The 144,179-nt window shown below is 35.8% G+C and overlaps 1 protein-coding gene and 1 long non-coding RNA gene across 3 annotated transcripts; one reads left to right on the plus strand and one right to left on the minus strand.

The window, feature by feature from the left end:
* Window positions 1-2,068: 2,068 nt before the first annotated feature.
* On the minus strand, window positions 2,069-117,442 carry LOC140747151 (neuroligin-4, Y-linked). Of its 2 annotated transcripts, none has more exons than XM_073079425.1 (11): window positions 117,228-117,442; window positions 39,464-40,120; window positions 38,631-38,848; window positions 37,529-37,678; window positions 24,138-24,338; window positions 21,696-22,188; window positions 18,597-18,681; window positions 11,960-12,154; window positions 10,535-10,686; window positions 8,488-8,606; window positions 2,069-3,191 (listed from the first exon to the last, which is right to left on the minus strand). In XM_073079425.1, the coding sequence occupies exons 2-11, from the start codon at window positions 40,039-40,041 to the stop codon at window positions 2,227-2,229; spliced, it is 3,156 nt and encodes a 1,051-aa protein (XP_072935526.1). In that variant the 5' UTR covers window positions 40,042-40,120; window positions 117,228-117,442; the 3' UTR covers window positions 2,069-2,226. The 2 variants fall into 2 exon arrangements, with proteins under 2 accessions (XP_072935526.1, XP_072935525.1); XM_073079424.1 differs by having other exon boundaries at window positions 18,591-18,681.
* Window positions 60,506-62,187, plus strand: LOC140747150 (uncharacterized). The gene is made up of 2 exons (XR_012102852.1): window positions 60,506-61,944; window positions 62,156-62,187. It is a non-coding gene; the product is annotated as an uncharacterized LOC140747150 (long non-coding RNA).
* Window positions 117,443-144,179: the final 26,737 nt, after the last annotated feature.

Here is a 144,179-nt window from a genome sequence, read left to right on the forward strand (position 1 = left end):
CCAGGAGATATTTTCCAAATAAACACAAAACAGGTTTTGATTAATTTAATTCTGTGACACGTCAACAAATAATGTCAAAAACAAGCGGTTAAGACAAAAACATCGACACTGATAAAGGATGTCACAGTCATCACTACAAAGTCTTGTGTTTACAAAAGAGAATGTAACTAAATAGACTCCTAATGCAAGATACACGTTTATTCCTTACTAACGTAAATTAGTGATCGAAAAAACTTTTTTAAATAGTCATTCTTAAAAAGAGTGGAGTATGTAAAAGCGTGTCCATTACGTAAACTACCACAATAACTTGTGTAAGGGTATAATTAATATGACTCCCGAATAGTTTTTAATCATATGAGTGACTGTGAAATGTGATCCAGGATCTGTAGCGTTTTAGACGAAGGTGTATGAGCGTTTGTGTTTGCGCGTGTATTATATTCGGAGTCTAATCGATTACACCGTCAGTGTAAACCGTCGTATTACTATGTAGTACGAAGAGTTGATTGAGTGACACTTTAGGGCCGTTATATATTACTAACATTTAACATAGAGGGCTCATGTAACATAATGATGCCGTTAAACCTAATCTAGCGAGAGAAGAGTTTGAAGTTTCGGGGCGATTACGTAACATAATGTGAATAGTCGGATTTTTAGACCATAAGTCGATTTGTTAAGGGTTGAATGTTTATTTAGTAAAAGGAAAATATTCTGCTAATAAATTTTTAATGAATGATTATGAAGATGGCTAAAGTTTTACAAAACATTTAATTCATTCGTATTGCGACATGCGTATTTCTGAAAACTTTCTTGATCATCCCCATATTTTAAGTAGGTGTTAATCTCGGTGTTAACGTAATTCCTTCTTTTTTTTTATAATATGAGAGTAGCAGACGAGCATGCAGTCCACCTGATGGTAAGTGGCTACTGCCGCCCATGGACATCTGTAATCAACCCCAGATAGGAGTAGATATTCCTACCTGAGGTCGGCCACAGATGCGCCGCTACCCCTGAGGACTAAGCTGGAACGCCTCGGAAAAGTCTATCTCCCTTACCACACCCTTCAAACCGGAAGACAGCAGCGCCTGCACAACACTGCTATTATTAGGTAGAAATAGGTGTGGCGGTGGTGCCGCCGGAGTCGAACCACAAAGGGTTCTACCACCTTCAAACCACCTTCTAGTCTTCGGTACTCACAAATTAAAAAACATTTTATTTTTGTAATAAAGAAATATTATTTATTAATGGTAAGTGGGCGCTGCCGCCTATAGACACCAGTAATCAAACCCAGATAAGATTATATTTCTACCTAAGTTTGATCACACATGCGTTGATAACCCTGAGGATTAATTTGGAACGCCTCGAAAAGTATTAATTAAATACGTATACACATGCTTCAAAACGAAACCCAGCAGCGCTACACTGCTGTTATTACGCAGAGAAGAATGAGGCAGTGGTACCGCTGTAAACTACAATAGTTTTAAAAACAAAAAAACAACAATCTTCGTTCCTAAAAAAAATGTACTTATCTGTTTTCGTAACTAATTGTTAAAATATTGTTGTAATTCAATTTGTAATAATAACAAATTACGTACGCACTTCTTAAAATTAAGGTTTCTACGAAAAATCACACACGTCGCCTTACAATAACACCATCATTATAATTCTCCTCGCATAATCTTGATGAGTCTTTTTGTTTGTATTTCGTGTTAATCAAATCTTCTAGATTGCTCCGGACTTACTGAAGTATCTTAATAACGGGCTCATTCCACTTGTTACTGGGTCGAAGGTCTTAAGTATCAAGTAAGTACGTACTTTACGTGCCCAGAATAATGAGCAAAGAAGGTAATGACGTTATGAAATTAATCGGGCTTGCAGATGTACAGTAGGCTGAAACATTTCTAATTGCCACACCTCTACCCATGACTGCGGTGAAACTATTACTTTTTAATTTTGAAATTAAGAAAGCAGAGATTCTTAAGTAACCCATGTAGTAAATAGAATAATAAAGAATTAAAAAAAATAGGGAGTATTAGGTATCCTATAAAGAGCATAATTAAAACAACTGAAATACAATTGATTGTTTAATCGATAATCGTAGTACAGCGATTGAGAGAATCGATAACGGTTCCGTCTAAAACGTCCAACATGCCCATAATTATTTACACAACACTATGAGTCACATCACTAAGTCACGTAGTCTTATTCCCACGTCGGGGACTCACTATGTCACACCCTCATTTCATCAATAGCCGCTTGCGGGAGGTTCGAAGGGTGCAAAGATTTCCCTCTACGCAATGTCGCGTGAGGAACTCTTGTTTCTTCCCTCCCCCCAGGAGAAGCATTCTGGCCGTTAGCAGGAAACTTCTGCCTCACATCCTGTATTGGTGGGGAGCTGGTGTACTGATTCATATTCTTGGGCATCGTCGCATACCCAGCTACTTGAGGATAACTCACATTTGGCAGCCTAAAGCTGCTGTTCCGACTGCCCAATTTACTAGGCAGCATCATGTTATCTATACTCAAGGTCGGGCTAGGAGATTTCGTACCATCGAGCGGCCCTTTGAAGTTCAAGCTCCCTAGATTCTGCTCCGCCATCATTTTCTTCCGATTCTGTCTCTCAACATCCACAACCAAACTCGGCGCTAAGTTCGGATCGATGTGATAATGCGAGTGCTTACCGGAGATCGTTTCGAAATGTTTCTCGTTGAAGCGCGGTTGCTTGCCGCGGGATCTAGTCTTATCTCGCTGATAATACACCCCGGCGAATATTAGAACGTTGAGGATGAGTAGGGAGCATCCTATCGCTATTGTGACACTCAGCGCAGTTGAATAAGCGGCGTACCCCGCCGCTTCCAAGCTCGCTAAAGTACTATCGGTGGCGTTCAAAGTTTGCAAATCTCTTCCGCTTGGAATGATTGTCACGCAAGTTGCTAAGATAGTGTCGACCGTTGTTAGCGCTGTATCAGTATAAACCGATCCGTTGCTTCGTCTCAGTTGCTCATTTTCGACGCTTCGGGATAAAGGATCGGGGCGTACAATACCTTCGTAAAGGTCTTGTTCGTTGTGGTTCTTGAAGAGGTTGTGGCGAGCGGCGACGTCTTCCATGCCAGCTCTGTGCAGCTCTGGAACGAGGCGTAGCCACACTGACAGCTGATGGGCTCGGAAGTGATTCTTCAGACGCGGTTTTAAACCTGCAACAAACAAAAATTAATTAAATAAATTTGCACTCCGATACTAAATATCGCGCCATAGACACAGTATTTAAAATCTTAGTTTGGGTGTTTGTTAATACATAACATAAATATTAATTCATGATAAACATATCTCTGCTTGGGCAAGGATTCAATGAACCTTCTCGTCGCAAACCAGTCGTCGCGATATTTTTATACTAAACAAAACAATATTCCGAACGAAATATTCTGTACTGTTGGTTCACAAATACATATTTCATACGGACAAACTTAAACCAGGAACAAAAATATCTACCACAAACAATATTTCTTTCCAACGAAAACAAAAACTACATTCGAAACATAACATCCATTTGGAAAACATTTTTATAGCATCGCTGATCAAAACAAACCGGGGAACAGACTGGTTGAATTTGTTAAGCTAACGACCTAAAGCTTTGCTTCCAGCTGTCTACCGATTGACTTTACAGAACGCATTCATAACCTCATTCCGTGAACAAAGCGTCACTCTCCGCGCCATTAAACGCGTCCTGTTACACTGCTAACCAGTCGACACGGCGCACTGACCTACTTCGACACACTTCTCAGCTGAATACTGTTTGTGACAAAAGGATTTGACATACCAAACGGATGAATGTCCTACGCTCCGGGATGCACTTTTTGACTGTTTAGTATATTCTGAGGTAATTATATACCTACACTTCAGCAAACATTATGTTTGTTTTCGACTGTCACGTATTTCATGGACGCTACGTTTGGTGTTCAGTTCGATATAGTAACTAAAAGTATGTTTTAAGTTTTCACTACTTTTTGTAATACCGCACTGTGCACTCACACTATCGCTAGGAAAATGGCGTACTGAATACAGTTTAAGACGATATTTTATATAAAAAATAATTTAAGAGGCTCCTGCGTTTTTTTTTTGTTTTTCGCATTCATAAAATAATTTAGTGAGCAATGACAATTTAACTTAACATTTTGATCAATATCAATATCAGTCAGTCTACAGTTTTTCAGAATGCGAAGCATTTATTTACGATACCGATTTAATAGGTATCTATCTATTTATCACTACTGCTTAATTACTACTTAACTTGTTACTTTTCACTTCATATAACGAAAGCATTTAAAATAATTCAATATTTTGTAGCTTATTTTCAATTTTTGCACTATTTTCAACTCTTTCATATTATGATCGCTAGTATAGCGTACTGACCTACTTCGACACACTTCTCAGTTGAATACTGTCTATGACAAAACGATTTACCAAACGAATGAATATTCAAAAGCTCGACAACTACTGCGAACAAGCTTCAAGCTTACTGCAAAAATTCCAACTCATTTCCTTTATGTAAAACATTTCTCTTTCTCTCATACAGTCACAAAAGAACGAACATAAATCTCTGCTTCCGATACTGTAAAACGAAAATTATTTAACAGTTTCACATATTTACTAATTAACTAATTAAAAAAGGTAGAGCTTAAAATACGTGAATAAAAATAACGTGAATGTTGATTGATGGTGTATATTTTCAACCGTACAATAATACCCTTCTTAGACATAGGACATAGCACAGACTGATGCAAAAATAAACACCATCATACATACATACATACACAACACGTATTTCGCTCCAAAACATAGATTATTTAAGGTACATCTACTTTACGATGGTCAATCGTTAAGCGGAAGTTATCAGTTTGTAAATATATAAAAGTATAAGGGTAAATTTTAAGAGAGAAACAAATATTATAAACAGCTATTTTAAACTCTTTTCATATTCAACTAAAAGACTTACATTTAAATGAATGGATACAACGCGCATGAACCTACGACCTAAATTCTGCTTCAAATAACTAAAAAGCCAGAACGTATAAATATGTATTTTACCCAAACAATTTTTATACGAGTTCCTATTTGACTTTTTTGTGAATAGATTTGATACTTGAAATTGCAAAAGTATGAATTAAGATATGTTCTGTTCTGAGTACGGGCGCTTATAAATTATCTTTGTGTCAGTTGCATCTATTGTGTATAATCCTAGTGTAAATTAGATAAATGTAAGAAAACTAAAATAGTACAAATTCCATTACCTTCTGGTCTACTGAACTGTTTTGTAGTGAAACTTCGATCACTGCTTGTTTAGCCTCGTTCCGCAATTTAAACGAAATGAGGAGCGTGCAGCCCGTCTGATGAAATGTAGCGACAAGTGCGTTTGTACTGACTACATTGACTGAAGTGTTTATTAATAGTACATTACAATACGAGGACGAAAAATTTTTTTCTGACAAGTGTGAGTTTGCAGGCCGAGCCGCAGGCGAGGACTGCAATCACACGAGTCAGAAAAACATTTTTCGTCCGCGTGTTGTATAAAATTTTATATTACGGGGTCGGTTACGCACGCCGTGATATAAAACAATTTTTTACACTTGTTCTATTTCAACGTTAAATTTTAATAAGACGGACAAAACTAATGCTTAAGTAAAAAATGTTAATTCTAGAGACTTGGCAAATAAACCTTTAAGTAATGAATAATTAACTATTTCAGTCTTAATATTACTTTACATTTTACGGGTTAAGACTTTAAGTAACTCTTCAGTGAAAGGGATACAAATACATGTGCTTTCGTGTTAAAACTTCTTTGTTTTAATATTAATAATTGTATTAACTCTTAAGAATAAAGTAAAGCAATAAAGCTGAACTATACAAGGCTACAACCAACATGAAAGGTCGTTGTACCGAGAACTGTGGAGTTAACTTTTGGCAAATAGAATTCAAAATATAACAGACTATTTTGTAGCTACTTGAAACTTGGACATTCTGTATAGTAGCGCATTTATTCAACTTAGAACTTCTACGAACTTTAGCTCTATTGAACTATTCGCAACGAAACTAGTTCAGTCCCAACGCGCAGTTTAAACAAACGAAATGTGAATGCAGTAGAACTGTTGCAATAATGAGAATGCGTGTTGTTGCGACATTCTGTATTAATGATTTTGTTTTACGAGTTTAAAAAAAACATTTCATTTCAATTATACTGACACTTGACAGAAAGCTACATTTAGTTTTGCATCGCTGCATTAAAATATTTCTCAATTGAACTATTCCGTAACGCAGCTCGTTAACTCTCATTGTTACTTTAGTTAACTTTGCAGTTCAACTGAAACTTTTTAATGAAACTGAAGTAGAAAACAGGCACGCAGAAAGTTTTAATAAATCCTGGAAGCAGAAACGTCCAGAAAAGCCAATAAACCGTAAACGACAGATCTAGTTGAAGTTTCACGAGCGTTATTTAGTTATTTTGTACCAAGTGACTAGTTTTGAAAGTTATTGCAACATAAACTTGGATATGCGATATCAGAGAACATTTATTCAACTTAGAACCTACACTTTAGCTCAATTGAACTATTCGTAGCGGAACTAGTTCGGTCCCCACGCGCAGTTTAAACGAACGGAATGTGAATGCAGTGGAACTGACACAACAAGGAAAACACGTGATAGCTTTGTCGTTTTGTTATGTTTTTGGTGTTGCGATTTTTATGTTCGGTAAAGCTAAAACAAATATGATAAAAGACAATTCCAGTCGCCTTTGGTAATATCAACGTAACATTCATTATAAATAGGAATGGTATTTTTACTTGATACCTACTGTATTATTAGGCGGTATAATAAATGTTTTTAAAAACTATACATCCATCCATGTTCATGCTATCCTAAGGTTGTGATACTAATTATCAGCGTGGCAGATACGTAGTATTATGTATGTAGTATTGTCTCCAATACAGAGTGCAGGACCTGTATCAATAGACGATGTGCAATAATTATTCAGAAGCATACACACTGGACAACCTATGTTTATCTTCATACATCATTGGCAATTGTACATCCCTATGCGTCCCGTACAAACTGCGTGCAGCTAGTTATTTCTGCCCCGTTGACCGTAGCGGAACGAAGCGTGCAGTACAAACGGCCGATGACGGAACTATCGCAAAGCGCAATCCACGGGTTGATAAACTTCAGTTTGCTCGCAATTCGCAATGTGGATTTTGTTTAGATTTTAGCGTGTGTTTAATGGAATAATTGATTATTGAATAGCTGTATAGCGGTGGTCGTTGAATCAACGAACTAGTTAAATCAACCGTTGATTCACTTTCAACGAATCAACGTTAACCCAATAGAAATTAACTAGTTAAATACGTCAACGACGTTGAACGGAACATTTCGTTATTTTCAACGTAAATTGTATTTTGTAACGGTGGTCGTTGAATCAACGAACAAGTTAAATCAACCGTTGATTCACTTTCAACGAATCAACGTTACGTCAACGAATTTAAACAGAACGTTTCGTTATTTTCAACTTACGTTAATTTTTTTTTATATACGAGTAGCAGACGAGATTGATTGTCGGTATAATAGCATAATTTGAACTCCAATTATGTAGAACATATCGAATTATTTCCTAATAAATAATTATAATTATAAATATCAAGAATTAATATTGATATTTAATAACACACACTACGTCCAATTGTTTCTAAAATAACATTTACCGCACTTCAGTAGAGAAGCGTTGATCGTTGCAGCATAGTTAAAAACCGTTTATTATCAATAATAGCAAGTTGAAATTAGTAACACGTTAACTCGTTGACGAAATTAACTAGTTGATCAACTAGTTGACCAACGGAAATTAACGTTGACGTTTCGTTGACGGAAAAAACTTCAACGACCCACCGCTAGAGCTGTACAAGCAATATTACTTAAATCATAATAGGGATCCTTAATACCCGTTAGTAATACCAATTTTAGCCAATTTTAACCGTTTTATGAACATACTCGTATGTACCGTTATGTCGTCAAATTCGTCTAAATTGTGGGTGTAACATAAACTGATTTTTAAAGAAGTTGGATTTTTTATAATGGTTCTCCAATGTTAAAAAATTGTTAACTATTGTAAAGTTTTATTTTTTTCAAATTTCGTACTTTATTGAGCAACAATTGATTATAATTAATAAGGAACATAAGTGCTGAATGTAAATTGTATTCCGTTTGCTATTAAAAATTTTAAGCATAATATAACTTAAAGTGTTTGTGTTTTGCCTCGCCTCTTTCTCCCTTTCTCTCTCTCCCTTTTCTTCGCCTCTTTCCCTGTCATTGCAAGTATGGGTGTCTAATTCTATTAGTAAACAATACATAGTAATCCTTCTCATTCTGAGAGGAGACCTGTGCCCAGCAGTAGAACAGTAAATGGTTGACGATGATGGTGACATTTAATTTATACACTAGCACAATACTAACCGATTTCCAAATATTTTTGATGTGTGGAATCATATTCTTCCCAGTTGATGCCTCGGAACTTGTTTCGTTCCCGGGACGCTGGCAGCAGAGCTTCTTGTCGCGTGTTGTCATTCGGGTCCCTGGAATAGTATTAGCTTAGTCTGGGATTCGAATCCACTGAGGAATCAAGATAGTATCACAAAACATTCATATAAACAAATAAAATTGAAGTGTCGGTACGAAATATCAAAATAACATCTTTTTACAAAATAATAAAAAACAATTATATTTTTTGTTTATCTATGCATGTTGCATATGTATATTGTATGTATATAAATATATACATACAACATACAGGTATACATATTCACATATACATTATCCGAAACATACGTTTCGGATAATTTCTGTTGGCTCATGTTGTAAGGAGTAACTTAAGCTACTTTTATTTTAGAAATAATAATTAGGGATCCGCGTAAAATAGAAACCATCACGTAAACCATCCGCGTAAAAAAGAAGCCAGGATGGAAACCATTGTAATATACAGGGTGAACTTTTCAAATGGCCTTCAGGGCCAAATCCGAAACTATAAGTATTAGCAAAAAAAAGGAGTTACGAGGCCGATTTTGAGAAAAACTAAAACTGCATCATTTTTTTTTATATCTTTTTCTTTCCCCTGGAATTGAACAAGTTAATATTGAAAAAAAAAACACACACACACACACCCTGTATTATTACATCAGCGGATAGTGTCGCTTTTAAAATTTGGCCCTGAAGGCCTATTTGAAAAATTTACCCTGTATAGGTTTCTTATGAATAAGATTTTCTGAAGTTAAAACTCCGAACAAAGCGTCATTTATTGTTCGATTCTTGCATCAAGCACCTGTTTGACTCAAGTTGCTCTTTGATGTGCCATTGTACCTGTTCCTCTTTAAAGCATGTACCTAATGTACTTTGATAGGTTTCACTCAAGATCTGAGACGGTTTTGGATACGTGATTTTTGATTGACGCACTTTGAGGAACTGAAAATCTACAAGTGCTTTGATCAATTTTGGGTTGTGAGTAATGTATAAGTAGAATAATCTAAAATTAGAGTAATTGTATACAATGTTATTAACACATAATGGTAGTACTGGGCTCAAATCAAATTAAATTAAATCTAATTTATTCGAAATAGATTAATATAGAAAATTTCTTGAAAGTCAACAAACTAACCACCATTTCGGAAGGTGTTTCGCTACGGAGAAGAAGCGGCGGAAGAAACTCCATACGTGTGCAAATTTGCATCTTTTATAGAGTAAATTATATAAAATTTTAAACAGTGGTACATATAATTAATTATTGATGTTGGATCTGGAGTTGTCATACCATGCGGATTTTTCATTTAATTATTGATTGACTATAATAAGCTTGATAACTCTACATTTACATTATAATTAGCTCAGGTCTAAAGTGTTAATTGATTGTATTGAATCCTAAATAAATTATTACAGGTTACATAGGCACAAAACATCTTTGGTTGTTTGTACACAACATTAGTACACACAACACATGTCGCACAATAATTGATACTGTTGGCTTATTAATCCGATCAAAGACAGGGATATCACGTATTAACCTCTAATTACAGTTACTCCAATTTGTGAGGCTGGTTGCTTGTGAGTAAACTGTTTGTTTATAGCCTGTTTGTAAATCAATGAAACGCACCACATCTTGTGAGTGTGTCATGTTCAGCATGAATAACGCCGATTATTAATAATCTATCCAATGTTTAGGCTATCAAAGATCGAAATTTGACAGACGACATATCAAATACCACATCTGTTTATACGGATGTACAAAGCTAGGCACAGGTGTGAGGTCGGAAGTAGGATGGGGAACGCTAGTGATTACAGCGCTTTTTCGTGTTTTGAAGTCATTGGAAAATCCTTAATGTCAGTTAGAAAACAATCTAAATAATCTATGCGGTCACATCTCTTTTAGGACAAAATATAAAACTGATTTTTAATGCCATAGTTGAAATGACAAACTGTGCAAAAATTGCCTAAAATTCTCCGTAAGCCTTACCCAGTCTTCGCGAAGTTGGCCAGGAAGAGCATGATGGACTCCGATAAAGCTATCTCGGACTTGGTGTAGTTTTGGGGGAAGTGGCCAAATCCTTCCACCAGGGCTGCTCCGAAGACATACGGCAACTCCTCACCATGGACAGCTCCCATTCTCTTTAGACAATAAAGGTTCGTTTTAAAAAGACAAACCTTTATGTTTCTTAAGTTTACGACATTTAATGTTTAAAACTAGGACTACTTTTGTCATGGAAGTCAAGTACGAGTAATCTAAATTAATTCATTGTCACTCTGGCGAGCGACAAATAATAAATTTTCCGTTTTACAGACCACTATAATAAATACTCCGCCCTGCGGTTCTTCGAAATTGAATTACAAATTTAACATTCAATTCTTTTGTATTAAGCGGTCAACCTAAATGTGATTATTATCAGGAGACATATAGTTTGTCAAAAGACTTCTTGAATGCTCTTGACATCAATGATTTAATGCCCTTAAGGTATTGTCAAAAACAAAAGATAAATGTACGTGGATTCCCAAGGTAGAATAGTGATACCAATAAATATTCCCCAAATAATTCCCAAAATTCCCGGAAACCAAATAAATATCGCGAATTTATTGTGAATCAGGTTAAGCTCCAGAAAAGGATTTACAGTACCGGGAGATTCCCGAAAAAGTGAACGTTTTATCTGGGAGCTTTTATTCCCAAATTGGCAATCGTTCACTGAGGAGGCAGATCTTGCCAAGTGCGATAAAAGTCGGGAAACACTGGCGTCCAGCCAGGGACGCTGTCCCAAAATAAATATAGGAAATTCATTTATTGGTTAAACAAAGGACAAGTTCGATACACAAGTTATCCAATTAGCCAAGTCCAAGAATTAAAGAGATCGTATTTGTCTATGTTAGTAAATGTTTGCTGCCATTACGTTTTTAAATCGTGTGCAGCAATTTAACGACAGTTTTATTCAATTACATACAATTCGAGTATGAGAACTCTTTTTGACGTCGACCTTAAAATCCTTGCGACCCCTTTCTAAGTTGAGAAGCCTCTAGGGACCTGCCATTCTGTTATAGTACAGCAAATTAAACCTCATCATTCATATCAAACATATGTTTTTAAAATACACCTTGTTAAAGAATTTATAGTCTTGAATAATTTGCTGGTTTTCTAGTTCCGTAGTCATTGCTGATGAACGAAAATTAATTTAATAAAACTGTTTTGTGAAATGAACTCATTCTTAATGTAATACATGAAGTGAATTTCTTGCGTAATTTATTGAAAAAAAAGATGTTACAAAAAATTATGTAAGAAATTGCTATGAATAAAACTCCTCATAAATAATAATCAAAGGCCAATGATAAACTCTTTGCTGATATTTCCAGTTCAGTATCATATACTCGTGTACCAAAAAGTAGTAAAAAAACACACCTGTGGATAAAACCCATCTTTAGTTTGATAGTCGAAAACATAGAAGAACGTCTTCGTTGGTCGTCTCGGTCCATCTTCGTCATTTGGCGCTGGTTTCGGACCGCCGCTGAGGAGGTCGCCGCTCTGGACCAGCGGGGCCACGTACTGGGCGTCCGATAACGCTGCAACTGTTGCGTCTCTCGTGTTGATCGGGTTCTGGACCAAAGGAACATTATGTGAGTGTTGGAATTTGTTCGGTAAACGTAGACATATGAACCGAAAACGAAATAAATATAATAATTTACTTCTAAAACACTTCCATGCAACCTGAGCGTATTAAAAGAAACGGCGAAGGAAGCCATCGTGAGGAAACCTGTATACGTGAGATACCACAAAAAAAGTTTTTAAAAACATGTGAAGTCTACAAATTCACAATTGACTAGCGCGGTGGACCATAGTCTAATCCTTCTCTTTCTGAGAAGAGGCTCATACCCGGCAGTAAGATCCATTACTGTGTTGGTGACGATGAAAACACACAAGACTACAAAAATTTGAAGATTAGAGATGTGTTCCTAGGATTTGAATTCTAATGAAGAAAGTGGAACGCTGAAATACATATTATAACCCATCGCTTCTTAACTTTCATAACACTCAAGAATGAGAAGCTTACTCCTAACAACTGTCTAATTAGTATGATTAGTTTAAATTACAATTAGTGCCCAATCCGCTTTAGAATACCTCATTAACTCAATTAAATTTAATTGTAAACTGAATTGCTTGGTAATGGACAAATAAAGGCTTCATTGAGTAGGGATATGGGGATACTGTTAATCAGGCATTAGTACTGATTCGCTGTATACTGTAATAGCATACATGTAGAGTTGGCAAATATTGTAAAAGTGATCGAAAATAAGGCTTCTGAACGTATTAACGACTGCATAATGATAACAAGCAAATATACCGTGGTAATCCTTACTATCTTTACTTATATTATAAATCCGAAAGTAACTCTGAGTGTATGTCTGTCTGTTTGTCTCTTCTTCACGCCTAAACCACTGAACCGATTTTAATGAAATATTGTACAAAGATAGTCTAAAACCAAAGAAAGGACATAGAATAGTTTTTATCCCGGAAATCCCACGAGAGCTAGGGATGGCGATCTAATATCAATTAATAGGAGAATCAATCTTTTGGAACAAAAAGTCGATTCTTTTAATCGATATTAGTAAGGATTGAATCGTAAACTATGCATTTGATCAAGTGATGATCTTTAGCAAAGTTGTTGTCCTTGAGCCCACGAAGGTTTCAGAGTTGGTACGATCAATTTTCGCCAGATGGCGCCACTGTCATTCCAATGAAGGTACGAATTTTCAGTTTTATGTTTGTTTTGTCATATTATTTTCTTTTAAACGTGGGCGAAGCCGCAAAAACTAGTTTGAAATAAGGCCACTCACATCGGGACTCCGTGGTTTCAACCCAAGGCCTTTGTAAATTTAAATGTTCGTTTATCTAAAAAAAATAATTGTCGCTTTTTAACTATACTCGTAAAGCAAAATGAAAAAAAACCTACATATGCGTGTTTTGCTAAAAATGTAAAGGTTGGTATAGCCCTAATTTGCAATTATCCATGACGGTGAAATGACCCAAGCTCAACAGAGGGACAATACTAGGTAGCTAAAGAAGATTTGAATAAAAAACCACTAGCAGTAACCCAGTCTAGGCCAACTGACGCTTATAAACTTTACAGATCAATAATGTTCAACGAGATATGTATAGGGACTGAGTACGTATTTGTCGTCACTAAATTTGAGTCGTCAATTTCGTCATAAATTGAACGTAAACCTGATCGTTCAACTTTGCAACTATACACAAGTCGCAAGCAGCACGTATCCATTACTAAATTTGAATTGTCAATTTAATTCACTCAGCTGGATGTGATCGTAAATGCCCATCGTATTGTACACGAGCCATCCGATACGAATGTCCGATCGGTTATCACCATCAACGTAAATGGGTCAGTTATCTTAAATCTGGGAAAGATTTAAGTGACGTAATGAATGGTTGGTAGCCGGGATTTTTGATAAAAGTTTTTTTCATGGAATCGGAGCAAAAAGGTGGTAAAACCTTTCGGAGTTTGATCGCGGTGGCACCATCACATCCATATCTATATTTTCCTTCTGTATTCTGGCTTGAAGGATGTGGTAAGGTAAAGTCAAGTATGTGGCGGCAATTTAATTGTAAGAATATCTTAGAATCAAGTTAAGAAGACATAATGAATTTCTAACAAGCTTTAGGTAAAGTTCCACTTCTACTTGATGTTGACGTCCGTGGCCGATGGTGACTACATACAAACAGGCGTAGCATATTTGCTACTTCATTTCCATACAAAAAACTTTGAAGAATGAATTATTTTCTAAACAAACATAATTTTAAAATAAAACCTTCAACTCAAATTCATTACGAACCAATCGGACTGACGACAGCATAATTTTGAATTGTAATGTCAGCATACCCAGACAACATACCATCATACTACTTTATAATACTAAATAGATATGAAAACTAAGGTTTAATTCACAACGATTATTGCTACGTTCACAATTCTCATAATTCGCAATGTTCTGGTTTGTGAGGTGTGACCTAGAGATATTAATAATAGTCAACAGTCCAGGAGTCTGCAAAATGTTTGTAATTTTATTGGACTTCTGAGACCAATTACAAATTAGGACTCTATTTTATTGTAGGTCACAGATGTAAAGGAGCGGCGGCGACCACTTAACATCTGTACGCTACGTGCTCGGTCGCTATTTCAATAAAATCAATAATAATTGATGAATTGATAACCTTCAAAGAAGATTCGGGCTTATTTAAATTCGAAGAAAAAATATGCGTATTTAAACCATTGCCCTTTATAAGTACCTGACAGTATGTCGATATTATTTTGCTTTTAAAGGTGCGTTTATAGAATCAATCGAGGAATAACATTTCAAAAAGGGGAAACCTCACTACGTAAATAAATTGCACATGAATCCGAAAAGTAGCTATATCAATTACGTCATGGATTTTTTCAAATTTTAATAAAAATCAGTGTCACTCGTGCTACCAAAACGGTACTTTGTATTATATTAAATTTTTAACCCTATACTTGACAGTGTGCACTTAAATGCACATTCAAATCAGATTTCTTTTTTGGAAAATGCAACATAGAATCTTATTAATAATAACTCAAAGCGACTTAGCAAACCTTTCTTTACGTCAGAAAATGAAATCTATATCTGTCTCGTTCACACATTGTCAGTGGTAAACAAAATAGCGAGACGTCGGTCAGCGCCTGCGCAACGTTCTTTAAGTATCTTATCTTATCTGAATGAAATTAAGTTATATGTATGAAATTTATATAATCTTACTTTCTGCAAGCTTTATGCAATGTTTTGGTGATATTTTTTTTGAGATATAATGTTTTGAATATATAGTAATTCATGACTTTTCTTATGTGTGCATTAAAATGCACACTGCCAACGACATACAATATTACTGTTTGTCAATATTGTGTCTTTAAATGCACACTGCCAACTTTGCTTCTATATACAAGGTAGGGGTAGGGTGAACAAAGTTCAGACAGTGTTTTTTCTTATAATTCATGACTGTAATTCATATTTCCCCGCTTTCACTAAATTCCCAGTCCTTAGCTTGCAATATTTTTTTCATACGACTGGAGGCCGAAAAATTCTAGCTTTGGTGTCTAAATTGCGTAATTAAATCTGATGTAGAATCCAGCAATCTTAGAAAGATGAATTCCAGATGTCTAGGTCTCATCAAGACGTCCCTGAACTCAAGTCCTGTCCAATCAATAGAGTCTTCTGTCAAAAATGTAAACATCTCCAATAATGATGATTCCAGAACATCTGAAATATCAATCCCAGATAAGACCAAATTCCCACTTGAGGTCGGCCATAGATGCGCCACTAGCCCTGAAGACTAAGCTGGAATGCCTCAGAAAAGTATATCTTCTTACCACACCCTTCAAACAAGTGGAATAAAGCCTAATCATATGCTCAAATTTAATACAACATTCTAACGGAAACATGGATGAAGGTCTAAACAGACAAGTCGCGTTATACCATACAAATGTGATAGGCCATCGTTAGTATTGTCTTCACAGATCCTGGACATCTTCGTTCGTAATTCCTGGTGTCTGTTTCGTCATGGGAATAGCGGTAAACAAAAATTATTGCCACTCAAAAAGTTTCGAGTCGCTTTATGTGGGAACTGCGTTTTTTTGGGAGGAGGTCTTCTAATCTCTCAACTAAACTAAAATATCTCAAAACTTGTTGACATGTCATGACTTCCGAGACTTTTATCTTTAGTATTTTCAAAATGTATGATATTTTTTAATTTTTTTAATTATTTTTTAGTTTAGTGAGTACTTGGCGGTGTGCATTTAAAGACACATATTTTTTTCTTGCGAACCTGGCAGTGTGCACTTAAAGACACATACTATATTCTGAAAACTGAAATTCAGAGATTTTTTATTTTATTTTTCCTAATATCCTCATAACCCAATTAACGCAGGGAAGTGGCAAAATTATAATTTTTTTAGGATAAAATTCTCTGCCAAGTATAGGGTTAAGGTGGTTAGCCCACAGCCCTTGTAAAATAATTTAATATTCATAAAAACACACTCAAGAAACGTTATCCTTGTCGCAGACAGGTAAAAAGAGACCCATCCAACAATTCCGTATAAAAGTTACTGTAATTTTGTAAATTGAAAGAGTTTACGCCGAAAACGTAACTATAGTAAGAGGCTTAATAACTTTCCGTCAAACTCCTATGACAGGAGTTTATGGAATATTAAACTAATTGATATCGGCTTAATTGTTTGGGATTACTCAGGGACAGACTGTTGGAACAGTTAAACTCTTTGTCATCTGTCAGCTTAGGATTTAGCAAGGTATAATAAAAGGTCATATAGTACCGCCATTTGTGAATATTTTAACTATTATAACTAATCTAGTCCACCAACTTTTCACGCAGTTGCAAGTTGGATGGGTGACCATTAGTGCTTAAATTTTCTAGGCGCTTCTGAGTTTTCAATCGTTAGAACTAAGCAAACGCAAAACGCAAACGGTTTGAAAGCAACGCCGTTTTATTACCTGTAAAATAAAACTATGTTAAAAAAATGCTTCAGAAACCAGCATCACTATAAACGCACCCACTTTTTTACGTCTTAAGGGCTTCATTTCTTAGTAAGAGATAATTCGGGTTACCTTTAGATTCGGATGGATCGCTGCTCTTCAAATAAGATGAAAAAATAAAGGGATTTCTAGTTTACGATATTGGTTTTTGCTGGCTTAGGCGCACTTTTTTGAGTATGTAAAGATTATATTACACGGTTCATTCCGCTTCAGTTGAACATTCAATAAGAAGGTATAAGTAATATCTATTAGAATACAGAGTGTTTCATTTTTATCAGTTCTCCTAAGAATACATAAGATAAAGAATGTTCATTTAAAATAATATCAACTTCAAGCGAATAGTGTCATGCATAATCATTAATTTTAAAACGTAATTTGCCTTTTAATTCGAAAATCAAGCATTTAATCTGGACATTAATCCCTGCCGAGTAAAAATTTCCAAAGTACAACAACGGATTTCGGAAAATTAATCTCCTAAGGGGCTGAGAAAGAGACGAAAGCTTAATACATATTTTATGTATGTACGTACCTTAAATCACTACAGAAGTCGACTGCTTCTTAAAACACACATGCAAAGCGGTTTTTTTATAGCTGTATCAACTGAGCATGAAGTTACACCATGTTAAATTGCTACTGCCGGACATCTGTCATCAATCCCATATAAGATTACGATCCTACCGGATATCGGCCACACGTTTGTTGCTACTCCCGCGGACTGAGTATGTCTCCCTGACCACACTTCATAACATAGGACTAAGGTTCTTTTCTTAATTTATCCCCTAAGGGGCCACATAGTGTATTAAATATTTACATACACAATTACCCCAACTAATTAATAGTTACAACAAAATGATTCAAAGAGATATTATGACAGGACTTAGTACGACAAAACCTTTACATAACAATTCAAGTTCTCTCTCAATTCAACTCAAACCGCTGAGACTTAAACCTACTTCAGTGAACATGGGTTTCAAGTTTCAAGCTTCAAGAGTTCCGCTTACTGGAGAGTTTCGGTGAGTTGTTTCTTGGACTTGAGTTAGGCAAAAATCTGGCAAGCGCTCAACAACTTGAAAGACATGTAACTACGATATAGGGACAGAATGGACAAGTGGTATAACAAATATGTTATAAAAACTAATACATTATGGGGCCTCCCTACAACCTCCCTACATACCTATTTATGTATGTATTACTAAATAAATAAATGGAGTGCCTATTGTTTCAAAATGTATAGTTGACTTTATTGTGTAGAAGGTGGAGGTTTTTTCATTATTCTTCGCTTAGTTTTATTACTTATACATTACTTAGAAAAACCGGTTCCAGTTACTATTAACAACCAGAAAAATCGCACTAATCCTGTTCGAAAAATTATGCATGTATGCATCTCTTAAATACTTATAATATCTTCATGTTTAGCTAGTATAATATCTTCATGTTTAGCTAGTAATAAAACAAACCTCTACCGTTCTTTCCCAGTCGGTGTATTCATTAACGATGGTGTAGAAGATCTCGCTCAGGTGGTAGGTGTAGGAGTTCCTCACGTAGGTCCTGGAACAAGATGAATAGGTAAATGATAATGGTCATCAACCTCTTACTGCCTCACTGCTGCGCACGGGTCTCCTTTAAGAATGAGGGGGTTGAGGACGTAGTCCATCCCGCTGGCAAAATGTGTTGGTGAACTTCACATACTTTAAGAACTCTTAGATATGTAGTTTTTTTCACGACGTTTTCCTTTACCGTTAAAGCAAGTGAAGTGAAGTGAAATTAATTTCTAGTACAAAACGACAGAAAATCAGAGGAGCGTTTTTCAAATTCAAACCTCATTCTTTATAAATTAATTCATATAGAATACTTTTTCAAAGTCAACAAGTATCACCTTTAGAATTTAAACCTCGGCGCCCTCGATCGTGAGGCCGAGTTTCGGCAACTAGTCTATCACTGCTGTTATCACTAATAATGGTATTCATTGGTAAATCGGTGCTATAAAAATAGTAGTACGTTCCAGTTAATAAGAACTCCGGCTTTTAATCCAATAAGGAACATTATTAAATTACTTTAAGCTGACTGAAGTTATTATGCGGAAAAATCTCCCTAATATTATGCTATTCTTTTCCAATATTTGAAAAACTTCATTATTCCTGAACAATTTCCCGATAAATTCTCTAAAGAATCTACTGTAAAATGAAGGCATTGTTGAAGCTTTTATAAAAATTATACGCATTTCGTAGTCATGTTTTGAAGCTTTGTTTGCCAATTAAATGCATACTGACTTTGTATAACGGTAACGCTTTTGTTATTACTGATAAAAGCTTTGATATGTTAATCCAGGCTTTACTCTGATACTTTTTGTTACGGCATATAAAAGTATCTCAACTCAACACCACTTTAAACATGAAAACGTTTAAAAATCTAAAATTTATCGACGGCTACTCGAATAATTGGCTACAAAAGCTACAAACATTTTTACGTGTCTTCCCACAATCGGGGAATCTGGAGCGTACCTCACTATGTTGCCCCAAACAGATTGGTTGAAGGAGGTATGGACGAACCCGGATCGGATCTTTTCGCACTGCCTTTAAGGCATTGAAAGGGTTTAAAGGTCGCCTCTTAAGGGTTTAGGCCATGGCACACCGCGCCAGCACAGCACAAATTGGTAAACTTCACACACCCATGAGAACATTTTTTTAAATTCACAGGTGTGTGAAGGTTTTTCACGATATTTTACTTCCCGTTTAGGTCTGTCTATTTACGACTAATTACGAAATAGACAGGTACTACGTGTACAACTCTGTAAAGTTAGAGGTGCGTGCTTGGGATTGAAATCTTAGACCCATGTATGAAGGTAAGTGTGTATGGACTAGCCTATTACTGCTACATTGCGTTACTTTGTAGATGAGTGCAGATCTCTTATAGTCGCTATGCGCACGCCTACGATATTAGCCCTGTCAATATAACTTCCTCCGTCAATATAGTCTCTTTAACATAAATATCGCAGCGTCTATCGATATTTATGTTAAAGAGGAGACGCTTCTCAATTTAATATAACCACAAAAATTCCGAACATGTGTTCGCAATAAAATTCCTTGAGATGCGATCGAGATATTACGAGATACAGTAAAACCGCGTTATGCTTGACATTAATACATACAGAGAATAATAAATATTATTACGAAATTGAAGATTAAGTTATGTTTCTATAGTAAAATATCTGATGGTTTCGCATTATTCCATATTATTACTATTATTACTGGATTACGCTATAAGAGATCCCATTAATGGAGTGATACTTAGAAATCGCCATCAGCTTTGGCATCTTCTTTATATAGGAAACATCGCACGCATACAACTCTTATTTTTCTAAGCTATATGTATATATGTATATTATTAGAATTTTATTATAATTTGCTTGAATGGTCAAGTAAAACATCGGAAGACACTCCTATAAAAGCAAATAAAACGACTCTTCTTATTCCTTCAAGCGAAAGTTATAAGCAGTTAGCACTAATGAAAAACGTAAGATGTATCCTGTCTTACAATAAAGTTCTTGACGTTTTGCTTTTGATACTATAGCTTGAAGAATGTCATAGCAGCGAGGGAGCTGATACACAAGTGACAGTACAGCGACCCTGGTGGCCGAAATTCATCGCCCATCCCCAACAGCCGTCAGGGACTGTCACCGACTGTTACCGCTAGTATTCAGAGACCCACGATGATGGTGTCGCTCGTGTATGACGTCCCTATGTGGTCAGTAAGATTACCGTCTTTGAGTGTCGCTGCCTGTTATCAACGAACGTCGCCGATGATCATCGATATGAGCTGTCGCTCGAGTATTAGCTCGTTTGCTACCACACTCATCAATTCACTAGATTACGACTGCATCCTTGTCGTCACTTCAATTCCATAAAAATTTAGACGTGGCTATAGTAATTTTAAATGCAATTCTCAGACTATTATTGTTGAAAATGCTCCGGTCAGTACCTTACTATTTGTACTGCTCTTTCCCGGGCTCAAGTTAAGTGCCCGGCTTACGCGGACAAAGAGTAAGATACTCAGAACTATCTGCGGAATGTCTTTCAGCAATCGTTGTATATACTTTCTTATATTGCAATTTGCGACAATGTTTTACTGACTTCAAAACGTATTAGATTTTCAATGATTTATATAGTCCGCGCCAACCTTCTAGTCCGCTCTGAAGTTGTTGCGAACAGGTGTAGTACAATAGAGATACAATTTGCTATGGCGACGCGACTCAGTTCTATATTCCGAGTGGACTAGAAGTTTGGCGCGGACTATACAGTAATCTACAAAAGTTTAAGTTTTATAAATATAATTTTCAAATAATAATGTGTACTTGGGAATCTTAGTAGTCTAAAAGACAAGTACATCACAAACTTATTCTTACTTCATCATTTAAAATCAATGCCAACGTCCAAGAATCGACCCGAAATATCTCGGCAAGTTCTTTTTCTTCTCTATTAATTGACTCCAACAATGTAACCAATTAAAACAACGGAAAAGCTATTTTTTAATGTTATTTAGCAAATATGGTTAAAAAAACGCACCTTAGCATCCGATCTCGTTTATCCGGTTCAATTCCAGTCTGAACGTCATGCGCTGAGAACTTCCATAGCGCCTCACTTGTCACAACTCCGAAGAGCAAATCGTACTTGTTCTGAAACAGCCGCCTGCCATTATCACTTCTCTTCATATGTACATAGTTTTGATTCATATTGTTCAATGGTCCGAAACTTGGGAAGTCACCAGTCGAGTACGCAGTCAGAAAATCCTTCGCGAAGTCAGTTTTGATGACCACACCGTCCACAGAAGGTCCGAATGCGGTCAAGAAGTTTGGAGGCGATATGTCTATTGCGAGGAGTTCTTCTATGCTGGCGTCTCTTAAACAGTCTACTATGACTTCGTGGTCCTTCGACATGTCTTCTGGTATGCTACAGTTCATATGTTTCGCTAGTTTAAGGGAATAGTAGACAGGATCATCAACTATCGCCCAAGAACTTAGCGCTGATCCGGATAGCAGTATCGATCTATGGAATAACCCTGCGGACAAAAAAAAATTTGGTCAAACTATTCTCTACTTCAAAACATTAACTTAGTTATTAGTGAATATAATGTTCAAAACATTTATTTTACGAATATGTTTTAGATTAGGGTATTATGTAAATGAAATTGTTAGCATAAATTCGTTATTTCTTCTGACTCGATAATTCTGGAAATCACAGCTGATTATTTCGAAGAATTTTATACGATTTTGGTTCAAGCTAACAAAAATATTTATATTACAAAATCATATTTCACACTAATCCTTTATCCCATTGAGAAATTCTATACCCCATTTTTCTATTCAGAAATAAGCAACATTTATGGATTTATTACTATTGCCAAGAGTTCAAGAATAAATGCGAATAATTGTGTCAATTCACATAACTCCGAATATTATATCATCACAGAAAGGTGCCATCGAAATCCACAAGATAAAAGTGTTCGAGATAAATGTAAAAGTGGCTCTGAATTTTTGACATCAGATTTTAGGCCCTTTTTCGGTGTCCACTCGATTACGCTGAACAATGAATTTGTAATGAGATGACCTTCATTTATCTCGACGCTTACATGTAGAAATCATCGTTACGTCTGGGAAAGTTTGAAGTGCGGCACTTGAACGACCGGAGTGCCTTATCTTATAAAATTAAATGGTATCTGAAGGTTTATAAATTTTATGCGAAGGAACAGACACAGGCAGTAACGACTTTGATACAAATAGAGCAAAAGTTGCCGGAACAAAGACTGAAGATAGTAATTTATTAACGACGGTGCTTGTTACAGTGACCGTTACAACTATCAATTTTATCGAGACGAAACTATAAATTACTACATTGTATTAGATACGAGTAGAATTATTCGCCTAGATATTTTTATTTCATTATCCCCTACATTAAAAAGCTATTATCCTAGTCCTATTTTTTTTCTTCACATCGCATTCTAATGCATGTAAAAAGGTAAGAGGAAAATCATTAATCGCCTTTTGCTAGCATCATGTCGATAGCTTAAATTATAAAGAAGGTATGCTATTGTTGTCTTGTTATCTAAAAAAATCTCTAGCTTTGTTAAAGCTTCAATATCATCAAATCTTTGTTCTTGATTTAATTCTAATGAACACGTTAGATACTGAAATAGGTTACTCAGCTCAGCTTTGCTCAGATTTTTCTAAACTGTTGAGAATTTTCAGTCCATCGCAAATTCTTTTCAACGTAGTTTAGCGTTAGCTTCGCCTAACTTTGTTAATTTTGACGCGTTGCTCGCTTCCTTTTGTAAATAAAGCCTTATGACCTGGATTTCGTAATTTTTGGGGGAGAGATGAATAGCGCTCTTCGGTGGCCTTAATTGCCAAAGCCCGTTAAAATGAACGACTCAGCTGATATTTCGACAAAATTTCTGTAACTACCTTCCAATATAATCAAAGAACACTTGAGCTGAATCATCGCTGGAATTAAGAAATAAGCTTGGAAGTGTAAAATAAAAATACTGAAATTTTCCATCATGACTATCAATAATTAAAGCTGACAAATTTTACGTGGTATTGAATTATATGTTATATGTTAATGATAGATACATTTAGTAGTCACAAACTGGTAAGACATAGTGATAAAATCTAAACAGTAAGTTCAGAAATTGCGAGGTAGCTCTATCTAAATATATATAACTCAAAGGTGACTGACTGACATTGTGATCTATCAACGCACAGCCCCAACCACTGGACGGATCGGGCTGAAATTTGGCATGCAGGTAGATGTTATGACGTAGGCATCCGCTAAGAAAGAATTTTGATCAATTCTACCCCCAAGGGGATAAAATAAGGGATGAAAGTTTGTATAAATCTTCTTGGTTAATAATATTACTTCGTAACGCGGGCGAAGCCACGGGCAAGAGCTCGTTATTGGTATATACGAATTGTATTTTTGATTTAGATTTAAATGGGTGTCATTACAAACCTGGCATAACAGTGGGAGATATCATGAGGAAGTTGATGCAAGCGGCTCCTGAACCGTGGCCCATGAGAGTGATGTTGGTTGGATCACCTCCAAACAACGCTATGTTCTGCTGGACCCAATGGAGAGCAGCTATTTGATCCATCAGGCCATAGTTCGCTACTCTCGCTTTAAGGTGTGGCGCTGGGTTTGCGTTGAGGAACCCTGAAAATAAAACTTCCCATCAATATTATTAAGGACAAAATGTTAAAGGACCCCGAAAACAAAGTGTATATACTGTTGCGGAATAAATGAAATTGTGAAAGGAGTTGCATTTGAAACTGAAGTAAATAGTTCTGTGAATAGTAACTAAAATTGTTTAGGGTATCTGGAGCTTACATACTAATTCTACACATAATATTATTATATTAAGGAACAGGGTTCATTAAAGAAAACCCTCGGAGCTCTACATCTACGAGTTTATACACTAATTATTACATGAAAATTTTGTCTTTTCAATGTACCACAACTACTCTAAGGACTTTATTCGAAAACCATTTCCAATTACATTAAATTGTCAATAGGCTTGGCTATACGCCTATCGTTTTGGTTACATAGAGTGTTTCTTCTTCCATCCCGAACTTATTTACACGCGTACAGGGATTTGCGCTTAGGTATCCGAGAATTTATGCCCGGTTCAAATCCATCGGACGTGAGTTATAGGTTTCGGGAACCTATTTTTCCCCGGAGACATTCTGCAGTGGGGAAGGGCTCTCGCCCATCTATTGATACGCCCTAACCATCTTTTAAGGCTGACTAGTTTTTTGTTGGCTTCGAATTCACACAATTGCCTTTCAGGATCTTATTTTGCTTGGTTTTCAGTTACATGAGGATTGTAGATGATACGTACTGGTGCTCTTACAATTTTTACGTCATTTAACATTTCCTTTGCTTATTTAGCTTCTAGTGTTTTTTTTTTACCATTAAATGTACATGCTACAGAGTAATTGTAGACATATTTTAGTATTTTTGTTTTTTACCATGATCCGCTGAAACCAATCATATAACCAATCCCTCGTAATGTTTTTGATATGTGCAATAAAGTCCGTAACGTACAAATGATTAGGATTACAATTGTCAATCGTTATTTAGGTATGAGGTATGACTACAAATTGACTTCGAAGTATTCATTATTCTAAGTATTATTTTAACGTATATATTTGTACAATTAATAGATTTTTTTTTATTTTTATAATCAACAAAACATGAAGAAAAGACAAATAATTAAAGTAAACATAACCTAAAATTTTAAAATAAAATATAAATCATAATAAAATTAAACTTATAAAATAAAAACGTCGTCTAAAACTCTTTCTTTCTCTCTAATTTATTCTAAGTACCTTTTATTCATTGCCAATATAAAAACCTTTATTGGTCATACAATTTTGAACTATTTTTCTTATTTAAAGTCGTTGTCGGTAATAAGTGTTTTTGCATTTTCATTTATTTCCATTTCAAATTGCCAGTGGAATAATAAAATTTAAGTACGAATTTAGCGTCTAAATGATATTATCATATCAACGTCTTAAAAAGGTATTATCTACATAATTCTTTTTGAACAATATTCACGGCACGATTCCAGACATTCATCATTCACTCACTGTCATTATTCATTTTGACGTCAGAAACTTTAAACGAAAATTTATTCAAGAGTAATTTAAGTACTAATGTTCAAAATTGTTTTTATATTTTTATATTCGATGAAACTTGTGTGATATTTAATAATTAATCTTAATCGACATATTGAAGTGATAAATAGTACCAATTTGTGTATGAAAGTTATTAGATAACTTAAAATATTTTCTTGCGTAATATAATTGCGTATGAGTAAGTAAGTGATAAATGAACCAACATAAACATATTCCGATCTTAAAAACAAATTTGTTACATAAAGCCGTCACACTCCACATATACAGGCAAAAGCAAACATGAAATTTAATGCATACGAAATTGAGGTATATTTTGACGAGCGTGTGCCGGCACCAGATGCACTGGAGTATTGTTTCTTCACCGTGCTGTGCATTATACGATGCTTACAACTTTTACATTATTCGATACTTACAATAAGTCACTTTGGATACGTCATGTTTTAAACATAAAGTGGATACTTTTATGGATTTTTTTACCATATTCATTTTAAAAACCTTACACCTGTGGATTTTTTTTATCATTTGATTATAGAACTTCGAGGTAACAGAATCGTCGAATGCCATTTCTAATTTTTGTTTTATATGATCTTAAAAGCTTTTAGACATTTTTGTTACTGTATTAGTAAATGTGGTTCAAATTTTAGACATCTGGATACTGAACCCTAAAAACACAGACGGTCCCAGAGGAAAACAAACAAATACTAAGTAAGATAATGGAGCTAACAAATTGTCATCTTTGAGAAGTCTTAATGAGTTTTGCTGCAACAAGTTTTATTTTTATGTTGAATTCTACGAAACGTTGGGAAGTTAAGCGGAATAGTTTTATATCTCATTGTATATAGTTGAAAGGACATAGTAACTTTAAGTTTTTTGAGTAAGATGTTTGTAGACGATTTTTTTATACTTACCACACTTATTAATACTGTATCTATAAGTGATATAAGTTGCATTAAAGTAGATATTGATTACAAATACCCGTAGTACTGGGTATAGTTACCGTACAAGTAACTGGTAACTGATATTCGTAGAGATTAGCTAGCAAATTGAAATAATAGCATTTTTATCTAATGCTCATTTAATACGTATGTTAAAACAAATGCGAAATAGTTTTCAATTCTTTTCGAACAGAAAATATAAGTACGTGTCGAATTTAATACCCTTAGTATGAGTTTTTATGTGTCTACAAAAATGACTGTTTTTGTATTTGTTTATGTTATTGCCCATACATTTCCAATCAGCGCCCTATACATTTATTGTTTATAGTATAGGAAATACGTAAACATTTGTTTTTGTTTACGTATTTCCTATACAGTTCTGATACAGTCCGCTCCCTAGCGGACTACGTAAACATACTAGGAAATACGTAAACAAAAACAAATCACAGTCATCTTTGTCAAAACGTAAAAACTCATACTAAAGATACAGGACCCACGACTTGAATTCGGTTACAAAGAAACAAACGTCAAGTATGATAATGAGAACGATCAAATTGTCATCCCCGAAGCAAGAATGTTAATGGAATTTGTGGCAGTCCGGACAGTTTTTACTGAATTATGTGACTCTTTTCACAATTTCAACGGAATTTTACATTTATATACGCGTTACAGACTTTTCAGATATGATTTTCAAGCGATTTTTATATAAAAATGTATAGCGTTTTTGAATGCTTTCACAGTAATAATAATTACAGCAAGCAGAAATATGATATTTTAAAAAATGTAAATAAAATAATTGACACTAAAAGATATGTGTGTATTTTTTCGGTAGGTAATGAATAAAATAAAAAAAAAAATGCATTTTTCCTTGCATTTTTGAACAACCTGTAGAACGTATAAGCTTATAATAACAGTTTGTGAATTTATATCAACATATTTTTTCATTTTTTAATTCATATATTTCGCCTAAAATCTATTCTGTTTTATACTTTATACATTGGAATTGCTTACCCTATAAAGTCAGCGATGAAGAAACAAACTAAGTATGGTAATGAACACGATCAAATTGTCATGCCGAGACGTCTTAATGGAGGCGGAACTGCAGAACAGCTTTTATTGAATTGTGAATTTGAATAGAATTGAATAGAATTATTCAAAATTAAGATAAGAGTTGCGGAACTTCGAGGAACGCTGCAACCATTATTATACGAAACTGGACTTATGGGAAGTATTGAAGCAAAAATGTTTCATTTATCACGGGTTTTGAATTTGAAATTAATTGTGAATGTAAATTCATATTCGTAAGTTATTTTTAAGTAAGTGCTCAAGTCTTTTTGTCTGCCTCACATGTTCGCAAAAAAGAGAGACAAAACATACAGCGCCATTTTGTCAATTTAGACATTTAATGTCACGTTACTGACACTATAGTTCTGATACAATCCGCTAGGGGCGCTGATTGTATGGGCAATACGTAAACAAATACCAAAAAAGTCATATTTGTCAAATCGTAAAAACACATGGTAAGGGTACTGGTGACAAATGATTACGTGGACATTTATAATCAACTCCGAGCAGAAGTGGTGTCGGCCAATTAAGCAAACCCCCAAATACTAAGTTGGAACGTGTAGTGGTAAAGACAATACAATAATCAAATATTTTATAATACACTGAAGTACCTTAATACAATCTTCCTTCATTATTCTATTCAAAATACGACAGCATGAGTAATGTAATGGTATGAAACAAGAAAGAAGGAAAATATTTATTCTATAGTTACCATTTTTATTTCGTGTACTTTGTACCTATTTACCAATATACTCGTAATAATGCAAGAATACGAGTAATGTAGTTTTTATTCGTTTTTGTACTTTATTATGCTACATGATACGCCTTCCCCGGATCAATTCACCCTTTCCAATAATACCCTCTAATTGAATCCGGGCGGCGTATAAAATCTCATAGAATCAATTTCTTATCGAATATCATCTGCATTTCAATTTCCCGACGATTTTTATTCGAAACTTTATCATTGGATCTGCGAGATTAACTTTTATTATACCACGGGTTGGTAATAAAAGTTACTTGTGGTTTAGGTTTTGTTATGATTGAAGATGATAGAATTAATCGTAGTTCCGTGGTGGCACGATGTCTCCATCTATTTTTGGTTTATGACGGTATGAACTGTGTTCTGGCATACTGGTGTAAATGGTTATAAGCAGTAATAAACTAGTGGTTGGAAGTCCGTAGTTCAAACTTGAGGCACGCCAATCTAATTTTTCAATTTTTCACTTGCTTTAATGGTGAAGCAAAACATCTTGAGGAACCCTACACACCTTATTGTTCTTCTAAAAAAAATCCCCTAGGTGTATGGGATGGACTATGGCATGGATGGATATGGATGGTATGGACTATGGACTATGGCCTAAAACCTCTTTCACTCTGAGAGGAGACCCGAGCTCAGCAGTGGGACAATAATGGGTCAACGGAGGAGTAATTTATCCATCTCCGGCTACATCTACGTTCTAGCTTTATAAGTCATGATCTTCACTACCTGCGGGAGGCAGTTCTTTTCCTATATCATTCATTCATTACTCATCACAAAAGTCATAACATGCTATTTTCATTACTTATAATGACTTACATTATAAGTAATGAAATGTTATTGTAGATTATGGGTTTTCAAATAAAACTCCAACTTGAATCTTCAGTTCTTTTCTTCTTGTTTTTATTCCGAGGCGTACACACCTTTCCATACAAAAAGGCGAGCTTAAGTACTTATTTTGGGTACCGCAACAGGCGCAGGCTCAGTCAGCAACCGCGTCCTATTGCCGTCCCTTTCTAACATAGCCTGTCTTACTCTTACAATTCTATGCTTACACTCTATTGCTATCCTACTCTTACATATCTATTCTTATTACGTAGGACTTATATCTATTGCAATAAAATGTCTTATTTACATAGTCTTAATTACATACACAAGTTACATTAATCAACATTTACATTTAAATTCTTAGGCCGTTGTCGTCCGTAATATTCTCCCCCCGGCGTAGATTCTTCGAAGCCTCCTCCATCTGAAGGACGGCAAGCTTCGTCGCTGGCCTCTGGAACACACCTCCCTTTGTGCGGACGTCTGCAGACCGGACGATGCCATCAGGTCCCGGGTGAACTCGCTCGACGACTCCTCTCGGCCAGGTATTGCGGGGTAAGGCGTAGTCGACCACAATTACGAGATCGCCTTCCCGCAGTTGTGACGCCTGTGCGTTGGACGGCCCCCGCGGAATGAGCGTAGGCAGGTACTCTCGCAGCCATCGCTGCCAGAACTGGTCCGCCAGTGCCTGCGCCCTTCTCCACGTGCTGCGGTCCGCCTCGGTGCATGGCCCCGTCCGCGGTAGCCCCGTCGATGAGCCGATGAGGAAGTGATTCGGCGTTAGTGCTTCCTCGTCCTCGGGGTCCACGGAGACGTGCGTGAGCGGTCGCGCGTTCACGCTGTACTCGGCCTCGGTGATTAACGTCTGCAGTACCTCTTCTTTTGGCGACTTTTCTTTGAGCGTGGTGCTTAGTGCGGTTTTTACTGAACGCACTAAGCGCTCCCAGGCTCCTCCCATGTGTGGCGCCCCCGGCGGTATGAAACGCCAGTCGGTGTTGTACTGCAGACCGTAGTCCCGTAGTGCTGCGATCCATGCTCCGTATGTATTTCTCAGTTCGACGTCGGCCCCTCTAAAGTTAGTGGCGTTGTCGGAGTATATGACGCGCGGCCAACCCCTTCTGGCGGCCATCCTTCGCAGCGCCATAACAGCTGAGTCCGTAGAGAGCGACTGGACGATCTCTAAATGAATGGCCCTTGTGGTGAGACAGGTAAATAGTGCACACCACCTCTTTTCGTGTCTTCGTCCGATAGTCACCGTTAGGGGCCCGAAATAGTCCACGCCACAATAGGTGAAGGCGCGGTGCCCCGAGTCCAACCTCACTTTAGGTAGGTCTCCTTTCGGTGGTGTCGTCGGAGTCGCCTTGTACACGCGACAGTATTGACACGCTCGTGCTACTTTCTTGACTGTAGGCCTCAAGCGCAGTATGATGAATCGTTGACGGAGCTCGTTGACGACTCGTTCGTTATTCGCGTGTCCCGCCCGGCGATGATAATGCTCGACAAGCAGGTGAGTAAAGGGATGCTGCCCGTCGAGTATTACCGGCTCATTAGAGTGCGTTGTAGAATAGAGCGCACCTATACGGCCTCTTGCGGTTATTAGCCCGTCGTTCAATACTGCGTCGAGCCTTTTAAATTTGCTGTGTCGTTGTAGCGGCTGGTTGTGACTTAACCGCGCTAAGTCTTCGCTGAAGGAGTCCCGCTGCGCGCGTTGAAACCACCGTCGTTCGGCCGCTTCTAAGTGTGACACTTCTAAGTGTAGAGTCTTGTCTCTAGATCGAAGCTTCTCGACGAATAGCTGAGTAAGTGCCGTCGCCCTTATAAGCTTCAGGTAACTGGAGAACCTTCTAATGTCGGGTAATGAGTCGTTGCGGTCCGAGTCCTCTTCTGAGACGGTGTAACACGTCTCCCCGGTCTCTTCACCTTCCCCGTTCTCCGTAGGCCAGTGCTCTTCTGTGGCTCGTAGGAATTGCGGTCCCGTGAACCACCGGTCCCAGCTGTCGATCCCGTCGGTTTGAAGCCTGGTCGCATCGTCGGCTACGTTGAGTGTTGTAGGCACCCATCGCCAATCCTCTGTATGTGTGAGCTCGGCGATCTCAGCTAGGCGATGTGAGACGAACGGCGTGTATTTTTTCGTCTCGTTTCTTATCCACTGAAGGACGGTGCGGGAGTCACTCCAGTATATGACTCGTTTGGGTTTCCAACAGCTGTGCTCCCTGACTATAGTGTTAGCCATTCGTGCCCCGATTAACGCAGCTTGGAGCTCCAGTCTCGGAATGGTTAGTAACTTCAGTGGAGCCACCTTCGCCTTGGCCATTACTTGTATTGTTTCTATGTGATCGCCGTGTGCGATCCTCCAGTAGGCCACCGTAGCGTAGGCTTGCTCGCTTGCGTCGACAAACACGTGTAACTCGATGTGAGTTTCCGGCGTTACGTTGTAGCTATAGCACCGCGGTATTGCTAGTGCTGAGACATCTGGGAGTCGCCTTATCCACTCGTCGAATAGGTTAGCGTCTTCAGATGGCAATTCCTGGTCCCAATCAACCTTCTTGAGCCACAAGCGTTGTAATATCATCTTGCCGACGATCGTATATTGACTGATAAGCCCCAGTGGGTCGTACACCGACATAACCGCGCTTAGGGTTTCGCGTTTAGTCGGTGCTCTCAACCGCAGTCTGACCTCATCGGGAACCCTCTTGATGTCAGTGTTGAAGGTGAGGGTGTCGGAGCTCGGGTCCCAGCGCAGCCCCAATGTCTTTTCCTTCTGGTGTGCTGCTAACTTTACATTCGCGCTTTCAGACTTCTTATCTTCGGGTATGCTAGCTAAAACTCTCTTGCTATTTGAGTTCCATCTTCTTAAGTTGAAGTCCGCTTGTTGATGGATGTAGGTAACTTCGTTCACCATTTTAATAGCCTCCTCTTCAGATGGGAAACTGTCTAGGTAATCGTCCATGTAGTGTCGCTCCTTGACCGCCGTGGCCGCCTCTGGGTATTTACTTTCATAGTCGACGGCGTTGCGGTTTCTTACGCTGTGAGCGAGGTATGGCGAACTGCTGGCTCCGAATATCATGGAGACCATTTTAAATCTTCTCGGAGGGTCCGTAGGCTTGTCCCTCCATAAAAACATCTGTGCCGGTTGGTCCTCGGGTCTGATTTTAACCCTAAGGAACATTTCTTCGATGTCCGCTGTGACGGCGATTCTCTTTTCTCTGAACCCGAACAATATTCTTGTGAGTGAAGCTAGTAGGTCGGGTCCTTCTAGTAGGAAGTCATTGAGACAGACTCCCTTCACCTTAGCCGCCGCGTCGAAGACCATTCTAACTTTTCCCGGCTTGTTGTGATTGGTGACGGCGAAGTGCGGCAGGAACCATTTTACGTTGCTATCCCTTTCGCTGCCGTCGCATTGCACCGCGTAACCCTTTTGTATAAGGTAAGCGATCTGAGCCGCGTATTCCTTTTTAAACGCCGGCTCCTTAGTCATCCTCTTCTCGAGCGTGTGTAGTCTCTTAAGGGCAGACTCGTAGCTATCTGGGAACGTGGGGTTATCTATCTTCCAGGGCAGACCCACTTCGAAGTGGCCGTCCTTTCTTGTGGCGGTCGCTTCGAAAATGTCGTTGGCTCTCTTCTCATGCTTATTAATTTTTTCTTTAGTCGATACGCCAAGCGAGTCCACGTCGAAATGTGACTCGACGAGCTTCTGTAGTTGGACGTCGCTCGCGCAGATGTGAAGTACGGCCGCCTGGTCTTGATAAATCGATTTCCTGGGTACCGACCCGTGCAGTACCCATCCCAACTTCGTTCTCGACGCGGCGGGTTCATTTCTCTTGCCGGCGCGCAGCTGTCGCGATATTATTAGATGCCAGTTGTCGGCACCTATCAATATGCGAGGTCGAGCTTCTCCCTTACTGATGCTATCTTGTACAACTCGCAGGTGCTTGTACCGTTCTAAGTTGTGCGGTACGCGTTGGTGATGTAGCTGTAGTCCTTTTACTGTGCGGGCTGTCACTAAGTAGGCTTCTTGTTCGTGTACCCCTTTGACACGAACCTTGACCGCTTCGCTGTCGATCCTTCTCTGATCGTTAATACCCCTTATGTTCAGAGGTCGATTCGGTCCGCCGTTAGTGAGTTGCTTCGCTAATTCTTCGTCTATTAGCGTCACAGTAGACCCTTCGTCTAGGAGGGCGTACGTATTTACCTCCCCCCGTGGACCGCTGAGTTTCACCTCGCAGGTTTTGAGCAGTACTGATGTAATAGGCGACCTCCTTGTCGTGACGCTCATTACTAGCGCGGCTGCTTCGTCTTCCCTGCCGTCGTCCGGAGTGCTCACTGTAGTCGTAGACTCCGTTACTTTTTCTTTATGTAGTAGCGCGTGATGTTGGTAGGTACATCCGTGGACTCCGCAGGCCTTGGCTTTGCATGTGAACCTGCTGTGCTTCCTTTTCATGCATTTGAAGCACATCTTGTTGTCCTTTGCCCACTTCCATCGCTCGTTGACGTCGAGTGCTTTGAGTTTATCGCACTCAGTAGTGTAGTGTCCCCCAGTTGGACACATGAAGCATTTTCTTTCTTCCGGTTGACTTTCCCCCGCAGTGTATACGCCCTTGGTAGCAACCCGCTTTGGTGCTACTTCTCTTCTGACGGGTACCGGAACGCTTCGCTTCGTTGTGTGGGTGTACCTTATCATAAGGTCCGCTTCGGCCATTAAAAACTCGGAGAGTACTATCATTTCATTATCTTCCATGATGCGTGCTTCGTTATTGGCTGCGTACTCCGCCCATTTGCTTATGAGATGAGGACTCAGTTTGTCCATTACGTCTCGAACGAGTAGCGGGTTTCGTAGGTAGCCTCTTCTATCTATACTTTTTATCGTATAGACAATATTTTGAATCTTCACCGCGAACTCATACAGATCGGTGCTCGCGCTCCCTAATTTCGGGATCTTTTTGAGCTCTTCCATGGCCCGATCTATTATGAATTCCGGTCTTCCATATTTCATCTCTAATGTGCGCATGATGATATCTGGGTTAGATGCGGTGAATAGCTGTGACAGCACGGTTTCTCTCGCTTCCCCTCGCAGGCTGTTTCGCAGTCGAAGGAGATTTTCCGTTGGAGAGAACTTAAAGAGTCTTGTAGAATCTTCCATGGCGGCCTTATACGGTAGCCACTCGGCGACGGCTCCCGTGAATATAGGTAGTTCCGCTGTTTGGCGAGGCAACGGTCTTGAGGCGACTAGTTTTTCTAAGGTGTCGGCTAGCCGTTGAATGCCTTGGAATTTCGCGTTCTCCCCCCGTTGCTTACTAACGGGAGGGCGAACCTCTTCCGGTTCTTCCCTGTATTTCGTCGCCGTTGGTTGTTCCATGCTTCTATCCACCCAGTCTTGTACCCTTTCGTTGCATGAGCTCGCCGCATATTCAGATTCGGCTTCGATTGCAGTCATTTCGGCGGCTAATCTCGATTTGATTAGCTTTTCTTTCATAAGTAGCCGCTTCTCTTCTATAGCCGCGAGTTCTTTCTCCGCTTCGTATTGTGCCATCTTCATACGTGCGTCGATGCTTCGCTTTGAAGTGAGTAACATTTGAAGCGAGCGGTGTGTGCCGGCGACGTAGGTCTCCGCACCGGCGATGTAGGTCTCCGCTCCGGCGATGAAGTTTCACGCCTTGGTGGCGTGCTAGCTGGTCGTGCAGGTGGCCCCATGACGGACGTCCGCGTTGACGTCGCTGGTGCTGTCTCTCTCGCCCCTTCTGGCGGAGAGTGCTCCATCCTTTTTTCTTGGCAATTTCCTGCGACCGTCGACGGCGACTGCGGAGAATCTTCATAAATTCGGTGTAGCGATGGCCCTGGCGCACCCTTAGCGCCCGGGGCTGCTTCTGACTCGCTGTACCCCGATTCGGAGCGAACACGACCCCTTGTGTTCATTGCGATCGGCGTATTCATCTTGAGTCTTCTTTAAATCCGGCTTCTCGAAGGACCAATGTAGATTATGGGTTTTCAAATAAAACTCCAACTTGAATCTTCAGTTCTTTTCTTCTTGTTTTTATTCCGAGGCGTACACACCTTTCCATACAAAAAGGCGAGCTTAAGTACTTATTTTGGGTACCGCAACAGGCGCAGGCTCAGTCAGCAACCGCGTCCTATTGCCGTCCCTTTCTAACATAGCCTGTCTTACTCTTACAATTCTATGCTTACACTCTATTGCTATCCTACTCTTACATATCTATTCTTATTACGTAGGACTTATATCTATTGCAATAAAATGTCTTATTTACATAGTCTTAATTACATACACAAGTTACATTAATCAACATTTACATTTAAATTCTTAGGCCGTTGTCGTCCGTAATAGTTATATTACAACGTAACCTAACCTCACCCAAAGATGGCAGCTTTGATCGGTCAGGATCTTCTCTGCCTACAGTGCGCAGCTCACTTCCTATCATTACTCAGCATTAACATTATTCATTTTGTTTTCATTACTCTTTATAATAATTATCCGTAGCCACTAGATTTATATCCATTTGCAGCTGCAGTTTAATCGAAGTGCATTCACTGTCCACTGCCGATCCAATAGCGTAATTGAATACAAAATGGGATATCGTAAACGAAATGTGACGGTTACTGCTGACTTGTTCTACTGTGAGTATGTATGCGATTGGCGATGCCCTGTTAAATAAAGACTGACTTTATTGTAACAGAAATTGCAAACTTACCTAAAAATTTATATCGTTAAATATTTTTAACATTAGAAGTGACAAAGAGATATTATTCAATACATACCGCTTAAAGTAATTGATTCGACAAACATTATTTACATCGATAAGATTCGATAAACCTTATTTATCTTTTGTAACTCGATTATTTATCACTAGCTGTCTGACAAGTCTCTCTGGTTTACATTGGTTTTTTTTGCACCTGTTTTTGCCGTTTAACAGTTATTCCGTTTCGTTTTGCTACTAGTGTATATTGACGTCATTTGTCGATGTTGACGTTTAATTATTTGAGTTTAAATTCCTTTTTTACATTTTAATTGTTAGGTTTGCTTTAAACCTTAATTTTATTTTAATGACATGGAGTGGAAGCGCACTACGTGCTCTATCCTCTTAAATGTTACAGGACGCGACTAAGGGATAAAAGGGCCCTTAAAGGACATATTAGCAGCATTTTCATGAGAATTATTTATCTTCTGCGTTTACCAAATAATTCAGCCATCGGGTATGGTAAAACCCTTATCTAAAGGCCTATCTCCGACTAAGAACATCGTACCTGATGGCCGTTTATTATCTTTGGTCTCATCACTACATCTAGCGAAGACTTAGACCACTATTGTACCACGCTACTAAAACGCAGATTGGTGTAGATATGATGACTTAAAAGATACAACCCTTTAAAAATAGGACAAACAAATCGGCAGGCATAGTAATAGAGTTTATTTCAATACAAAATCCTTAAGACTGCAACCTTATTTATGTGATTATTTCGTCTCATAAAAATTAACGATTTATTCCGGAATAAAATATTAAAGTCGGCCACATCTATTAAAAGCGGTTCGAATAATTCATATTAATGACTAGAAATTAATTAGAAACATAATATTAGTTAATTAAAGCTCAACGTATAGGTTTAATTACCGAACTTTGAGCGTTTGCTGACTGATTAATTTAATCGCGTTAATTGTAATTCGTGTAGTTATTATTAATACTTTCACGCCTTTACTTCTAAAATCAATTCGAATGTTGTTTGTATTCGAAATTAGAATACGATTTCGAATTACATGTATACTCGTAGAAGAGAAAATTTGGCTATGTGATACTGTTGTTCAAAATACATTATTTTATTATTTGAAGCTAGTTATAGATGTCCAACAAACAAACACCGTAGTGATCACTTACAATCAAAACACACTTTTCCGAAGTGTTCCCACATAGACCTCAGGAGAAGCAACTAGCAACGCATCTGTGGCCGTCCTCACGTAGGAATATAGTTATTTCGGATTAATTACAGATTTTCAAGGACGCCACTTACAATCAGATGGACTGGATGTTAGGTTGCTACTCCTATATTATAAAAATAATACAATAATATATGAGCATCTGATACTAATCATAAAGATACATTAATATAACCACTTACCCAAGACCCCGAGCCTGAAGTTAAGCGTGACGATGATGAGGTCAGTGTAGCTGGCCAGGACGGCTCCATCATAGGGGTTCGCTGCACTGTAAGAATAGCTCTCACCATGGATGTAGACCAACACCGGCAACGCTAGTTTCGTTTCGTCCACTGGAAGAAAATGTTACACTAAAATATAGGGAAATAGAAAAAGATACATTAAACCCTGTATAAATTAATTCTTCACTCACTCTTATCTGAATAATCTAACCCAACATAACCTAAATCTAACGTTATAACCTATCGTTTCACTGCTGAATATTATCTATATATTATATATTATATTATTTAGTGTTATACTTTAGACCATAATTCAACAAGTCGGCCAATTACGTACGTTGGCAAACTCCTTTTGAGAATTTTTGCGTAGATGTAGCCTTTCGTTTCCTATTTAGCCCTTTACAGTTCTCATCTACAGTATATTAAAGCACCGATTCTAGGCTCACTATTTAAACTAGGCGCTTTTTATCATAGGAGTTTGATGTAGACCTCAGTTTTAGCGTCACCCATTTAATAGCAGAATGTTAATTAAACGCTCAATTACAAACCGTCGACACAACATACTAACTAACAGCGTCAGCGAACGCAGGGTTAGACAGCTGTTCAAAATGCCCTGAATACATCACTAATGAGTCGGGAAGTCGCAATTTAAGCTTCACTACTCAAAACAAGCAGTGATAGCCTAGTCGTTGAAACCTCTCAAACGAAGGGTCATAGGTTCTTGTATAAGTCACTCTATATGATTAGGATGATCTGCAAAAACTTTCTAAAGATATCTAGATGCTCGTATGTATTATGAAATTGGGTATGTATTATGAAATTACACTTTCAGTTTTGTAGACAACTTGCGACGCACTGGTGAGCCGATTTGCCAGTCAAAGGGATCCGCGTTTTATGTTTTTCAAAGGGACATCTAAATGATCATCTGGTCTGGTAAATACCTACATTACATATTCATCTTGTATGTTCAAGCGCTGACGTTACAGAATCGTAGTATGAAGCAATAAGTTTAAAAAGATACAATTTAAACAAGCCTGCGAAAATATACTAACAAAATGCTTACTTTGCAACGGAGCGAATATGTTCAAATATAGACAGTCCTCGCTTTGATTCTTAAGATAAGGCATCAGTCTTTTCAAGTATTCTAGTCTGCCTTTAGGCATTTTCTCTAACATGGTCCTTTCGTCTTCCAGGTCTGGTAGCTTCTGCGGGCAGGCTGGACCAGGCCTGTCTGATACCCTCACTCCATCCCAGGGTGATGGCGTTCTCGTGGGACTGAACCTGGAAACAAATTTAGGCCTATTTCTAGGACAAACACCGAATTTATATCTAGTACTTAAAAGTGTGATACTTTGCGCATGAGTTAAGATTCTTGCTGCAAAAATATTAACAATAGACTAAATATTCTGTAGGAAAAATTAATTGAAAATTTTTTTAGCTTTAATGTTTATAATATAAACTACTTTAGAGATAGAAGTTAATTAATCCGATTAAAAATGTAACATACAAGTAAACAATAAATAAGATAACAAAAGAATTAATAGCAAGACAAGGAATCTAATTAAGATAGTACTTAAGAAGACTTGGGCCCTAAAGTAAAAACCTTTTCATTGTTTCAGTCAAGGGTAAGTAGTATTATTTACTTATTACGATCAAAGGCAAGATTTGAACTAATTAATTAAGCTTTCTTTCATGAATTAAGATGAAAATAGTTGTAGTTGAGAAGAGGCTGATTAACAGAGCAAAATTTTTATTAATTAGAATTGTTTTAGTAAATGTAAGTAATTCGTATAGAATTACTAGGAATATCTCTTTTAGTCCCTAAACCTAATTAAAAAAAATGATCATGACATCTTTGTTTCTGAAGATACCAATTAATTAAGTGAAACGTCTTACCTATTAGATCCAACAGGTGGCGTAGCGTACGGAACGCCCAAAAACACCTCAAGCGGACTCAAGTACCTATGCTCATCCATTGCTAGTACAATCCCCTGTAACTTCCCATACTTAGTTTGGACTATCCTACTACTTATTTTAAACTTAACATTAGATTTGGGAATCGGATTTGAGGGATTCAAGTAATATCTCTTATAGTCTCCGTAGTTACTATACGAGTTATCTTCGCTATAAAATTTACCATGCGGTTGTAGAAAATCTTCGCTATTGTAATACGGGTTCTGTTCGAATTGACCTTGGAAATTAGGTGTATTATCACGATCATCGTAATCATCATTAGGTGGATTGCTCTGACTATAATCACGCTTATCAACACTTCTATCAGTATTACGACGATTCATATTTGTAGTGTTCGAATTAACAGATTGTACTAATGAAATTATAATGAGAATTGAATACAAATTGAGATTGGCATCTCTTTGGGCGGTACGTTTAGTTTTTTCACACTTGTGTCTACAATCATTATTCATAGTTTCGATTTCAGTCCGGTTTTTGTGGAACTGTCCGTTCGATAACATATTTCGTCATGTTATCATTTTTGTTTTTGATTCGTAGCTACGGTCACTTTTTGAGTTTTTCAAATTTTCTGATCGCCATCTGTAACAAGGGAAATGGAACGGTTAGTCATAACGTGATATTTCGGAATTACAAAATGTCCAAGTTTTTATCAAATGTTCGCTTTATAATCCTTAAACAATGTACAAGTAATATGTAGTTTCATTAAAAGTAAACAGAGGGAAAACGGAAACGGAATCTCATAGATATATCAGTTCGACTTGAACAGAATCCACTTTAATACAAAACGCGTTGATATCTTCACTTATCGTATTTCACCGCGTCTTTCTCTAAGACCTAGACTCTAGGTAATAGGATATTTCAATCCTTTACGCTATCTACGACACTTAGACAGTCTTTGTAGGCGGATTGTCGAGAAACGAGCGTTTGTCTCACATATATTACCTTCGCTGTGCAAAATGCAGGAGATTCATCGAGATTCTTTCACTGAAGAATCACATAAATTGAATTCGTACATTTGCCAATGGTAATGTAATAAAGTAAATTTGAAACCTTTTGTTCGAATGTATACTTTTTTGTTTTAAAGAGAGCTATCAAGTTTTCTGTGTAGATTAACAAATTTACTTAGTCCGAATTATGATAAAGTTATATTGCATGAGGCCTATACCCGCAAAGGGGCTTTAACTTAATTATTTTATTTCTCGTTTTTTATTACTAAACTTTTATTATATGTATCTAGGTTAGGTTAAAGATAAATAAAAGGCTTATTATTATTATTATTATTATTATATTGCATGAGGCAATATACAGACTTTCTACCCAGAAAGTCCTACTTACAGCTGCTAAGACATTTTAAAAACAAACTTTTGTCGTTGCAATATAATTAAGAACTAAATTATGAAAAATCTAGAACACTTATAAAATATCCAGCTCAAATAAGTCACCTAGCAGTACGCCGTGAAATGTACTTTCAATCTTTGAAAGGTACAATTAAGGTTTTAAACTATTTATAGAATTTCCTCGAACGTTTCTGAAACTCAATCCTCAAAGCGCTCGGAATGAATGAAAGTCAATTTACTGCGAACTAACCACTTCATTCTGGTTAACAAATGCTATAATTAAAATGATTAATTCGAAAAAAATCAAGCATCTTCGGAGTATTATTCAGTTTTGTATTGTTAGAGGAATAGTTCTTCAACTTGGCCTTTTCGAGACTTTTTTTAATATCTTTTACAGCAAGCGACTGAGGTCCAGACGTAATGGGACCACAAAACCGAGGTCATTGTCGCCCATGGACATAATTTTGTCCAAACCCTTAACAGAGTAGCAATTTTATCCACAGACAGTCTAAATTGCGATGTTTCCACAAAACTTAATGACTACTATGTTTTCTTACCACACTCTTAAAACCAGAACACAATAAAACAATTCTATTAATATAAGGCTGAATTATATTTCTAATACTCATTTATAAACCAACCACAAAAATTTACCATCTTAAATACTTTAGTCAAGGCGTTCATTCCATAAATAAAATTAGAAGTAAAGGGTAAAGTATCGGGTTGGCACACCGCCCTTATTTCTGGCACGATAATTGTCTAAAGGGGTGCTCCTGATTAATTTTACTCATTTAATCCACAAATTGAAAGCTTTATCACGTCTAATCTTATACAGGTCGCCCCCTGTTCTTGTTTATTAGATATTCTATACGTATAACAACTAAAAGCATGTAATGCTTATGAAAGTATAATGTCTATGATAACGCAATAGATATTGCTTAAGGAGCACCAGCATAGCGCCACTCTTCCTTTTACCGTAATATTAATTAAATTTAAGAGAGGAGTTATTCAGGTGTATAATATTCAGTTATCAACAGATATGTGCATGTACAAACGCGACTACGCTAGTTTCCAGTAGTAGTGGACATGCTGGTGTTAACGGACGGTAGATGGATTATGCCAGAAGCCAAAGAAAGTATAAGATCAGAATAAAATGTAATAAGATCCTCACTATTAGGAAGAATCACTGATATCTTTTGCGATATTCTTGCGGTTCAGGACGATGAATGGACGTGACATAACCTAGATGACAATGGCCCTAAAAGCACAGAACCGTTACATTTATCGAGCAAAACCTTCCAATTTTCACGTTGGAAAAACATCTCATAATTTCGGCTGCCATATATTTCATACGTCAGCTGGTGCTATTGTGATCTCTTTAAGAGTTGAAATGTGTTACAAATTGCCGTCAACGAATCGCTGACGTTCTTTCATTTTTGTGATGTGGAATTTTTAGCACAATACGTACAATTGTGTCTGGAATTGTTCCAGTTTTCATATATTAATATTCAGAAACATTATACTTTTTGTGTAAATATCAGAATGAGCATGAAGTTTCCTTGGTGTCGAGTTGTCACTGTCCTGTGAAACGCTGTGTGCTAAATCACTATTCATTTCCTTCGTCCTATATCTTCCGTTCTTTTTTTCTATTTAAATACTCCGTCGGAAAAAGAGCGGTGTTAAGTGCGTAAGTTTAATGTATATCTTTTCGTTCGTAAATGGAACAAGCAGATGTTTCTTTTTTACATGATTGCAATATTTCGTCCATAATTAATCTGTTCAGCTGTTTGAAGGTCATAAAATCTTGGTAAATTCGAAATTTAAAATAGGTCTTGAGAACTTTTTTAAATCAATAAAATTGCATAAATTTCAAGATATCATTACTGATCAAAATATCAAAACTAAGGATGGAGCCTCGGGCGGTGATTCAAAATAACATTTTGCAAAATTTTCGTGTACAATTAAATTCATATCTTGTGCGGAAAGCTAACACGCGCACTTCAGAGATAGCTGGGAGCAAACAAAGGTTCAAAGGATTAGATTGTTTGCAAGTACAATGTCACCCGCGCCGTGCACTATATGGGTACGGTAGCTCTTATTTATGTTAAAATGGGATACTCAAGTTTCCTTAATATGTGTTAATAATTATAGTTTAAAAACTAAAAACCACGCTATAATCGCACAAGGAAAATCATTAATTCTGATTCCTGACGATCCTAATGAGGTGAATGGGATAAAATGATTAAAATCGTGTGTTCGAAAATCCGTGTAAATCCGATTAGTTTAATTTTTTTTAAACTAATAATCGCTAAACTAATAATTTAAAATAAAAATCGAAGTAGGTAAAAATTCAAAGATTCCGTTACATCACACATACAGATCAAGCTAATAAAATTGTAGTAATAAAAGACAACTGACTTCCAAAGACTGTTTCTATCAAAGGATTTAAACTGGAAAGAGTATAGACATTACTATTAAAAATATATATAACGAAATGGGACATGACTTTGGCCAATCAAATTCTAATATGATGCTTGGTACAGTATTAGAAAAGAGTAGAGAGAATTATTTTAAAATTTATCGAAATAGAGTCAATATAGAAAATAAAATTTTTAATGACAACGTTCAGCTAGTTTTTAATGTGGACTTTATTTATTTATTTATTTTACAAAATCCACAGCTTTTAGTAGTAAAGATTACATAGCTTATGTTTTAAACTTATAGCCAATTACGGATTTACATTTTTTATGTAAGCACTGTTAAACTACCACAAAGAGGTTTACAATAAAACATTATAAGTGCAAGCGTGCTTGAGTGTGCATGCGTGCGTGTGTGTGTGTTTGCGTTTTTGTGTGTTTATGTGTGTGTGGGTGTGTGTGTCTGTGTGTGTATTAATGTGTGTGTTTTGCAGCTGCTCTTCTAGTTCTATAATTTATAAGTAGATTTTTTATGGCATTAAATGCATACTTGGGTATAAATAACATAAAAGTAGTTTTTTAATACAATTTATGAAACATAAACATGCCTTTTACCATTCCAATATTACATTATTTAAGACACCGAGGCGCAGTAGTTTGAAACGAGACATCCTGTTAAAAATCTGTCGTTTGGACCCATTCTGTAAGATACTCCTGTGTGTTTACAAGCAACGATGTTACTAAATGTATGAAGCATATCCTCGTAGTAATAAACTACCATGCATGTCGCATTATTGAACGACAGATGTAAACGGATATGTATTTTAAACTATGTCTTAGAAAAGTTGTAAACTTGATGTGATAGTGTAGGCTTCAGGTTACAGCCAATTGTGGGGAGAGATCCGTAGTGCCTATACATTCGGTTTGTTTTTGGAAAATAGAGGGACAAAAACAAAATCATTATAAATAAATACAATTTGAACAATCATTTACTTCTGTAGGAAGTAAAACACACGAAAGATAAAAGTGTAAGAAGAGAAATACAATTGAAGCGCATCGAAATAGTGAACCCGGTTGGTATGGTACAGTCACCAAGCGGAGATTTTAGCAGACTTCCCAAAGCAGAGGTTATCTATTTGGCAGTAAATCGAAGATCTTCTTTCTGACTGCATACTCCTGACCCTTGTAAAGATACAGCAAGCTAATATGCCCTTCAGAGATAACGCGAAGTACACGAAGCTCCAACGGATACGATTGTTTCAAAGAACAATGCTAGCCTAACCGCACGTTGTAACGAACTCTACAGATTACACCCATATGTTCATACCTTATTATTGTTAACCCAATCTTCACTGCAAGGTCTTTTATATAATAAAATAAAATATTTTATATATAATGCTACGATGAGGCTGAGATTCATATAATTAGTAAAATTAATATTACCAAACCCGTAGAAACTTCAAAGTAAAGGTACATAAAACACACACACACATCAATATACAAGCTGAAATTTTCAAGTGTGAGTGGATAGTGGTATCCGAAACTACAAGGATTAGCGAAAAATTCTGATATGTATTAAACCCGTTTTTATGGAGATTAATAATGCATCATTACATCTAAGAACAATCCTTAATAATATAAAAAATAATAAATTCATGACAAAATATTTAATTCCTTTATTTAAACAAACGTTGCTCAGTTAAAAATCCTATATAAAAAAGTGACAATTTTCTTTGTAAATGAATTGAAAATGTACAGTCCTAGAGTAACAATTAAAGGAATTTTTATGGACCTTGACATCCATAGATCTCGGTTTTAATAGTTATGTAATCCCCAAACATCGTTTATACCAAACTTGGCTTTTATTATATTGATGTTTTTTTCTGATATGAATAATGAACACAAAACAACATGATTGTAAATTGTGTAGTGCTTTTAACAATCCACTTTCGCGCACTAGTGAAATGAAATAAATGATGATTGCAATTGGGACGAAATATTGTTTTGGATAACGAGGCTATTTCACATTGTGGTATACCTGTATTATATTTAAGGATAGCGTTCGACTAACTACGATAAATAAGTGGATCAAGCCATGAGGCTACATTTAAAACAACTTTGTTGAAACGAAAATGATTAGGATTAATATTTCGTCAACAAGTTAAATAATTTTCAAGAAAAATCTGAATCTGAATCTGAATGATATAAATCTCAAACGTTTCTGTAACGTCATGAAGGACATGTATAGTAGGGTGTCCCGTAATTTTTTTTTTTTTGATTCTCTTAACAGCAGACCACTCAAAAGTTGCGTAAATAAGCGTAGAATATTAAAAAAATAATAAAAAAAAAATAAAACTACATCTTTAGGGCTCTACCGAGCTTCAAAGTTTTGCGAAATTGACATTTTTTGGTGATATTTCGCTGTTCATTATTACTGTTCCTTAACTTAATTTTGAACATTTATTTACTTTATTTTCTATATTGGGTCAATATAAACACGAAGTTTTGATTTGCTTACAATAGCCCATTACCAGCGACTTCGCATTTGTTAGGATTTAATCAGCAAATCCTCATATTTCCACAAGTTTTTTGTTATGACTCGCGAGTGTTTTCTATGTGACAAAAGCAATTGTTATACCATATTTGCTATTTATACTATGTTAGAAACATACTGAGAACTTGATGATCGGCAGCTACCAACTATATAGGAACATCCAACTACATTTGCGTGTCATCTGGAGAGCTCTACCTAACTTTGAAGTTTTATAAATTTTACATTTTTACAGACACGCAATAAACATCTATCAACCGTACAAAATTTAGTTTATAATCAATGACAATAACATAAAATAAAAAAAGTATTTTCTACCCAGAAATTGTGCTTGATTTTACATCATACCTATCAATAATAAAGCCATCTCTATAAGAAGCTATATTTACACTTTAGGAGGCCTCTGTTACCAGTTATACATTTATTTCTCTTCACGCCTCCTCATTTTAAATATGTTAAAGAACCGACGTTTATATAACCTGAAGCTCCGCACAATATTTTGGTATAAACTCTAGTAAAGAACTTTACTTATTGCGGTTTAAATATCCTAGGTTTAGTGCAACTTTAAGCTTATCTAGTCTTTATTATTCTTTTCTATACCAGTAATCGAAAGGAGTCGCTATTATCAAACAACATAGTGAAAAGCATGTTTTTTTCGCATACAAATAAAAACATCTCTTTCGACCATAGAATCGACGATAGAACTCAGATTTTTGGGTTAAAATCAAGAGCAGGTCCGGTGAAATGTTATATGGTTACACATTAGGTTCAAGAAAATATTCCACATGTATTTGAAAACAATTACATAGTTTGTTGCGAATAGTAAATAGTGTTTTACTGCGGCCTATAATTTGCCTGACTTGCCGAAAAATGTAGTTAATGAAGATATAAAGATGACAATTATCCATTTGAATCAACTGGACATTGTACTCTAGACCTGGATAAATGTCCCACTCGAGATGGCTACTTCTGTTAATATAATAGCAACTCATCACTAATGCCATACTTAGATACCATAAGATTTTACATTGCCTATTTATTATATTATACGTCGTTAAAATATACGCCCGATTTTATTTCTTATCTAGAGAAAGACTTCTTCTTTTAACTTTGGATTCTTACTGAAAAAGCTGAGTTCTGTTATTGATTACGTTATCGAAAGAAATTCTTTTTCTGTGCATTATTTGTACATTTTCTAGGAGCCGAAGTAGAACCATATTACATTGTATATACTCTCGATTTTACATAAAAATCCTAGTTCTCTCGTGGATTCAATGGACGAAAGGAATAATTTTGTGACAACATTTTTGTCAGTACATTGTATGATGATAATGACTACATTGGGGAGTTAGTATTGCGAAGAATAATAAAAACGGGATAAAATTAATGTGGTACTAAGCGCAGGATATTAAAATGGCAAAGAATCAACTTCTCTGCTAGATAATATTACATCGAAATAATTGTATGTCTTGAGCGCCAGGTCAAAAAATGGCCGGTTCTTCAACATATTTTTAACAAGGATCTTCAACTCATGTTATGGCTTAAGAGGTCTGATTTTGTTTATATGATATTTTCCCTGTCACATGAAATCTACACAAAGATGTAACAGCCTCACAAAGTATAACTACGACGCAGTTACAATATCGAGCAAAAATACCAAATCTTGGACACAAAAATAAATATCAATTTTAAGTATTTGTTATTAATTATAAGCTCTATATTGTTTTTATCGTTTTATCGTCTTTTTCTATTAATTTTATTACAAAAAAAAACTCCTTAAACGTGATTTTTTTTATTATTCTAGGTGTCTGTTAAAATGGAAAATTTATAAAACTTCAAGGCTCGGTAAAGCCCTCAAGATGACATGCAATTGTATTTTTTTTACTTTATCCGTAATCTGTGTAAAATTACGCAACTTTTGATACCTCTGCTCATAGTCTAGCTCAAAAAAAATTTTTTTTCATACAAGGACGGGACACCCTAATGTATAGTCCCATGAAATTTAAAGAGAGTTACTCATTGAACTAAATAAATAAATAAATAACTCACTCGTGCCCAATTATAGTGGGACTACTAAAAGTGCAACTATGCTTTTAACAGACTATGCATATCAACATTCTTCTAAAACTATTAAATATAATATTGAATAATTTTAGAATTATTGTAATTTGTATGTAATATTGTTCGTTATTTAGTTAAGATTTTTTTGGCAAAGTAAATACAATTGAATTTTTATTTTAATTAATTTATATTTGAGTAGGCGGGGACTTTGCCGTTCACATAGACACTATTTTATATCTAAGCGAAAAAACCTGTCGCTCATCCATCCATTGTACGACATATCAGAATGGTTCGATAGGAAAACTTTACATAAAATGCAAATCGCGAACACAGATGGCGAGCGAATAAAAATTTGCATACTTGTCACGGCATTTATTTATTTTCGGGCTTACAGATACACTACAGATGTTTATTGCGAAATAAAATTCGACATCATTCTTTAAAAAATTTCATCCGCCAATGTGGACACAATAAATGGAGCGGCAATCTGTATTTTCAAAATATTTTATTATTTTGAAGTAAAAATGTGCTTTACAAGGAATCAAATATAAGACGAGTTGTGGAAGAAAAGATAGATCTGCCAATTCATTTAGCTAGCTTGGTGCAGTACTGCATTAAAACCTGTCACTCTTAAGAGAAAACCCGTATCTGATAAACATGAATGTTACACGCAACTTAATGTCCAAAGAATACTACAAACCCTTAGCAAATAGCGAAAGCATTTACTTACTAAGAGTGATTTGTTTGTATTTCTTCGAGTGTCTCTAGAACTATTGAACTGAACAAATTTCCTACACAAATTTATTAATTATATATCAGTAATTTTGTATTTTACTATGCATTTTAATCATATAAACTTTTAATGCGGCATTTTTGAATGATCACTGGTATCATTAACGTTAGTATGAGCGACCGCGGCGTGCCCTCGGGGCCCAAGCGGTCATTTTGCGTATGATCCCACACCGCATGTTAACTTATAAATAAAACATTGTATGGTTTTAATAATAATGTATTCATTATAAGCAGTGATGGCCTCATGGTTGAAATTCAGCCTGACAATCGGGGAGAAGATTCAAAATCCAGACAAGCACATCTTATTTATGAAATAGTCCTTAAAAAAGTCGTGTGGAAGGAAACAAAATTTACCAATTTGCACTAGGCCAGCGCGGTGGATGATGATGGATGATGGCCTATATCCCTATCGCTTCGAGAGAAAACTGAATAATTGTATATGTTTAAGTTTTATTTTTACAAAATCGGGGTAGTAAACGAGCGTAAAATTCACCTAATACTAACTTTTTCTGCCGGCTATGAACATCTGTAATCAACTAAATATAGAACAGAGATTCTACCTAAAACTACCATAGATCCTTAACTGCTCCCATGGATTAAGATGGTTACTGATCACCTCATATGAAATTAAGCCGTTTAGTTGTACGTTTATTGTAATTTACACAAAAGAAGTTCACCTTCTAAAGTTAATACATTTTGTAGGTATATCAGTAGATGAAAATCTATTACTGCGTAAATGGGAACTACTCGTATATACCGCAGTTTGGTCACGTTCACTTTCTGGGGCGACTTCGTTAAGGCGGAAATTTTAAACTTAACGCTACGAATCCGAAACTACTGTTAACATTTATCCGGTTTCCGGCTGACGCTAGAAAAAACAGCGTTATACAATTTTCTACAAAGTTAATGTTAGGTTTTAAAACTAAAAGTGTTGTACAATAAATAATGCGGCGTGATAATTTATTATTGTAGGACTGTTTGTGATGCAACCACAGTAATGATTTCTAGGTCAATATTACGTAAACTATAGTTTGTATAAAACCAATAATGTACCTACATAAATACAGTATTCTACTAGCCATTCTAATTAGTAGAACTGACAAACTTTCAATATTATATATGTGACTGTGTTTACTTCCGAATGTTAGACCACCAATCATCCGGCAATATATCTAATACCTTTAAACGTATCACGTAATACGTGCAGTGCCTATTTTTGAAACCTTTCACAAACATTGCTGTCTTTAATACACTTCGTGCACTCTCATTCATTACACTCTTGCAATGTATACTCAATACGTGCAAAGATCTTAGATAAGGACTATTCGCCCGAAACGGAATACAGAACATCCGTAGCCCCAAATATTGACCGGAGGCTATTCATTCTGGTATACATTGCCAGCTTTGTTTGTGTACAGATTGGTTCTATTTACATCGAACCAGCCATGTATATCTTTCAACTGGATAAGGTCGGAAAGCCTTTTTGATGTACATGTTTACGAACGCTTTCACCATTTCGATCCATTCGGTGACCGAATGGACGTTCTATTTGTATTGCCCCACAACTTTGATGATTGCTAAACTTTCACCGAAATAGGTATTGAGTTTTTGCGATCTTTGATTTCTATCATTCCTGATGCATTTCTGATTGCATGGCACACTAGGCATCGCAAAGCGACACGATAAGAAATATAATCTACATGAGTGTATACTACTTGTATACTTATACTAAACTCAATGTTGTCACCGGTGTATGTTTGGAGTTATTGAGTTGTTCGGAAAGTCATTTCGTTTATTTTTGTGAAAATGAAAGACAATTTTCGTATAATTAATAAATATTTTATAAAATTATTTATTGACCATTTTAGCCCAACACCTTAAGCCATCTTTCTGGTAGGAGCGTGATTCCACGTTCTTAATTTGTTTGGTCGATTCTTGCAAAAACTGTTGCAGGTTATTTTTGACCTCTTTATTTCAAGTAAAGGTTTTGTTGTCAGAAAAATATTGCAGAAATCGGAAAAAATAATAATCTGAAGGCGCCAGATCTGGAGAATATGGTAGGTGTGCTAGAGTAACTTATTTGCTTCAAAAATTGATAATTTTCGTGACGTTTCGGGAGCAGATCATAGACGTCAAAGCGACGACTCAAATTTTTCATCGTGAGAAATCGGGGGACTCATATATCGAACTTCAAGCTTAAATCCAGGCCTTTCATGTGGTCATAAACGGTTTATTTCTATAAATTTAAACTCTGGCCGATCTCACGTATTATTATTGGCCGGTTTGCATTAACTAATACCTTTATCAGCCTTAATCGGCCTACCAGAACGTGGTGCATCTTCGACTTCAAAATTGCCGGATCTAAATTTTGTAAACCAGTTCTGCCACTGGCGTACTGATAACACATCTTCTCCATACCCATTAGTTAATTTTTTTCTGACTTGAACAGTATTTTTACCTTTTCTATAGTAAAAAAGTAAAATATGACGAAAGTGCTGCTTATTGCTCTCCATATTTAAAAGGGCACCCACTAAAAACTATTGCATAAAATCAATTGAACTTATTCATACATAAGCCTTGCTATATCAACTGTAGAAACATATAATGACAATGCGACTTAAGTGTGAAGTTAGCTGTGAAAAAATACAATTAAATCCTCTATCGGGAAAAAACGAAATTACTTTCCGAACAACCCAATATTTTCGATTTTTAGTATTCAAAAAGGTAAATTACCCTATGTAGATACCTTATACCAACAATGTTAAGTGCTACTACGCCTTTTTGTAGTACAAATTGGACTCGGAGGAATCCGTAATCAATACCTAATCACGTTAATTAGATATGTCAGATGGACGCCTGTTTAAAAAAATAAATTGAAATATAAAACATAAGTATACAAATTAAGTCACGATTAAAATAAGCGAAAGTTAATAAACAAAAAAAATAAAAAGGCGGCATTACAAAATATATATAAGGCGGCATCAGGAAAAATGAAAGGAAAAGTTGTCACATATCATCCGATAAAGACAGTTCATAGAATAGATGACACTGAAAACCACGGAGGCACTATTTTTCACGCCCAGAAGATATGATCGAATTGCAAGCACGCAGTCTTACTACGACCTTCTCCAATACGTGTGAGGAATTCCTTTAGCCATACAATGCAAAAGGAACCTTAAGATCCTGAAATCAGAAGACGATTCGAAACAGGGGAAGCGCTAAATGAAATATAAAGATTTCACAATGAAGAATAGATCTTAATACGAAGACGTAGAGAACAGTTTGCGATCGGGAAAGTTCAAAGAAACGGTTGCCAGAGGAACTAAAATTAATGACAAGTTTTCTGTACGTCTTGAGCTCGCATGTTACAAATGAGTGCACCGGAATTCTGATACAAAAGTAGCTTTTATTTCAAGGGAATTGGATCCGTTGTCCCGTGAAACACAATTCAATTAGCGAAGATTTCGTTAGTTGTAAGAACTTTGAAACTAAAACTTATATACTGTTAGTACTGAATAATTTATGTGTTACTAATTAAGTGTCGTAACAGGTGTTCCAAGAAATTTGTGGTTAATTTAATTTTACTATTTTGGCAACGCTTTGTGTAAAAGCCGTACTCTTATACTATTTAAATTGTACTTTACTTAATTTTATTGTTTTGTTATTTATATATATTGTTTTTGTTATTTATATATAAGTTACTTGAACGCAGTAGGTATATATAAACTATAAAATATATATAAACTTAACAATTATTTCAAGTAAATTCTGCCTTTTGCGAAATAAAGATCATAAATATAATAATTCTCAAAAAGATGGTATACAAAGAAATAAGTCAGTACTAATTAATTATTATTAATAATTTATTAAATAGTTTTGAACTGGCACAACACAGTCAGCTGTTACTTATACGTGCGCACACAATTCTTGTCTGAGGCTACTCATTACTTGTAGTTCCTTCATTGCGATACAAGATGGCGCTATTAAGAAAAGTTATAATTGTAGCACAATTATGGAGCTTATTAGATCATATTCGGTGTATTCTGTACGTTATGACACGGACTAATTTGACCAAATCACGTAATCATGACGTGATCATAATTGACCCCAATTGGCCGGCAATTATGCAAATTTGATTTAATATCGTTACTCGATAATCAGGACTATGAGCAAACGTAGGGCGATGAAGGTAAATTTATGACGCCCGTAGCATAGTGGTTACCGTACTGGTTGCGATGTAGAATCTAGATAGTTCCAATTTTGATACAGATAGGGACAAACGGTGCTCAGTATTTCAATCTAAAAGATTGGCATTATAATAGATTTAAGAATAGCCATTAAAATGGTAACGCGAAGAGTGTTACAGTATAGTAAAAATACATTAACAAATCCATATTGAAAAAAAAACCCTCTAATACATTTAAAGACAAACAAAGATTTGAATGAATGAATCAACACTGCGATGCCATAATTATGCTATGTAGGTAGCTACGACGTAGAGCTTGCTACGAGAAACAAGCACCGTAGCCGTAATTGTTCTGTGCATGGAACAGAAAAAACAAGGTTCTGTGCATCTGTGTACAGTCCCAAAAATTTAGGTGTATTTTGAGCTGCCAGATATACATTAAATTTAGGAATGTAGGGTGACTACATTTTTGTGAGTTCTAGGTCTATTTGTGAAGTAATATAAGTAAGAATACCCTGTGATCAGAATGGTTGACTTAAGCCTAAATCCATCTTACTCTGAGGGTGATCAAATATCCTTCTCTGTTACTGCAATAGGTTGATGATAATGTATGTTACTTGTCACAACATTAATGAACAAAGCTGTATTTCAAATCCAATTTAGCTACGGACCGTGCAAATTTCCTGCTTCCCGTCACCCGTGATGTATTATGACTGCAAAAAACAAACGGAATTTAAATAATTGCAGATCTATCTGGCTAACGGCCAACCCAGAGTTGGGATGTGGCCAGAGCTGAACAAATAGCCGACACTAGCCATCGTGATTAACATTGCGCTGAATTTACGCATTATTGGAATGAAAACTGCAACTTTCGACTTTGCCAGCTCAACAAGTATATTTTTATGGAAATACATAAAAAATAAGCGTCTGTGTTGATGGTGGTAAGATCTTCCATAGATATCGTAATGCATATAACTATAGTATAAACCATTATGTTTTGATTTAAGAGACCATAAAGCTTTTGTTTTGGTCCTTATCTCGATACTTGAATGTGGTAGAACCTTTGTGGTTCGAGGAACAGCCACTGCCATACCTGTTTCTGTCTTATAAAAACAAAGTAAAGCAATGTTTTGTCTCGCTTTGAAAGGTGTCTAATGAAGAAATACTTATCCGAAGCGTTTCATTTTTAGGAATAACAACAGCTTTTGCTTACCTCAGATAGGAATCTAGTTATCTGGGGTTAATAACAGATGTTCATGGGCGGACCACTTAACAAGTGGGTTAAGTTCTCTAACAAGTGGCTTGTAATTCCTTTCCCTTCATTACATGAAAGGTCTAGTGAAATAGCTAAACAGCTCAAACATACATTACTTATTCATGACACGCGACTTAAAAACCAAGCCAACTTGTTGAACTAAGCTGACGAAGAACAGCGACAGACTGCATTTTATTATAACCGGCTTATATAGTTCTGAATCAAGCAAGATTTCGTTCAAACTATTACACAGTTAAGAACACATATAGGTAGGTATAATACAACAATTTTACATTTACACAATCATCAAGATTTTTTTTATTTGAAACATTTATGGACGTGAATGTAAATGCGAATAAAGGATAATATAAAACCAGAATTAATTACTAAATAGACCGCAAGAAAGTAAGTTATGAACCGGCTTACTTACATACGAGAAATCTATTTTCCTCAAGTTCTCAAGAGTTGCAACGCTCATTTGATTAACTTTAGATAAAACGTTTCTTCTATTCTGAGTTTTTTACAATCAATCAACAATCACGGGACGGCAGTGACCATTTACTATCAATCTCATCGATAGAACCAAAATCGGTGGTAGTATAAAGAAACAATGAAACAAAAAGCATATCCACATCGGTCGCTATGGTTCCGTGACGCAAGCAACATCCCAAGATATCAGGACTATGAACGCACTCAACCTTTTTCACGCTTCACCGGACCAGTGCACAGAGATAAAGTGTATCCTACTTTCAGACCGTTCATGTTTACACTGTACGACAAGATATCGTAATGCTATTACGATGTGCTTTTACATGGCACGACAATATTTAAACCGACAGCAATTATAAGGTTTCTTCCCTGATTATATTTAATTTTCATAGTCTTTATTATTTAAATTTCGTAGTCTTATGAAAAAATATGAAATGTCTATATTTCATATTTTTTAAGAGCCAAATTTGGGAGCGGGTTAAAATAGAGATATTCGAAGATATACCTAAAGTTGTTATCTATCTCAAACGAGACGTCAAGCTTTCAAGCTGCATCAACATAAGGCGTTACGCTTTGCAAATGTATGTTGTAATAAGCTTTTTAGAATGGAACATGATACCATAGATTCTTATCATTTATTAATGTAAACCTTACGATAAAAAAAATATTAAAATCGGTCCACTAACGGCGGGGTAATTCGTGTACATACATAAAAAAAAAGATACCGGCCGAATTGATAACCACCTCCTTTTTGAAGTCGGTTAAAAAGCGAATGTTGTAATAGAAATATTGTATGTAAAGTTTTAGTAGTATTTAACACAAATCATTCTAAATTGTGATTCGAAGCAAAAAAATATTATAGCTTGTATGAAAAATGTTAAGCCATGATGTAATCAAACATCCGAATGATACATTTTAATGATATACATATAAAAGGCCAGAAATTATATATTACATGCCTTGTGAGTTTGGAAACTTGTACGAGTATTTGTGAGTTTTATTGATAGGTTTGCGAGTGGATTATATTTTTATTCTATGTAAAAAAATCCATGATCTCGCCAACCATCTAAGTTCTACAAATAAAAAATAAATAATATATTTTTTAAATAATCTAGATGTCACTTCATACTGGGTGTTTGTGAAAGTGTATGAATTTGTTATAAAATACGGGTGTTAAGTGTGATTTTTTTCGGTCTATCTACTTCAATAACGCACAGCTAAAACCGATATTGAAAATAAAGTACACAGAAGCTCCATCATGTAGTCTAAACGTGCAATAAAAAAGGGTTTTTCGCAATTCATTCCATTTAGGCTTAATAGAGGTCTATTTGAAAGCTTGCAACTCATAATAACGGTCCTCTAAGCTGTTTTATAAAATAGACGAGATATAACGGTTCTGTCCGTTGCCCTTTGATCTCTCGTAAGATTAAGTATGTCCTATTTCCATTTAGAATGAGGACATTACGTGGGGGCGCCATTAAACGCCCAGCTGGCGTAGGTACGGACTAGAATCTTTAATGTCTGAGCTAAATTCTTCGCCTGACTACTTTTTTTGAAGTTACAAACGGGCTGTTTACCTGATGGTATATAACTAATCTTAGAAATTGGATTGGAGGTGGTGAGGACCGCCATATATGCGTTTTTACTTATACGTTATTTAAATCACAATTGCTTTTAATACGGTTGTTATAAAGTTAAAATCTTATTTTGGATACAATACAATTTAAAAGTGGTAGAACCCTTTGTGGTTTGACTCCGGCAGCACCACCGCCACACCTATTTCTGTCTCATAACAGCAGTGTTAAGCGCTGCTGTATTTCGGTTTGAAGTTTGTGGTAAGGGAGACATACTTTTCCGAGGCATTCCAGCTTAGTCCTCATGTGTAGCGACGCATCTGTAGGTAGGAATACTTAATACTATCTGGGGTCGATTACAGATGTCCATGGACGGCAGTAGCCACTTACCATCAGGTGGACTGCATGCTCGTCTGCTACTCCTATATTATAAAAACAATCAGATGCCAAAGTAGATGATGAGATCCAGATTTCAAAAAAACCCATACACCTACCACTACCACAACCAAAACCATATAGATTAACCTCTTCTTGATTAAGAGTCAAATTATACTAAGACTTCTTTTTTTTATATTTAACCTAACGATAAGACAGACGGGCCACCTGATGGAAAGCAGTCAGCGTCGCCTATGGACATTTGCAACACCAGAGGAGTCAATGCATCGCCGGCTTTGAAGGAGAGCTCTTTTTACACCCCTCTTGAAGAGCCCCATGTCATAGTTCTGAGGGAATACCTCAGGAGGAAGTTCATTCCACATTTTGCACGTACGCGGTAAAAATGACCGTGCTATCATTAGCAATGAGTATAATAGGAATAGCTTAAAAATGTAGCCTTTAATATTAGCCCTACAATTTAGACGATTGCAACGACACCTCATATGTTAACATCCGTCAAGCATGTCGGGCTTCAGAGAATGCTAAAGAATAAGACATACAGTATACATTCAAACATACGCTCTAAAAACTTTACCTCTACAGTTAGGTAAAATATGTGCAAAATCTGCACAGCACACATATTGGTATCTGCACAGCTGAAACGCGAAAGATTGCAAAATAACAAGGTAACACATATTTACAGTGTGTTTTCGAATTTCTTATATTTCTGTACCGTAACATTTCACCTTTACTAACAAGACCAGCACTTCAGCGTAACGCGATTCGCTTTTCCAATACTTCATGCAAATACCACATTTCCGAGAAACAGCTGCAACAACTATTGATACAAAAATGTTATTGGCGAAAAACAGAACTATTCTACTACGCGTCTTGGTATTTGTAATTCAGTTTGGTATGAGACCGGGTGTGTAAATTTCATATTCAAATTCAAATCTTTTTTGATAAAATTATTACAAGATTTTTTCTGACACAGTGAAATTTAGTGAAAATTTTTAGGGTTCCGCAGCCGAAAAGTTAATACGGAACCCTATTATTGAGCCTCAGCTGCCTGTCTTTCTGTCCACCTATCACAGGGCTCAATCTCTTGAGCCTTAATAGAAAGACGTTTGAAAGTTTCACAGAGTGTGTATTGCTTTGGCAACAAATACTAAAAATAAATAAAGGTAAATTTGGTGGTAAGGAATGTAACCAATATGCGAGTTCGGCTCATACTTGGGCAATTATTTGGATTATAATTGTATTCCTCCATGTCATATCGGACGGTTCGCGCAAAAACAATTTTAATTGTACTTATACCAATTAAAACGTGTCAGCGATGGATATAATTGGCTGTTACATGGTAAGAATGTACCTTAACTATAAGTAAAGGTAGTTTCATATAATTACGAATATATCCGCAGTTAATATTATCGCGCCCTCTACTTTATTAATATAACCCGTTGAGTTGTTACTAACGCCTGCTAATTATTAAAATAGCTATAAAATTAATATAAAACATCTTGCATAAAATAATCAACAGAAGAGGCAAAAAGTCCACAAAAAAGGGGAACAGTTTACAATTTAGATGAATCAAACGACACCTCATATGTTAAAATCTGTCAAGCATGCCAGAGAATGAGACATACATACATACGATCGATAAGCATTTTTGTTTTTATATTATAGGAGTAGCAGACGAGCATGCAGTCCACCTAATGGTAAGTGGCTACTGCCGCCCATAGACATCTGTAATCAACCCCAGATAGGATTAGATATTCCTACCTGAGGACAGCCACAGATGCGCCGCTACCCCTGAGGACTAAGCTGGAACGCCTCTGAGAAGTCTGTCTCCCTTACCACACCCTTCAAAACGGAACACAGCAGCGCCTAACACTGCTGTTATAAGGCAGAAATAGGTGTGGCGGTGGTGCCGCCGGAGTCGAACCACAAAGGTCCTACCGCCTTCAAACCTCATTAAACCACATTACCGGAGGGCAATTGGGTAAAAAGAAAAAATAATCCAAAACTATTAATGTCTATCCATGGGAAGTTGTTAGTATATTATTGATTTTCAGTAGAATTACTCCTTGTTTGATTCGACTGTACCGAGGAATTACATGTGATTGCTCAAACGGAAACTTTTGTGTCGCAATATTGATCGGGGCTCTTTGAATATTAGTTTCTACTCGTTATTGACAATGGAAACGTAAGTGGTTCAAGATACGAGGAAATCATATACGCCATTATTATCAATTCTCAGAATCCGCCTAGAACTCTTCGATGTGCACTACTGTGTTTTGTTTCAAAAAGACTGAAGGTGATGTAAAATTAATAATGATATAAATCATCCAAAGAGGAAGGATGTAGAACATTTTGTGGTATGCTTCTCGAAGCGCCGCCGTCACACCAATTCTTCCTAATAACAGCTGTGTTTAGTACGACTGTGTTCCGGTTTCAAGGTTCAAAGAGACATACTAATGCGATGCGTTCCAAATTATTAATCAGAAGACGCATTATGGCCAAGCTCAGATGGGAATTTAATCTTATCTGGCGTTCATTATAGATGTCCATGGGCGACAATAGCCATTTACCATCAGGACTGCACTCGGTTGCTACTTCATATTATAAAAAGGTGAAGTTTTGAAGGTGGTAGAACCCTTTGTGTTACGACTCCGGTGGCACCACCGCTACACCTATTTTTACCCGACTGCCAAGGAAGGGTTATGTTTTTCGCACGTATCTTGTATGTTTGTCTTTCTTTATTTGATCCGATCTAACTAACGGCTGGATGAATTTCAACAGTTAAGGTGTCATTATATATCTCTCAATGACCCGAGTGTCCTTAGATAGGTGTTAGTAAAAAAAATCAAAATGGCGGATTTTTGGCGCGAAATAGTAACACATTTAAAAAAAAAAGTTAACCGAACCTATCGAGTAGGGTATCAAATAATAGGAAATTAAACGGAGATTATAAAAACATATTTGTATATATATTAAACAGTAAGGTGACTGACTGACTGACCAACTAAATGACTTTTTCATTTTTCAGAAATCAACGTACAGCCTAAACCAAGGACTTTACAGTTCTGAAATTTTGCACATAGGTTCTCTATAAAGCGTGAATAAGTACTAAAAAAGGCCTTTTGGAAATTCTACCCTTAAGAGGGTAAAATAGGGGAAAACAGTTTTTTTGAAATCCTTTAATTTTGAAGCAACTACTATAAAATTTTGTATTTGGCTTTATGGATAGGAACAAGGACGCACTTATTAATCCCTCTCCGAAAAATCAACCCCGTAGAGGGTAAAATAAGGGTTAAAAGTTCATTTGAACAATCGTCAATTTTGAAGCAAACACTATGAAATTTTGTATGAGGCTTGTTGGATAAAAATATTGAAATTCTACCTCTAACGATGTAAAATAATGACCGAAACTTTGATTTACTGAAGTTAAATATTTTATAGACCGTAAATGGTGGATTGTTTCGCGAAATAGTAACACGTTTTAAAAAAAGTTAACCAAGCCTATCCAGTAGGGTGTCAAACTAAAGGAAATTAAGAGGAGATTACACATACATTATATAATTAATATATCTTTATATATGTCACTGAACTCATCCTAAACGACTGGACTGATTTTGATGAAGTTTGTTGTGTGTGTTCAAGTGGATTTGAGAATGGTTTAGATTCACAATTTAGTCCGTGCGAAAAGGTTATTTAATTAATTTTTAATTCGTAAGTAGTTGTTGATTTTGGAATGTTTCACATTGGATTCGACAGACTTCGCTACCATCGCAGTTTCAAATATTCTATCTATTTTTCAAACCCGTAATTGATAAGGGTTGTTCACCCTTAACATTTTTTTTTATTTATATAGCAACACAACGTTTTCCGGGTCAGCTAGTCTTATATATAAAATTCTCGTGTTATACCTCCGCCACGATGCGAAGAGAATTCATGTAAACAAACCGATATTAGGGTCATCAAAATTTTGGTACTGTAAAAATTACTATTATCCTTGTTTTCATTTTTAATTCAACAAAAAACTTCACAATTAAATTGTATCCATTATTTCTATACCTTATTACATGCAAAGTACTCTCACAACTTTCATATTGTTGCGTATAGACAAAGATGAATAAAATATCCTTATCAGTAAGTAAGTGAAAACCCTGTAAATAAGCGTATGCCAGGTAATAAGAACTTTTGGTTACGATTTTGAAAAATCGAAACAGTCCATCAAAAAAAAAGAGTACGTAAATTTCTTTACAACCCCACTTTTACTGCTTCATTTTAAATTAGCTGCATAATAATTGCTTTATAATCCGACTATTTAAAAAACACAATTGCGTTTCGTTTTATTTAAAGTAGCAAATAATATTTTTTGAAGTGTAAGCTGACATTTTAATTTATCCACTATTTTCGTAGTATATGATTAAATTATTATTTGAAAATAATTTTATTTATACTAATGTATAATATTTTAAATATAACTTTATAATAATAGTTCATTGTTACAAATACAAAAAAAAACATTTTGTTTACATTGACTGCTTAGCTATAACGAAACGCACTCTCCGAATTTGGTCGTGTTACAATGATGTTTACAACATGGCTGCTTACGATTTCGAGTATTGTGCGTGTTAATATCTCTGTTATCCATTGTTATTTGTTTGTTAAATATTCCTGTTATAGTGTTGTTCTGTTATTTTGTTGAGTTTTTTTTTGTTTCGTTTTGTTTGTTTTGTTGTTCTTGTTATAATGAGTGATTCCCAACCGGGTCCGAGTGGCCTGCAGAAGTTTTCTTCTCCAAAGAAGAAACGAGCGAGGTGTTCACTCAGTTCCTCGGAGAAAACAGTTATATGTAACATTTATAAAACTATCGAAGAAATGTGGCCAAAAGATAGTTTTATATACAGTAAAGATGTCGCAAAAAAAACCTGCAGAAACTGCCGGCGTACATTTGAGTACTGTGTACCGAATAATAAAAGAATATCGAACTCATAAACGAGTTTCGTCACCGACTCCAGCTCCTAAAAAGGGGACAATAATGGACAAATTGGACGATATGACCTTGAGTGGAATTCGTAGGAAGGTGCACATGTTATTCTTTGATAACGATCCACCAACAATTTAAAAAGTTTTAAATTTAGTGAACGAGGACGACAGCTTACCAAGCTTTAAAAGAACTACCTTTCAAAAAGTTTTAAATAAACTAAAGATTAAATATTTGAAACGGTCGAGACGAAGTGTTCTCATTGAAAAGGAAGAAATTGTGCGATGGCGCTTCTATTATCTTCAAAAAATGTTAAGGATGAGAGAACAAAGACGCAAAATTTATTATTTGGATGAGACTTGGGTTAACGAAGGTACATAAACAATTTTAACTTATTTTTTATATAGAATCAATCATTTCTGTATACTTATTGATCTTTATTTAAACAGTAACCATATAGACTATTATTAATAAGTAGAATTTAAATGTCATAATCAATATTTTATCACATCTTTGGCACACACTGTGTATAAAATTATTTATATTAAAATAATTTAAAGCAATAATATATTATTTGTTTTCAGGACATACAAAAAGTAAAATATGGCAAGACCTTTCCATTGAGTCTGCTCGACAAGCCTATCAGGAGGGACTCTCAACTGGCTTGAAAGCTCCATCGGGAAAAGGGAAGCGCTTGATAGTTGTACATATGGGCGGCGAGACCTTTTATAATATATAATATTAATTATTATCATGTTAATTTTGATTGTCAATGTGGAATTAATATTTAGATTAAAATATGGACAACTTCCGGTAGTACTTCAAAACACTTTGTTAGTCATACCAAATAAATTATATGAATTATAATAATATTAAAATATTTATTCTCGTATTTTTAAAACAATATTTTAAATATAATGTTATTTTATTAATAGTTAAATTTATTGTGAATCACATCACTTGTTATAACAAAACAAGTGATGTGAGAGGGTAGTTCTTACGCTGTTTGTCACTCGAGTAGTATTTAAGTCCACGCGCTGGTAGAGCGTGGTACATTCGCATTTAATCAGTCGTGTAAGCCGTTACTCTGCTCGAATTGTAAATAAAAGTGATTCTCATATTAAAGTCGTTTCGTTCAGTTTATTAATAAAGTGCGGTATTGGGATATCGCCGACAGCAGCGGTGGGATGGTCCTACGTGTCCACATGGTCATGATTGAGATCAATGGTGACGTTTATTGGTTCGGGGCAATGGCGCGCACATTTGGCGCGCGTGTTTGGTGATTTTCCTGGGATTGCTTTGAACGAAGCCTTAGGAAGCCATGCCGTTGGTAAAGCGTCTGACAGCCGTTGGATGCTTTGATTATGGCGGGACTGAACGTATGGAGCAGCGTAATTTTGGGGTGGACCCTGGTGTAGTATGACAGTTTATTTCATACGGGCGACAACGTTGCCATTTTGATACTTATAATCACTTGGGTGGTCTATTATTTAAATTTATTTCTATCTTGTAATTTTATAATGTTCACCTAATGTTTGAGTGTTCACAGGATAAGAATTTACTATGGCTGCTTATTAGTGGTATTGCGACAACGCTGGACTTGTGTTGACCGCGAACGTACCGGAAGGTGGCAAATGTTACGGGTCGCTATAAGGCCGGATACATTTAGACTGGTAAAACCAAGATACTTTTTGACTGGTAAAACTAAGGCGGTGAGTTGGTAGGAGCCTTTTCGGTAAGTGACTTTATACTTTAAAAATTGAGTTACTTGACGGTTTGTTAATAATTTGGCTACAAGAATATGACCACTGTTGGGAAAGAATTTACTTACGAATTACGAATTTTAAGATTTTTGCGAGTACTCATTATTTCTTGTGAAAATTTTTTTTTTGAAGTTTGTCGTATTAATGCAATTTTAATAGTCTACACGTTGTTCAATGGTGTCTCTCTGGTGTGTAAAGGCTCAATAGATGTGTTTATGTATATGGGTTCAGCGAAGATACGATACCATAGCGTTCAGTGGCGCTCATGTTTGAATTTAACGGTGTGTTGTATTGACCAAGATGAAAGTGATTTAGGTTAGAACATTTAAATTTTGAGTTTTAATGTCCTTGATGAAACTTCCAGACTTCTGTCATTTTGTTTTCTATATACAAATAGGGTATATTACGGGGTAATTAGTGCTAAGCTGACTAAATTTATTTAAAGTAGTTACAATAATGACTTGAGAACTTGAGTAAGCACTTTGATCGGACTGTACCAGAGGTTGTCGTGTAGCCGTATTATGCGGTGGGCAGGCAGCTATGGCGGAGGTCTAGTTTCAGTAGAAACTATGTGTATTCATGTAAGTGGATTTGCGTTAATAAAAAGTAACAAGAGGTTACTGGGTTATCCATCAATCACATGTAGTGGTTAAATGTCTCTTAATTATTTGATGTATTTGGTCTAAGTAATTTTAGTAATTAGAAGGAATTGGTCAGCTAAGCTCTTAGTTTATAAAAAAAAAAAAAAAAAACAAAAAAAAAAAATATATTATATTAATAATAGTTCGTTGGAATTTATTTTACGCGTTTGAGTTTAATGTTAAGGGACTAATTCTTTTGTTTAAATGGTGTTGTAGAAAATGTTGAATCTTATACAGACAATGCGACCGATCGATTTTGTGTAAAATTTTGTTTAATTAGAAAAGTGATAGTAATGTAAAAGAGGTCGAAATTGAGTACGGTTGTATTGTGCGTTGAGAGATTCATGTGATTTGAAATAAACTATTCATCATTAGTCTTTTAGTTTTAGCGTGGCGAATAACCTTAACACGAGTTAGTCAGGATTGACCGAGCGGAAATTCTAATATTCGCCGTTTGTTTTTCTGTCTTACAGGAACAACACACGAGGACGTTTGACTTATCACGATGGCCATGCCGCGGATGGCCAGTGGAGGGTTGGTTTGAGTGCGCTAAGTATGAGATGGCACTAGCTGGACAGACATAGGGGCGGTTTGTCGATACCTGCTACAAGTGAGTGGTCGGGGTGCGCGTGGTCCTTGGGTGCCACAACGCCACAATTTGGACCGCTGAACCTTCATTTCAATTTTTGTAACAAATTATTTTCTTTAAAAAAAAGAAAAAGATGGAAATTTGCACACGTGGAGCCGTATGGGCACTGGGTAAATGAGAACTTTGAAACAATTTGTAACTACGCTTTATTTATTTCCTTTCCGCATTTCCTTTCCCATAACGCTGGCCGATCACCATGCGTTTCCTTTTCCCGGTCTTGGGGGCTAGATCCCAGGATGGGTGATGCCTATGTTTCCACATTTCCTTTCCCATAACGCTGGCTGATCACCATGCGTTTCCTTTTCCCGGTCTTGGAGGCTAGATCCCAGGATGGGTGATGCCAGATTTGTGTGTTGGCTAGATCCCAGGATGGGTGATGCCCGATGTGTGTTATTGTGTTGTGTTGTGTTGTTGTTGTCTTGTCCGCATTTCCTTTCCCTGACGCTGGCTGGCCACCATGCGTTTCCTTTTCCCGGTCTTGGGGGCTAGATCCCGGGATGGGTGATGCCGGTTATTGTCAGCTTGATCCCAATATGGGTGATGGTTGTTATGGTTGGTTTGATTTGGATCCTGGTAAGGCTTACTGGTACCATATTGCAATACTGTTTATCATATCTCTAATTTAAGTTTACAAAGATTTATGTTCAAACAAATGTTTTATTGTTATTTTTAGTTTAAAATGTTTTTATTATTTTGTTTTCTCTCTATATGTTCAAAGAAATGTTATATTTTTGTTTTACATGTAAAATGTTTTATTGTTATTGATTCTCTTTTTTTAAGTTCACAAAAGAAATTTATTATTATATTTAATCAGTATGACCGTATGGGCGACGAGGCATTTGATAACTATGTTATATTTATTGTGGGTTTATTTTTGTAACACCAGAATTGCGCAGAGAGCGCGCTGAGTCAGTATGGCCGTATGGGCGGCGAGACCTTTTATAATATATAATATTAATTATTATCATGTTAATTTTGATTGTCAATGTGGAATTAATATTTAGATTAAAATATGGACAACTTCCGGTAGTACTTCAAAACACTTTGTTAGTCATACCAAATAAATTATATGAATTATAATAATATTAAAATATTTATTCTCGTATTTTTAAAACAATATTTTAAATATAATGTTATTTTATTAATAGTTAAATTTATTGTGAAGCACATCACTTGTTATAACAAAACAAGTGATGTGAGAGGGTAGTTCTTACGCTGTTTGTCACTCGAGTAGTATTTAAGTCCACGCGCTGGTAGAGCGTGGTACATTCGCATTTAATCAGTCGTGTAAGCCGTTACTCTGCTCGAATTGTAAATAAAAGTGAATAAAAGTGATTCTCATATTAAAGTCGTTTCGTTCAGTTTATTAATAAAGTGCGGTATTGGGATATCGCCGACATACACATTGGTATGTTATCATCCTAATATTGTTAGCTTAAGATCACATAATTTTAGATGTGTGTTATCATGGAATTGAAAAAAGTTTTGTAAAAAAATAAACTCATGCATAGCTAATCAGGTTAACGTAAAAGTATAGTTTCTATGCCATATAGTCAATATATGATCACTAGACTGCTACATGTACTTTTCACATTTTAATATTTATCATTTTTTTATAGGTAACGAGGATGGATTTGTGGAAAATGCAGACTTAATTTTCGAAAGTAAAAAAGGTGAAGGCGACTATCATAGAGAGATGAACTCGAAGGTGTTTGAAGAGTGGTTCTCTAGAACTCTAGAAAAATTAGAACCAAACTCCATAATTGTAATGGACAATGCCCCATATCATTCTCGACGCTTGGAACGAGTTCCTTCTATGAATTGGTTAAAAAAAGACATACAAAGTTGGCTAACAGAAAAAGGTATCTCGTTCCAAGCAGAGATGATAAAAGCACAGCTTATCGACTTGGTAACACCTGAACGGGAAAAATACTCAGCATTTGTATGCGATACAATGGCGAAGCAGCACAACATTGAGGTATTAAGATTACCACCGTACCATTGCGAATTAAATCCTATCGAGTTGATATGGGGCCAAGTAAAAGGCCATGTCGCAGAAAAAAACAAAACATTTAAAATAATTGATTTAAAAAAAATATTAAGTGAAGCAATTAAATCTATAACTTCTGCGGCATGGCAACAATGTGTCAATCATGTAATTAAAGAGGAAAAGAAAATGGCAGAACTTGACGGCATTTCAGATAATGTAATTGACAATTTTATTATTCGAGTGACAGACAGTTCAACAAGTCCATCAAGTTCTGCCAGTGATGAAGAAGATGAATAATTTATTTATGATGGTATTCTTTCCCGTTTGATGTAATTCCCGTTTGACGTAAATTTGATGAATAATAACAACATGTCTGTAATTTTGAACAAGACTCTTACAAACTATAATAATTACAATCTGGAGTTTACTAATATCTGCATTCTCTTTATATATAAAAGTACTAACTGGACTAACCTTCGAAATTTCTTCAGGAGTCTTATTCAAAATCTATAATGGGCGGCCAAAAAACCTTAAGGATTTGTATTTTTACATGATGTATTACATACTTGTAATTTGTGCTATTTAATTTAATCATTTTAACCCGTTCATACATGTAATAATAGCTAAATAAATATGTACAAAACTCCAAGTTTTTATTTTTATTTTTAGTTACTACTAAACCAATTTCAATTTTATTTTCCAATCTACTCTGGGAATAGAGTATTTACTAACTTACAGTCTATTTATTCTCTTAGAGTCCAAATACGAGACGTGTACATATTGCCATGGAGGATATTAAACTACCATTACTCTAAATTACATTATTTTATTCATTCTGATTAAAATAGAATATCACACAGCATTAATATCTAAGAAAATTGTATAAATTCACTTAATACGCATTTAAATGCTGATTTAAAATATATCTTGCGAGATTATTCTCGAAATCTAATTAAACTCAAGGTCAAATATTTATTCACAATATTTAATTCTAACCAGACATTAGGTATAGTGTATAGAATAGGATAGAAAATAACGGAAATTTTCTTTTATTTTACATAATATTATACATTAATAAATTGTGCTAATGAAAAAAGGTTATTGTTATATGCCCGTTATCGGTTGCTAAGCGACGATTGTTGGTAAACATTCTTCTTCCAATTTGGCTGGAGTATAGTTACCGTACTCCTCCGTAACGGCTTCACCGATTTTCACCAAATTTTATATACATATTCAGTAGGTCTGAGAATCGGCCACTATCTATGTTTTTTTACCCCTAAGTGATAAGGGCTGTTTACCCTTAACATTTTTTTTATTTATATGGCAACAAAAAGTTTTCCGAATCAACTAGTACATATATACTTATATATACACTTTGAGATGACTGTCTGACTAAATGAGTGAGTTGCCGTGCCAGAGATCAACGCAAAGGGAAACCGCTGAACTTAAGCGTGCTGGAATTTTACACATAGGTTCTTTATATAGCGTAAATGAGCACTACGAGGATAAAATAGGATAATATTGTCTGAACATCTTTTGGTTTTTAAGCAGACACCTACTATGAAACTTAGTATTTGGCTTTCTGGATAAAAATAATGAAATGCCTATTTCACTGCTTTTGGAAATTCTACTTCAGCCTCTTTGGTGCAGCCGGGTTTTTGATTTTTTAAATTAATGACTTGTTATCTAATAACAGCAGTGCTAGGCGCTGCTGTGTTCCATTTTGAAGAGTGTGCTAACGGAAACAGACTTTGTCGAGGCGTTACAGCTTAGTCCTCAGGGGTAGCGGCGCATCTGTGGCCGACCTCAGGTAGGAATATCCAATCCTATCTGGGGTTGATTACAGATGTCCATGGGCAGCAGTAGCCACTTATCAGGTGGATTGCATGCTCGTCTTCTACTCCTACATTATAAAAAAAAAGTTGAGTCGTCACATTTAGTACCTACACCTAAAACAATTTATAAATCGCCAGTTTAACCACGCTCAATTAAGCCCACTTAATAGCAGACAATGCGCTCCCGAAAAAATGTCTGTAAAACATTATTCACTAAGACCTACTTTGTCCTTGTCGTGTGAACAATTAAGTTGCGTGGGAGCTTAAAAACTTCTACGAAACAATTCGAGAACTTTTTCGCTTTAGCAATAATTATTCCGTTGAACACAATTCCGAAAAGTTCTACCGCAGAGCAAGTTTTAGTTTAAATAATTTGCTACGAAAATTCTAGGATATGAATTGTCTATTGTTAAATATTAATTTAATAAATGCGGTAAGAGGAATATGCGAGGCGTTCCAACTTAGTTCTTAGGGGTAAAAATACCACCGGGGGTAGATATGACCTGTCCCGGGAGGACGGCGGTATGTGTGGTCGCATACCGCCGTACGCACCAGACAGTGTAGCGAGCGTCAAGCTCACCTGGGCGGAGCCCGACGCGGCAACACGCTAAGATGACTCGATAGATGGCGGTACCGGGTACCTTTTGAAGGTTCCCCCTCGTAAACAAAAAAAGATAAAAATGCATCTGTTGCCGAACTAAGGTGGGATTCTACTCTTATATATGGTGTTGATTATAGATGTCCATGGGCCTGGACATTTAACATCACGTATATTGAATGCTTCTATGTCACTTCCGTCTTATAAAAAAATATATGATTGTTTAGTAACTAACGTCGAGTTTCATCAGGAACTTGATGGTTGACCGTAAGTGGTTTAATTTCACATGCGCTGATAGTACTAGGCATGGCAAGCCACCACTCATTACATATTATCGAAAAATTTACTGAAGATTGGTACTTACCAAATTCGTAGTTTTTATAATGGTTGTAAATTTACGAGTATCAATATTACTTTTTCATAGCTTACAACAGTATATTTTGGTCATCAAATGCAAAATATAAAACTGTTAGATATCTTTGCTCATTTTATACCAGTTTTTTGGTAGTAAAAATCTAGTTTGAAAGCATATCGCCTGCTTCACTTGTAGCGAGTTAGAACATACTTGTAAACAATTTTGAATAGTGTTATAATTATAATCTACGTAGGTACTACAACTAAGAAGAATGTTTGTCAGCCACCAAAGTAAATAGCGCATAAAAAATTCAGGAGCCAAGGATCAAGTTTGTTACGTGAGTGGTTTTCGAGCACATTAGCATGATGAAGCGCCGAGGACCTCTAACGACATGTTCCCGGAGGAATGCCCGGGAATTGTGATCATGTAAAAGATACGACCTTATTTAATATCCAGCAAAACAAAACAAATTGTGTAAGACCTAAAGTAATGAAATATAGAAATGTATTTTTATGACGTGTATTTTTGTTGTTTAAAATTGTGGTGAGGGAACTAAAATATGTAGCGATTAAATATTTCTATTTTACGTTAAAGTCTTGTCGGAATCAATTCAGTTGTTTCCAAAATCAATCTGTTATAACTTAAAAAAATAACTTCACGGAACTGTAGTTATTTTGCAACCACATACACTTTGCTATTTTAAAAATCCACGTACACGGATAGAAAATTCAAATTGTTTAATGGATTGGTTTTAGTAAACAAGTAACTCCTGAAAACTTTACCATTTGTAACTACGAGTACCTGTACCCATAGGAATTGTAAGAAAATGTTCCTAAAAGATATTACCTAACTGAATATCTATCAGACATTAAATATGAAACCGACCCAAGGGTGTTGTTTTTCGCTGCAATAAACTATAATTTTATACTATAGGTACGTTTCCATTTGGGTAATCAACTTTTACGCTAGTAGTCCTCGGTACAAAACATACTTAGCTTATTTCAATTTTCTTAGAGATCCGTACTCAGAAGATCAAAATGTAATAATAATAATAATAATAATAAGCCCCTCACAAACCTAACTCCACGTCCGGCCCAAACACCAGTGGCCACGTGAGGGGCGGACTTAGGCAGCTTTCAGCTAAATACTTACCTAAGACTAACGGAGCAATAGTAAAACAGTAGAATGCGATGCGTCTAAGAAGCGGTAATAAACTACCCCAGGCGGGTACCGGAGCGAATCGCGATGGAGAATCCCGCCCCGAGCCATCAAGCTCGGGCAGTCCCACGTATTCTGGGGGGGACACCGTGTCGCAAACTTCTGCCCAGTATAGTACTGTTGCAGATTTTAATCACGACTTAGTGTCTGTGGTTGAATCAGTTAATACCAGCCCATCTTCAACCCCACCTCTGTCAGCGAATGTTGTACAGGAGGCGCAAGCCAGTAATCCCGTACCCATTGCTGACACCAAATGTGCGCGAAAAAAGTGGACAACAGAGATGAACCAATTTATTTGGCGCACTTACCTAATAGCAACAAATATGGAGACAAATACGCGGCAATACCTAGATACCTTACACACCGAATTTAATAGTAAATTTCCACACATGAATTCTTCCAAGCAAAGAGTGGGAGATCAAAGAAGAATTATCGTAAGAAACAAGCTACTGGACCATGAAACCTTAGAAAGAATAAAGTCAGAAGTTAGCACATACATTCAAACTCATCCCAATCTGCAATCACAAACACAAGACTGTAGCCAAAACACACAACGCAGAAGAATGAAGTGGTCCAACGAAATGAATGAGACTCTAATAAGATGTTATTACGAAATAACAGAATGTGAAACAAACAGGACTGCCTATAGATCTCAGCTTAGGAACAAATTTCTTGATATATATCCCCAACTTTCAGATCTTTCTGAACAACATATCTCAGACCAGACACGATCTATCATACACAATAAATATATACCGGAAAGTAGCCTTCAGGAAATAGCTAAAGAGATACAAAATTCAAGAAGAACTCACCAGCAATTAAATATCATAAATGTAGCTACATCAGAAAATAATATCAATTTAAATAACACATATAATAACGAAGAAACGGAAGTTAGTCATACAAATACACAAAATACCTCACGTAATTGCCAAAATGTATCTCGTTCTCGTTATCTCAACTCATCTACACTAAATTTAAACTACACAAACATAGATAATATATTCAAAGAAACATTAGACCGGTTTAAAAATTCTAACCCAGTTAATCGACCCCGCATACCTAAGCAAAAACCTTGTAAAATATTATCTTCTATAGTTCGTTATATAAATACTAACTTACTGCCAAAATATATATCAATTGAGCATGATTTCACATTAACACAGACGATAATTTATAGTGCAGCTTACACAGCTGCCGTTTGTAATGGTACAAAAATTAGGGAAACTGCAAATACACTACACCGCAATGGCAAGCAAAACATACCATCATGGCAAAGAAGAATTGAAAATAAAATACAGCTACTCAGAAAAGAGATAGGAAGAATGACACAATACATAAAAGGAAATAGAAGTAGAAAGCTAGATAAAAAGATACAGGATATAAAAAATAAATATATAATTCATTCCAAGCACGAAGGTCCCAATGATACACCAGAATTGATTTTAGATACAATGAAACAAAAACTTAATGCGTTCGCGAGTAGACTTAAAAGGTACTTGATTTGTAACTTAAGAAAAACACAAAATAATCAATTCATTAATAACGAGAAAGTATTTTACAGAGAGCTTAATTTAAACACACCCCAAATTAATTCATCAAACACTAATATTAATAATAGAAACGTAAATGTAAAACCAACAGAAGAAGAAATGTGTCAGTATTGGTCCAAAATTTGGGCCAGTTCTGTTGAGCATAATGCGTCTGCTAGATGGATTAAATTAGAAAACCTAGAAAGTATAAGTCCAATGTCTTATGAATACATCCCAGAAAACACATTTTTGAAAGTTCTTAGAAAATCTCATAACTGGAAATGTCCAGGATCCGATAATCTTCATAACTTTTGGTACAAACAGTTTACAGCAACTCATCTTATATTACACAAACATATTAACAATTTCATAAGTAATCCACATTCAATACCGGAATATATAATGCAGGGCGTCACTTACTTGATTCCTAAAAATAAAAACACCGCAGATCCCTCAAAATATCGCCCAATTACTTGCTTACAGACCATTTACAAAATACTTACAGGGTGCATATCAGACATTGTTTACCAACACATAACACAAAATAACATACTAGCAGAGCAACAAAAAGGGTGTAGAAAAGGGAGCCAAGGCTGCAAAGAACAACTAGTAATAGACGCAGTCGTCATGAACACTGCTTATACACAGAAAAAGGATATTAGTATAATGTACATCGACTATCAAAAGGCGTTTGACTCTGTACCGCACTCCTGGTTAATATACATATTAAATCATTATAAAATACACCCAACAATAATAACCTTCTTAGAAATAGCCATGAGTCACTGGTCTACTAAACTAAAAACACATGAAACTGAAATCACACCGCATACTCCTTCTATTCCTATTCGGCGAGGCATCTTCCAGGGTGATGCTTTTAGCCCATTGTGGTTTTGTTTAGCCCTTAACCCTCTCTCCTATATGTTAAACAAATCAAAAGCCGGGTTCCGCGTTAAAATCAATCAAAGTCAGACAACACTCACACATCTAATGTACATGGATGATATCAAACTATACAGTAATAACACCAAATCTCTGCATGCTTTAGCAGACACCACCCAGACGTTTTCAAAAGATATCCAAATGAATTTCGGTGTAGATAAATGTAAAACCCTAACAGTTAAAAATGGCACAATAGTACAAAATGATTACACTTTAGATTCAGGACAAATTATAGAATCACTAGATCATAACACTTCGTATAAATATTTAGGAATTCAACAAAATCAAAAAAATAATCATAAAGTCATTAAAAAGGACATATTAAAGAAATTTCAACATAGGCTTAACATCGTCCTTCGCTCTCAACTTAACGCGCGCAACTTAATTAAAGCACTGAACACTTATGCTATACCTTTATTAACGTATTCATTTGGAACTATTAGGTGGTCACAGACAGAACTCAAGAATATTCAACGGAACATTAACACGTCCTTAACAACTCATCGAAAACATCACCCCAGATCCTGTGTACAAAGGCTAACACTACCCAGAATTGAAGGCGGAAGAGGAATTATAGACGTGGTTAATTTACATAATAAACAAATAACATCTTTACGCACTTTCTTCTTTGACCAAACTCTAAAATCGAATCTACATAAAGTAATTACTGCAGCAGATGCTGGACTGACACCACTCAACCTTTGCGATAGAACACCTCAACACAATGAACAATTAGTAAATATATCAGACAAACTTGCTACATGGGAGAAAAAGTCTATGCACGGAAGGCACTATAAAGATCTACAACAGCCACACGTTGACAAGGCAGCATCAAATGAATGGTTGCGACGTGGTGAGCTCTTCCCCGAAACAGAGGCTTTCATGATGGCAATTCAGGATCAAACTATAAACACTCGAAATTATCAGAAACACATAATCAAAAACCCTAACATATTAAATGATCTATGCCGGCGATGTCAGAGCAGTCCTGAGACAATACAACACATTACAGGCGCTTGTAAATCCATAGTTCAATCAGATTATAAACACAGACATGATCAAGTAGCAGCAATAATTCATCAAAACCTAGCACACAAACATAATTTTATACCACACAAAATCTCATATTACAAATATATACCTGACACTATATTAGAAAATAATAATTATAAAATTTATTGGGACAGAACAATCATCACCGACAAAACAGTACATTTCAACAGACCGGATATAACATTATTGGATAAAATTAATAAGACGGTTTTCATAGTAGACATTGCTGTATGTAACACCCACAACTTAGTAAGTACACACACAGAAAAAATGGCCAAATACAATGAATTAGCGATAGAAATAAAAAGGCAATGGCAAGTCAACACAGTCAAAACAGTCCCAATTATAATTTCGACAACAGGTGTCATTCCCAAAACTTTACACATCAGTCTCAACACATTACAGATGCCACCATACACACAATCACTTCTACAAAAAGCCGCCATCCTTAATACCTGTCGGATCACGCGTAAGTTCTTAGATTTGTAAAAGTCTCCTCCTTCTACGCTTGGCTAAGGCCCGCGCAGATGGATTATACCCCTTTGAAGGGAGAATAAAAACAACGTACTCAAATAATAATAATAAATCTTTATTTGCTTAAATAAGGTACAGTAAATTAGGTGTAATAAATAATATGACTTCCACTTATTTAACCTTAAAGGCATGCAAAATTACAATTTTATAGTCGCTAATTTTTAATCAATTATACAAAATATACAAATTATTACAATCATGAATGTCAATTTACAAATTACATATTATTACAGCAATCATATCATATCATGTATATTAGTCCATTGAAATCTTGCATATGTGTTGCAATTATCACAGGATGCAATTTTATTTTTTAGACGTACCTCTCCATGACTTTTTACGTTTTGACAAATATGTCTGTTTTGGTATTTGTTTACGTATTTGCCCATACAATTTCCAATCAGCGCCCCTAGCGGATTGTATCAGAACTATAGTGTCAGTAACGTAACATTAAATGTCTACATTGACAAAATGGCGCTTTATGTTTTGTTGCTCTCTTTGACGAACATGTCAGGGAGACAAAAATACTTGAGCATTTACTTATTGTTACTTAACTAAGCAACCGGAACAAAATAATGCATTGTGTAAACGTAACGTAAAATAATGGGATGTTTTGAAAACTCATGGTAAGGGTACAGTAGTGCCACTGGAATCGAACCACGAAGGGAATCATCTTTTATTACTAAACAATTACGCTAAATAGAGATCTTATCTTAAAATTAAAAAAAACATAGTCCATCACGCTAACCGAGCGCGAATAGTTAAACCCAGGTAAAGACCTTAAAAACAATATTGGTCCAGCCTAGGCACGTTGAGGGCAATTTCATTGAAATTTAGGTCCTTATCATGAATATTATAGGCGGGAATTTAAGCGCCGTGGCTATACATTAATTACAACGCTAATGAGCTCTTATTTTAGTGAATAATGCTGCGCAAAGGTCGTTTTAATAATTTTGAATACTCAAATTTAGAATAACCTGCTTTCAAAAGCCTCTAAAGGCCTCGCGGCGTTTCTGTTTGCTTCTTTTAGCTCTACATGCCTGGAAACTCTACAGCATAGTATGTGTATTATGTGTATGTGCATGTGTGTATATGTTAGTCGGTAGGAAAGATGCAGTGTGTTCACAAACACCTATGTGTGGGTGAGTAAGCCATACCTATCGTTATATTTTTTTTTCTTCTCGAGGGGGAATCCTTCAAAAGGTACCCGGTGCCGTGGGAGCGATACAGGGTTATGTAGGACTTTTACCGCACTAAACCCCCCCGGTGGCCGTCCTCAGCGCTGCGTAGAGGACCCCTCTACGCAGTCTCGTTATATCTACCATATCGTTATATATTTTTATCTTAAAATAACGGCACTCCTATACTTAAATGTTTATTTGTATGTCCACAAAACGTGAAAACAGTCTACCGATTATGTAAACCGCTCTCACTCTGAGAGGAGATCCGTGATCAACAGTGGGACAGTAATGGGTTGATAAATAATGTATAATTTTTTACTGTATGAGTTAATATTTGACACTAGTAAAGCAATTTGAAGAAAGTTTTGAACATAGAAGTAAAATTAGAAACTACTTATTTAACAGTTAATATGAATACTGGTAAAGTATTATAAACCTTTTCCGAAAAATAATTTGGACGAAACCCGTAGTTTCGTATTTTCGTAGATCGTAGTATCGTATATCAAACACAGACAGGTAAAACATTTCAACGCTTAAATACCGTAACAAATACACAAACTTGAAACTCCAATATAAGTTTAAATTGCCATTTTGCTAAAACACCACTCAAATGCCTCATCTCCGGTGCTTCGAACGTTCGCGTAAATACCCAAAGTACTCGTACATCGTATTTTGGTTTAGTGTTATATAAAATTTAACGCCCGCGGCACGATACCGTTATAGACGCGTTTTAATGTCTTTCGCCGATGAAAAAGTGTCGTGACGTAGACGTTACACTTTTTTGACGTAAAATAAATGTATCACAATGTAGTATTTTACTGACGCAGGTATATAATATTCTTCACTAACTTACCGGCGGACATTCTGACGTGGCATTTAGTCTATCTATAATGACAAACTGATACTGATAACCAAAAAAATTGGTATTGTATCCATGTACTAGTACTTTACATACGTAGTCTTTCTGTCTGCCTCGCAAAAAAGAAAGACAAAATATAAAGCTCCATTTTGTAAATTTAGACATTTTAAGTTACGTTACTGACACTATAGTTCTAATACAATCCGCTAGGGACGCTGATTGAAAAATTGTATGGGCAAATACGTAAATAAATACCAAAACAGTCATATTTGTCAAAAATGAGTTTTTAAGGTAAGGGTACAGGTGTCCTCACTATTTATTCCTTCACCGTTAAAACAAATGATAATTGCTTTCTAATTCATACATTATCTCGAAAAATAAGTGCTTAGAATTAGAACCCTAGCTTCAAAAGCCGAATTCCCTATCTTTCCCATACTTCATAGTGCATATTACGAATCGAAAAATGTTTCTACTTATTTTACCCATATAGACAATAAACATGGAAGACTTCTTATGTTTTGACTTCTATTCAATTCATATATGTATACTAGTTGCACCAAAATCGATGATTACCTACCGACCTATTAAGAGAAACACTATTTAAACTTAGTCTTGGTCGTTATTGAGGTCAAATAAATACTTTGTTATTGTTGTTCAATGTTAATGTTGCATTGCTTTTGCATTGCAATTGTTATTACTGGGTTCGTCGGCTGGACGAATAAGCCTTACATGGCTGACTTACTGCGTCTTATGTTTAAATTTGAGGCATAGTATTGCTTTCACAGGCAACATACTTCAAACACAACAGAAATTTTACATTATTATTATTATAAGGCATAGAATAATGTGAGGTGATGCCGCAGTCGAACAATGAAACTTTCTATATCATATTACTATGCAGTGCGTTAATTGGCCTAGTATGAGTATAAAACATGTATTTTATTTACATATTTATTGCCGTTTTTTGCATTCACTGACAGGGAGTTGCATCCTCAGTGAGATAATTACATCGTGTCCATTAATTAACCCATTTCTGACTTATAACAGTTGCTTCTTTTCTGCTTGGAAAGGTATGGTAAGGTAGACGCTACACGAGACTCTCCTGAGTCTTTAGGCTTTAACACTACATGTGGCAGAGTTTAGGTAGACCCCAAATTCTATTTGACTTGACCACTGACCTCTATAAGCGACAGTGACCACTACAATTGAAACTAGGCGCAAGATTACTTCAATATCACTAAGAAAAATCAACAATTAATTTCCTCTTTTACGTAGCATCACGTTATGTTAGGAACTTAAATAAGTTCTTGCAAGATGTTCGCGCTTTATACTAGCAAGATCCTTTACTCTTTGAAGTTCTCAGGTAGATGTTGTAGGAAGTTCTACCTAAGTATATAACTCCTACCTAAGTAAAGGAAGTTCCTGTTTGAGTTCATTCTTACCTTCAACATTATCTTCACTGTAAGTAACAGATACTTAGATGGAAGTTAGACAGTTTACTTGTGAAATTTTTCATGTCTCATTGCTAGGCATTCTCATTTCCACAAACTGTTCCCAATAATACAGGATCTGCAGCCCGAAGGTCTACAGATCTATAATATAACTACCAAACCTATTTATGCCTATTAACAGCAGCGCTCAGCGCAGCTGTGTTCCAGTTTGAAGGGTGAGGTAAAGGATACTTATCCGAAACGTTGCAACTTAGTCATCAGCAAAACACCTGTTGCCGACGTCAAATAGGACTTTTCTTATCTGAAGTTGACTACAAATGTTCATGGGCAGTGGTAGCCACTTACCATCAGATGGACTTCATGCTCATTTGCCACATCAATATTAAAAAAAAACAATAATCCTCTATAAACGGTCCCGTGGAAATCTTTATCTCTTATCGAATACATCTTCGGAGTTTAGACAAACAGACTAAAAGCGCTATTTCGAAGTTACAGATATTGAAATGATATTAGATACGAGACTGAAATCTACCTGATCTCAATGTATCGATATAATTTTTATTTATTTATTTTTATTTTTGTATTTATTTTGTATAGGCCAACGGCGGCACTTACAAATTGTCAGTTACAATATTTTCTTAAACTACTACCGGATCGGAACGCGACCTCTACTGAGAAGATCCGGTAAGAAACTCAGTGGGTTTGTCTTTTTTAATTTTAAAAATAATTAATCTCTTTTTCATTTTTTTTTAAATGCCATTATTGTTACATATAATTAATAAAGCATTAGCTCCAGTATCTTGCTTTACATTTATCTAAAAAAAAGAAGTTTGTTTGATCTAAAAAAAAAGGATGTTTGTTTGTAATCCAGGGATATCTACCTCAATTCGCTACACCGTTCCATTTGGGATATATCACCGATGCGTTGATACTCCTCAGGACTACACTAGAATGTTGTTTGCAAATTTGGCTTACTAAGACGTCAATACACCGGTTTAACATGGATAGGATTCCGGGTTCGATTCTCGGCCAATCAACGATCAAAATTATGAGTCATAACAAGTGACTATAACTGTAGGAAGCGTGTATTTTATTTCCATTCAAGATATTGGTTATAAATAGCAACGATTCTTGTTCTTTTTCGAACAATATACTATCACTTACGAGTATGACACTTTCGTTTAACTATTTTATGGTTACCGCTTCCCGCCATTATCGTTTTACAAAGCGTGATACAAAACGAACCCAACAAAGGCCGTACAAGTGCTAGTTAACACTTAAATTCAAACTACTTTTTGCAAAATGTGCCAACCGTTAAGTGCTCGTCTCACCGAGTACTCAGACCAGAGAAAGTATATGCATACCTTAATTGTAATTTCATCAATCTGTTATTGTCCCTCTGCTGGGCACGGGTTTACTTTCAGAATGATAGAGGTTTTAAGCTAAAGACTACCGCGCTATCACTTGGATAGATTGGATAGGCCAAATGGTAGAATTCGAATTGGTAGAATTCGCACACACTAAAGATTTTTTAAGAACTCTAAGACGAGAAGGGTTTCTCTCTATATATTATCTCTATGTGTTCGCCGGTTTAGGAAGTAAAAATAAAGTAGAATACACTCATAACTTTGAAATATCACAGGTTTACTTGACGTTTGAAACTCGGATCCCTCGATCGAGAGACCGAAATTCAACCACTAGGGTATTTGCCTTCTGTTTAGTACAAATCATTCTTATATGCATAATTTAGTCCCGAAGTATAAGTTTGGTAAACTTCACCGCTAGTATAAGAGTATCGCCAATCGCATATCCGATCACAGTATAACCAATGAGTCACATCGAAGTTGGCACGATTCCACAAGACTTAACGCACTGACACCCCTACTTTGTCGAAAAGCGCAGTCGAAAAGAGAATATGAAATGACAAGATTTTAATCTGAAGATGGATTTGCAGAAGAGGCCACTAGTTGGAATGAGGATCGTATATAAAATAAGAAATATAAAACAACACGCAATATTTTCTGTACATGAATAATGCTTAAATGTTATTCGTCGTATCTGGCTTGAGGGACCAAAGTTTCATACCAGTTATTTTCCTAAAACTAGTGGATAAAGAAATAAGACGCCATTTTTCTATGAATATTTAAAGCGAATGTTTGGAACGTGAAAGAAACCATTGTAAGAAAAGTTATGTGGAGACCTTCTGAAATGAAAAAAAAAATAATAGTTGCGCACTTTACATACTAAATATTTTTATAATTTGCTCGTTTATAGTTACTTACAGTACACGTCTGTTTCATTCAAATCTCATATATGTCGAAAATTCTAACGATAGACGAACAGATAGACAGAGGAGTGTATAAAATTTTGTTTTCATTTATATTTTATATAAATTGTGTTTCACTCACTATTAAGCCCGTTAACAATTTGACCCAAATAACTTAAAACTGAAAATAACCGAAATAAAAATACGGATGGTTTTCAGAAAGTAGACCAGAGTGAGATGGGTACATACGTATATCGAAATAGACAAGGCCTGACGCGGGGGCCAGAAACTGAATTTGTATGCAAATTTGGGCTTTGGTGAAATGCCGCAAACAATGGTAGCCAACTGTATTTTGAGATACGAGTACTATCAATACAAAAGATAGATTGTTGAATTAGCTATCTCTTTCTCGCCTACTTTACTTTGTATGTAGTTGTCCCGTTCTTCGCAGGGTATTACAAGGCTTTTATTTAAGCCTCATATATGCATTTTGGTTTATTCGGATGCGTCTGCCGCCGAATTGAATACGCAATTAGTAGTACGCAATTTAGCAACAATTACGTTACATTATTATGTCGTTAACAGCTTAATATATGAGAGACTAGCGTTTTATTGTTACTAGGTACCGTAGCATTAATATTTTCGTCGTAAATGCAGATTCACTAACTTATTCATGTAGTACTATATGGTAATGCACTGCAATTTTTATTAATATATAATATATAAATATTTTTTATTACAATATTGGAGAACCAGGCATGCAGTCCACCTGATGGTACGCGGCTACTGTTCAAGGACAAATATATTTCATCCACCTTAGATAAAATTCTCTATCAAATTCAATTACCTCCGAATTTACTTCCGAAGAAGTATTCTTCAACGCCTATATTTTGGACCTTCAGGACAGTCGGTTCCAAATTAATAAAACCAATTACAAACCTAATCAAGTGTATTTTGATAGTATCCGTAAACATTCCCGGTAACTGCACTTCGGGGAATCGTTTGGATGGGGTCGAAGCGGTTAACTTTTTATGGCCTATCCTATCTTGATTAAATTTCTCTCTAATTTTCGTGAACTATCGTTTTGGGATTTAAGATAACATAACTCTGTATTGTATATTGAGGTTTACACAAAATATTTCGAGATTATAGACTTTTTTGTATTGTTCCAACTTTATCTTCAGGTTTCGAACACATCGGTAAGCATTTTCTACTAGTATTCATTCAAATATAAGTTGAATACATTTTATGGGACGCAATGGATCCTTCGAATGATGTTCTGCACGTCTGTTAGTACTTCTCAAATGTGCAACAACTTCTCTTCCCTTGGATGTTAAGAAACTAACTAAATGATTCAATCCAAGAGATTAGTCGGAGTATCTTTCGGCGAGGTTATTCACATGCTTCTGTCACCAACAGAGTTCACGGTGCGGTAAATAAATAATTTACCTTTCTAGGGTCTGGACGTTATCAGGGCATCATAACCTGGTTAAAGTGACTGAATATGATCTCGAAATTTTGCAAAAAAGATTACTCAAATAGTTATTGTCAATATGAATCAGGGTTGAAATCCACTAATACTCTACCAACTATAGTTATTTTTACCAAAGCCGGAACCCTCGCCCTAGCCCCGAGGGTGCGACGACCTGACCCAAATAGGTAACAATTCAAACCCGGTGTAAAAATCTGTTTTAATGAAAACTGCAACCCGATTTATTTAAAGTAAATATTCAATTACTTACATAGATTTCCAAAGGAATGAAATTTAATTATTGATCTAATGTAGAGACGGGTTCATTTGTTACTAAGTGATTTCGCAGCTGAGGTATTTGAATACAAACAATTTTGATCATGTTAAATGATGCACCTGTTAAATAACTGCAGCATTTAATGAAGAATTTATGTTTGAATATTTAATGTAAGTTTGGCTGTCTTAATACCCCCTACCCATTTATATACTGCGCAAACATTAATGTCGGTAGGTCCTTTTTAAGTCCCATTGCAGAGATTCTCTCACCACAACTGGAAGATCGTACTCAGCCTGAACTCTACTCCAACATACTGTTCCAATGTTGATTGGTGGAGGAAGGCAGGGTTAGAACTATTCAACCCGCCTATAAGACATATGACAAAGTTTAAATACTGCTATCGAATGGTTACAATTGGACGTCTTAACGTAACCCCTTTAACACGGAAGCGCCCATGAAATTTAGCCACTATGTCATTAAACTAACTTCCGACCGCCCCCGAGGTTGCTTTACATTGTAAATTGGGTACGCTTTACATAAGTCGAAGGGTTATGCGCGCTTGACAAACTCGAGAACTATAAAGCAGAAATAATGCCATAACTCTTATCAGGTAATATAGAAATTACAGCATTTGCCTAAATTGTATGATAAGCCTAGTATATAGCATCGTGCTTAAAAACTCGATCTTTCAATCGGGAGTCCCATGTTTGAATCCCAGACGAACATGAAAACATCTTCAGGAAACCTACACGCTTAAAAATTCTTAAAAAAAAACAATCTTAAGGTTTTGTGAAGTCTAACAATTCCTCTCACTCTGAGAGGAGACCCGAACTCAGCGGACAGAACTCAACTCAGTGGGACAGTAATGGGTTGACGACGACGACAACGTGCGATAAGACCAAGAAAGTATACATTTCGGGAATATCAAAAAACCCCTACGTAAATAAATCGGCATTTCCTATCTACGCTCCAAATTAAGTTAAATATTTTCCATACAACATCCTATAATAGGGAGGGAAGAAGAAAAACAAATTGCGCAATATTTCACATTCATGCCGCTGAACAAAGATCGTACACCGTTCGAACAAAATGCGTGGAAGAAAAAACAGTTATTATTTTTATCGCTAAGGACCCTGCGTTTCCTTTAAAGCAAGGCGGCTGCCCTTATATTTTTTAACAGTTGGATGAAAAAAGCTATTGCGAGTACTTTTGTACGCAGGTTAGAAGTTGTACTTTTTTAAATTGTGACAAAGTATGAGACCTGAAGTAAAGACATCCTAACATTTTTGTAAAATACTGTTTTATGAATAATGCTACTATTTAATACAAAATTTCCTACATTACGCTGTCGTTTTTGTGTAAAGTTCACGCTCTTGTTAAAATTTAAAAGTTCCTTCAAGAACCTAAAGGCGTAATTTAAATCCCATCAGAAAAGGATATCCCCTTTATGATGGGACCAGAAATGTTGATGACGAATCATCTGCACGCATTATATTTCTCATTAAAGAAGTACGTAAGCTCAATCTAATTAATGTATTTGGAAGTTCCATCGGCAAGCTTAATCCAGGCCGAGAACACGCCGACCCCCTGGGGGCTGACTGTAATTGCTAGTACCATTACCGACCCGTAGTTAACTTTTGATAGCCTTGCCTTGATTTGATTGCTTCGTTTTCGCGTTGGATGTGCGGACCATCCGGCATGCTTGTAAGAAAAATATTGTATCATCTCTTGATAATTTCATGACGCATTCGTTCCACACCTTGCAAATGCAAAGAAATATTTTAGCATTTCCGTGTACCATTAATTAAAAAGTATTTCGTTATGTTAAGTATGGTAATATCTATGGCAGTCACAGTTCAACCTTATGTAACTAAACAAAACCCTACATGGTTCTACCAATTTTTTTACTGCACCTGTAGATAACATTGGGATAACTCAGCACATAAGCTGCCTTAAAACATCAGTCAAACCAGAACACAAGAGCGATACTGTTGCGCTAAACCGTCATAGCGTACCGATTAACGCGTACAGTCAAATTACGATGAATTCTATATTTTTTAATGGGCGGCTGTGTTCCGGTTTGAAGGATGTTGTAAGGGAGACATACTTTTTCGAGGCGATCCAACTTAGTCCTCAGGGGTAGCGGCGCATCTGTGGCCCACCTCAGGTAGGAATATCTAATCCTATCTGGGGTTGATTACAGATGTCCATGGGCGCCAGTAGCTACATACCATCAGGTGGACTGCATGCTCTCTAAAAAAATGTATTACAACAATCGCAGACCATAACAATAGTTCATTTTAACATTCTGACAGAGAATTTAATTAGCATCCAAACTGCAGTTCAAATAATATTAAATTACAGAAAATTCTTGTTTTCCAGAAATGTGAAATTTCGACAGGATTGTCTGAATAATACACAGAGCAAAGAAATACTGAATTTCCGGAATGCAATAATGTTATTATTTAATGAAAATGCTTCATGCATACTCGTTATTTTGCAAGTAGTTACAAAAATATTTATACTATGATATAAATAACAGTACTTTACAGTATTCTTGCTGTGGAAATTTGACTTTTGTAGGTACCTATCCTATTCATAAAGTTTCAAAAAATGTAATGATTACAACCTGAAGTTAATATTAATATTTCTGATTTTTAGCATGGTTGTAGGTACTAAGATATTATTATATTATAGAAGAATACGATAATTCATTGCTAAACCCAAAACCCCATATAATTTCGCAATAGCTCTTTTACTGTTCATCTATGGTGAAAAATAATTGGTACAACGCTGCCAGACATAATCGAAATAATGCTTGACTTATTTGAAATGAATTCAAAATATCCGATTGTCCTACAGCTTTGTAATTTTCACTGCATTGGATATTGAAATTCTGCTCCAAAAATAAAGTAATTAATTTACTCCACAATTGAGTCAAGAGGCAAAAGTAAATTCTACAAAGACAAGATATAACTAGAGCTTAACAGTTGAAAGGTCATTTTGTTCCAAATTAAAATTTACTGAAACGGAAAACTGGGGACATTCAAATCGGTTAACCAGGAAAAAGTAGGAGGAAGGGAATGAAAGGAAATGTTAAGGACAGGGCCGGATTTGGGGAGAACAGATAGGACTATAATAATTATAGAGATAAAAAATCTCAACTTCAGCATTTTTTTCGCATTTTTCGAAAAATACTACAACTTAACTATTTACTACAATCTTGTTGAAATAATTTTATTTGTTCGCAAAAATGTTTTCATAGGTTTGATGAAAAAAACATGTTCCTTTTATTCCAAAAAATCATAGGGGCCTCCGCTCGTTTGTTGCTCCGAGGCCTCCTGACCGCCAAATCCGGCTCTGGTTAAGAGAAACGAATTTATTCATCCTACGGGACAGAAGTCGCGAAAATTATAGGACGGATCATTGGAAATGGAACGAGGAATTAAGATGCTGACGAATTTTATATAAGTAGAATTGATACGCTTCATATTTTGAAGTAAAATTAGAATAACCATGGAATTTAGGATCATAGCGTGAGTAATGCCGTTTGTAGTTCGATGAACGATAATAATAAGTCCTTGGTACTATATTTATTTTTAATGTTATTTATTTGGTCTCTGTGTATGTACACTAATTTATAAATAAAATAAATAATAAAATGTGTTGATCGTTTAAACACTTAGCATACATGAATGTAAAAAAGTCTTAAATTACGTCATAGAATTCTCAAATTGCACCCTTATAGCTTGAAGATGTGAAGCAGTCTTTAACCTTGTGGGTTAATAAAATCTGCATTAAGCCGGAGCTAGTGAATTCTAAAGTATATGTCTTGCGACACTTCTCGCACGCCTATACATCTATCTAGCAGCTGTCTTTTGTCATGTCGCGTTTGAAACCGTGTATTCAACAGCAGACATTGTGTTGGAACTAGGGTTACCAGAATACACTTGGACATGGTTGATATTTACACATTGTCCTACCAAACGTTTGTCTATTCTGTTTGACTTATTGCCAACTATTATAATCTCAATTTAATAAAATGAACGTCATGTTAATAAGTTGATGATGATAAAGACATAAAAATAAATAAAAAGGTTTATGATCTTTACAAATAATATAATATGAGGTTTATTGGACTAAAACTGCTAAGGTGATCTCAAATTATCTTCCAAATAGATATAATTATACCGCGACATTATTTCGACAATTTCCGACGTATTCGCATGACGTGTACGCGACATCGCCCTATCTATCTTTTGCAAAGTTGCCATCTTCTCTGTTGTACATTAGGCAACATGGCAATGTGCCGCTAACCTTAACGGTTAACTTTATCCAAACATAATATAGAAAATCTCATGTTGAAAAGACATTAAGATTATGAAATGTATTTACAATATTACGTTCTACAGCATTTGGCTGCACCAACTCCGGCTTGAATCGTGGCTAAACCCTTTGAAAATTACATTAACCATTGAAAACAAAATCCCCGATAAACCCTCCGGGATAGGTCTTTTACGAAAACAAACATTCGTATGTAAACGTGCATTAGATACGAACCGTTTTCGAAAAACAATACAGCTTTGATTTCATCACTCAACGATGTTTATCCTGCCTGACCCCATTCGATCCTCTCGTTAACGTTGCAAAGCATTGTACTCAAGTATTTGTATTCTGCGAGCAATACCATTGTTGTACTAGTATTCGTATTCTTTCCTTTTTGTTAGCATTTGAAGCTTTTGTGCTTCAATGGGAGACTATTGACGTTGCGCATTTCAGCTCTGGAAAGGTCGTTAGGAGTTGGAAAGGTACTTTGTTTTGGATTTTAGATATTTAGCTTCCTCGCTTCCAGATTTGATAGTATCGGGGTTGTCTCTCGATGTGCTGATAGCGAAAACAGTTTCATAGAAAAGATATTTACTTTGAGAACTTTCTTAGGTATATGAGAACATTTAGAATACATAAAAGTTTTTGATTTGAATAAAATCAATCAAATAGCACAAAGTGCGTTAGAAAATTTTTGGATAGCACGCAGTAACTATACTCCAGAAGTAACACTGCCACATCTATCGTGAAGAATCTTCAAAATCAAATTACCTCTCATCTTGTTTGGCAACTAAGTCAATAAGAAACACGTGCCAATCCGAGTGTCTGCCTGAGAGGTAGCGACACACCTGAGCCAGACTCCATAAATAGGGTTGTCAAACATCCGGACTTAACCACAGTTTGTCCGGCCAAATATTTACGCATCCGGCATATCAGATTTATATTGAGCTCCTTGGTAAGATGCAATATGATGCTGAACAAAAATAATTCCAATATTGTTAAACATAAACACATTATATAACAGAAGGTCGCCATCTATGAAGTATAGTTCATATAAAGAAGCTTGAAGGTTGTGTCTCAGAATATGTAAAAAGGAAAAAAGCAGTAAATCACACAAGCTATGTACTGCCACCAAGAGTCTAGTAGAAATAAATAGAGCGCTGCATTGCAACGTCACCGAAATCTCTTAAAAAAAGTGTGCTTAACTCATAAAAAATGTGTAAAATACAAATCTTGGATATGAAATATCGGGAATTACGCGATCCGGATTTTTTGGGTTTAACATCCCTACTCATAAAAAGACTGCAATATACTTTGATCGTAGTGATCAATCATCATCAGGTTGACATAAACCTGCCAATACTAGCCTAGCACCTTGATTCATATCTTTCAATGCGACGAACTGTTTATTTGCATCAAATATTTGATGACCTCAATCTTTTACTTATTAAAATTTGTGTAATCGTTGGTTCGCTGTTCTAAGTGAACTGTATATGTCCTTATTTGTGTACCGATTTATCCTAGTACCCTCTTCTTCTGCTTATGGAACACCGCTAAGCACAGGTCTGTCACAACCACCGGGAGATTAATACTTCACGCTACTGCTATGCAGATTATTTCACAGTCTGCTGTCAAATAAAAACCATAAGCACTGACTGTAGTACCTTCGATTTATGGCAGCACTTATTTAATCACTAACGGTCACCCATGCAACTGCAGACCGCGCCCAAGTTGCTTAATTTTGTAATTCATTTACGATCATTTCAAGCTAATAGGATTTTCGCGTGTAAATCTAACCCAGCACTTATTACTCATTATACCTTTTTTTTTTGTTTATATTTGGGATGACTGGATGAAATATTTTTTATAAACAACTCTTTCAAATTAATATTACGGTCTGCAGACAAGAAAGAGTATCTATCTTTCAATCGGCCGCCTATTGATGCGGATTCGAGTAGAGCATAATCTTATGGGCATTCAGTAGAAAAGTTCCTACTAAGACTTACGTTGCGATTTTTTGTTTGCTAGGAACCGGTCTGCTTAATATTCTTCGGTTCGTGCGATCCTGATTTTGCGGAATTTGAAATGCTTGGTAATACGGATATTGAGTCAAATAACATCTTAATTTATTTAAATTTGGTATTTACCAGGTGACAAAACCCTTAAGGGTTTTCACTTGATTTTGTTAAATGGTCAGAGCAACCCAAAAATCATGTTTTTCAGAAACTGTTTATCATTGAATTAAACGGTCAGCAGTTGTATCTAGCACTCAGTTTATTTCTGAAGATATTTTTGACGTGTTTTAAATTATTCAGGCAAATAAGTAAGGCAGAAACTTATTTAACAATATGGATAATTATAGTGCCATGCGGCCAGGTTAAATTTTTAGGATAAGAAGGGTTAAAGCATATGTCAAATACTGTCCAAGTGCAAGTTAATAGTTTTCGCAGTTACAATGTTATAGAGATTCCTGACATATAATTACATCATATTCAAAGTTAAGTCTATCTTTGTAAGGGTCACTATTTCCCATAGACGTCTATAATCAATGTCATATACTAATAAAGTTGTAGCTTAAGTCAGCACCAGTCAATATAATTCGATCTAAATTGGAAAGATTATTTACGAGATATAAGAGTATTTACCACGCCCTTGAACACAACCGCTCTATAAACAAGGAGCTTCTTCCACTCGTAAAACTGAATTACAACTCGAAATTAACCCCAACGTCTAATTACACAATACTTATACATATATCTTTATCGGTCTATTCTCGACCACGTGATCTAAAGCGCGATCGATCTCATTGTTAGTCGGTTGGCTTGATATGAACCCTCCGGGCGTCGAGCCAGCACTTTCGGTCGATCTAGTGGTTTTATTTACGTCATTCATCACTCGGTTTTGTGGAATGCTTAGGACCAGCTGATATGCAGATTTGTTTGATCGAAGACTTTTAGAATTGCTGATAAATCTTTGAATCTAGCTTTTTTGCGTCTTTTATATCAGTTAGGTTTCACTAGATGTGAAAAATGTTTGTAAGAAATAGTGCAAATCCTAAGTGTTAGAACGATTTGTTTCTATCGACACTACCGTCACAATTATTTCGGCCTTATAACAGCATTAATTAAAGTGCAGTATTCTGGTTTAAAGAGCTAACTTCGGCGAAGACAAATGTGGTATTGAAACTTAGTAATTAGTCAGTAGTAGGGATGCTAACGCATCTGTGGCCAATCTCTTATAACTCTGAAATTTCACTTCTTACGTTACTTCAATTTCATAAAAAGCACCTGTGTTGTAAGTACATGCACCTATATATTTTTGCCTATTTTCTCTTTGTTGCTTGAAAACATACATATACTAGAAAATATAGATTGACCTTAAGTCCTACAATATTTATTACAAATTCTTGCACATAAAACATCAAAAACTGATACACAAAGACAAATAGGCACTAGCAAAATGTACCAAAAATAATTTCACGAGCGCTCACAAAGGCTACGTCTTTCATATTTTTACTGTCCTCCCCATACTTTATGGCAGCAAAACACCGCAAACACGGTCTGAAGCGTCCATAAAGCTGTGAGAAATTGTATTGAATTCAGAGGCCTTAAAGTCTTCACGCTGATACCGTCAGGTACTCAGAATGGTTCGTAAAATCGAAGATTTATAGCGTATCCGTGACACATATAAAACACCGAGGTTTTTACGACAAGCTGCCAAGGCTAGTAATTTATTGTGTACACAAACATAACTTTATAAACCACCGTAATAAATTCGGACGTAAGTAAGCTTTCACGCGCGGCTTGTGTAACAACTATAAAGTCAAGCAACCACGGCCGATAGAAGGATGGGTGACTAATGCCTAAATTTCAGGCTTCTGTGTATCAAAAGGCACGTTCGATAAACCTTGTCAGGCTTTAACGGGCCGCATGAAGAGCGATCGTCATGACTCTGGCATACACAGTGTTTCGGGTTTGATACCAGTCAGATCTAAAAATTAGATTTCTATTCTTGATAATCAAGAATAGAAGTTTACTTAGTTCATTAATTAATTTACGACATGGCATATACAGGGAATCTTTTTGATCTAAGGGAACTTACAATACCCACCTACTATTATTTTTAATACGCTTTACGCTCTTTTTAATTAGCTTGGGTTATATCTATGTATGTATGTAATGGAATCTTTTAACATAATTTTCACAAAATTCCAGAACTCTGATTAATTTGAAACTTTGCACAAATCAAGGACCTATGACAATGCAATAATTTTACTGCGGTTCATAACTACTCTCTCATAGATAATTGCCATTTTAAATGTTTCTAACATTTAATATATCAAGGACCCCACGCTTTTTACTCTGAATTAAAACTCTCTACTTATTCTTTGTCATTAAAAAATATTTTCTAGTTCTTAGTTTTTAGTCGATTAGCAATAAAAGCGTGTTTTTTAGTTTTTTTTAACTATTATTTATATAAGAAGACACTTAACAGACATATATACATATAATAATTATAAAAGCGTTCCAGCCAGCCTGATAATATAAAATATTTAATCATTAACCTAACAAACCATTTATCACCTATTTAGCGGCGATAAGTCGGTTGCACAACCCGCGAACACTCGTAACTCAAACCCTGTTCCATACCGTACCGTATGAAAGGCTTAGCGAAATGATATATTCGCGGAAATGTTATCTGAAATCGCGGGAACAAATCACTTCTGCATTATTGAATCTCGCGACAGTAGAGCGATTCGCAAATGCGTTAGAGTGGCATGCTATTTATCGCTGTGCTAATATATGTTTGAGCATATTACAAAAGTTGTTGGAAGGTGGTAGATGTTGGACAATTTCGGAGACTACCGCTACACTCTTTTCTGCCTATTAACCGCAATGTTCAGAGCTGCTGAGTTCCAGTTTGAAGTGTGTGGTAAAGGAGACAAACTTCATCCTTGGTCCCAGGGGTAGTATCTGTGTTGATTACACATGGCCGTAATGGCCACTTACCATCAAATAGACTGCATGTTCATGTTACTTCAATATTAAAAAATCACAAGTAGGATTGAAGTTCAATATTGCCCACAAAGAACTTACACTATGGATTTACCTCATCATTCAAACAATGTCTTATATATTAGTACTATTTTCACCCTTCTAATCAAAATATAATTACTTTATACGGTTGTCATTAAAGTTTGATGGGTATATCTTTACAGCCAAAAAAACAAGACCACCTTTAGACCTCATAAATATAGCGATAAATTCGTAAATACGTGCAACAAACTTAAAGTATCTGATATTAAAGCATGTCTTTCGAACGAAATGAATCTTACGAGAATAGTTCACAATTTTATTCGTCACAATATTTCATCTCCGCTAGTTACATTATTCATACATCCAATGCTAGCTACCCCACCATTGTTCCCTACGTGGAAATGTAGAATTTTACACATTTCATTGTATTTTAATATGAAAATTCAACTGAATATCTCCTAAAACAAGGAGAATGAATTCTATGTTAATGTCTCATAACTCATCATGCAAATCAGAACACAGCTCTTATCACTTCTGTTATTAGGCAGATACGAATAAATAAGACGGTTGTGTACACTGTATTTGACACATTTTTAAACTTCACGAAAATTAATAATTAACATTTGGTAACAGACTAACAGTCATATAAAATTGCAACTCCATAGGTATTCTCCAGTTATCAGAAAAGACAATAGCATTGGCACATAAAACCATTACAAGTTTTTTTAGGAAATAAGCATACAGTCCACCTAATAGTAAATAGCCAGTGCCGCTCATGGACATTTCTCACTAATCCCTAATTTTTATACCCACCCGAAACTGATCACAGATGCATTGCCAGACTCCTGAGGACTAAGATGATCACCTCATAATATGTAAGTCAGTCGGCATCACAACCTTTTACCAAAATGCAGAACTCCATCACGGTAGAAATGCATGCGGCCATGTAGTAGTCTCTCTTATAGTTTCTACTATCTTTCGTACAAATACGCTTACATAGCCCGAAATTCCTACGAACATGGTGAGAACGCCACATAATTAAAATCCCCACTATCATTTTCATCTCCACTAACATTATTCATACTTACAACGCTTGTGGAACTGCTATTGTTCATTGTGACATGTGGAACACTGGAGCTTTATTCATTATGTTGATCCGGAATACTATGGTATACATAAATGCTGAGTAACTACTGTTTGTCTGTCTATAAATGGAAGTAGATCTGGTTGGTTGAGGTACACTTGGGTACTTTCATGTTGTCCCTGTAGTTCCGGGACCAGAATAGGGCTACGGTATCCCCTACCTGTCGTAAGAGGCGACTAAAAGGGGGCTTCCGGGGTTGCGGACGGCAAGAGTGGGAGCTCGAACCGCCTGGCCAGCAAGCCCGGGATGGACGGCGGTATGTGTGGTCGCATACCGTCGTGAACACCAGATGGTGTGGTGAGTTTCAAGCTCACCTCTGCGGAGCCCGACGGGGCAACGCGCCAAGTGGACTCCGGTTGCGTTCCGTTGGAGATCCCGGAGTCCTCTACGCAGCGCCGAGGACGGCTACCGGGGGGTTTTAGTGCGGTAAGAATCCCACATAACCCCGTGCCGCTCCCACGGCATAGGGTACCTTTTGAAGGTTTCCCCCTCGTCAACAAAAAAAAAAAACGGTACTTTCATGTAAGAAGTTAAAAAACAGATAATTTGTTTGTTATTGGTTGGTATTGGTTTGGTAACAGTCATTGTGCGTTGTGGTAGTAAGCTTTTTGAGTTTCTCCTTATGATAATAAAATTGTTTAAGATATCCTTAAGATAATAAAAAGGGGACATACTTATCCAAGGCGTTCAAATTTAGTCCTTAGGGGTAGCTACGTACTTGTGAACCAACTCCAATAGGTATCGAATCTTATCTGGGGTTGCTTTCAGATATCCATAGACGACGGAAGTCACTTACCATCATATGTACGAGCATGAAATACTTCTATATTTAAAAAAAAGTAGCCCGTAAGTTCAGACAAAAAAATATTAATGATACTACAGCCTATCACTCGAAGTACCCGGGGTGAGTCCCAAGCCATTCCCTGTTATAAATTCAATAGTTCAAACTAGAAAAATTTACCCGAAATTGGACAAAAGCTCTCCCAATCAATGTTTTCAATAGCGAGACTGACTGACGCAGTGACAGTTTAAGCGGTTTACTGAGAGATTACTCGATTTACCTTTTGGCGATTAAAAATATTTTTCGGGATTCGCAGATAGTGAAAACAATCTCATTACATACTGTGTATCGTTACCATCGCCTCTTTTGAAAAAATCAAATCATGTTCCACCACACTGTTCTAATGAATTGGTAGGAGAAGGTGACTATTTATTTCTACTGCATCTTGAACGCAAAATTCACTGGATCATGATACAACCCAATTTACATTGACCCTGATTCATTGTCCAGCTTGAATTTGGTCACCTTGGCTTTGAAAAGTAACAATTCTTCTTTTCTCCAAAATTTTCTGTCACACATTTACTCACCACTGCAACTGCATCCTTGTATCAATAATCTATGACGTTGCTCAACCTCAGTAGGACTATATAGCTACGCACCTACGTGGAAAATCCGAACAGGATACTGGATCAACAAAGTGACAATTTAAGAGGCTTACTGAAAGGGATTATCTGGAACATGACCAAGGATTAAATATTCTGGCGCAGGTGCGGCCGGGACCAGGTCGCCTGTTTTTATAACCTTTCAATTTAATATTGTCGACTTTTCCGTGGATACCGCTATTCTATAGCCTTTGCAATTGTTTTTCAAGATTTTTTTTTTAAATTTATTAGAGAAAACAAACAGTAACAAAATACAAAATTACAGAAATATGCTTACATCTAACATTTTATTTAACTTTGCTACCAGCACCGTTTTCCACGATTTACTGGTTCATATTAGTGGTTCTTACAAAAATAAGTTACTTTATTATGTATTTTTTTAAAAAAGAGTCTATTTTGTATGTTTAAAAATATACTACATAATTAGATATATTTACAAAGCAAGATATTCAATTCTATTCTATTAATTCAATGATGGTTAACAGTAACAATGCAAAAGTTGATGAAAATAGGTTTTATGTTGTACAGGATTTTATAATCTTAGTAACTAGTCTTTTAAAGTTTGTTTTGATGTTCTGTACTCTTACCACGAGTTTTCAAAATATCCCACAATTTTACGTTACGTTTACTCAATCCAATATTCTGTTCCGTTTGCTTCAGTAGACTAAGTAAACGTAATAATAAGTAAGTGCTCAAGTCTTTCTGTCTGCCTCACATGTTCACAAAAAGAGAGACAAAACATAAAACGCCATTTTGTTAATTTAGACATTTAATGTTACGTTACTGGCACTATACTTCTGATACAATCCGCTAGGGGCGCTGATTGGAAATTGTATGGGCAAATACGTAAACAAATACCAAAACAGTCATATTTGTCAAAACGTAAAAACTCATGGTAAGGGTATACCATGACCATGAGTTTTTACGTTTCAGACCTATAGTCTGAAGAGTTGGAAGACGGTAAAGTTAAAGTACGTCATTGCTCATCTGTCGTTGCCGTCACTGCCGTGGTTCCGTTAGCACCGCCATTCCTATTCCAGAGTTACTGCAGTTTCAGTCGCAGTTGTACACTGGTTTGAAAGGTGTGGAGGAAATACTGTTAAATACATGAGATAACGCATCTATGATAGAACAGAGGAACGACTTCAGTCCTATTTATGGTTAATTAACATTCATGAATTAATTTTTAACGTTAATGGTAAGAACATACATCAGTTGGACTGTATGCTCGCTTAATAGATCAATTCCTTAAACTCCGCTACATACTAAAACGCTTATTAAAAATTGCAACATCTGAATCACTTCATCTCTTATTTTTATTTCTTCTTCAAGTTTCACGAATGTAGCGTAGACGTTGTATAACGTACACGAGATCATAATATTAAGAAGCTTACATGATTCCTCTGAATCTTTTAAAATTCTGTTGAAAATAATTTTACTTGACGCTGTATCAAGAGCTCTTGTTACTTTCACGTATTTCTCAAACTTACATGAAACTTGAGTATATATTTCTTGGAGCAAAAAAAAATTTAACAAAAAAATAAAACCGACTTCTATGTCACTACAAAGTAAAAAATAATTGAAATAAATGTTGGTTTAATACATATTTCTGAAGTTGGCGCTCAATATATTTCGTTTGATAATGGCGTAAACACCGCGTCTGATATGACTTAGTCTACTGAAGCAAACGGAACAGAATATTGGATTGAGTAAACGTAACGTAAAATTGTGGGATATTTTGAAAACTCGTGGTAAGAGTACAGAACATCAAAACAAACTTTAAAAGACTAGTTACTAAGATTATAAAATCCTGTACAACATAAAACCTATTTTCATCAACTTTTGCATTGTTACTGTTAACCATCATTGAATTAATAGAATAGAATTGAATATCTTGCTTTGTAAATATATCTAATTATGTAGTATATTTTTAAACATACAAAATAGACTCTTTTTTAAAAAAATACATAATAAAGTAACTTATTTTTGTAAGAACCACTAATATGAACCAGTAAATCGTGGAAAACGGTGCTGGTAGCAAAGTTAAATAAAATGTTAGATGTAAGCATATTTCTGTAATTTTGTATTTTGTTACTGTTTGTTTTCTCTAATAAATTTAAAAAAAAATCTTGAAAAACAATTGCAAAGGCTATAGAATAGCGGTATCCACGGAAAAGTCGACAATATTAAATTGAAAGGTTATAAAAACAGGCGACCTGGTCCCGGCCGCACCTGCGCCAGAATATTTAATCCTTGGTCATGTTCCAGATAATCCCTTTCAGTAAGCCTCTTAAATTGTCACTTTGTTGATCCAGTATCCTGTTCGGATTTTCCACGTAGGTGCGTAGCTATATAGTCCTACTGAGGTTGAGCAACGTCATAGATTATTGATACAAGGATGCAGTTGCAGTGGTGAGTAAATGTGTGACAGAAAATTTTGGAGAAAAGAAGAATTGTTACTTTTCAAAGCCAAGGTGACCAAATTCAAGCTGGACAATGAATCAGGGTCAATGTAAATTGGGTTGTATCATGATCCAGTGAATTTTGCGTTCAAGATGCAGTAGAAATAAATAGTCACCTTCTCCTACCAATTCATTAGAACAGTGTGGTGGAACATGATTTGATTTTTTCAAAAGAGGCGATGGTAACGATACACAGTATGTAATGAGATTGTTTTCACTATCTGCGAATCCCGAAAAATATTTTTAATCGCCAAAAGGTAAATCGAGTAATCTCTCAGTAAACCGCTTAAACTGTCACTGCGTCAGTCAGTCTCGCTATTGAAAACATTGATTGGGAGAGCTTTTGTCCAATTTCGGGTAAATTTTTCTAGTTTGAACTATTGAATTTATAACAGGGAATGGCTTGGGACTCACCCCGGGTACTTCGAGTGATAGGCTGTAGTATCATTAATATTTTTTTGTCTGAACTTACGGGCTACTTTTTTTTAAATATAGAAGTATTTCATGCTCGTACATATGATGGTAAGTGACTTCCGTCGTCTATGGATATCTGAAAGCAACCCCAGATAAGATTCGATACCTATTGGAGTTGGTTCACAAGTACGTAGCTACCCCTACGTAAAAACTCATGGTAAGGGTATACCATGACCATGAGTTTTTACGTTTCAGACCTATAGTCTGAAGAGTTGGAAGACGGTAAAGTTAAAGTACGTCATTGCTCATCTGTCGTTGCCGTCACTGCCGTGGTTCCGTTAGCACCGCCATTCCTATTCCAGAGTTACTGCAGTTTCAGTCGCAGTTGTACACTGGTTTGAAAGGTGTGGAGGAAATACTGTTAAATACATGAGATAACGCATCTATGATAGAACAGAGGAACGACTTCAGTCCTATTTATGGTTAATTAACATTCATGAATTAATTTTTAACGTTAATGGTAAGAACATACATCAGTTGGACTGTATGCTCGCTTAATAGATCAATTCCTTAAACTCCGCTACATACTAAAACGCTTATTAAAAATTGCAACATCTGAATCACTTCATCTCTTATTTTTATTTCTTCTTCAAGTTTCACGAATGTAGCGTAGACGTTGTATAACGTACACGAGATCATAATATTAAGAAGCTTACATGATTCCTCTGAATCTTTTAAAATTCTGTTGAAAATAATTTTACTTGACGCTGTATCAAGAGCTCTTGTTACTTTCACGTATTTCTCAAACTTACATGAAACTTGAGTATATATTTCTTGGAGCAAAAAAAAATTTAACAAAAAAATAAAACCGACTTCTATGTCACTACAAAGTAAAAAATAATTGAAATAAATGTTGGTTTAATACATATTTCTGAAGTTGGCGCTCAATATATTTCGTTTGATAATGGCGTAAACACCGCGTCTGATATGAGCGCCGACTTCAGAAATATGTATTAAACCAACATTTATTTCAATTATTTTTTTACTTTGTAGTGACATAGAAGTCGGTTTTATTTTTTTGTTAAAATTTTTTTTTTTCACCCTTTTTAGTGATGATATGCTAACGTTTGTATTAATATTATGTAAAATTGTATAAAGGTGATCATGAATAAAGGTAAGGTGATCATGAATAAAGGTAAGGTCTGAATTCATACGAATTGGACCCACCTGCTCGCAGGGCGCTTCCGCGCCCTGCTCGCTTAGTTTTATATTGCCTTATATGTTTCAACCTAACCTAACCAATTCAATACGAAACACTATAGGCGAGGCTACATGCAATTCTATATTGTTTGCTAGGTTAGGTTGGAACAGAAAATTAAATAAATCAAACTAGGTGGTAAAACTCTGCGAGTGAGTCGGTCCAATTTACCTTAATTCAATAGTTAAGGAAAACTACAGCGAATTCATTAATCATATTTTATATTTGTAAGAAGTAATTGTCAAGTTACTGTTGTTTAGGCCAGCAGTGTCCCTGCGTCACTAGGATTGAAGACTTTACGGTCAAAGTTATCAGGGTTAAGACCTTGAATTTTCATCCTATGTGTCTGCTTAGTGACGTTAATATATATATGAAAGCACACAATGGCTAACTCCTGTGGTTTAACTTGGAAGCACACCAGCATTATCAGAGTGAAAGAGTTGAAGGTCATTTTTTTCATTACATGTACCTGCTTAGGACCTGTAAAATATGTGTGAAAGCACTAAATGGCTTATTCATGTGGTTTAGGCTGGAGGTACGGAGTTGAAGGTCAAATTTTTCATCATATATCTCTGTCTACCAACTTCATTACAACAAATGTCTAATCTATATACTTTACATTGGAGGCACCTCTGCATCATAAGGATTGAAGAATTGAAGTTCATATCTTCCATCATATGTCTCTACTCAAAGACCTTATCATATATTCGTAAGCTCCAAATGCCTAACTTGTATGGTTTAGGCAGGAGGCACCTCTGCATTATCAGAGTTGAAGAGTTGAAGGCCAAATTTTCCATCATATATCTCTACCTATCGACCTTATTAAATATCCATAAGTTCCAAATGCCTAACTTGTATGGTTGAGGCAGGAGGCACTTCTGCATTAACAGGGTTGAAGAGTTGAAGGTCGAATTTTCCATCATATCATGTTAATCTAGATACTCAATGTTCATTTAAAGTTTCATGAGAATTGAGTGGGCAGAAGGAAAGTTGTCTTAAAATATGTAAAAAGCAGGGGTAGTGATGATGAGTTCCACCCCATTAATTAAGTTCTAAGCATCAGAGCATACTAATGTTATAGTAGGAAAGTACCGCAACAAAACACCCTTTCATATGAAAAAAAGAAAATTGAAATTGGTTAACAAATACTCGAGTTATTGAAGTTTATATCGGGAAAGAAAAGAAAGAAATCGGGTTTTTCCAATTTCCCGGGAAAACTGGCGAAAATTTTCAAATTTCCTCGAAATGGGACCCCCTGTGAAACTAGCCGCATACAATGGTGTATGAATCATGTCGATCGGTCGCGGCATCGTGAAAAAATCGCCGAACAAACATAAAAAAAAAAATATATATATACGGTCGAATTGAGTAACCTTCTCCTTTTTGGAAGTCGGTTAAAAATAAAAATACACAACGTAGATAAAACAAATTTTACTTCAGTGCGTTGATTGTGGGCAGAACGAATTCGTTGAGACGTGAAATGACGTCTGATGAAGCTATTGTCATGGGAGACCACACTTTATTACAATCACCACCGACCATGAAGCTTACACTTCCATTGCTGGCTACGAAGCGGTAAATATTGCTACAAGATTGAAACCATCAATGGACATTGCCCAGATTAAATTCACCCAACCTCGCTATCCGATTAAATAGGGTAGGTAGAGAAAATTCCAAAACTCAGGAATGAAAGAGGCGTGTACTCAATTTGAATCATAATAACCCAAGAGATCTTTATTAATTCTCAAAGAAATATCTCCGTTATTGTTTTACGTTAAATTAAATTTTGAGTTTCAGTTACGAAATATTTGTATTACAATGCCGTCGTGAGAGATAAGAAAGGATTAAATAACTTTTGATGAAGTTACAGTGTTAATTGTTCAGAAAGTTTTCCTTGGGGTGAATAAAAACTTTCTTATCTTCATACTTTTCATTTTTTATTCGCGATGAACTAATCAATTAAAATTTACATTTAAAGGGTGAACCCATCGTGGTTAATTGCAGAAATGAATTGCGGCGCTGTGTTCTAGAATGAATATTGTAATTAATCTTTTTTGAGGTATACCTGTTGCAAATTTAGGTACGATTTATTACTATATACAAGTAGCATGCAAGCGACCTGATGACTAGTGGCTTCTACTACCAACGATAATTTGTAATCAACCCTAGATACGATTAGGATACTATCTGAGTTACCTCGAGTAAGTATGTTCCAACAGAACAGCGCTTGACATTGCTATTACTAAGCAAAAATAGGTGAATCTCAACGAATTGGACTTTTTTATTTTGTGATTGAAAATTACTATTTAAGAAAATCAGTCCAACCGTTGCGGACATTCACCGAAATATCAAACGGACAGACAAACACATAATATTTGATTTTTTTAAGTATTTAAAAGTACTGTAGGTATATACTTTTATATACATTAAAAAAAGCTGTTAGTTGGCATTTCAAAATACAAACAGTCATTTAACAAAAATATTAGTTCTTTATGAATATAATCGGTTCTGTATTATCTATATGAAACCGATTTATGTATTTGCAAATCAGTGTATTTTGCAACAGAACGCCACAAATAAATAATTTACCGGTTGAGTGAGATTTTACCAGAAATATTCTTTACTGGATATTTAACGGGAATAAGTCGAGCGAATGAACGTTTCCGGGAATAGATACGTCTTCCGGTATTACTCGCACGTGAGGAATTAGTTTCCGGATGAACTACCGGCAATTCCGGTTTGAGAATAACCGTTAAATTAATACTTTTATAAAATGTAATCCTCTTGGGATATAAATACGATGCAATTTAATTGCAGCTAATATTGTATATTTTAACATCTAAATATATATAACACAAAGGTGTCTGACTGACGTAGTGATCTATCAACGTACAGCCCAAACCACTGGACGGATTGGGCTGAAATTTGGCATGCAGGTAGATGTTATGACGTTAAGCATCCGCTAAGAAAGGATTTTGGTCAATTCTACCCGCAAGGGGATAAAATAGGGGATAAAAATATTACTTCGTAACGCGAGCGAAGCCGCGGGCAAAAGCTCGTTTCATATAAAATGATGTTATTTTAGAGATGTTATTTTCATATTACAAACAGTCACTTCAGTTTTTTCTATAAATAATATAAAACTGATTCGTTAGTTTCCAAATCGTTGAGTTTTCACTACAGAATGCCGCAAATAAATAATTAACCAGTTGGATGAGTAACAAGGAATATTATTTATTGGAAATTTAAAGGGAATAAATGGAACGAATGAACGTTTCCGGTAACAGATACGTCATCCGGTATTACTCGCACGTGCAAATTAGTTTTCGAATGAACTATCGGTAAATTCGGCTTAAGCCGGCGACTCTTCGCTTAATATAAACCTCTATATATATAAAAAAAAATTTAACAAAAAAATAAAACCGACTTCTATGTCACTACAAAGTAAAAAATAATTGAAATAAATGTTGGCTTAGTACATATTTCTGAAGTCGGCGCTCAATATATTTCGTTTGATAACAGCGTGTCCAATATGAGCGCCGACTTCAGAAATATGTACTAAGCCAACATTTATTTCAATTATTTTTTACTTTGTAGTGACATAGAAGTCGGTTTTATTTTTTTGTTAAAATTTTTTTTTCACCCTTTTTAGTGATGATATGCTAACGTTTGTATTAATATTATGTAAAATTGTATAAATGTGATCATGAATAAAGGTAAGGTCTGAATAGATACGGATTGGACCCACCCGCTCGCAGGGCGCTGCTGCGCCCTTCTCGCTTAGTTTTATATTGTCTTATATGTTCCAACCTAACCTAACCAATTCAATACGAAACACTATAGGCGAAGCTTTATGAGATACTAATTATTGGCTAGGTTAGGTAGGAACAGATAAGTAAATAAATCAAACTAGGTGGTAAAACTCTGCGAGTGAACCGGTCCAATTTACCTTAATTCAATAGTTAAGAAAAGAAAAAGGAGTTGATGGTCAAATTTTTCATCATATATCTCTGTCTAGCTACTTCATTACAACAAATGTCTAATCTATATACTTTACATGGGAGGCACCTCTGCATCATCAGGATTGAAGAATTGAAGGTCATATCTTCCATCATATGTCTCTACTCAAAGACCTTATCATATATTCGTAAGCTCCAAATGCCTAAGTTGTATGGTTGAGGCAGGAGGCACTTCTGCATTATCAGAGTTGAAGAGTAGAAGGTCAAATTTTCCATCATATATCTCTACCTATCAACCTTATTGAATATTCATAAGCATCAAATGCCTAACTTGTATGGCTGAGGCAGGAGGCACCTCTGCATTATCAGAGTTGAAGAGTGGAAGGTCAAATTTTCCATCATATATCTCAACTTATCGACTTTATTAAATATCCATAAGTTCCAAATGCCTAACTTGTATGGTTGAGGCAGGAGGCACTTCTGCATTACCAGGGTTGAAGAGTTGAAGGTCAAATTTTCCATCATATCATGATAACCTAGATACTCAATGTTCATTTTAAGTTTCATGAGAATTGAGTGGGCAGAAGGTAAGTTGTCATAAAATATGTAAAAAGCAGGGGTAGTGATGATGAGTTCCACCCTATAACTTAAATTCTAATCATCAGAGCGTACTAATGTTAAGGTAGGAAAGTACCGCAACGAAACACCCTTTCATATGAAAAAAAGAAAATTAAAATTGGTTAAGAAATACTCGACTTATTCAAGTTTATATGAAATCGGGTTTTTCCAATTTTCCGGGAAAACTGGCGGAAATTTTCAAATTTCCTCGAAATGGGACCCCCTGTGAAACTAGCCGCATACAATGGTGTATGAATCATGTCGATCGGTCGCGGCATCGCGAAAAAATCGCCGAACAAACATAAAAAAAAAAAAAAAAAAATATATACGGTCGAATTGAGTAACCTCCTCCTTTTTCGAAGTCGGTTAAAAATTGCATACAAATACAATTAAATTTTATTGAATCCAAATAATTAATGTTGAAAATGTACCTTAAGATTGAATACTTTACAATGGTTCCGTTCCCAATGGGTGAAAACAGGACCCTATGACTAAACCTTTGGTGGCTGTCCGTCTATCCCAGGAGTCTATTTCTAGAACCGTAACAAACATTTGATTTTTTTACAAAGAACTTTTTAGTAACAAATAGAACAAAATACAAATAAAAAAGTGGTTAACCGTACCGTATTTTACTGCTTTTTTCGGTTTATCTATTGAACATACTCGTAAGTTAGATATTTATGTCACAGCGGTACATTCTGTATGCGGCTTTTATATTACTTAACTATAGATATACCGTATAAGAGGCCAAGACACTGGAGGCTTTATAAAACAGTAACCCAACCCTCTTTCTGCTAAATTACATTTAAGGGAAATATGTATCCGTGTATCAATTTTCAAAGGGTCCAATATTCAAGCGTAAAAGTAGGGCACGATATCCAACCAACAAAGATCAATTTGCAAATGAAACAAGTTCTTGTTGTTATTAAATTCACCACAAAAGTACCTAGCCCCGAAAGAAAAATTAAAAGAAAAACTTGGGAAAAACAACTTTCAATTTGTTGTATGATAAAGAAAATACATCGTCTTAATAATCCTTCGTGTCTATTTGTGGCCTTTATCCTCAAATTTGGTGGAATTCAAGATATAACTGGTCAAGTGTGTGCCGGAATATATGTAGAAGATCCTCAGTATTTGCGATACCAAGTCTTATGAAAATAAAAATTTCAGGAGAATTATTGTAAAAATAAAATTATTGCTTTAAAACACAGACTATGTCGCTTCCACAATTTAGACGAACCCAACGACACCTCATATGCTAAAATCCTTCAAGCCATTTCAACTGCAGGGTGTGCCAAAGTAATGGACACAAGAGACGTTTCATGTTACGTTTTCAGTAAAAAAGACTAATATCAGTACCCTTACCACGAGTTTTCAAAACATACCACAATTTTACGTTACGTTTACTCAATCCATTATTCTGTTCCGTTTAACAATAAGTAGTGTTCAAGTATTTCTGTCTGCTTCACATGTTCTTTAAAAAGAAAGACAAAACATAAAACGCCATTTTGTCATTTAATGTTACGTTACTGACACTACAGTTTTGATACAATCCGCTAGAGTCGCTGATTGGAAATTGTATGAGCAAATACGTAAACAAATACCAAAACAGTCATATTTGTAAAAACTTAAAAACTCATGGTAAGGGTACAGGAAAGACTACAATCTCAGTTAGATTGGATTAAGTTTTCTATAAGCGACAGTGACCACTTACCAATATGTATACTGTACCATACAAAACTGTACTCTACATCTAAAAATCTGGATATATTAAAAATTTTAATTTTTTCATTACGAAAATGTACGCAATATGCGAAAAATGGTGTTTGGACGTCGTAAAACACTTAATTTTACGCATACTTTTTGATTAAACATACCATTTTTTAAATTACAGTATAAAAGTTGAATATCAACATGTCGACAAAAAATTCTTACGACACCTTACAAAAGGGTCTAATAATCCCTTATCCCTAAAATGCTAAGCGTAGACACGTAAATGAGATGTACAGTACTTATTTGTTTTTCATAACGCACTCACTTCGCGAGCGAAATTGGTTGTACAATATTCTAGGTAGGGGGCGCCACCTGCCCCGTGTCATTGAATTTATTAAAACAGAATCTGTTGACGGGAACGACGCGTTAGGCTGTTTACAAACGGCGCGGCAAACACGCTTGAATAATCTGAAATGTATGGAAATGACTCATACTCCTTAACTTTGCCGATAGCATGGAAAAATGATCACTATACCGGTGCGACATACAGTTTCGGATTTGGGCCCCAGTTATCAGTTTTAGGAAATCAAGATCACAATATATTTACGAAACACAGACGTAGAGTATTCATATTAGTCCTGTTTTGTCTTTAGTAATAATAATGAACGTATAGTATAAAAGGAGCAGCACAATTAATAAATAAACTATAACTAAGTTTCTACTTTAGCAATTCAGTATGTGGTCGTATTCTATGTATGTATGTCGATTAACTATAAAGTAACGGTAGTTGCAGTATTTCTTGACATTACGTCACTACGTCAGAACTCCATGTCAGCTCCAATTTCGAATAAAAACATAAATACAGATCAGGGTTGTAATTCTACCCAATGCAGCGACGATGCCAAATCGTCAACATATATTTTATGAAACGATGTAGTTCACGAGAATTAGGTTAAACATTTAAACACGACAAATTTGGCGCGTTGAAACCCCTATGAAGTTGGCTGCTTTATTGTATCGGTGACGAAAATGTTATTAAATTATTTCATTCCATTTAGGTTGTTTCTTTGGTTTGTGTTTCGATATTTTGATAAAAGGTTAACCTAATGTGAGAGATATTAATGTAGAAAACGTTAATGATATATCTTGGTTCATATTTTTTGTTTCGATTTCGTACCATGTTTCGCAGCTGAAAATAAAAGTGAAGAAGATTTAATCGACCTCCCAAAAGAAAGATATTTATTTTATATGCCGTGTATATCTGCAAGAGCAAATTCAGTTTTTTTAAAGCGAATACGTCTTAAATTTTGTTTTAATGTTTTTGCCTTTAACAATTTAGTTATAAATACTTGAATTCATCCGACAAAAAGTTATTCCCTAACTTGCGGCGGCAACGCCGATCCGTGTGTAAGCGCCTAAACACGCGTGAAAGGGCTTTACGTAACATCTGTGACCTGTGGGACGAGTGGGCTTAAACAATATCTATAACGGCTTATAGATATACCGATAAGCGCTGAGTGCCTTCGCGCAGAGGGTCAACTGGGGTACGTTTTCTGACGACCCATTTAGCATAAGGTCTACTTGCCTGTCCCGTTCAATTGCAACTTGGACTTTCAATTTAGATTCCCTTGGGACCATTTCCTGTGTGGTGCCTGTGTAGGGTAGCTCTATTTACTTTTTCAAGTATGTCCTAGTATATTCAAGACTGTTTTTTTTATATTTGTATACGCATTTATCATAGTCAAGCATGATGAGGCTAAATAAAATAAAATCGTACTAACTAATATGGTTTTCCATATTTGTGTAGAGTTGTTTATATGTACGATAAGAATCCCAATACCGAGAACTAAAACCATCCTACTCTAGTAAATCTTAGTCTTCTGTCCCAGCCACGTCGTAATCAGGCTCAACACAATTACTATAGACATTTTACAAAAAAATTGAAATGCAAAAAACGCAATTTAAAATGTAAAACTAAACCATTTTCAAACGTGTAAATAAAGAAAAAACATCAAACGAATTAATTAACTCGTTTGTAAACGACAGATCGTTTGAACCGATAAAATTTAATTAAAAAATAACACTCAATTACGTGAAACAGAAACGCGGAAATATTTCAAAACATTCCAATTTTCGCTGAAGTGTTATATTCCAAAATTATTGTTTTCGATTAAGGCACCTAATGTGCTTGTAAATTAATTTTACACTACATTTTAGGGGTCGTTAAATTTTAATTAAAAATAAATATCCAATGAGTCGGATGTTAGAATCGACGAAGGAAGCAATTTGCAATCATGCGATTTAGATTAATGAGCCCTGGTTAAAAAATATTTATATATTTATGTTAAGTAACAGTAATAGCAGTGATAGCCTAGTGGTTAAGAAACTCGACCTCTCGCTCGAGGGGTCCGAGGTTCAAATCCCAGGCACGCACCTCTGATTTTTCGAAGTTATGTGCGTATTAGAAATTAATTATCACTTGCTTAAACGGTGAAGGGAAACATCGTGAGGAAACCTGCATACCTGAGAAATCTTAAAAAAAAAAAAAAAAAAAAAAGTTTTCTAAGGTATGTGTAGTCTACCAATACGCACTTGGCCAGCGCGGTGGACTATGGCCTAATCCTTCTCACTCTGAGAGGAGACCCGTGCCCAGCAGTGGGACATTAATGGGTTGATGATGAATGATGATGATGAACAGTAACACAAAATATAAATTTAGAAGACTTGCATTTATATTACAGTAAATATAACTTACACAAATTCTTGTAAAAACAAAAGACAGTAAAAGTAAATTAAAGTAGCGCTATTTGAGAATATTTTTTCAATATTTTTCGCAATCATTAACATTTCCGTCAATTTGATAACTGCAACCCTTGAAAGTATCGCACGGTAACCAGCTCTTCTAGTGTTAAAAATATAGTCTATGTCACTCCCACAATTTCCAAGAACAACGACACCGTTCCGTCAAACCGTTTGGGCTGTAGGGCAAGCCAAAATGAGACATACATACAGGCTCGAAAAATACTATGCAACCCTTGAAAGTATCGCACGGTAACCAGCTCTTCTAGTGTTAAAAATATAGTCTATGTCACTCCCACAATTTCCAAGAACAACGACACCGTTCCGTCAAACCGTTTGGGCTGTAGGGCAAGCCAAAATGAGACATACATACAGGCTCGAAAAATACTATCCTGCGCCGCGGCCGTAAGGTGAAAAGAGTTTCCAGAATTCTAACCGCAAACTTCAATCAAAATGCATATACTAGTACTAGCTGACCCGGAAAACGTTGTGTTGCCATATATATAAAAAATATTAAGGATGAACAACCCTTATCACTTAGAGGTATGAAAAATAGATAGTAGCCGATTCTCGGACGTACTGAATATGCATATAAAATTTGGTGAGAATCGGTAAAGCTGTTTCGAAGGAGTACGGTAAGTAACATTGTGACACGAGAATTTTTTTATATAATAATATAATTGGTTGCATCTATTTTACCCTTACCTAATGACTTAGGTAAACAATGAGCTACCTATACCTATATAGGCATTGTTCGCTAACAAAGATCTTAAGATATGGAACTTTAATTAACTTTCTTATCAGGACAAAATAAAGGTCGGTATCCCAATATGCAAACTTTTGTTAATTAGGTAATTTATAGAGCCCGTGACGTACTTAATTGTTATGTTAATTAAAGAAACGAGAAGGAGTTAATCTGATAGTAAAATTACTGCTCAATGGACATCTGTAATCAACTCAAAATGTGATTGTAGTCCTACTTGTAGTCGGACACTTTGTTTATGTAAATCAAAATGAAACACCTCATATAAGCTTTACATAGCTACAATCTTCGATCTAAGAAACAGCAGTATTACATTGCACTTATAAGAAAGACGCTTTCTACACTCACAGCCCCACACTAGGATACTTTGTACCTTGGGTGCCATGTACATACACAAGCACCCAGACCCAGAACAAAAATCTAAATTCATTCAAATATCTGTCTGGCCGGGGATCGAACCTAGGAACCTCTACGTGTCAGACCGGTATGATTACCGCCCTGCGACGCAGGTCGTCAAAATTGTTATAAGACTTAAAAGAAATACTCTTAGGTCGATACAGAAGTGTTGCCGCTATCGAGATACAAAACTAGCATCTTTGAATCAAAATATGATTCAACATCAATAGAGAATCAAATCAATATTGAAGTGATAGTTGGATTTGCACAAATAATTGATGCAATCTGATATTGTAACACTAAAGCTGCAATGTAGAATATCGTTGTACCAATATAATATTAGATGTCACAGCATTTATGCTAATGCAACATCAGAGAGTATTAATATTAATGATTATTATCTAATTTCAAGAGATTATGCAAAATTAGAGCATTTATAAGGCGGAGGCCTTATAACCCGAGACGTTCTAGTCTTCGATTATACTTTTAATCTTCTAATATAGTAGTTCACCTGATGTCAAATGGCTACAGCCGCTCATGGGCATCAGTAATGACAACCACAAATAAGATTAAATTCCTACTTCAGACTAGCCACGGAAACGTTGCTATCGCTGAAGACTAACTTGGAACGCACGAGGCGTTCCAAGTTAGTCTACGTACGTCTAACTTACCACACCCTTTAAACAAGAACACTGCACCGCTTAACACTGCGGTTCTTGGACAGAAATAGGTGTGGCGTTGGTGTCTCTAAAATGGAAGCAGAAAGGGTAGTACAACTTCAACATACTCATACGATAAGGAATCTAAAAAAAACTTCAAGTAACACTTTTATAACATAGTAAAATAATCCACATATTGCACGTGCAATGCATCGTATAATTGCCCGTGCAAAGGTCTGCAGAATAAATGCAAATTGGGATCGCGCTGTTTGTATGCGTTCACGATTAACTCATAACACGCTATTCTGAAATGGTTAGCATATTGACATTCAACTCATTGCATGAAGCATTCGAGTTACCTTCACAGTACCGAGGTTAATTATCCCGTAGAATAATTTAGTTGTTTTCGCAAAAATAGCAGATTTATCTCACTGGGTTACTTTCTGAATCCTTTGTTAAATAAATATTCATAGCAAATATTACTATATCAGCGTTTAAAGCTAAATTTATAAAATATACATTAGTTATATTAATGCAACTTGGTACAAGGCAGAACAGTACAAGAAAATCCTATTATAAATCTAAACTCTTAATTGAATCTTCAGGTAGTTAGATGTAAACTGAGTTAATCTCAGCTGTTGACAAACGAATGTAGGAGATTAGCGCGAAGGGAATAGCCAATTTGGTCTAGGAAAAGTAATAACCTGGATTTAGTCAGAGCTTAGTAAATGAAAGGTATTTTATATGAGTTCGCGGGAACTGGTATACAGGTTTCAATTTACAAATAGATATCGGGATTTTTCGGGAAAAAGCAATTTAAAAAATATGATTTTTTATCCATAATCCCACACGTTTGGAGGCGGTAGATCAGCTATACATCCAAAGCCACACCTTTTTCCATTGTGAAACAGTTCGTGCGTTTCACCATGGTGAAAGAGTATGGATGCCGGTTAACCTGCATATGAGGCAACTATCTTAGTCCTCTGGAACGGCTAGGGATCTGTAATCAGCTTCTATTAGAACCTCTGTTGGATATAGAGTTGGTTACAGTTGCCTATGGGTAAGAGTGGTCACTAATCCTGGGGTATGTTGCATGTTCGTTTGCTGCTCCAAACTTAAAAACAAAATATAAGTATAAACTATTCAATTAGCGCAATAGAGTTTCGTTTATACCTTCTGGGTGCGCAACCCTAAAAAAGTTGCAAGCAAATGGGAGATCACGTCATAAATGATGATCACGATGAAATTATCCTTGCTAAAAACCACAAAAACTATTACCGCATCAAGTTAAATTGCACCTAAGGGCGAATTACAATCCTACGTAAATTAGTTCGCGGGAACGCGGCCAGTTGCAATCCCCATTATTACATGTGCATATATTTACCGCCAACGTTTTGTCGGATTCGCAGTAGCTTCGCTAAAGACCTTGTAATAACACATTTTGTGACGTTAGAATTTCTCGTTCCGCTGAAATAATAGTTGCATTTATGTGAAATAATGTCTTTATTTCATAGACTTTTTTATTTTACCCGACTGCGGAAGCTTCTCGGGCGTAATTTTTGTATATTTGTCTCTTTTTTTTAACACGTGTAGACTAAATGACTTGACAAATTTTAATATGTGTGGTGCCGTTGGATTCGTTTTAACTGTGTCTATAATTTTAAGCAGTCGGTTTTATTGTTACAATTCTCTTGTTAAATATGCTGTCTATTAATTTTATATAGAAGTCACTGATAAGTGGTCACTGCTCATGGATAAAAATAATCAAACTTAAATAGAATTGAAATGGTACCTAAGACCGGTCACCAAGGCGCTGTTAACCCTGAAAACTTATAACGCATTTTGTACCACGAACTGTTCTACCGCCTTTTACAAAACATGTGTTATATTTAAAATTTATCTTCCTAAAAAGAGATCAAACCCGAAAGGTAGGTTTGCATAAGACCAGTACTTATTTCTACTCCGCTATAAATTCTACAAATGCACCTTACAGATAGCAAGCTACTCCGACTTTGCTTCGGGTAATTAAGAAAACCGAGACTTAACTTAATCTTAACTTGTAGTTGGATTGTCTTAGTTATTCCCCAAACTACATTTAGGTGAAGAACATTTGTTTTTGTTAAAACAAAGAGATTGCGACAAGAACTTTAGTATATCTAGGTTTTACATCATAAAGTGCAATAAAAGGACAACACAACTAAAATTTTAATGTTAATAATAGTTGAAGGTTACCCTGTTGTGATTTAACTCCGGTGGCATCACCACCTCACCCATTTCTACCTAATAACAGCAATGTAAAGCGCTGGTGTGTTCTATTTTGAAGAGCGTGGTAAGACATACCTACTTTTCCGAGGCGTTCCAGCTTCGTCCTTAGGGATAGCTGCGCATCTGTAGGCGACCTCAGATAGGAATCGTATCTAGGGTTGAGGACAGATGTCCATGAACGGCAGTAGACACTTACTACTACTACACCTCAGGTGGACTGCATGATCGTCCGTTACTCTTATATTATAAAAAAAGAACCAAATAAAAACTGTGATAGCTCTGTGTAAGTTGCAGTTACCCTGTCATGGCTACTAAAATGGAACAGACGTGATGTCGACTCAGTCAAACTCTAATATAAAGTTCTACTACAACCCATGCCTACGTTAGTTTATCTCATGTTAATGTTATCAGACCTTCCAAGTAGTATCGTATGGCAAAGCCGAAACTCCGGCTCGTGAATAGTTCTTGCTTAGCTCATGTTGCTTAATACGTGCAAGGTGCAACCTTCTACAATTTAGTGCGGATTTTCAACAATTTCATCCAGGGATAATAATCAGCACTAGTCACTTTACGTACCCTTTCATGCCTCTCTTTATTAATATAACAAGAAAATATTATAAAAATAAAAACTTATTTTTTTAATCTTTATTAAAGAAGGGTTTTGTCTATGTGACTAGTGACTATGTCATAAAATAAATAAATATATATTTCTATAAAGCCCGCCACATATAGCACCTCCAATGCCATCGCTCCCAAATATAATCTGATAAGCATTCTGGCATCCTCAGACACTTGGGAAGGCATAACTAATGCTATTACACACGCCAATATACCTACGCTCTCGGTGAAAAAATCCCAACTCCTGCCTGAGAGCTTCGTTACGAACACATTCCACCAGCACATGAAGGATATCGTCTACTGTATTACACTCTGAACAATGAGGAGTCTCAGGCAAACCCATCAGCCATTTAAACTTGAATGTGCCCGGAGCGATAATGATATAATATCTCTCCTACTAATGCTCTTTGTCAAACCAAGGGTATCGATGAGGTAAAAACTTGACTGCTTTATATTATGCGTCATGCATTAAATCCATCATGCTGTTTAGACTAGGGCGTGCCTAAAAATGAGACCTACATACATATGCTCGAAAAACATCCCCACCCCCCCCGCAGTCGGGTAAAAAAGGATAAGTTCTCAGAGCACATTATAAATTGAAAGCCTATTTCACTAATACCTACATTCAAAGCCAAGGACTATGCCATTAGGTACTCTAAGAACAACCGTGAGGTCCCGTTGTAAGTCTGTATGTACGCTTTCGCGGAAAATGGACCCTTAAACACACGAGTACACGGCCTTAAATTCCGTGCAAGGAATCCGGGATGACTTGACCCACTTGCCTTTGTACTGACCTTATTAAAGGCAATATGATATGAAAAGTAATGGAGGTTCAAATGTAGCGTGAAACCTTAAAAAAATAAACAGGATATTGCGGGAATGATAAGCTCGTCCAATTTTGTGCCAGATTCATAATGCATGGTGTTTATTTGGAGCCCCATGGATATGTATTGTTGTAAATCTGAAGTAAAGAAGAAACGTGCAGTCCATCTGCTAAATGGCAACTGCCACCCGTGGACATCTGTAATTAACCCCTAGATAGGATGAGAATCATACCCGATGTCGGCTACAATTGCTATCGCTGAAATCATCATCAACCCTTTACTGTTCCTCTGCCGGGCACGGGTCTCCTCTCAGAATGAGAAGGATTAGGCCATAGTGCGTATTGGTAGACTTCACATACCTTTGATTTTTTTTTTTATAAATCTCTCAGATTTCCTCGCGATGTTTTTCTTCACCGTTTAAGCAAGTGATAATTAAATTGCGTTATTTCTAATATGCGCATAATTTTGAAAAATCATAGGTCCTGGGATTTGGATCTCCGAACCCTCAATCAAGAAGCCAAGTTTCTTACCCACTAGGCTACCATTGCCGTATACTTTACTGCACCCTACCAACCGGAACACAGCAGCGTCGAACACTGCTATTTTTAGGCAGAAGGTGTGACCGTGGTTCCCCTACAGGTGGTCATAGAATCCCACTTTTGTTTGACACAGAGATATAGACACACACCCCAGATTCGTTTTACCCCACCCTACTCACCGCAGTAAGCGGAATGTTCTCACCCGCACCTACTTTAGATTAGCGGTTTACCGAGCGCTCTAGAAATATCTGTAGAAATTGTTTGAAAATGGCTTAACATTCCACGGGGACCAGTTATTTCTATCTTCCATAATGTTTTTTACCCGCGCAGTTCTTATTTCTATCTGCTAAAACGTTTTGGAATCTCTTAGGGGAGAGTGGGGATACAAAGACAAGTACATGAATACTCAGACCCTAAATAAATGACTACCATGGAAGGAATATGAAAAAAAAAATAGAAAGGATGAGGTATAAAGTCATTTATATGGCCGGGAATTGTAGTCGATGTGTGAAATGCAGGCCAAAATAGTGACGACAGCTCGTTCAAGTCGTGATGTGATACATGTGTAATGTATAACAAATCAAATACATTATATCTGTGTTTACCGCTATAAGATTAATTAACCGCAATATACATATTTCGGGCGCCATATTTACACAAAAATGTCGCTTTATGATATCAAAGACCTATTAAATAATTAAGGTCTATTCTAAGATTACAATAATATACAATTGCATATATTGTAATCATATTATGTACGTAAAGAAAATATGAAAAAGTTTTGTACATAAACATATTTATGCTAATCTTTACTACAATAGATTAGTCGAACTGATTTCAAAGGGATTCCCAGGCAAAAATGAAACATTTTTCAGAAAAATTGCTACGCTAAGGATCAAAAACTTCAAACGTGGTGTGTACGAGCGAATCCCCGCGGTACTGTTTTAAACAGAATACTTAAGTACAATTTGGTGTTGTTTATTTTTAATGAACTGCAGGGAGCACTTAACGTCTTAATGTTTTGTAAAACTGGAGGACAAAACCGGCATACAGTCCACCTGATGGGTTTATGTAATCTACCCAAATATGAGTGGAAACAATAAATTATTAGAAAAACAAAAACCCAATTTCTTAATTTATAATACAGTTATTTAACTGATAGAAATGAGAAGTAATGTTGCCTATGTAACTCCCTCAATATATCTTATATTAACATCTGTCAAGCCGTTTGGGCTGTAATGTAAGGCGTGCCAAAAAATTTGACGTTCATATGTTCATACACACCTTTGAAAAACATCCTCCGCAGTCGGGTAAATCGAATCCTCTCTGAGGTACCCTTCAAGAATAAGTAAGAATGCCGCGTATAATCTCTGAGTTCAGATGAAATGAGTCAGAGTGAGTTCAGAGTCTCTGAAAATGTTGTTTTACCTGGCGTACTCGTAGGTATGGTAGCCGCCGAAGTCGAACGACGACGGAGTATACACTTTACAATATAAAGTGTCTTACCCTTCAAACCACACAACGTCTGAAACTATAGACAAGATATTATGAAGCCCGAGAGATGGAACTCAAAAGTTTTCAGCATATTAACAACATTAAGGAAGGTTGTAGCCTTCATTTACAAAACATCTGTCATTTAAATTTCAAAATGGTTTACACAAAACCGGGGTTACGGACACGGTTCCTTACTTATGGCCCCTCATGGCGTGGAAAGCGAAATTTGCCCTGTTTTTTCCTTAAAACACCCCTTTAACCTCTAGCGTTACAAAGGTATGATATGCGATAGACGAGAACTAGTTGCTACACACTTTATTATAGCAGTTATTAATATTATATGCTTTTCATAATTTATAGGAGTATCAGACGAATATGCACTCCATCTGATCGTAAGAAGCTACTGCCGCCCATAGACATCTGTAATCAACCCCATATAAGATTACATTCACACCTGGGATCGGCCACAGGTGTGCCTTTACTCCTGAAGACTAAGTTGGAACTCCTGGGATAAGTATGCCTTCCTTACTACACCTTCAAACAGCAGCGCTTATCTATGTGACCTATATGGCAGAAACTTAGTTTTGAGTGATTACACTACCATTCTCAGTGTTTACAGAAAATATCTCGTATGTTGGGCGTATTCCCTGTAGTTATGTGTGTACTAACCGTGAGTTTTGACGCGCGGCTTTTTTTTAAATTATGATTTTACAGAAATTAATTTGTCTCGTGCTTTAAGAGAATGCAAACATCCTGCCTACAATTAAAAATCATCAGTCTGAAGTCTACGCACCCGCACTTGACAAAATTACATACAGTGGGCCTTTTTACCCAGAGAAGAGACCTGTGCCCAGCATTAGGACAGAAATGGGTTAATGTTAATGGTAACTAGTAACTGTTACAGGCAAGGGTAACGGTTTTATCTAGGCAAGCGTTCCACATTCTAAATAAACTACTATCAGATAAATCTTAATAAGTATTTGTTTATAGCTCGCGATGTGACCATACAGCAAAGGTCTTGTGGGATATAGAGGAATCACGCTTAATACGTTCCAATAAAACTTCCTGTGTAATTTCCGTGAGCGGATTTTACAGATGTAATAAATAATGTTATTTTAGAGCAACACCCCGCACTAGTTCCGGGTTTGATTTTCGGTGAAGAATCTTCTTTTAGATTTTTGTTCTGAATATGAGTGTTTGGTACCTATATATACCAACATCATAAAACATTTTTTATGCAGTACACTCAAAAGTGCAGAAATTTTTACTTAGGTATTTAGTTGTTGATTTTTGAATACAAATTTAAATTATTATAATTTATTGTGTAACGAACGTAACATTTAGTTCAGAGCAAAAAATATTTGATAATAGACATACGTATCCCATAATGGGGCTGTAATGAATTTATGATGGTGTATTTTAAGCTTTCAACATCTTATGAGGTACGCAGTAATAACTAGGTACGTATCATTTCCTATTCCCCTAACAATACTTACAAATTATCACAACTTCAGAAAATATATTAATTAAATTACCCAAAGGAGTTACCGATACGTCATTTTGCGGTTTTTTCTATACTAGTACATACTTAAGTAATTGTAAAAAAATCCCACTTAAAACATTAAATAAACGTGAAACTCAATCGTTAAAATTTTAAATAGCTTTTAATATTCACGAAACTCACATAAGATTTATAATTAGTTCTAAATGATGTATGTTAAATCACGTAATTAGTACGTATTAATATGCTATTTTACTATGAGTTCCAATAAACTCTTTATGGTTAATTAAATATAAAAATTGTAGGTCCATTTGTTTTGGTTGTAGATTGTTAAAATGTAAGATTATCTGCCAATGACCCTGATAAGAAATCTAGAATTGTGTTAGAAAATTCGGGCTTTTATTATACAAATTTACGACTTAAATGTATAAATCTATCTAACAAGTAATTTATTAAAATGTCATATTTCATATTTCAAATCGAATCTTTTCTTTGAAAAAAATCCTAACCTCTTTTACTGAGAAAAATTGAGGCGTTCTCGATACTTTAGACTCATTTGGTATTCAACTCACAGATTTATCTGATCTTTGACAAAATATATTTCTAGTTTCATCTTTCCGGTAACTCTATTCTTTAATCATTTCCATAACATAGGCTTAACCTTTTTATTTTAAGAAGGGATGTGTCTAATTAAAATTTTCAAAGGACCCTATGGGATCAAAAGGGAACGCAAAAACGGAACGGGTACTCAAAGGGCTAGGTACGTCAGCAGTTTTATCTAAGCTTTTACCTACATAAGAACATAAATACCTCGACAGGAGCATTTTGATTCCTTCCTCCAACGAACAATTAACATTTCTCACATATTATCACACAAAACTAGAAGTACCGGAACACATTAATCGGAAAACAAGTCACTAACACCGCTTTATTACAAGGAACGAACTCGTGTTTTCATTTCGAAACACCGCGCTAATTTCTCTATCGGAGGTTTAAGGAACGACACATACACCTCCGACCGAGGCTGCTCGGCTACTGGCTGAAATGCGTCCCGAAATAAGAACCTAATTTCGTCGGAGCAATACATATTGGCACAGGTTTGCTATCCACAGTTGTGCAACGACATATATTTGAAACAGAGCATCGGTGGAGGCACTGCAGAATAATATTGTTTACTTAAATCCACAAGTTCATTAACTAGGCGTGATTGAAATTCGTGAGATCGTGATGTTAATTTATTATTGTTTTATCAACAAATAAATAATTAAAGAAATATATAAGGAATAAATAAATAATGTTAATAATAACTATTACATTTTTTACCGTCTATGCTTGTGATATTGAAACGAAGTAGGTATTACAAAAATACTTATGTAACGCAAAGCAAGAATATCATAATAATATCATCATACGTCTTACATAAAATAAAAAAAAATTGCCGACAGCCATGTTCCGAAAATAAAAATATTGTAACATACTACGTAGGCGCAACAATAATATGTTGTTGCGCTACTGTATCGTCGATAATACTGTTAGACTGTGACACTGGTGTCTGGAATCTGGATAGCAGGGAGTACACCCGCAATGCGATAGATGGCGCTATTACCAATTACTGCACGGTGTAACTCCAGTGTAATTTGGGATGCACAAGACTTATATTAAAACGACATCGAAAAATAAAGTGTGCGAACAAAAATTGACTTTATTTTTAATACTAATTTATTCTACCTTGTTAAAAAATAAAAGCAAATCTTTTAAATCTTAAGTTTAATTGTTAACGATGTGAAAAGGAGTCTATCGTATAGGCGTAGATAGTCACGTGGTGGAAGATGTTACGCTTTGAAAATTTTCTGATAATTAGGATTGGTAGTCTTAATAGTGTCGATCCAGTTTAATTTTTCAAAAATCTGTTGATTATAAATCTTCTTTATATTAGATCGATTAAGAATATTTTGGGCACGGTTGTTAAACCCTACCTACACCTATAGGTAAATAGTGTAGCTATAGGTATATAACCTTATGTAATTTAATAATGTTGGTCATAATAACAATACTTCATATATTATACTAGAGTAATACCGAGCTTGATACTAATAGAAGCAAACTTAATAATATTACCGAGATACACTCTGTACGGTCGACCTATTCTTAGAAAATGTAAAAGGTAGACAGAGCCTTGAAACCTCTCTTGCAGACTTCGCATCGAAAACGTTTACTCAATACAAATACAGTCTGTGGTTTGCCCTATACCTCAACGCATAGCGGAGTCACCATATCGGTCTGACACGCAGTCGGTTCAAATGAACTGAAGTGAAGGTAGAACTCTTTGTGGTTCGACTCCGGCAGTACCACCGCCACACCTATCTCTACCTAGTACCAGCAGTGTTAAACGCTGCTGTGTTCTAGTTTGAAGAGTAAGGGAGACATACTTTTCCGAGGTGTTTCAGCTCAGTCCTCAGGGGTAGCGGCGCATCTGTGGCCTATCTGTGGCTATCTCAGGTAGAAATCTAATCCTATCTGGGGTTGATTACAGATGTCAATGGGCGGCACTTACCATTAAGTGGACTGCATGCTCGTCTGCTACTCTTATTTTATAAAAAAAAATACGAATTTAGATTTTTTTCTGGGTCAGGGTTGTGTTCGGTACACTAATAAGTCCTAGAGCGTGGCTGTGAGTGAAGAGAGTAAAAACATGATTGATGATTGACGCTTAATGATGAAACAAATTATTATTTTGTCATTAAATTATATATTATCCCAAAAATAAAAATACATGATAAAGAAAAAAAAACAGGGATTTCAACTAGGGCACTAGATACTTCGTAATGTATCAACTCAAAAATTTATTTTTTTAATATTTTTTATTATGCTTAGAACAGGCATTCTGTCTATTGTGTTGTTTTATATTCTAAGGGCAACCCAAACCCGAGTGAAATAACCGGAAAAATCATGACTATGAGAATACATTTCTCGAGAGGTCCTTGGGATCTTGATTATCTTATGATTTACTGTGAAGCCAAATCAATAACAATATAACAATGAAAATAGGATTGTCTCTTAGGTTCGGTACTAAATTAATTGTTTTAAGTGTTTGTGCTCTTGTTGATCAAAGTAAAGCAGGTAGTAATGTTTAGTTTCACATCCATCAAAATTTGCCATAAAGATTTTATTAATACAATGCTAGTTATGCAGATTCAAAAACATGCAGTTCATCTGATGGAAGTGGCCACTGCCATCTATGGTAATAGGCCGTAATCAACCTCACATAAGATTGGATCACTACTTGAAAATAGCCACTGCTGTGTTGCTACACCAGAAGGCTAAGTTGAAACGTGTTGGAATTATATTATTTTTTTATATTTAACCAAACGATAAGAGAGACGGGCTACCTGATGGAAGGCAGTCACCGTAGACTATGGACATTTGCAACACCAGAGGAGTCGCCAATGCATCGCCGGCTTTGAAGGAGAGTTCTTTTTACACCCCTCTTGAAGAGCCCCATGTCATAGGCCTGAGGGAATGCCTCAGGAGGAAGTTCATTCCACATTTGTGCGTTATATAATTATATCCCTTACATTTATGTTATAAGGCAGAATAAGGTGTTGTGGTTTAGCTGTGTGTTGCAATATATTGTTATGTAGGCATTCCCGAACATAAATCACATTTCGATCACGACGGTACAAACCCCTGTAAACATCGAGGGAATCCTAAAAATGATTTCTTTTAATACGTTTCTGCAATAAAAAAGATTGCCGATGCTTCCTAACCTCTCCAATGTAATATATCAAGCCGTTTTGTAAGAATAGGGTTTTTTGCGTTACTCGATTTAGTAACGCCTCTATTTGTTTACACAATATGTATGGATTCGCCGTTGGAATTAAATTTTGGCTCCTTTTTGGGTTCCAAAGCGTTTTCCTCTTTGAGCCGACGAATTTTCGAAGTCATTATTTTTATTAGAGTTTCCACTCCGCCGTTATTTAACTTATAAATATGAATTAGGAACCCTTTGTGCTCCGACGAGGTCCTCAAAATGTAAATTGGCGTTTTTTTATACTACTTTAAATGATGTATTTCCAATTATATGTCTATTGTCGTTTTCAGTTTTATTAACCAAAAACGGTTTGGTTGCCGATATTAAGGGTTTATAACGATTTCAAAAATGGTATTCTTATGTTGATATAAGTATCACAGCTTATAACCGAACTTATAGGTGATTTCAGTTGCATTAAACGGACAAACGCATATAAAATTTCATTCGCTTCGTCTCTTTCCTACCTAAGCGAGTGTTCAAATATGAAAAGAGATGTAGCAAATACAAAATTCAGAATGGTTGAATTTTTGCCTATCGTAATTTAGTTTCAAGCGTTTGTCAAACCATTCGTTATAAACAGTCAGCTATGCATATCGATAAAGCATGAAAGTATTTTATGTAAAAAAAACTTTTTAGTCATGTTATTGTGTATGAAATCCCTGCCTACTCCCAATTAATCCTTAATCACTTTCATGAGAAACTTCGGCCCGATTATTGGTTCCTCTTCATCGTGGAGTTACTTATAATCACTTGTTAAAAAGTTCGTTAACATTCCGAACTTATTTAGCCGCCGATTAAAGGTAAGTTTGGGGATTTCAATGGATTATTATTTGACTTTTCTTTTCATTATTTCTCACACTTTATGAAAAATAAATGACATATTTTAATATATTTTTAATTCATTCCAAAAATATATGAAGTATACCTACCACATATTTCATACATTTTTTGGAATTATTATGGAAATTTGTATGTCCAATTCTCTTACTAATAATGAGTACTGATACTCTTTGTGTTCTTTAAAGGATTAAAACTTTAAAGAATTATACCCTTTAAATAGAACCTAAGATTTTATGGATTTCTGTTGTGTATTTCCGAAAGCGGAAAACTTATATGCAAATATGAAGGGCCGTTGTCCAGAGAGCGTGATAAATGGTGGAAGATAAATCTTGACTTATTGCTTTTAGGATTTGGTGCGAATCCATTGTGGAACATCCTAAGTTGGGTAGCAATAAATACGAAAGAGTAATTACATTCGTTTGACTAGGGCGCCTGAATGTAAATGTGAGAAATTAACTTATCTTTAAGTCAACACTCTTATGACTAGCGGCTCAGTCTAATAGTAACTACTAGAGAACTGAGTAAACATTAGTAGTAATAGCCTAATGTTTGAAACTCGGCCTCTTACTTCCAACCATAACGCTGTTTGTCCACCGGCACCGGCACCGAGCCGATACCGATAATTAATGACGGCGCCGAAGTAGCTTACATACATTTACTATATAGCAGCTTGTCCACCGCACGTCCGTCACCCGAGCACCGTCATCCCGGCTGCCGATATTCCGAGTAGATCGGCGTGACCGCTAGATCGACACCGACTTTTTGACGGGCCGATGTGCCGGCAATGTAAAACACATTGGAACTAGTCCATACACTGCCGTCACACGAGTGACGGCTAGAACAAAATAAACCGCCGATAGCGGTCACAAAGGACAAACTGTCGCCTTCACGACATAATTAAAATCGCCTCAAAATAATATCGTTCTCGGTATCGGCTCGGTGACGGTGCAGTGGACAAACAGCCTTAGACGGGATTCGCACCTTTGACCCAGATGAGGTCCGGGGGCGAATCCCAGACACGACTTTCTGATCATTCATAATTATAGACTTTAGGACTATTACTTTAAAGTTAAGGAAAATATCATCACGCCTGCTAGTTATGAAAAACAGTTTCCAAAGGTTTATGAAGACCTCTATTCGTTAAGCCCGTGCCTAACAGTGGGAACACAGTGTGACCGTCCTCATTTAATGATGAGATAAAAATTATAATTGTCGTTTCCATTGACGTAATCAACAATATCGAATTTTAATTGCTAAATTATTTGTAGTTCTGCAATAGTCTCTGCCTTATAACAGTAGTATTAGGCACTGCTTCTCATGTTTTGAAGGATATGTTAAGTAGATACCTATGTAATTATGTACCTATACGAGATTTTTTTAACGCTTTCTACACTCACATCCCAACCTACAATTCCCTCTGTTGTAGACGCCACGGACACGCACATAGACAAATACACAAACACCCAGACCCAGAAAGAGAAATTTAAATTCATCATTTATATATAACTGTATGGCCGGGGATCGAACCCTCTGCGTGTCACGCCAGTGTGGTAACCGCTCCACCACGCGGGTCGTTGTTGCATTCTATCTAATTCTCAAGAAAAGCAACACTGTCGATACTATCAACTACGATACTGTCAATCTCTACGGAACAAATTCTATTACGGGCCAATCACAAAATATACCATTTGAGAATAACATAATATATCTACATGCTGTAACCTATAATCAGACCCCTTTTCGCTACTTCGATTTGATATAAAAAGTCTTGCTATCACGATTCCAATACAAGGTAACAGCTTCAACGCCTTGCAGTAGCTCCATACATACCAGATACTTCCTGAAATACGAACGTTACTACGACACGTGACCTGCATTCACAAACCCATACCTCAGACCAAAAATGAAAGACTTAGCCTCTTCAAGAAAATATTTTTGAGTAAGAGAGACCTTTCACCAGGCTAAATATGTAAGGCCAGGTTTTGGAAGGTAAACTCTTTTACGGCTCGAATCGGGAGGCACCACCACTACACCAATGTAAAGCGATGTTATGTTCTGGGTATAAGGGTATGTTAAGAGTATACACAATGTACGTATATGGGGCGTTTCAACTTAGTCCTTAGAAGTACCAACCGGTAACCGATCTCAGGTAGGGCTCAGTACCCTTACCATTAGTTTTTACGTTTCGACAAATATGACTGTTTTGGTATTTGTTTACGTATTGGTGCATACAATTTCCAAGTTCTGATATAATTCGCTAGGGGCGCAGATTGGAAATAGTATGAACAAATACGTAAACAAATACCAAAACAGTCATATTTATCGAAACGTAAAAACTCATGGTAAGGGTACTGGTCTTTTCTGAGGTTGATAACAGATTTCCATGAAGGAAATGTCTTTTACTATCCGAAGGACTGCATGCAAGGTTGCTACTTCAATGTTATTGTTGATAATTTGATAAATTATTTCGGAGCGTGTATCTACACGACATGATGCGATTTAATGCAATATTCCGCGAGCCTTTATCTTTTATTTTGAGTCTGAGTAATCGTACACATTGTTGAAATCTATGTAAACTATTTCGAGTACAGTTGATTCAATTTGCTCATGAACTCTATTGTAAAATGACAAGTTTCTAAATTGAAAATTTTAAATTACCCCGTACTATTTATTGCCAATGTTCTTTGATTAGGCGAAAAAATCGAAAATTTGACTACTTCCTACTTCTTTGTTTTCTAAGTGCCTTGTTATATGTTTACTATGTTTTCGAACTTTTCGCGTTATTTCCTTATTTTCTTATAAGTGGTGAAAGTCCAAAACTAAAGTTATCGATTTATAAGTTGGCTTTCCTGTCGTGCGTGTTTCGTGTTACACTTTATAGCACAGCGCGGTTTGTGACGAGACTGTTCACTGATTGTTCAAAAACTCATCATTGTGGCAGGAAAGGCGTAATAGTAAGTCCCGTGGAAATTTACCTACTACGTACATTGCATGCGCATATTTCAATTTCGCAAAAAATAATATTAAATTAAAGTTGTTAGAGGCTCGAGCTTTCATAACGTGCTATGATGACACTAAGGAATAGTGTTTAGTTACACGGATGGAAGGCGCATAGGTGGCGTAAATATGAAGGGGAGGAAATTTGAAGAGTAAACATTGTGTTAACATAGAGTAGAGCAATACAGAGCATTTTTAATAATAAAACGCCAAGAAAAAATTAAATAAAAAATGTTAGATACAGAAAATTAAAATAAATATTATCTAAAGCGAAAAATTAACGAAATTATATATATATAACCTATTAGGGAAATTCTGAAAAATAAACATGTACCACAGCTGGAATATAGTAAAAGTTGTTTTAATAAGAAGTATATCCGGCCTCCGGCCGTATTTTCAAGCAACATGGCATCATTGTATTATTTTATTCATTAATCTCTAAAATTTATTGTGATTATCCAGCCGTATCTTACACAATAAAATATCCTATTAATATTTAGAAACGTCTACATTATGTAGTACACAACCAATCCCAAGAACTGCATAGATAGTCGTATCACAAACAGACGAATCTCGCAAATTCCCTCCAATACCTAAACACAATTAAATGAACGCACTCTGAGGATTACTTTATCTATGCACAACAGCACGAGATTATAGAGCAAAGTCTTCGTAATCCCAACAACGTGCAGATTCACATTCCTTCCCGCAACTCTTAAACACACCCTTATCTAAAACAACCCTTATACATACCCGACAAAGTCGAAATTTGGTCGCAAACGCAAATGCATGTTACATTAAGCTGAACGCCACACATACGACCTGATAACAAACTTGCATGCTTGTCTTAAAGTTTGGTTTTAAATGGTACACCGCCAATGCATTACGTGTTAATTGGTGCTTCGCCATTAAGACGCGATCCCCAGGTCATTAACCTTCATTTTGCATTTCACGCTTGACTGTTTACGTGTGTCAATTAGTGACGTTTTGCTAATGACGTTTTGATTGAGTTTCTGGCGCTTTGATAGATTTATTAGCGCTACAAATGAGGACTCTTTGTGAATCGAATGTGTTACTACTCACTGCTACACGCAAACCGGTATAGAAGTAAAGTTGTTCTCGTTCGAAGGGTATATAAGTATATACGTAAGTACTCGTAGTATAGTAGGCAAGTAGTATAGTAGTCTAGTATCTACACGTAATCTATACAAATAAATAACATTAAAGTGTCTGTTTGTGATGTCATAACAGTTTTTATAGATTAAATATGGAAGAAGACCCGGTTCTTAGTTTATAAGGATATTGGGCACATTTGACCGATTGATTGAATCGATTGATTGAATCGATTATATAGATTACCAATGTACAGGGTAAATCTTCAACGGATCCGCTATTTCCTATACATACTTTTAAATCCGGTTATCCACGCCAGATGAAAAATATAAGCATCGTCTAATAATCGCCAAAATACGTAAAATGATATTGATATATATTGAATATATACCTAAATATAACTATTTACCTATACTATACCGATGCGATAAATGAAAACCTATTTTTGCGTACAATCCGTGGAACATTATATTTTATTTTTGAAACGGTATTTCAATTCGCGTATACGCCAAATGGTCAAAAGCTGCCCAGTCCCTGTCATTTTTATTCCAGTATTGACGTCCGTTCCGAATACAAAACGAAACTGTTTTAATACGTAATTAACGTGGGATTGGTTAATTTTCGAACACCATTCATCATTCGTGACACGCCGATTGAGTTATTGTTTTAATTGGCACTTCGTTGCATAACGTTCTAGATTTGCGTTGAAATGACTTGCTACCGTGCATATTGTGCGCTTGTGTCTCTTCATTATATTTAAGGCAATAATTTTAACATTTAGACTGCAAATCCATTACTTATGCAAAATGTAAATTACTCATTATTAAGGTGATAAAATCTTTCTTAATTTGATTGTGTAATGCATGTTTTTTGCATTTAATACTTCTCTCTCCTGTTTAATAACATATGGAATCGAACGCATACAAAACTATAATCTATAAATATACTTTATGTTTAAAAAAGACAAAACAAAAGTTTCATTATGGTTTATTTAAATAGTAAGTGTTTTTTACATAATAAAAAGATACTTATAAATAATGACGCCATTGGATTCCGCTTCATATTAATTTGTATCTATTTAGCTTTGACACATCCACCATCATTCAAAGGCATATAACGTTTAATATATTATACATGCTCTTAGTAAACCATTGACGTAACACTCCATATCGTGTTGTCAATTGCCAGTGAGATAATCAAGTTGTTCTCACCATGCTTACACTACCATGATATCGGTACATTACTTCGAACATGGCGCGTTGAATATATTAAAGCACACATAATCGTACATACTATTACCGAAGCTCTGTGGTAGTTTTATTGTCGGTGTCTATACAATATTACTGTGTTAAAGTGAAGTTTAAGCAAAAGTCCACCGTTTTGGCCAAGTACGGCTTGGTATACTTCACACAAAATTAAGATTTTTTAACTCTCAGCCGTGTAAATTTCCTCATGATGCTTTCTTTCACCCTTCAACTTAATCTCTAATGGGCACATAATTACTTGTCATTCAAACATTGGAACGCTTAATACTGATGTCGTTAAGACAGAAATAAGTCTGAGAAGTTACGCAGTTTCACCACGAATAGTTCTACCACTAGCGTGATCTAGTTTGCTTTCAATGTATATAGTAATATAAGTCACTTCCTAAAGCAAACCTAATCTAAACTTTGTGTAAAGGTACCAATATCAACAAATATTCCCGAACAATCCATCCTATCAAAACTTTAATTGAATGTATGCTTACTAAGTATATTAGTTTTGAAATTTCGAACTATGTGATTACCGCAAAATAAATATAGACTATTTATTTTTAAATTCGCACCAAAAATAAGTATAAGCCCAAGTTATGTAAGGGTAGTAGGTGGGTATCGTTGTAAAACCTGCCACAGACTCTATACATAATTTGCTTTTGTTATCTATACTTATTTAAAAGTCTTGATTGACTGACTTATCACTAAAATAACGAAGATAGAAGCTTAATATTTAGACAATAGGTTATTTTCAAGATGTAACCAACAAATCACCCACGCAGGACGGATTTTATATATTCCATTGCTATAATAAGACCGATACTTTTTCAAAAATGTTTAATGCGTGTTATATAAGAAATTTCTATGCAAAATTGTATCAATGTAAACTTACCAGATCATACCCGACTTTATTATGTAAATTAAGATGAATAGAAATTCCTTAAGCCTTTAAACTCTACAGTGTCTTTATTAAAAATGTAATACTTCTAACACTTACCGTGATGGACTCAAAGACCCGTATAAACCATTCATTACTTTACGGCCGTATTATGATTAAAAACATCATAATCACTCTCGTTCTTTTGTATTCTACCTTTTCATTACTTCAACTTGTAAACAAAAGTCGTCCCTCTCTCATTGACTAAGATAAATTTGTTTGATCAATAAAATTGACGAATTGAAACCTTACAACCATTTCGGTTTTGATATTTAGTAATTTACAGATTATTTCTTATATAGGATTCATGGCTTATCACATAGCTTATCACATAGCATATGATGTTCAGTAGCCTATGGCACTCCTGAGATGAAGACAATAGAAATCTGTCACTTATTCGAGAAAACCTCAAAATGTAATAAACTTATATACAGGGTGAATTTTTAAAACGGGCCTTCAGGGCCAAATCGGAAACTATAAGGATTAGCGAAAAATGCTGAAAGGAGTTACGAGGCCGATTTTGATAAAAACTAAAACTGCATCATTACTTTTTTAAAATAACTTTTTCCCTAACCGGGAATCGAACGAGTTCATTTTGAAAAAAAAATGCACCCTCTATATTATTCCACTATCTGATAGTGTTGCTTATAAGGATCAAAATCTGGAAAGTAATGATAAATGACAAACTAAAGGAAAAGCCTCAATTTTAAGAAAATTCATATTTTTTCATATTAATTTGGCAGTTAAGTTCCCGCCATTCATTAATTTAAACATTTCGTGTATTAACATTTTTTTTGGCTCAATGTTTCTAATCATTCGAAATGGACGTTTTGTTTCCCAATAATTTATATTTTTATGTCCGACTTAGCTAAGGTTATTTTTAGGACCAATAAAATAGATTTACTTGCTATGGGCGGAGTTTCGTTTAATACATATGTAAAGTTGACAATTTGCGAGAATTACTTTTTAGAGTCAAATCCGAGTGATTACTAAAAAAAAAAAATTGAAAATCATATTTAACGTTGAAACGAAGTTTTAAACAACAAACAATAAGAATTTACTATTTAATCAGTTATCTATTTTCATTAAAAAATAAATCCTAAAAACGGCGGTAACTTATTTGCCAAACTATTACTTTCTCATACTAAACCGTATGTCATAGTCATAACATCGAATAATTAGTTGATTAACCAAAAAATTATACATAAATCATTTGTTATGTATAATCCTTAAGGATTAGTATGCCAATGTATGGAAAAATACGTATTTTCTTCAAAATTTTCCTTTTCCTTTGATTTGTCACATAACATTACTTCCCAGAATTTGATCCTTATAAGCGACACTATCAGATAGTGGAATAATATAGAGGTGTCATTTTTTTCAAAATGAACTCGTTCGATTCCCGGCTAAGGAAAAAAATATTTAAAAGAACTAATGATGCAGTTTAAGTTTTTATCAAAATCGGCCTCGTAACTCCTTTCAGCATTTTTCGCTAATCCTTATAGTTTCGGATTTGGCCCTGAAGGCCCGTTTTAAAAATTCACCCTGTATATTCCGCTACAAAGTGTTTGTCTTATAAGTACACGACGAACTTGGTACAAATAATGTTAATTAAAGGAATATCAAATGAAGTGTTGAAGTAGCTAAGTAACTAAGTGCTAAGCGTAATCCTGAACTGAACTTTAAAACACTTATTTTTCTCAAGAAGTCATTTAACAAGATCAAGCAAGAAACGTTCCCGAGATAAAAATACAACGCGCTAAAAGCGGAAACTTTATCAAGGCGAGAACGTGACGCCATTTTGTTTTGTTATGCCCGCGAAATGGCCGCGCTTTTACATTTTCAACTGCATTAAATCGTAAAAATAGGCGAAGAATTTTATTGAATTTCTGTTCTGTAACTGAGTTTCACTATTTGCAGCTATTACGCTTTTTCTCTGTGATTCTTCTTTTAAAATTGCCTTGTCTAATCTTTCTCGTTGTAAAACCAAGTGTTTATTGTAATGCAGACGTTAACTGTGTATGTAAATTTGATTGCATATTTATAGGAATGTGATAAAATGATCCATTTCACTTTATTTTCAAATAAATAAAGTATTTTTGGTAGGTACTTGATGTAGCAAAAAGTTATTATAAGGCTGTAAACTTTTTTATAAGCATCATTTTCTGTTTCACTTATGTATTCAAGAAATAGTTATCCTCTCGACGCTGGTAATGTTCTCGAAATAAAAACATACTTAATGCGTCAAAAGTGGAAACTTTATCGGCCGCGGAACGTGACGCCATTTTGTTTTGTTGTGCTACGCGAAATGGCGCTGTTTAAACAACTTCCAAGTTATTCAGAATACCAGTGAATATATTAAAGTTTTACATTACTATGGTAAAAGTATTGTTAAATTTATAACAACAAACCTGTATTTCTTTATGGACTTTAATGAATGTGCTGTGCATGAAGTGCATCTGATGAGAAATGGTCAGTGCTGCCCATGGACATCTGTGATGATCTTAATAGTCACTAATGTAGACGCAAAATACAACAGATTAATGATTAATTAATACATTCCTTTGATTAAATTTGTAGCTGAAACTCAACGTCATTAAATCGAGTATGCTTTTATACAATTAATTATTGACTATAAATAATTTCACTACCAGTAATAAAATAATGAAAATGTTTTCATAATAAAGAGGAAATAAAAAACTACAGTTTTAATAACCGTAGTTTTTTTATTTAGAGTAGCACGTCAAGTAAGTCACGCTTAGTCCTCAGGACTAGCCGATCTCAGATTGGAATCCAATCTTATCTGGGGTTGATACATATGCCTTTTTTTGTTTTCGAGGGGGAAACCTTCGAAAGGTACCCGGTGCCGTGGGAGCGACACAGAGTTATGTGGGATTCTTACCGCACTAAAACCACCCCGGTGCCCGTCCTTGGCGCTGCGTAAAGGACTCCGGGATCTCCAGAGGAACGCAACCGGAGTCCTCTTAGCGCGTTGCCCCGTCGGGCTCCGTCCAGGTGAGCATGCCGCTCGCCACACCGTCTGTTGTACACGACGGTATGCGACCACACATACCGCCGTCCTTCCCGAGGTTGCTGGCCGGGCGGTTTGAGCTCCCATTCTTGCCGCCCGCAACCCCGGAAGCCCCTTTTAGTCGATTGGAATCCAATCTTATCTGGGGTTGATACATAGGCCTATGGGCTGCAGTTGCCAGTTATAATTAGGTGGACTACATTTTCGTTTGCCTACAGTATTACTGAATTATCCCGAGATTTTGGGTAAAATCACAGAGTAAAATTCTCCCTTAACACCCCAGTAACAATTATTATATATTTGTCACAGATTTTAGTACTGACATATTGCAGTAGAAAAAATAATATTTTATTATATAATATTTGTTGTCAACACAACAGATAATCTAACAGGTCTGTAAATAAACAGCTTCTACCCTGAAAATATTTTCTTGATCAATATCCGATATGTAGGCCATCCTGAAAGATTAAACGCACCTGGCGTTAATATTTCAGGTAAAGGATGACTTATTATAAAGTAATAGTTGACTATTTCGCAAGGATTTGCATATTTATGTAACAAATTTTATTTGCTTATAGCATTTTAGCTACAAAAGGGTTTAGACAAACGACCTTTTAAATTATTTGTTTATATACTTTTTTATATACTTGTTTATTTGTGTTTTTTTAAGTATACGTGTTAAGTTTGGTTTCCCATATGTGGTCTTAGTGAGAATGCTTCACCTGAAGCACCTTTGAACAGATATCCGAACTGTTACCCAATTTTATTTTAGTATCTGGCCGGAGATCGAACACGACCCAATGCGTGTTTTTTTTATAATATAGGAGCAGCAGACGAGCATACAGTCCACCTGATGGTAAGTGGCTACTGCCGCCCATGGACATCTGTAATCAATCCCAGATGGGATTAGATAATCCTACCTGAGGTCGGCCATAGATGCGCCGCTACCCCTGAGGACTAAGCTAGAACACCTCGGAAAAGTCTGTCTCCCATACCTGAACCGGAACACAGCAGCGCCTAGCACTGCTTTTATTAGGTAGAAATAGGTGTGGCAATGGTACCGCCGGAGTCGAATCACAAAGGGTTCTAACACCTTCAAAAATGTGTTATGCGTGTCAATCTAGTCTCTAGTATACTGAAAACTTATTCAATGCTATTAGTACCCTATCATAACACTAATTAAAAAAGGCGTACAAAAAAAGCTAAATCATTTTAAAGTCTTTCAGGAGATTGAATCCGGAAATCTCCTGCGTGTCGTATACGGTGAAATAATACCTTACTTCCCTCTTTACGGGCTTAAAAAGGTTACCATCAAAGCCTTCCTTTCCACTCTTTATTCACATAATCGCGTAAAAACCGTAAATTCACTCCGTAGCACAGCGGCGTATTGTTTCAAAGTAACTTTGTGATTCGTAAAAAGTTTAAAATTGAATCAACTGCGGGGACAATTGAAAGCGTCCGCGTCGGGAATTAGCCGTGTTCCCGGGAATTAAAACTGGGATGTTGATCGTTTAAAGTCGTATTCCCGGCGAGGCGGGTTTGTTTCGAGATTATAACGTAGTATGAATATAATATATTAGATTAAAAGGCAAATGCTCTTTGTTGCCTATTTCTACCGTATAGGAACAATCCAACGTTGGTATATTCTGATTTGAAATGGAAGGAAAATCTTGAAGCATTCTAATTTAGTCTTCAGGCATATCAACCTCTGTGGCGGATCTCGGATAGAACTCCAATCCCACAGTCTACCTCATGGTAAGTGACTACTGCCGCCCCTGGACATCTATAATCAAATCTTGATAAGATTAGAGTTCTACATGAAGTCAGTCATAGATTCATTGCTGCCTTTAAGGACTAAGTTGGAACGCCTCGAATAAGCATGTGTCCCAAAAAATCGGAAAATAACAGCTCTGTTGATATTAAGCAAAAAAAGATCTAGCGTTGGTGCCTCCGATCAACCCACAAAGGGTTCATCTTTAATAAGTTACTTTAGTTCCTATTGTAATATATTGGTAAATATTCTACTTCTAACATTAAGCACATTTTTAAAGTCTTGTAGTAAATAGCATAAATATTTCTATTAGCATCTTAGCACACAACTTATCTAGATTGTATGTTATAGCCTAATCTACTATATTTATTGTAACCACACCAAATTATACCCATGTTGTTTATCCACGAACTATTTTCGGTGTTACATCATTTCACTACATTCGTAACTCATCATGTAAAAGATTGTGTGCTGTATGAGCTTTGGCATAGAGGTCGTATCCTGATGAAATGGAGACAGGTAAGGATGTGACCACATCAGACGGATTGGTAGCTGTAATATTATGTGCTGGCGACTTCTATTAATATATGAGACGCTTTCTCACAGCCCCATACTAGGATTCCCTGTGTCGTGGGTGTCATGGAAACACACATAGACGAATACACAAACACCCAGAACAGATATCTAAATTTATCATCTATCAGGCCGGGGATCGAACCCGGGACGCCTTGCGCGTCAGACAGGCATGGTGACCGCTCCACCACGCGGATAGTCAAAGGCGAAGTCTGATATAAAATATAATTCACAGCATAAAAGGAACTATAACACAGCAGCGCTGCGGTAATGACACAGAAATAGTTAACCTATTTCGCCAAGCTTTATAAACTTGATGTAGCGAATGAGCTGTTCATTTGATGGTAAGTGATAAATAGGTATTTGCAAGTAACTCCAAGCGAATGTAAGCCTCCCTGAGATCGGCTATATGTATTTGCCTTTGAGGACTAGGTTAGAACTTGTAAAAATGCCTTTACTTTAAAAAAAACTAAACAGTAATGTTATAAGGGAGGAATAGATGTGGCAGCGATGTCAATTTGCATTGTACGAAAGGTACGGATGAAGTAATGTCGATTGTAAGTTTATCAATCCACATAACTTCATTCAGAGGCAGTCGTTCCTAGTATGTAAACTCAATATCTTCTTACTCTTTTCTAACTGAAAGAGGAGCCATCATTGGGAACATAACGAGTTTTTACATAAGACAACATATTAACGTAATAAAATGTGGCACTACCCTTACCAGGGTCATAAGCTATGACGTAACACCGCTCTCCCGAAATGGACTCAGCTGACCCCATTTAGGGTCGCTTTCGGAACGGTTTTACCTAAATTTGGATGTGGGTCAATATGGACCCCTAATTGCTATGCGTTAAAGACCCTCTCAGATGAACGTACTCGTATTTCCGCCTTACTGATGTTTTGTTTTTGTTTATCGTCTTCGACCATTATTGGGGAAGCGGTTGGTACATCTCTACTATTAAGGGAATATTATATTATACTTTAAAACAAAACTTCATAACCTTGAAACAAGAATACATAATAAGCTTTTAACATTACTGTTATTGGATAGTATTTCGCATACAACGCAAATATTTACATTGGATCCTGATAACTATAAGATTATTATGTGCAAGCATATATTAGTAAAGATTACTCGCTCCTAACAAGAAAATGTAATAAGTTTTGACAATTAAAATTGTCACTGACATATTTTCGTGTTTGAAAAATGTAAAAAAAATGTACTTTTTAGATCATTTACGAATGAAACGATATTTCTCCGCACTTTTTATCCGATTTCGTGTTTTTGCACCAATTAACTGCGCATGTCGGCATTTATCGGCGTAAATTACACCATGACAGCCATCAAATGGCTGACAGAATTGTCAGCCGTTTAAGTCATTTAATGGCTTCCTTCAATTACAAGGCGGTGAGATATCTATACTTATCTATGTGTACAAGTGACAAAAAGCTTATCCTAAAGTAAGTTCATGGTAGTGAATAAAAAAAAGGATCTACATTTCTACGTAATTTCCTCTTACATTTCGGGCCGCTCATTTTTCAAAAACAGCATTATCATTAATGCTGCTTTTTGGGAGACCTTATTTTCAATTTTTTTATTTATTTTTGAGTTCGTAACACACTTTTTAAATAATGCCCTCTCTTTCCAAGTGGTCAAAAAGCCTGAGAGGCGATTTCACTCTCAGAATGATGTGGAATACTTGAACCTCCATTGTAAAGTCCCGTACTTCGGAAATAATGGCTGAAAATAATTTGATTTTTGTGTAAAGGTACTCAAAATGCAAATGGATCGGAAGGTAAGTGAAAATTCATGTTTAACAAGCTTTCATCCTAGGCACTGTTCAATACGAAATATCATACACGGTGTCAGATTATGTATAGCAACCCCGGAAGGAATTTGAATGAAAGTACTGGTTACGTTATTCTATGTAGAGTACTTACTCTATATTTGTGTTAGTGTTAACAAAATGTAAACATCCAACAAAATGTAAGTTAAATGTAGTTTAAATAAATATGCTAGTCCTATTGTCTATTTCTATTTGCCTCTAGCTCACTCTATATCATGTGAGTAGGAGATATAGGTACAAGCCGCCATTTTCATTTTCCCCATTTATTGAATCAGTTTTTGTATATTAGTTTTAAAAGTGTACCTTAAAATATTTTAATCCTAGATTTACAAAGCGTTATAACATCTAAAACATTTAACTACACAAATAGTTAAGACGAAGTGTAAACTCTCTCCTTAATCAAACAAGCGATGCCATTCCACGAAGCACAACAAAACAAAATGGCGTCACGTACCGCCGCCAATAAAGTTCCCGCTTTTGACGTGTTGTATTTTTATCTCGCGAACGTACACCGTGCAGCGGACGTATTAGACGACTTGAAGAAATAAGTGAAATAGAGGTTTATCATGTTCTAATGCTATATTTATTTGAACTTTTTGAACCCCAAAAGTTTAAGGTTGCAAAGGACTCTAAGTCTTTGCAGTATTTTCCAGTCAAGTTACAGATATGAAAAATAATAACGAAAGTATGAAAAGTAACATTAAATTTCAAAGACAGAAAAATATACCTTTATCTAAATGTTGATTTTATATAATTGTTTATTTCCTTTTTATATTATCTGTATTGTTTTATATTCCATCTTTAATATGATTGTTATTTTCTTATAATAGTTTGAGTTGTCAAAGAGCCTTGTCAAGTTACATTTGAAGCTACTTCAAATAAAATACGTTAAATATTGCTTTTAAAATCTTTTCGTGGTTATAACCCAATTATACATTATTTGCACGTCTATGGATTTCAGGACACAGAGAACTCTCAAAAATAGCATGCAATTATAAATTACGATACAAAAGATTAAAATTTAAACAGAATAACGCTATCTCATATAAAACGTCACAAACAAGAATCAAATAGACAGCACTTCAAAAAACTGCCAAATTCGCTCGTCCACGGTCTAATGATGATAAGGCATTTAATTTCTTTGACGGCCGCTTCAATCCCGCCCCTTTGTACTGTAAACGCTATTTCCTTAACTTCAAATAAGAAGCCCCATTTCGCAACAATGAACAGTACTTTCTGTAAAAAGAAATGGGCCCGAAGAAAATGCGTAAACGTAAACAAAATGGGACGAACGCTTTAAACAAAATAGGACAAAAGATCAGAGGTAACAATAAATGAGCTAACATTGCAATATTTTAAATTTTAAAAGTACCCAATAAGTACTATCACTAGATTAAAATAGATTAGATTGCTTGAAAGATATTTAGGTGGATAAGTGCATTGATTAAACAGAATTCTCATTATAAATAAATTAATGATAAATTATTAAGCGATTTCTTTCCACGAAGATACAAAGAAATTGAAATGAGTAAAAAGTGAGTAATTAATATACCTACTACTATTCTGCTAATTTAGATTTAGTCTTCATAAAGATGAAGACTAAAATCTTAATTAGCAGGATAGAAGCATGGGGCGACCATACTGGTCTTACAGACACTGAGTCTTAATTTTAAAGAAAAGAACTTATATTTCTGTTCTAATTTCCGGAATCTTTTTATTATTATTAACATTTTATAAAACCGCAAATTAATAATGGTTTCGTTGGGTATATGTTTGTGTTTCAGTACATGTCTATAAATGGCTCTAGCACCCGCAGGGAATTGTTATGCGATTCAATAATAATATTTTTATTTGCACTTAAGTGTACTATAAATCAAGTTGAAAGGTAGAAACAAATTGGAATGGGGACGCAGCTATTCTAGCATGATTAATGACTCTGTGGAATAATATTAAATACCTACGTAGCCTAGTTATTTATTTTAGTCAAAATTATATGCTTAAAATTGCATCAGACATCACAATGCTTGTTATCTTAAACTTATATTTTTGCGTTTAGTCACATTTAGATCTGAAGAAAAGCACCTCAAAGTATGACTTCTAACGAAGACTAAAAGACTCGACTGTATAATGGCAACAACAGCTCACATCAAAAGTTTTGGAATGATTCCGATCGGAATCTGTTCCATCAGGCGACGGTTTATTGATTATCTGCATCCGGCTTGCCGTCCCGGAGAAATTGCCCGGATTCCGTGACGACGTGACGGACCGCCGTCACGTGTCATGTGGAGTTACGTAGTAAATCGAGTGACATTTTTAAGAAAAGTAGAAGTCTTACGTGGCACTTTGGATACACTAGGAATACGATTAAATAATTAAGATTATATTCCAGTGGCTGAACCAATTAAAATCTGCGTCAATAAAAAGTGGTAGGACTCATCGTGGTCCAGGTTCAGCGACACCACGGACACTAAAAGTCTAGCATGGCACATTGAATTATTTAAATAATCATGGACCTGCTTAAAATTATGTTCAGAATACAGGTTGTATAAATGAGAATCAGTGTCAGTAAAAGGTGGCAGAACTCATCGTGATCCAACTTCGAAGACATCACGGACACACGTATTTCTGAATTATGACAAGTGTAAAGTGTTGCTGTACTTTTATTTATAGTCTGTCTTGCCGCGTCGAAGCGTACTTAGTATTTAAGATTCGTGCCGTACAAGTGGACGGCCTGAAATGTATTTGCAGTTTACAGATGTTTTTTTACCTCTATTTAGGAAAAAAACAAATCTAAAATCTGCTGAAGTACAATGACAAATTAATGTAGCCACAATATAAAACCGGATATAAATTTTAAGCTGATACGTCGAACAGATTTCGACCCCGATATCTTAATTTAGTATCCTTGTAGTATTCTGTTGATAATATTTATATTTACCTACTTATTTTTAAATTTAACTGTCATTGTATGTTTAGCATCAATTACTCCCTAAATCCGTACGTAATGTTCAATTAGAGTGTTTCGTAACATCAAAGTTATATGCGGAAGTGGGAATATTATCATCACCTCACGGACTAATCTGCGGTGAAGGAGCTTAACAGGGTACATCTGTGAGATTAGCCCTTTGTGCATGGGGTTGATTATACATCTTGGTATTATAATATTGTTTTGTGAATACACAAGTCACCTTGTGATGATTAAATGTACTGTACATAAGCTACGCAGCTTACCCAAAAATAGATACAGATAATATCTTGTGGAATATTGCACCATAAATATTTGTACTTGTTTGAAAATAAGCGCTTGGGTAGATTTCATGAATGTGGCTAAGTTTTATGAATGAAATTTTATCTAAAAGAAAGTAGAGTCAGTATGGTTTGACCCACAAAACCCATATCTATCGTACTTTTTTATGAATAATGGTAGAATGATATTGTGATCAGTAGTTGTTCTCTGTTTGGCCGTAGAAAAGCTTTGTTAAGTATGTAGTGTTATGTCGGAGCTATTAGCGCCCTCTCGCCGTGTTCCTTGCAAACCCTTATACAACGCCACCTAGGAAAAGCCTTACGTACTACGTTTATTCGAATGTAGCTTGGATCCAAACGCTTCATAATTTAATTTCGACTGCTATCACTAGATGTCGAAAAAACAACAATAGTAATTATCGTGATTTCTGGACTATATTTTTTTCTTTATTTACTAGCTGACCCGGCAATCGTTGTGTTGCCATAGAAATAAAAAAAATAATAAGGGTGAACAACTCTTATCACTTGGGGGTATGAAAAATATATAGTAGCCGATTAGCAGACCTACTGAATATGTATATAAAATTTTGTGAAAATCGGTAAACCCGTTTTGGAATGGTATGGTAACTAACATTTATTTGAATAGTTTTTGCACACAATGTCGATGGGTCACGGTATCGCGAAAAAATCGCTGAACATACATACAATAGAAATATAGGTACGTGTCGAATAGATAACATCTCTTCCTTTGGGAAGTCGGTTAAAAATATACCAATTCTTTGAGTATTAATCCTTATAGCCACTTTAATTTTACAGGCAGTGCAATATGCAAAACACCTACCAACAATTCGCAGAGTCCATTTTTCGACATAAGGCTCCCTCGGGAACGCTGCAAAGCCTTGAATACTTACGTTTCTAGAACAAAGTCGAAGACAGGTGGCAGTAAAATTTAAAACGTGACCTATCTCGCGTTAGAATGGCGTAGTTGCTGAAATTGTTGAAATTTACAAGTGTTCTGTGAATGTGGCAATAGAATAGAGATTCTTATAAGTAAACTGTGTATTGAGAACATTTTAAGACATCTTTTTAGGAAATCTTGTAAGGCAGAAATTATTTTTCGTAATTAAATTAAATAACTTCTCCTATATTGAAGCACTGCGAATTGGTAGAGGAAGGTACGGGGTGGGGCTAATCAACGTCTGGTGTTTCGATCCAACTTTTATACCTCTGACAAGGTTTACCGACTGCTATCAATGATAACAACTTAACTTAACGTACCCTCAAAAGTACAAAAACGTACATGAAATTTAGCCATTAATAGTCTCCCATCAAACACCCGACCGCTCCTAACGTTACTTAACTTTGTAGAGCAATTACAATCCCCACAAACTAAAGTGCCTCGATGTTCAAATAATAAGAATTCGTCACAAAACATCTCAATATTTAACAGCAAATAAAAGAGTTAAAATTATTTAATGCTAAAAGTTAATGTAACTCAACTCATTATCACATAGATCTAAAAGCATTTACATTACCCAATGAATGTAAGATTAATTAGACATCTATTATGACGATCAGCCTACAATGAATTATTCATAAAGCGAAGCGTTCCTATACATCCATCCCGTTTCCCCTCGTATGAGTGAGGGAGACGCAGCACGCTAATCAGGTAAGGGATTCGCATTACGTAAGCATTTCCTTCGGAAAAACCAATCGGGAATCGATTCGGCTTCAAAAATTCACGACAAATGCAATTTTCCGACTCAATTTCCTAGGATTTTCAGGTAAGTTATGAGAAGCGAGCGCAGATCGGTGTAAATCTCATTTCCACTTCTAATTTATATGGTTTCCCGTAAACAAACATACCAGTAGAACATCCGTGTTATAGTGTTTATTTTTTGATTTTTCGTAAAAAAAATCACACCATTTTTTTTTAACATAGTAAGGTGTCGTTGTATTCGATTAAATGTTAGAAGTGACATAGTTCTATTACTTCCTGTTCTGATAATTATTCATAAGCAGTCAGGTTTTTTGTTTTTATTATAATTACTAGTTGTATGTTATTAAGTAGTAAACGATAATATAGTTGTGCATCTAATGTTAAGATTTGGACACGTGTAATGTTCCCTAAATAGGAGTAGAAAAACAAATTCAATTATTATAGAGTCGCCGTATTCGTAGGACTTATATAAAGCCTTCCATGGGTGTTGTAATGGTCCTACAGAAACCCCTTTATGGCGGGTATAAAGGGAATCGTCTGGAAACAACTTTTATATCTACTCCATAAGATTGGTATAATTTTATCCGCCGTTAACTGTCTTAAGAATGTTTCGTTTTTACTTTTATTTGTTTATGTGCAAGTAGCTTACCACAACCCACAGTTGGCCACAGAGGCGTTGCTACCTGTATCCTTACCATGAGTTTTCAAAACATCCCACAAGTTTACGTTACGTTTACTCAACCCATTATTCTGTTCTGTTTGCTTAGGGAACTGAGGAGTAAACTTAACAATAACTAAGTGCTCAAGTCTTTTTGTCTACCTCACATGGTCGCAAAAAAATAGACAAAACATAAAGCGCCATTTTGTCAATTTAGACATTAAATGTTACGTGACTGACACTATAGTTCCGATACAATCCGCTAGGGGTGCTGTTTTGAAATTGTATGGGCCAATACGTAAACAAATACCAAATCATATTTGTCAAAACGTAAAATCTCATGGTAAAGGTACAGTTCGGAATAAGTTGAAACGCCCTGAATAAGTATATTCCCCACACCGTAGCAGTCAAACCGGAACTCAGCAGCATTAAACATGACTGTTATTAGGCAGAAATAGCTTTCGCGGAGTCGATAAGTAAAGAGTTTTAACACCTCCAATTAAAACATACAATATTTCATTGTTTACAAATTAATCGATATTCAATTTTTTCTGTACAAAATTTCATGATTTTTACAGACATAGGTACATGACAAGAACGTTTACAACAAGTTTGATCACAAAAGCCAGGAGTAAAATTATAAATACTGATTAATTATTATTTCCTCTATTAATTTTCTTTAAGTCTTTCATACAATATTTCAATTCCTATTTCTCAACTCAGAGCCTAGACGGGATTCCAACCCTGGACATTCATTATCACGCCGATTAATTACACAAAATGTACCCCAAAGTCCGAAATTCAAATGCGAGAAAAAATCTCTATTTCTTAACAAAGTTCAGCTTCGCAATTAAAAGGTATGTCCCTTGAGAAGATTATAAAACCTGTCTCTGTGAAGTTAATATCCTTATGTTTTTGGTCCAAGGGTCAAATTAGAACAATAAGAAATCTACTTATTTAATAAAATTCTAGCATTGGCCAATTTATAGACTCCTTAAACCACTGGCTATAAGTTTGAAGCTTTTTAAAAGGACTCTACTCTTTCTACTACTACTGCTATTTCTAGTCTTGATACTGTTTCTATCTCTCAGTACATAATCCGCTACTAATATATATGATGGTATATATTTTAAACCCTGCAGTATGTCCCTCTCACCCAGAAGGGATGCATACAGATGCAAGAAATAAAAATATACGCCTCCACATACCTACATTCCACTACCAACATGTTTAGCTCCAAAATGGAGCAACATCAGCGCACATTGTTTAAAACAGAATACACTACATTTTAACTGTTTATTGGGTTTTACCTATTATTCCCTCAAATATTACTGCCATTTACCGGGATATTACTAGTATTTCATCAGCAACCCATTACTATTAGACTGCTGGGCACGGGTCTCCTCTCATAATGAGAAGGATTAGGCCATAGTCCACCGCGCTGGCCAAGTGCGTATTGGTAGACTTCACATACCTCTGTGATTTTTTTTATAAATCTCTCAGGTATGCAGGTTTCCTCACGATGTTTTTCTTCACCGTTTAGCAAGTTATAATAATTAATTTATAATACGCACATAACTTATGAAAAATCAGGGGTTTGAACCTCGGACCCCTCGATCGTGAGGCCGAGTTTCTTAGCCACTAGGCTATAACTGCTATAGTACTAGAATTTACTGAATTTTAACTACTACGATTTCGATTCTCCCTATCAATTACTGTTCCCTTACAAATACGCGGGCTCCCTTCACTTGCGTCCAGTTCAGAAGTTCTAAGCCTCCCTTTGAGTTCATGGGTCCGTCCCTAGGGTGACCCTGTGTTTTATGATAATCATCTTGTTTAATTTGTTGCGACATTTACGCAATCTTAATTAACCATCTTTGATCTCTGACTGCGACTTAACTGATATACATATGCTTTAGGCTTATAACTTATATGAACTAATCGTGATACATGAATTTCATATTATTTTCAATATAATTTATAATAACATTTAATAATAAACTTTCATCCCCTATGTGACCACCTTCTGATCTTTCACTCACTAGTGAAGCTATCCCTTGTCAGTCAGACAACACTTAACTTCAAAGTAAATTTATTAAAATTAACCTTATGATACAAACAGATTTGAACTTTATCATTTTATACTAGAAGATTTTTTAAACTAAGCTAAATATTTCTCTAGAGAAATAACTAGACCGCTTCCCAGTCTCGCAAAAGTGTCCACGTAAGCTAGACAGCTATCCGGATATAGATTTGGTGTCTTACCATCGAGTATAGGTTTAACAGCTTTACTCCAAAATATTTTGTTCCTTTTAAACTATTTTGAAATTGAAACGAAATGTCACATTATTTATTAGATACAGACTTAGGGCTCGAACACAAAACTGCGATGCGACGCGATGCGAATTCGTAACGCAGAAAATTGCGATGCGAATTGCTGCGATGCGATATCGTGCGGCGTAGCGTCTCTCAGGGTGACCAACAACAACAACCACTGTGCGATGCGAATCAATTCGCAAGTTCTTGCGATGCGTCGAGGGAGCTCGCAGATTTTTGCGATGCGACGTCGCATCGCAGTTTTGTGTACGAACCCTTATAACAGTAGTTTTAAGATCAACTGTGTTTTGTTTTGACGGTTTTAAGGTGGTAGAACCCTTTGTGATTCGATTCCGGCGGCACCACCACCACACCAATTTCTGCCTAATAACAGCAGTGTTAGGCGTTGCTGTGGTCAGTTTTGAAGGGTGTGGTAAGGAAGACATACTTTTCCGAGGCGTTCCAGCTTAGTTCTCAGGGGTAGCGGCGCATCATTGGCTGACCTCAGGTAGGAATATCTAATACTATCCAGGGTTGATTACAGATGTCCATGGGCGGCAGTAGCCACTTACCATCAGGTAAACTGCGTGCTCGTCTGCTACTTCTATATTATAAAAAGAGCGATTCCAAATTAGTTTTAAGCATACCAAGAACCAATACCAATGGCCGACCTCAAGTAGCATTTTAATGTGATTTAAAGTTGATTACATTATGTTAACAGACGAAGGTAATTACTTACCACCAGACAAAATAATTTTTTATCTGCTACTCCAATTTCAATATTTTAAAAAAAAATGTTAGGTAGCCTCAGTGTGAACTTAAATAATGTTAATTAATTTTCATTGCGTTTGCATTACGTTGGTTACAACGCAATGAATATTCTCTTTAAAAAAGGTAGCGTTTCCGTAAAAGAGCACTAAAATTCGCGCAATATTTACGACCAGCTTAATTTGTACCGCACTCAGAACTATAGTCCAGTCTAGTAAATCCTATACACTTGGCAAGACCTGATGGTAAGTGCTTTAAAGCCGCCTTGTTCTAGACAGGCTTGACAATACGCGTCTCATGCCACGAAACATTGCTTATAATTATTACGTGGTGTATATAATTTTGCCAGATTTTTGGAATTGATTTCAATCTCAGATATGAAATTATGTTACGTCAATGCGGTCAGGAGTTGGATGGGAAACCACTAGCGGTGAATACATAAAATATAGAAAGTAGTCTTGTAACAGAACTGATAGGCTTTTAAAACTATGCGATACTAATAAGCCTATATTATAATGTTGTTTAACCAATTCGTATTACTGCAGTATGGTAGTAAATTCTCCAAGACTTTCTAATTGTGAAGATGAAACATTTGCACGAGTGGACCTTTCCAATGTCCAATGTACCAAGCTTTACTATTACGTAATAATAGTAATCGTAATCGTAAGAACAGTTGGAATGTATCCTTTGAGCTTATTTAAAATGTATTCATGTAAACACTGTTTCTTATGTGAGTAATCCATTTAATAAATAAATAAATGCCGAATATGATAGGAAAAAATACAAAAAAATACGACCAACTTATTAATGTAGGTTTAGTACAAAGTTCTCAAGTCGATTAAAAAGCATTGGATAGATTGATTATTAATAATGGACGT

Source organism: Epargyreus clarus, unplaced genomic scaffold (assembly GCF_041222505.1).
Source record: "Epargyreus clarus isolate Ecla_fem2 unplaced genomic scaffold, WU_Ecla_fem_2.2 ptg000014l, whole genome shotgun sequence".
NCBI lineage: Eukaryota > Metazoa > Arthropoda > Insecta > Lepidoptera > Hesperiidae > Epargyreus > Epargyreus clarus.

What these genes read in the sequence shown, in the direction of transcription:
- LOC140747151 (XM_073079424.1), bottom strand. Translation starts at nt 40,041, where the DNA reads ATGTTATCGAACGGACAGTTCCACAAAAACCGGACTGAAATCGAAACT. An exon ending in CATATTCGCTCCGTTGCAAA is followed by an intron (nt 37,679 to 38,630) that starts GTAAGCATTTTG and finishes ATTTTCTTCCAG; the next exon opens with TGGACGAAACGAAACTAGCG. An exon ending in GCCAACTTCGCGAAGACTGG is followed by an intron (nt 8,607 to 10,534) that starts GTAAGGCTTACG and finishes ATACTATTCCAG; the next exon opens with GGACCCGAATGACAACACGC.